This window comes from Haemaphysalis longicornis, unplaced genomic scaffold (genome assembly GCF_048455015.1).
Source record: "Haemaphysalis longicornis isolate Haplotype H1 unplaced genomic scaffold, Haemaphysalis longicornis Haplotype H1 scaffold_1, whole genome shotgun sequence".
Lineage (NCBI taxonomy): Eukaryota > Metazoa > Arthropoda > Arachnida > Ixodida > Ixodidae > Haemaphysalis > Haemaphysalis longicornis.
Window position 1 is genome coordinate 462,223,820 of NW_027526203.1, and position 121,896 is coordinate 462,345,715.

General features: G+C 47.6%; 2 protein-coding genes and 1 non-coding gene across 7 annotated transcripts; 2 read left to right on the top strand and 1 right to left on the bottom strand.

Moving 5' to 3' along the window:
• Positions 1 to 19,306: 19,306 nt before the first annotated feature.
• Positions 19,307 to 103,174, bottom strand: LOC144156158 (trypsin-1-like). Of its 4 annotated transcripts, none has more exons than XM_077688000.1 (7): positions 103,113 to 103,174; positions 56,754 to 56,781; positions 50,675 to 50,763; positions 49,094 to 49,200; positions 36,231 to 36,496; positions 34,566 to 34,702; positions 19,307 to 23,763 (listed from the first exon to the last, which is right to left on the bottom strand). In XM_077688000.1, exons 1-7 carry the CDS (start codon positions 103,155 to 103,157, stop codon positions 23,512 to 23,514), a joined length of 924 nt encoding a protein of 307 aa, XP_077544126.1. In that variant the 5' UTR covers positions 103,158 to 103,174; the 3' UTR covers positions 19,307 to 23,511. The 4 variants fall into 4 exon arrangements, with proteins under 4 accessions (XP_077544126.1, XP_077544127.1, XP_077544125.1 ...); XM_077688001.1 differs by lacking the exon at positions 103,113 to 103,174 and adding an exon at positions 102,925 to 103,091; XM_077687999.1 differs by lacking the exon at positions 103,113 to 103,174 and adding an exon at positions 100,783 to 101,376.
• Positions 90,232 to 90,304, top strand: Trnat-cgu (transfer RNA threonine (anticodon CGU)). Its single transcript has one exon. It is a non-coding gene; the product is annotated as a tRNA-Thr (tRNA).
• A 1,293-nt stretch (positions 103,175 to 104,467) lies between the features above and the next one.
• LOC144156159 (uncharacterized) lies at positions 104,468 to 119,011 on the top strand. 2 transcript variants are annotated; one of them, XM_077688003.1, is made up of 4 exons: positions 104,468 to 104,642; positions 106,754 to 106,820; positions 118,209 to 118,399; positions 118,784 to 119,011. In XM_077688003.1, the coding sequence occupies exons 1-4, from the start codon at positions 104,615 to 104,617 to the stop codon at positions 118,804 to 118,806; spliced, it is 309 nt and encodes a 102-aa protein (XP_077544129.1). In that variant the 5' UTR covers positions 104,468 to 104,614; the 3' UTR covers positions 118,807 to 119,011. The 2 variants fall into 2 exon arrangements, with proteins under 2 accessions (XP_077544129.1, XP_077544130.1); XM_077688004.1 differs by lacking the exon at positions 106,754 to 106,820.
• Positions 119,012 to 121,896: the final 2,885 nt, after the last annotated feature.

A 121,896-nucleotide genomic window follows, 5' to 3' on the forward strand; every position in this document is an offset into this window, starting at 1 on the left:
TTCTGGGGATAGCTGTTAGGGCGTGTGTTTTTGTCGCGTGGGTTATTCGTGTAAAACATTTTTGGAGCAGTGGGAAAGCAGTACTCTAGACCGGCCATGAATTTGAAGGCGTTGAAAAAAATCGCAGTTGTTGGAGCTTGCAAAAGAGTTGCGCTTTGATGTTACGGACGCGCTGAGAAAGCCAGAGCTGATACAGGCTATACTCGCTGTTGGGGCAGACGATGACGAGCTGTCTGAGTGCATTGAGCTGATCAATGACAGGGAGACCGCTAAACGTCAGGCTGCAGAGGCAGAACGCGAGGAGAAAAATGATAATTCAAAAGATATTGTTTCCATTGCTGTTAGTTTGTACCTAATCTTCCTGCAACAAACTACCAGACTGAACACTGAGTGAGTGAGTGAGTGAGTGAGTGAGTGAGGGAGGGAGGGAGGGAGGGAGGGAGGGAGGGAGGGTGTGAGCGAGCGAGCAATCCAGCAAAACGGGCAGACCTAGCGTTGCGAGATAGGCCGGGCTCCCTTCAGATGGGCTCCCTTCGAGCTGAGGAATCAGCAAGGCAGCGGTGTGAAAATCTCAGGCATGGACGACAGACGAAGCAAGAACGCCTGTTTTTTTTTTTTTCTTTCGGGACGGCGAAAGCTGCGTCCACTTAAAAAAGAGGCCGAAGCACCTTTTAGCCGGCGCGGGAAAGGAGCGCGACAGTTTGGTAGGGTATAGAAATGCAGAAGGTACATAGCGGCATGCAACTGCGGAGAGGGCTGTGCTGATCGCCATGAGTAATATCGACAGCTATGTACAATTTGTCCGTAGTCAGGAAGAGTCCGTGGGCAGTCAGTGGTCAAGTGGCAGGGGTTGACTAAACGGCACGGTCCTGGTCGTCGGCGAGGTAGCGTCCGCAATGTGGGGAAACCTCTGGTGGACGAGGCTGGGAGTGCGGCCGCGGACGCATTGCGGGATGTGGGGCGACGGCTACAAGGGATGGCGGAGCGAACCGCAAGGGTAACTCGAAGGACAGCGATGAGGTGAAGCGTGATGCTGAACACTGACGGCCAAGGTGCGGGCTTGGCTGCGCTGTGATGCGAGTTCTGGGAATGCGTCGCTATCTGGGCAACGTGCGCACGCGCCGTGAGAGACGGAGCAGCGGACTCGGAGGGCGCCAACGACAAGCGTCTCTCGAACTACCGGTGTGTCGGGTTCCTGCCGTGCACTTGTGCTGGTTTCATCCGCGGTCGGAGAGCAGAGCGCCTGTGACACCGTATACCGAATACTCTCCTGTAGCAGGGAATCGGTCGAGGTGGGGTGACCAGTTTGTGGCGCGTCTGATTGCATATGGGCAAGAAATTCTTTCGGCGACGTTTGTTGGGAGGTTTGTCCCGCAATCGTTTCTCTGGTGTTTCCGATCGTAGCCCGGGTGTCAGGACTGTCGGGGGCAGTCTGATCAGCTTCGAGTGTAAGTTGCACTTCCGAGGATCTCGAGCTGTTGTTGACTGCTGGAAGCTGTTCCACCGGTGACGGGGGAGCGGGCTCGCGTGTGCGAGGAGGAGAAGGGTTTGAAAGATCCTTCTCACCCGTGCCGTGCGGTGAAGGCGGTGAAGTTTCCCAGTTATTAACGGCAAAGCAGTCGACACCTGGGTGGTTTTGTGCAGCAGACGCAACAACGTGTGGGACTGCGCCACAGTAGCCCCGTTTACATTGACCCGACGAGGGCGCGTTGAGTCGAAATAAACAGGTTTTTTAAATGCAGAGCATTTCAGTAACTCACGATGTCACCCGCGTTGGCGTCCGTAGTCCGCATCCCGCAGTCCGCATCGCTCCCCCTACACTATATAAAAAAATAATGCCTTCCGGCGCCAGGTTTCGATCCCACGACTGTGCGGGCAGAACGCAAGGTACACGGCGCTCTACCGACTGCTCCACAATGCCGACACAGAATGGAAGGTTACGCACGCGCCTTATATCCTTGACTCATTCAACCGTCGGCCACAGGTGCGCCCTCTCCCCCGCGTCCTCCTCGCCTTCTCTCCGCTCGCAACAACCTCTCTCGCCGCGTTCGGTTCGGGCGCACAAGTGGGGACGTGCGCAACACCCTCTCGCCGCGTTGGATTCCCGCGGAAATGCTCTGCATTTGATCGTGCCCCTCGCGAGGGGGATGTTTTTAAGGACTTAGATAACTCCGCCAGAAACATGAGGCTACGAGAATACTTCTACGATCACCCCGCGACGGAAGAAGCCCGCAGAACCCTACCTCGCTATAAGCACTGGACCCCTCCCAAACAGCGTGATAGTTGCCTCGACATGTACATCAAAGCTGTCCACCGCGATGTGCGAAAAGCATACCAAACACAAATTTCTTTCCACCACAACATGACTACCAACGAAAAGAAAGCCCTAGAAGAACTCGCAAGCTGTCCCTACATAATTTTTTGGACTCGACCCCCCCATGTATAAGCGGACGGGGTGGGTCAGAGAGCCGTCGCGGCGAGTCCAGTCAACTCGGAGGCAGGGGGTGGGTTAGCTCTCTCGTCGGGCTGAGTCGGCGGGCCGCGGGGAGCAGAATACCGTATCTGCGCGGTTCTAACGCGCCCCCAATCGTAACGCGCGGGTAACTTCGCGACGAAAACTCGAAAAAAAAAGTCGCCAAACTGGCGCCGCTGAGACCGTTGCTTGCAGCGCCCTCCAGCGGCAGAGAAAAAAGACAGTAAAAAACATCCCCCTCGCGAGGGGCACGATCAAATGCAGAGCATTTCCGCGGGGGGCGCGCCTGCAAGTCGTATGGATTACGTATTGGTTGTTGTTGTAATTGTTGTCTTCCAGCGTAGACATTGTCGATGAAGTCGCTGGTGAAACGTGAAACGTGCCGTGAACCCCCTGCCGCGGCTATGACGCAACGTGGAGCGGCTATGACGCAACGTAGCGCGGCTATGACACAACACAATCCAACACAATCCACTTTAATCCAATCCAAATCCAAACCAATCCAAGCCAAGCCAATCCAATCGAATCCAATCCAATGCCCCTCGCGACAGTGTTATAGCGCCAAAATCGCGCCACCACACGAACGCGTGATGTTGACGTCACGGCCACGCCACAGATGTTAGCGACCGGAGCACGCGCGAACGACATATGTGGTTTAAGCGCGAACCCAACGCGGCGAGAGAGGGTGTTGGGGGGAGCGATGCGGACTACGGACGCCAACGCGGGTGACATCGTGAGTTACTGAAATGCTCTGCATTTAAAAGTGAGAACAGGAACGCGAGGAGAAGAAACAAGAACAGGAACGCGAGGAAAGAAAGCGAGAACAGGAGCGCGAGGAGAAGAAACAGGAACGAGAACGGGAGCGACAGCATGAGCTGGAAATGAAGCGTCTAGACATCGAGGCATCTCGATCTAGGCGTGAGAGTGACAGCAACGCGCCAAGCGTGCAGTCTGTGGCGACTGAGTGACCTACGTTGCGAATGTGTGACCTAATGCGACCCTACAAGGTAGGAGAAGACATCGGTCTTTTAAATGCAGAGCGTTTCAGTAACTCACGATGTCACCCGCGTTGACGTCCGTAGTCCGCACCGTCGTTGTCCCTACTATATAAAAAAAAATACTATCCGGCGCCAGGTTTCGATCCCTCGACCCTGCGGGCGGAACGCAATGTACATGGTGCTCTACCCACTGCGCCACAAAGCCGACACAGAATGGGACGCTACTAACGCGCCTTATATCGTTGACTCATTCAAATTACTGCTGACGAGCGCTCTCTCGTCAGCAGTTGCCACAAGTGCAACAACATGAACGTAACGCAAACTACTTAACGTCGTGCGCCCCCGGAAATGCTCTGCATTTGATCGTGCCCCTCGCGAGGGGGATGTTTCACTGCGTCTTCCTACTGGCCAGTACACTCGTCGCCATCCGTCGGATGTTGTGCGACCCCTTTGCGGCTGATGGCGCGCGATTTGAAACGACATTTTTTTTTGTCAACTTCGAGCGTACGTGTGAGAGGGCCCAGTTTAGCCGAGACTCATGGCCGCAAAAGCTGCTTACGCTTTTGCCAGGTGAGGCATCCGACGTGATGGCCCGCTTGCCAAAGGAGGAGGCGGAGGACTACGAAAAAGTCAAGTCGAGCCTCCTGCGTAAGTACAGGCTGTCAGCAGAGGCATTTCGCCAAAAGTTCCGTGAAGCCGAGAAAGCTAGGGGCGAGTCGTACTCGGAGTTCGCCTACAAGCTGAGGGCTAATATGGAAGAGTGGCTCAAAGAGGCAAAGGCTTTCGGAGAGCACGACAAGGTAGTTGATTGCTTCGGTCTTGAGCAGTTTTACCGCAGACTACCGGAGAACCTGAGACTCTGGGTGCAAGATAGGCCAGGGGTAAATACTGTGGATCAGGCAGCTCAGCTAGCCGACGAGTTCGTCGCACGTCGAGGTGCGCAGGGGCCGAAAGACGGCCACAAGGAGTTCAGGCCGAGGCCTGATAAGTCAGGGCCGAAAGGCAGAGCTCCCCAGGAAGATGGTGGAGCAAGGGAAGTCGTTGTCGTGGATAGAGAAACTGGCCACGATAACGAAAAGAGAGCAGCAGACGCTGAGGAGCAGCGCAGAAAGAAAGCTTTTGAAGAGCGCAGACAGGATGCGTGTTACAACCGTTACAACTGCGGCGAGACGGGACATTTCGCCGCTAGTTGCAAAAAGGGAAAACTCGTCTTTCACGTACTAGATCAGAGTAAGGACAGCAGGCAGTTTCTGGAGCCGTACGTACGTGAGCTTGTCGTCAACGGCAATCCGTGCCGAGTTCTTCGCGACTCCGCGGCGACGGTAGACATGATCCACCCTTCGTACGTTGAACCGGATCAGCTAACAGGGCAGTGTGTTTGGGTGAAGGCAGCCGTAGGAGCACGAAATGACGAAACGTGCGCCTGCCGATTGCTAAGGTCAGCATCGGAGGTCCGTTTGGTGAACTTGTGACGCAGGCAGCAGTATCCCCACAACTTCTTCCGGAGTACAGGTACCTATTCTCGAACAGGTCGGATCAGCTGTTAAGCGACAAGGGGTACAATTTTGAGAAACTGCCGAGGAAAGAACCAGCTGGGCTCGCTGCGAAGAGCTCGAGTAACGATAGTATCGCCACCTCTGTGAGGAATGGCGAGACTCACACAGAAAGCGATGATTTGGCATTTCCGGAGGCTCACGACCGAGGGCAGCGTAAGTACACAGAGATGTTTCGTCGCCATGTTCGAAGTGCGCAAGTTCACGGGAGGCATTCTTTCCTCCATGACGGGAGGCCTTGAAAACGGCTGTCGACCCGAACGCGCGCAGTTCGCGGGCTAACGGCGTTCCGCGGGAAAGCCTAAACCAGGACGTTAACGGAAGGAGGCAACCCGAGTCTGTGTTGAAACGGCGGTTGTTACTCCGGACGCGAGTTCAGAACCTAGCAACGCTGGGGAAGAGCCGATAGTCGAGACACTGAACGATGTTCACGGTGCAGCTAAGCGTAGTGGCGGCGCCGCAACGGAGCGAGTCGCTAGCGTTCCACCTGAAACTCAGATGCTCGATGTCAGGCAACGGCCAGCCGAGCACGTAGCCAATCCGGTGTCGCTTGGGGTTGAGCTTTCTTCTGAGACCGGGCCGCCCGTGCCTAAATTGGCCTTGACAGCCGGAAAGGGGAGCGAAAACACCCTGCGGTGTTCGCTTGCCGACAGTGTCGCAAACAAATGCGGTCAGAGCTCTCATACGCGCCTGCCGAGTGGCAGTGCCGCTCGCCCGCTTTCCGACGGGTCTCAGCGGACCGCGGAGCGGCCGAGAACGAAAGCGCACGCCTTGCTCGAGCGGTGAAAAGTAGGGCAGTTTTCTCCGCGCGCTCAAGACACGTCTCGGAAGAGGGCCGATGTCCTCTCTAAAAGGCACACCTAAAGTGCGGTACAAATTGGGGAAAGCTCAGGGCAATGACGAGAGCTCAAATCGCAGCTCTCTCCGCGAGAAGTGGCCTGTAGACGCCTGACTTTCTTCATTGTTTTTCCTGACGCAGGTTTCGCCCTTTACGATTACGTTTTTTTTGTGTGGGACATTTCCAATCACGCGAAATGTCACCTTTAAAGTTTGTGCACTTGTCTAAAGTACTGCTGGGCTAAAATATAACTAGAGTAGTTAGTTATTCGCGTATTTTATCGCAACTAAAAGCCTGGTAGATCTTCAGAGTGGATTTGTCTTCGCACTTGCCGGCGATGCGGTTGTGTCTTCCTGTGTTGTTCTGTTGCTTGCCTGACCAAGCCAGAGATGTTCTTGGGGAGCCACTACTCGTCCAGTGATCGGCCCTGTGAAGCTCCAGCACGGTGTCATACAGCCCAGGCCTGGAGTCGAGCGTCTGCCGAGCACTTCACTTCGAAAGCATCCCTCCGGACAACGGTTGAAGACCCCTATCCATCGGGATCTCGGACCCCCGGCGGAGAGGCTGTTACGAATCGACCAGCGCCGCCGTACTTTCCCGCATCACTCCTCGGCTGTGCGGCGAAGCCACTGCGTGCGCCTTTCAACCGTCAGGCGCCACCATGTCGGTGACTCAGGATTCACGTCGGGACAAGCTTGGGTCAGACGCTTCGCTCTCGACGCATTTCAAACTTCGACGGTTGCCGGCCCGGCGAGGCACATCGCAACCCGCCCCAAGGACACAGAGGCCCCGCGATCGCAGCGGAGTCCTCCTCTCTCCCCTCTCTCGGACTCAACGTGCAGCGAGGCTACCGACTGCTTACGAACTCTGGAAAGAGCGTTGTGTGTGTCTGTGATTCTCGTGGCGTGCGCAAAATGTAGAGGGAAGGCTGTTTTGACCGTTACGGCTTTTGGGTCCCGCAAGCGCTGTGACCCTTTCCTGTTAGAGCAGCGAATCCATGCTGTCACTCTGCTCGAGTTCTATATTGTTACCTCGCCCATCGGGGCATTGTTCTTTGGCTTCGGCTCACCTCTCGCTATGAAGTAAACAGTTACGTTAGCCTACGGCTTCTGGACTTCACGGCTGCAACAGCGGCTGGTCGCTCGCGTCATACACGCTACCACACGTATGTCGGATGCCACGGAGCTCGGATCGGGTGCCCCCATTCGGTCGCAACAACTGGTGTCAGCGCTGGGATGACACGGTTGCAACAGCGGGAAGGAGACGCTAAAAAGAGCTGGAAAAGCAGCACGAGCAGTAAGAAAACACTGACTGCAGCTACTCAGATACAAAGGCAATATCAGCAGCTTATTCTAAAGAAACCTAGAAGTCAAAACTAGGCAAAACAATAAAGCGGGTGCGGATCAATGGGCACATGGAGCTAACGCGGAGAATTCGAAGCGCAAACTCTTCCTATTTCTTCTTATGAAATAGGTAGTTGCGAGAGGCAAACGTTCTGCCTCAAGCAACTACAACAAAGAGCTCAGTGGCAAGAGCTTACGGCCAAAGATGACCGCCTTCGGTGGAACGAAGTTCCCCTCGCTCACTCGTCCTCCCCGCGGCTTTCCCTTGCTCTTTGGCCCTAATTGGTTGATCAACTCCATTGGTATGCCACGTGCCCACTGCCGTATTTTTGGGGACATTTTCTTCTCCTTTTTTCTACTTGAGCTTGTTCCCATCTATCTCCAGACCTTCCGGCCTCCCCGTCCGGACATCTCTGCGACGCTGCGGGGCCGCTTCATCCACCTTACAGAATTTCTCAGTGATAATTTCATGAAGGTATGCCAATGTTTGCTCTACCTTGAGCATCTGTCCCTGTTCGTTTTCTATAGTAGCACCTTCAGTGGGTCTCATGCGTTTGCCTAATGCCTGCACATGATTCCGAAACTTTTTCGGCGTGTCTCTACCCCTCCCTTGTATTTGCGCCAGCCATCGCTCTCTGTCCCCCTTTATTTTCGCCTGCAATGATTGCTGCACGAGATAAATCCGGCGTAGAATAGATGTGGGCTGAGGTTCACTCGGCAAGCACTCCCAAATAATAAAACGCAAGCTATCTTTATCACTCAAAAGGAGAACGTAGAATCAATGCATACTCGGGGTGATGACATGGAGAGGAAACTTGGCACGGCTCAACGGGCCGTGGAACGAGGAAGGATAGGAGCAACACTTAGGGCCCGGAAACGAGCATCCTGGATCAGGGTACATCATATCCTAGTTCACATAAAGAAAAAGAAATGGACTTGGGCTGGCCGTGTAGTGAGACGAAATGACATCCGGTGGACCACAAGGGTAACAGAGTGGATTCCAAGAGACGGGTCTAGAGTGGAAGGCCAATAACTCTATGGAGGAATGAAATAAGAAAATTCGGGGGCAAAGAATGAACTCGAGCAGCGCAGGACAGGAGCGGTTAGAAGTCAATGGAAGAGGCCTTCGTCCTGCAGTGAACCCAAGTAGACTGGCGATGATGATGGTAAAGCTACCTCTATCATTGAAACGAATGCCTCGAGCCGTCTGGCAGCAGCGGTAAGGCGCTAATACTGGAGCCTGGCAGGTGTCGAGGGAGGGTCCCGGGTGGCAATTACTTCGGCTCGCTTACGTTTGGCCCAGAGCTTCAGGAACCGGAGATCGGGCCTAGGGCGGGACTCCTCCACTCACGTGTGCTTGGAAACCACCGTGAGGACACGGCAGGAAAAACGACACAATGGGCAAACGAAGGAGGCTGAATGCTGGTGACGCCCTTACAGCACCTGTGTGTGTGTTTTTCTCTATTGAAACCTGCTTCTTCAAGACAAGAATTGATTTGACTGCTTCGGCTCTACCTTGTCCGAAACACCTGAAATATGGCTGATTTTCTGTGTAAATATTGACCTCAGGGTCGGCTCCGCAGTGGCTACGATCTGTACGACAGAAAGCCAGAAAACTGCTCCACCTTGTTTGCCGCATCTCTCAAACGTCTGGCAAGGCCTGCTGGACGATTGCGCGTCCCCTAGTGCATTCCGTACTACAGCCAAGGTTCGTGTACCAGGCACAGTTCCATCACATGACGCAAGTGGACTGGGATCAGCTTGAGACGATTAATAGGGCTGCCATGCGCACCATCACTGGCCTCTCCCGCTTAACGTCAATTCCGCAGAAACAAGTAATTTTTTAAATATTTTCTCAAGTGGAGCTGCTCCTTTGTGGCAAGCTTTTGTACCTAACTGACTTGTAGAATTGCACTCGTTTTGTTCATTTTCTGCTAGTTTATGCTGCCTCTGTTTGTTTAGTTTATTTCGTTCTTCTACTCTTCTCCAATGCATAAGTTTTTTATCTTCAAAATGGTTTTTCTTTCAAAAGGTTTTTGGCTTTATAGTACTGTCTGTTTATAGGCTTTAAATGTGCCATAGCTTTGCTGGAACAAGTTAGTTCCCCGCATTGTTTTCCTCATTCTTTATTCTTGGAGATAGAGAAATAAATTTTTAAAGGGTAAAAAGCCTGCAGTGATACTTTATGAAAACTTTTGCTTATGCCGCAGGGCAGTCTCTCGCAAAAAAAAAAAAACTTGGCCCTTTACTAAACATCTGGAAGGCAAACTTCGGTCGGCTTAACAGGTGTTGCGACCGGGCGGGGGCACCCGATCCGATCTCCGTGGCCTCCGACATACAAGGGGTAGCGTGTATGATGCGAGCGGCCAGCCGCTGTTGCAGCCGTGAAGAAGTCCAGAGGAGTAGGATAACGTAACTGTTTACTTCATAGCGAGAGGAGAGCCGAAGCCAAAAAAATTCCCGCGCCTTCCCGCGAGGGGAACACGAGTAAATGCAGAGCATTGGGGCCTCAGTACTGGTTGAAGGCAGTGTTGCTTCCATCGCTGCTTCCGTGATGCTGGAGTAGCAGACACGAGTAAACGTGGGAGCGAGCGTCAACCAAGGAAGGAAGGAGCAACGCAGTGACTGAAGCACGAGCGACCGCTAGCCGTTTTATATTTGCAGCGCGCGCAGTAGAGGAAGAGCGGTACGGGGGGGAGAGCGCGCATGCGCAAGCAGCGCGCGCTCTTCTACGCCCCACCGCGCTGCTATCACGCACCTGTTACGCCGAGACACGGCCGGACTGGAGGAGGCGAGCACGCACTTTCATATGAAAGTGCGCGCCGGCCGTGGCCGAGACCGCGACGGAGCGTTCCGGGGGTGACGAGCGAACGGGCTGACTACGACGCATGCGCGCACCTGCTGCGGACGCGGAGCTGTGGACGCCGTCCGACGCAGAAAGAGGCGAGGCTAAGAAATGCTCTGCATTTAAAAACATACACTGCCCCGACGGGCGAGGTTACAATACAGGACTCGAGCAGAGCGACCGCATGGATTCGCTGCTCAGACAGGAATGATTTTCATCGTTTGGGCTGCTTCTATTTATACCCAAAAGCAACAATGGTCAAACGCGAACAAGTAGCCACACGCCACGAACATCACAGACACACACAACGCTCTTTCCACAGTTTGTGAGTCATTCATAGCCTCGTTGCACGTGGCGTCCGAGAGAGGGGAGAGAGTGTCCTTGAAAGGTACCGGGGCCGCGCTATCGAATGTTGATCGCGCCGATAGCGAAACGTCTGAGCCGGGCATGTCAAGGCGTGACTCACCGAAGCGCTGGCACCTGACGGCGGAGGGTCGCACGTCCGTGAAGAATGCTTGGGCGTGCCGCTGGCATCTGGGGGTGCCGCTGGCAACCGCCGGAGGCGCGTTGCAACGCGAGGTGTCTGACCTTTCATGTCGAGACACGAAAGTATGGTTCACCGACACGCGGGCGGCTGTGGCACACGTGGTGGATTCCCACGTGGTGGCTGATGCGGGAAAATACGGCGGCGTTGGCCGATTCGTAACACGGGCCATTGAACGAAGTATGATAGGAGTAACGCTTAGGGACAGGAAACGAGCTTCCTGGATCGGGGAACAGACTTGAGTAGAAGATATCATAGCTCAAATTAAGAAAATGAAATGGGCTTGGGCCGGCCATGTACTGAGACAAACTGACAATCGGTGTACCACCGGTATAACAGTGTGGGCGCCGAGGGACGGGTCCATAAGAAATGGGAAGGTCCATAGAAATTCGGAGGCAAAGAACGGACCCGAGCAGCGCAGGACGGGTACGGATGGAGGTCAACGGGAGAGGCCTTCGTCCTGCAGTGGATCTAAGTACGCTGTTATTATTGTTGATGATGTTGATTACAAATTTACATAAAGTAGGTAAACCCATTATAAACTGTTCGGCATAGCCGAAGGCACATAGTACCCAACTTAGCGAGAATCGACCCAAGTGGTGGGGGTTAATTGGTAGCCGAAGAGTCGACGGTACGAGAAAAGTCAACCATCCGACCCCTGGACATGGGGGTTCTCGTTTTTAAGCGAAAGCTTTTTTGGTGGGGTCGATGGCGTCCTGTCTAAAAACTATTGCATTTCCCCATAGACCGGATGATCGACTGAAAAGCTCTGATAATATCTTAAAAAAAAAAGGCACGTGCGTGAATCCAGGCTTTCATTGTGTCAAAACAGTTACTTGGAAATCGCCAAAAAGGAACGGCTCTAGATAAGGCGATACACGCATCGATTACGAAGAAAGACTACGATAGTGCACCTTTATCTCATAAACCATGGATATGTATACATTTAGATCGTTTGTGGATGCGTTTACTTAGTGCACGAAAAATCGTCGCGTGGGTTCGTTCTTCGTTTGCGATTTGGGTCTTTGTTGAAGGTTTGGCGATCGATGGGACGAACTTTCAGCTTTCGCGCCTCTCTCAACTTTCTTTAGGAGGGGATGGTAAATTTTTCTAGGGCTTGAAAAACGACCCTTGCTGACATCGCATGTCAATCATCACCAACATCGGAGCTCTTAAACAGCAGAAGCTAGACAGGCCTGAACTTGTGTAGATATTTATAATCGATTCTCACTAACAATTTGGAGGACGCAGAATCAAGCCGTTAATCGTACATTCTAGTTATTTCACGTGTGTCCCACTAGATTCAATAAAATGTTTGGAGTGATTGTGTTTCTATTATTCCGAAGATAATATAACCGGGGGATGGCTTGCGGTGCGCTGTATTTAATTGTGCACTGCTCTTTTCCGTCATTACTTTAATCAACCATGGTGTGCAGGGCGAGAACAAAAGGCACGCGATGGTCGTCTATCAGCGACTTATATGCAACTTAAATCAGCCAACGAATAGATTTCAGTGGTCGCCCAACTACCAGTTTTAAACCGGGATTTTTCAGGCGCTTACAAGGCGTCCTTTATGCCGATTCAATAGTACATCCAAAACGTATTTTACAGCGTTTTATAATGCCTATTATAAACTGGATTTGTATGGACGTTTACAAAACTGATTTAGATAACCTAGAAAAAATCTTTTCTGGGTCGTTTTGCAGCCATATTTTCGTCGGGGTAAACGCAGTACATATGTTTCGTACCGTTAGGTGTAGGGTGACTAGCGAAATGCGGGACACGCTGTATTTGGGAGGGGGGGGGGGGAGGAACTGACATAACACGATTACAAATGAACTACTACAATAGATTGTTTAATGAACTACTACAATAGATTGTTTTTAACTTTTGGTGAAAATTGAAGTTTATATTGCAATATTTTGTCATCCCTGAAACGCGAAAATTTAATAACTGAAGCAAGTTGCCGTCAACGACAAAGGTGGGCTCCGACTGCCGGCTCGATTCTCGGCGGGCCAGTGAGAAACTATACCATGTGGTCCGCGCAGCGTTGGGAGCATTGCCATCAGCTGAGCAGCTACCGCTGTGCTGTGCTCACGTTCGCTGCGCTGTAGTGTTTAGCCGCATCTGCAGCGGGCCCCCGCATATTCTTGTCACTCGAGTTCTCACACGAGTCGTTCGCTTACTGAGCGTCCTCCTAGACTTTCAGGCGTCTCGGCGTGCCCAGTTTTGGCAATGCGCGCTCTTCCAGGCATAACATCGGCATCTCCCCGTTCACCCGCAAAGCGTGGGTTTCTACCGGCTGACTCCCCGGGTGACGTTAGTATTATGCGGGACATTGTTGGAGATTTTTGTATCTCTTGCGGGACGCGGGACAACAGCCTCAAGGCGGGACGGGTGGTCACCCTACTTTTGTGCTAACTGGGGTGACACAATTCGGCGACTTAGGTAGCTGAGGCCGTACCCCGTTTGACTGTACTCTAGTTGCCCATGCGGGCTCATTTGTTTGTCTCAAGGAATGCCTCAACGTAGGTTGAAGCTGGTGAGAATAAACTCATACTATCATATCATACATATTCTCTGTGCGATGTGATAGTATGATAGTGCTTGCTCTCACGGCAAGTGTCTTTATGCGAATGATTAATTTTATAGGCTTCCCACCACCTGGGCAACCCCCGAGAGCATCTGGTATAATTTTTTATATAAATAGTAGCGCAGTGCTCGTAGAGCTCTGCACGTTTTTTTTATTTTTTTTATTTTTTTTAACGAGTCATACGTAACCGGAGATTCAGCGGGTTTGCAGCCTGGTATCAGAAGCTCACCTTGTGCGCTTTACAGGTAAATCGCGCACCAAGTGAGGTGGTCGCCCTGAGCGCTCCCCATTTTTATATTCTGCAGGGAACATCTTCTCCGATCCAAAGCGGCTGACTGCACAATTCGCCAGTCGTCCAGCTTCGTGCGTGGTAGAACTCGAAGCGGGATGAGGCTCGACCTTTGTTCCCCAGTTGTGAAAAAGACGGGGCTGGAGGCACAGCTGTCGCCAGTTCACCTGGTTCCCCTCCAGGGCATCCGTAATAGGAAAGGAGGCGTGGAAGTTCTAAGCAGAGCCCAAAAGAATATCTCTTTCAGCCTTTTCGGTTTTAACCGAATGCGTAGCATCCTCTTTATGCTGTGCGGTGACCAGCGTGTCAATACTTATAATAATCCAGGTACACAATAACATTAGAGAACACGTAAAACTAGTCTTCATTGCGAAGCCCATGCATAGTTGTGCGCATGAATTTATGCCACGATAAAGATTTCTTGAAATGTTAGAATAAGGGAAACGGTGGTCGAAGTTTTATTTTGTCGGTAAAAATGTGTGTAAATTTAAAACTGTGGGAAGCTTGTGGTGGCTGATATTGTCAGTAGAAATTTTTAAGCACTGCTTGTAGTACCTAACGGTCCACAAAAGCTGTTATGGCACGCTCGACATCGGGGAAAATATATCTCAGCTCATTGAATCGTTTGAAGCTATACATCACCCTACAACAGACCTTCGTTGACTCAGGTCTAAACGATTAGAAACAAAGCAATTAGCCTGCAGCACTTTTGTGAGATTCTTACTGGAATACTCTAACATTATCTTGCTCCCGTATACTAAAGTTCACATAAATAAACTAGTGCGAACACAACGAAAAGCAATTAGGCACATTTAATAACCGGTACAGCCCAACTACCTCACCAACGGAACCACTGAGGAACGTCGGAATCCTCACCCTACAGAATCCTGCGAAACTGCCGCGTTTAAAATTCTTGTACCAACTTCTTCATAAAAATCTAAACCTTGATACTTCAAAGTTTCTCAGGACCTTACAAACAAGGCACATGCGGCGTAATCAGACTTTAAATTTCGAAGAATGCGATTATCGCACTGATTACCTTAAATACGCCCTTTTCCCACTAGATATAAGAGAGTTGAAAGGTATGCACTTGTCGATTACTTTTAGCGCATTCAGGGAACTATTCCTAACACTAGTCGAAAAACACCTACATGAAATAAGTTAACCAAAGCAACTCCGAACAGAGTGAACCTAAGATTTAATCAAGTGCGTCTACATGGTTTGCTTCTCTCTTTCTGGCTCACTTCTGACGTTCACTATTACTGAGTAGTTCTTGTGATAAAAATGTTCCGCTAGAAAAACCTTACTCGCATGTTTATACCCGTGCTGTTTTTTGTATGAACAAAAAAACTACGTTTGTATTCTGTACATTTAAAATGTCTGTATCGCCCTGACTGCAAAAATCTCCAATGGGATTGGCGGTGTGTTAAAATTAAATGCCGAGAAGACGCACAGGACCAGACATGCGTATAACAGTGCGGCATGCCTCTCAACTTGTGCGTTCTTTTGTGCTGCCTTATTCTGACGCTTCGCATCCCCCCGAGCAAATTGAAGTGTGGCTATTAAATTGTACCCATCTTGATTTTTAGCGCAGTGTAGCATTGAATGTCACTTGCAGTTGGGTGAAGAAACAAAGGGAAGTGACGCTTTTTACTGAAGGCAGGCGCCACTCTTATATTCGTAGTGTTTGCCGCGTGAAATATGCTTTTAAATGTTCGTCTTTACTGTAAAAAGTTTTTAACCATGAGCACAATTCTTTCTGCACCCTGTGAAAGCCTCAGTCGGAACTGACTGGTTTATGTTAGATGCCCGTGTACCCTCATCTGTGCATCACAATTACGCTTTTCGTGAACGTGCAGAAAAGTAGATTTTGGCCTGCCTCGCTGTTCAAAGAGGAATATCATTTGTTGCACGCAGCCTCTTTTGCCTTTGATAGCCTTTCCAACTTCCTCTCTCAAAGGCTCTCAAAGCATGAAAATAGGAAAAGCTGCAGGTGACGACGGCATAACCGTGGATCTTTTAAAGGAGGGAGGACATATCGTACTGGAAAAGCTTGCTGTACTATTTTCAGAATGCTTGAAGACTCAAAAAGTGCCCTTGGCCTCGAAAAACGCCAACATCATTCTGATTCATAAGAAGGGAGATCCCAAGGACCTCAAGAATTACAGGCCCATCAGCCTACTCTCAGTTGTTTACAAGCTGTTTACCAAAGTTATAGTTGGTCGCTTAGGTGACAGCCTGGATTCCCAACAATCCTGACAGCGGGCTGGGTTTAGGAAAGGGTACTCAACCATGGATCACATCCATGTCATCAATCAAGTGATAGAAAAATCCACAGAGTACATTAAACCCCTTTACATGGCATTTATAGATTATGAGAAAGCGTTTGATTCTGTACTCACTACAGCCGCGCTAGAAGCACCAAAAGAAGAGGGAATAGAGGAAACCTACCTACGACTTCTAAAAGACATACAAGGGATGCACGGGCAGGATAACCCTCCACAAGCAAAACGATAAATTTCCGACCCGAAAGGGAGTGAGACAGGGATATACCATCTCGCCAAAACTATTCACAGCATGTCTGGAGGGGGGTATTTGGAAATCTTGGCTTAGAATGCATAGGAAAAAGGATAAACGGGGAATACTTGAGCCATTTGAGGTTTGCGGACGACATAGTCTTGCTGCGTAAGACTGCAGAACACATGCAAACAATGATTGAAGAAATAAAAGCGAAAAAACGGCCGTGGAGCTAAAAATATGTATGACTAAATCTAAAGTAATGAGAAATAAGCATGTCCTCTTCAGCTTAGGAAACGAAACGGTAGAAGAAGAAAAAATATAACTGCCTCGGAGAGATGGTTAATGCTGACCCCAACGACGAGAGAGAAATCCGGCGCAGAATAGGTATGGATTGGGGAGCACTCAGCAAGCACTCACGAATAATGAAAAGTAAACTACCTCTGTAACTCAAGAAAAATCTACAACCAGTGCATACTGCCGGTGATGACATGCGGAGCTCAAACTTGGCACGTTATTAAACAACTAGAAAGCAAAATTAGGTCGACTCAACGGTCCACAGAACGAATAAAGTTAGGAATAAAACTCAGAGACAGGAAACGAGCTACCTGGATCAGCGAACAAACTAGAATAGAAGATATCATTGTTCAAAGAAAAAAAATGGACTTGGGCTGGCCATGTAGTGAGACGGACCGAAACCGGTGGAGAATTAGGGTAACAGAGGGGGTACCAAGAAATGGGCCTAAAAAAAGGGGAAGGCCACTGATCCGATGGATGGATGAAATAAAGAAATTCGGGTGTAAACTGTGGACTCGAGCAGCGCAGGACAGAAGCGGTTGGAGGTCAATGGGAGAAGCCTTCGTCCTGCTGTGGACCTGATAAGGCTGACGGCGAAGAAGAAGAAGAAGAAGATGATGATGATGATGAGCCTATCCTGAGTCGACTGCTGGTCGATCGTTAGACTTGGACGTCATTCGCATAGATCAGGCACTTTATACCTTTCAAAGTGTCTACAGTACAAGCGAGCGGGAAAAGTGACAGGTTGGACAGTATAGGTGCCTGGACAGCACCTTGCGGTACCCCGAGGCATGTTGAAAATGAGCCTACCGCCTGTCCTGAAACTCTGACTGAGAAGGTGCGGTGTGTTACGAGCGACTCGATAAAGGACACCACAGGCGTCGGACACCCAAGCCAGCGTACTATCAGGGGGATAGCTTGATAGCTGACATTTTCGTACGCTTTCTTCACATCTAGGGCAAGAATGGAACGAATACAAGTGCGTCCTCCTATGAGTACGGAAGTGGAGAATACTTCCAGGTCGTCCTCTGCGCCAATGTTTGGCCGAAAGACGATTTGAGAGGGATTGTACGAACACATGCCCTGATGCCTGCGGATAAGCTCGGCGAACTGAACTACAACATGCGCGTTGGCCGATTATCTGCAAGACCCTCCTGCTACAAGAAACAAACTGTGTTCCGCAAATATCGGAATTAACTGTCCATAAGTCACCAAGCATTCGGGACCGCAGGGGTGGGCGGCCGGACGACCTGGCGAAGCAATTATTTACGTACTTTCCTACTTGCCACAGGCCCAGGTCCTTCTCGCATGGTGTACCGCTTTGCAAAGAGGTGGTAGATGTGCGAATTCACCTATCCCATTCAGACGTGATTCTTGTCTCTTATTACGCTCGACCGAGTAGTGGCCATGCAAGTCGAGTTTCGTTAGGCTGGCTTTCACATCTTCGCCACAACTTCCTAGGAGTCCCGATTCTGGTGGGTGGAGACTTTAATGCTCCGCATGGATCCTGGGGTTACCCGAGGAACAGTTCCAGAGGTCAGCTGGTTGAAGACACACTTAGGGGAGTGAACTTTCGGCTCCTAAATGACGTTCTTAGCCCTACCTGCCGGCAAATACACCCTCGCAGACCGCCTTACTCTTCGGGCCTCACGCGGTGGGTTGGACACGGTGCCCTCTCATGGAACTTGGCGCTCGGCTGCTGGGCGAGTGACAACCATTCCATTTAAATTAGACTTGCTGTAGGACTGCTGCCGCGACTTCGTCGACGTTTCCAGGCCATCGATTGGGATGAGTTCAGATGCCAACTTCCCTCACTAATTACCTGATTTCTATCATACAAAGTGCACTGCACAAATCAACGCACATCTTTTGGTTAGACGAAGCCCGACCTACGCCTGACCTGCACCTGCTCCTGTTATGGGCAGCACGCGCCGTCGCGCGGAACTGACTGCTGCCCGCCAACCGTCGTCTGAGGACGCCAAGATCCACATTATTCATCTGACTGCCCAAGCGCGACGTTACGAACGCCTCCTCCCCAGGGCTCGCTGGATGGACTGGTGGGCTTCACTCGGTCTCCCAACAAAGACAGCCTCGATATGGCGCACGTTTCAGGCAATGGAACGAGGTTGCAAGCCGCAAAATCCCTTGGACAATGCCTACCTTGCATCGGGTCTCTCCTTGCAAGGTTTTGTGGAGGAGGCAATGAAGGCTTTATTCCCCAGCTTTAACGCGCCCGCTCCGAAATACGGTGGTCCTTCATCCCTTCCCCCTGAGGCAGGCCTTCCCCATTACTACGGAGTAGGCAGCTGGCCTCGTTTCCCCCTTCAGCATGGCGGAATTGTTGCCAGCTATCGACACAACAGGAACACATAAGGCACCGATTCCCGATGGCATCCGATAAGAAGTGTTTAAAGAGAAGTCCCTTCAGGTCATGCTGACAACTATAAACAAAGCTTGGTCACTGGATGCATGACCACGTCGCGGAAGCACGCAGAAATCACAGGCGTCACGGTCCCGAAAACAGGAAAACCACCGGGTACGCTGAGCAGTCTACGGCCGATTGCTCTGACATGTACATTATGCAAGTTGACGGAGTGTATACTAGCATCAAGGCTCATATGGTTTCTATCGTGTGTCAGAGTAGAAATAAAGGGTTTGCCATGCTTAGGACGTCAATAAATGGAATGAGAATGTTTCTTACTTCCACAAAATGTTTTGAGCGGTCCATATTAGGGTTAGGAGAGATACTAGCGAAAGATTACGATTCTATTGGTCATGGCTACTGCAGTAATTAACGGCACATCGAATTGATTCAGCTCAGAATTTGTTTTGTTTTTCAAAACTAGTAAATATTACAGCCTCTTTCTGCTCATTGCCCTCCAGACAGCGAGCGCTTTGCTGTATTTCTAGTGTTTCAGCCAACGTTGCAGCCAGTCGTGCATCGCCTGGTGTGCAGCACTTGCTTTGGAAAACTGCAAGTGGACGTCTTCCGAACAGAGCGACAACCAGACAGCCGTTGCTTTTCATTTTCATATATTTGAGAAAAATAACGTGTGTACAACAACGACACTTTCACCCATAACAACAATTCATGCCTTCAACAAGTCTTTAATATGAATAAAAAACTAAGATCTTTATCACACAGCTGTACACAGCAGTTCATATAGGTCGTCTATATCGCTGGAGTTGCCAGAAAACGTTTCATGAAGGTCTGCCACCCGCTACAGGGCAGAGGCTTCTCACCTGCCCCTGTTCAGCGTTAGCTGAATTTATTTCTTGCTCCAGACTTACCTCAAACAGAGCTAAAGTTTTGATGAAAACGGTACGGTTTGGTAATGCCCTCCTGAAGGTATCGAACGCAGGTGTTTTCAGAGCAACCTGTATGTAAATGTCCTTATTATGTCCGCGAGATACCTTGATAAGACGGCACCAGCGTGGCTTAGTGTAATCCAAAGTGGAGTCTGTTGGCCGGTCCCTACAGCCCAAGGTAACGTTATGGAAGCTTCCTATTGCCTCTGTTTCTTCTGCGGCTTCTTAGATTGCTACTTGACAGGTTTGTTAGTCCTGGTAACTGCCGGCTTCCTTGTGATGTCACAGATGTTATATTTTGTTAGTAAAAGGAAGGTGAGTCGTCACCATAGCATGAAGAAAAGAAGAATGCAGAGATTTTATTTGGGAGCTGAGAGTGTTGTGCCCGAATGTCAGGTGCCCATGTAAACATTTTCTGGCGACTCCGAGTAAAAAAAAAAAACAACCAAGGGGCCACCCCGTCACTTGGTATTTAGGCCGCATAGGCGACGTCAGCACCCGGGGACGATTCGCCCCATAACAGAGCTCACCACTGTGGCTGCACGATGCCCGTCAAATACGTCTGTGCTTCGTAAACACGCAGCACGTCGTTAGTGCAGCGCGGACTGCACGTCACATCATACGTCCGTGCATAGGTGACAGGCTCAGCGCATCATAGTGTATCTTTGGTTTTATATCGCGTGTTGGGCGGTGGGTAGGTTTCGCTCATATAAGGTGGCTTTGCCATAGTAATTAAGCCGGCACGGTTTATTCGCCCTCAGTCAACGAAATTTCGTGCGGACATTGTTTCATGTGGTGAAGATTTCGTTTGCGTCGTTGATTCTTTATTTCGCTTTTAAAAAGGCTGTGTAGGGATATCTCAGGAATTTCATCCTGCGTCTCAGACAGATCGGCACTTATCACGCAGTACAACTTGGCGCGGGGAAGTGGAACAAAATACGACAGATACTATCAGCGTGTCGGAAAACGGCATTGTGTACTTGACAGTGGTGCGGAACCTCACTGCAGTGACAGCGCTCGAAATCGCACGAAGTTCCCAGGAATGCTGGATGACTGGTTCACTTGCGCAAAACGTTTACGAATTGCTCGGCTGTTGCCTGCTGGCTTCCACGAGGTGCGCGTTGTGCCAGCACTGTTTACAATGCTTAGGCTCTCAGGCACACTGCTCTACATCCTGCAGCATCTGACCGTCTTCACACGTCACTTCGGGGGCCGACCTTGCCAACATCGCCTTGAAGGCGCGCCACTCCACGAAGGCTGTACAGCCTTCAGCCTGGGTGCGCCACGAGTTGGAAGCTAAATTCGTACGGCCACGCGCAGATATTTTTGCAATGCCTGGCACGTCTCTTTCCTGGGTTTGCGTTAAATGCCAGGGAGAGGGCGCTATGCTGTCTTTAATGCGGGCAACTAATAATGACCGGGATAAATTACGCGAAAAGGGAAGGGCACAACACGGCACACGAACAGTGGTTTTACAAAGCGACAGAGCACGGCTAATTATTGTCAAGTGGACAAACTTTGTCGTTTGATATTTTGTCTAACAGGTGCAGTCATAAAAAAATGAAATGAGAACACGGAAATATGAACCAAAGCGTGCAAAATAAAAAAAAATACTGCTCATTGAGGGCCAATGATTGCGCGCTATTGGTATTTAAGAAAGCCACATTTTTCAACGTTGTTTTTTAACTAAGCCACGGCTCGTTTTGATGTGCAGGGAAAGAAATCGCGCTGTTTGGGCGTTCTGGTTCACATTTCCGTGCCCGCATTTTATTTGTCCATGACTGTTCGTGGGGAACAACGCCGAATTGGGTGCACCGAGAAGACTCGCGTCGTGCATGAAGTCGGTCCAGCGCACACGTGGGAACTATGATTCGGGAGAGCAAAGTCTGCGCGCGTACCTACTGCCCTCATTCGTCACGGGCTGTTGTGAACACACGGTTCCACATGCGGGGCAACACACGGAAGTTCATCCGGGCGGTGTGCTCGCGCACTTATTAGGCGCCGCGTGCCTCGGGGCCCTCATCGTGGAGGGCTATAGGAATCGGCCAGCTGCACTTTGTGCAGCCGCGCATGCGCTCCTGCCGTTTTGGGAACACTGAAGCAGGGCGCACATCAGAAGTAAGTCGGTCAGTGGCACACCGCGGTTCTGCCGCCGCGTGAAAAAAAAATTAAAGAGAAAGAAAAGGTCTGCCGCTTATGTCACAAGGCCATTTAACCCAATTCCACACTGCCGATCCCCGCCTCATTGTCAGCTTTGTTCCTGCAATAATTGAGTTCACTGTGCACTTTAACTTATCAATGTGCGTTTCTCTGGGAAAAGTACACGCGCACGTGGTGGCCGGGAGGAGGTCGATTCGTTAATCGCGCTATTTCTTTGGCGTGCGACTCACAACTATGATTTCGGGGAAGCGCGAGCTAGGCCGCGTGAGGAGGAAAAGTCAACTTTTGGCTTTAGCAATCGAGCTCTCTAATTGGAACTGGGGCTACTGTGAAACCCCTAGGGGGCCACTCATACGGCCGTCGACAAACGAACTTTTTTGTGTGCAACTGGGCTGTCTTCGCTTCGATATTTTTGCTTCCAACTGTTCATTTTTTTTTTTACTGGATGGTACAGCTTCCAAGCGATGCTTAGCCTAGTTCCGTATGGATAAAATTCCCAGAACAACGACGAAACAAAGTCGTTGCTGAATGCTGACAAAAAGGCACGTCTAAGTACGCCGGACGCCTTCCTGTATCGTGGGAGGCCGATTGCTATAGAGATTGGTATTGCGCAACTCGGATGCCGAGTTCATTTGGAGTCATTTCTTGAGCAGAAGCTTATGCATTCGATGCCCGTTCAGGAAACCGCGTGGTGCAGCGCATCGATAGTGCAACTATAATTGACTAGACATTGCATGAACAGCGATGGCAGACTGAGTTCGACACGCCAGTTTCGACACGCGTGATCTTTGGGGGAATTCAGCTATGCACTGTGCAGCTTAGTCAACGCTTTCACGACACCAGCGCGCCTCTGTTCCGTAGCCCACGAACCCTGACGCGTCGTCACAATTCCCGCATTAGTCGCAAGAAATGCTGTCGCTTTCCGGGGACCGCGTTACAACTGTTAAAGGCTACAAACACTGCATTACAACTACGATCGACCGCACGTAATGCTGGGTAGTCCTTTCTGTCTGTCCGTACGCCTCTCACTTCGCACGAACTCAAATATGCCATCGGGAAATCCTACGAGAGCTCATTCACACTGGCCACGCCAACGAGAGACCCTTGGTCTTCGCCAAAGGTCACAAAACACCGCTTTCTGCATTCGTGAAAAATTCTGGGAAAAAGAGTAGTCGTGGACAACTTTGCTAATGCGTGCCACTTAGCGCGTTGGGCGTAATCAAAATACGCAAAGGGGGAGGGGGGGGGGGAGGGGCAAGTTAACGTAGTTTCTAATATACCATGCATTCCGGGAGGAATGGGGGTGCGTATTAGCTCATTTTCTGTTTTTAAAATTGAAGAACTGAACGTTCATGAAATGTGGCGCAGGGCGCTGTACCTGCACAGCCGGGAGTAGTCAGTGTGAATGAGCCTCAAGGACGGGAAGGGGAGGGGGGGGGGGGGGTGCACTTCATATGCCCTGCATCTGTACTTGGGAACTAGAAAGAAAATCGTTTCCTCTACAGCTCAGTGTTTCGCGCACGTCTCACACAGCGAGGAAAATTGCTCATCTGCTGTGTTTAACGGTGTCTGGTGGCCCTTCGCCGTATCCCGTATTATAAAACTGCCGACAAACGGCCTGATGGCGGAAATAGACCGCGAAATTCCGCCCCGCGCGAGATTCGGGCGTGGAAGGTCCTGTTGCTTCGAGGAAAGATTTTGGCCGAATTTCCAAGAACTTATGCGAGGGCGCATGATGGTGGCTTGGGTCTGCTAGATGTGGTTATCGGAGACCACTTCCGGAATGCCGGGCTTGGTCGTAGGGGGGTCGCCCTGGACGATCTTGCCGATTGAGGGCTTGCAGGTGGCGTTGCGGGTCTGCTCGTACAGCCAGGGCACGAAGAGGCCGACACGCGTGTACACGCCGTACACGTCCTTGAGGCCGCACTTCTTGCCGAACGACACGACGCCGCAGATCACCTCGTAGTTTCCGAGCTGCATCATCAGCGGTCCTCCGGAGTCTCCCTGCACATGTAACACGCAGTGCACATGTTTACTGCACAGCAAGGGCTGGACTGCGGGAACCATCCTTACTGCACGACAAGATATCCATCTTGGCTGCTTGCCGACTAGCCTATATTCTTTGCGATAATAGCCGTATTGGCAACGCTTTACGGGATCTGGAGCGATAATAACACACTTTATATATACAAAGAGAGGTTGGATATTCTGCACTTATATGTGCCGAAAGAGCGTGGTAATTTTTTAAGCGCGTGCCGTCGGCGACACGCTTCGAGCTCCCCGCGTCCAGGTTGATCGTGCTTCCGTGGCGTAGTTTCTGCAGTAGCGCTGGGGGTTCGCATACGGACTATACGCGCAATGGCGAAGCGGGGACCCTGTGATGGTGCAACGCGTTGCTGGCATGGAGACCACTTGAGCTGAGGACAAACGGGAGGTTGCAGCACTTATCACCACCGTCTAAGGGAACATGTCTGAGCGCTGCCCACTCTTCAAACTGCGCTTCCTTGAGGTCCCAATCTCTGTTAGCTGCTGTTATCTTAGACGGGAGCCAACGGAAGCGCGCAGTATCACTACTGGCGCGACGGTGATCAATCCGTGCGACGGCCTTTTCGTGACTCTACCCAGGCGACCAAACCACCGTCGCACGGCTGCATTCCCAAGTTCGAGCGCTATCTGCGATGCACATAGTATGGCAGGAATACCTATGGGACGCCGATTCCGCGGGTTGGTAAACATTGCTGTCGACAAGCGACCCCATGGGGATTCCAGGCTACGCGAAATGGAATGATGCACGACCGAGGGAGCACGAAGAGGTTTGATGTAGGTCCGCTAGGTTTACGAAGGAGCTTCAACGTGATCGTGGTGCAGCCCCCTATGCGATTGTGTTGGGGCCTTTGAATTTTTAAAGCGAAACTCTACTAGGCTAGGCGAAAGAAAAATCGGGCGGTCCCGTGTATTCAGAAAAATCCTCCGGCGCAACCCCATGCACGTGCGCGAAAAAAACCGGTTGGGGAGGAGTTAGAAGATAAGAAGAGACGGAGTGGATGGGTTTATAGATGACGCTACACTCTTGCATGTGCCGACGCTGGTAAGTGGGAACAGGGCGTCGGCGGGAGCGGAAAAGTCTCTCTCGCAGCACAGTGCGCACGCAGCGAGCTAGTGCGTGAAGCACAGCTCAAGTGACAACGGCGGGCAGGGGCCGTGCGGGTGCGGGCGGAGCAGCGTCAACGTGGCAATGGCGAACACCGGCCGCAGGTTACAGCTTCGCTGGTTAACCATCTATGCGGCATGCGTGGGCGCATTTTAGGGGCGCAGCCCCTCAGGGGATGGGGCTGTCGTCGTCTCATGTCGTCGTAGTATCATGTGGTCACGGTACTAAAACACCGGGACACTCGTTTTCCAGCGCCTCGCGCTAGAACGTAACGCGCACTAAAAGAACACGCCGGGACACTCGTTTTCCAACGCATCGCGCTAGAGCGTTTCATCTCAGCATTGCTTCCTAGGCTTTAACAGACTGCGGCCCAGCTCACTCATCTTATTCAACGCGTCTGCTCCCGCCACGAAGGACTCAAAGAAGCAGACACATGCAGAATTCATCAGGCCATGGTAATCAGCAGAATAACTTATGGCTGTCAAGACTAAGGAGGCCTACAAAATAGATATAATGATTAATCGCAAAGCTTACAAAACAGCTCTTGGGCAGTCTACATATTAACTCACTGCCTCCTCTATCCTGGCTTGCATAACACAGTGGCAGAACTAAGTGAAGCCCACACCAACAGTCAGCAACAACGACTTCGACTAACTGCTACAGGGCGATATGTGCTGAGCACTTTGGGCTACTCCCTTCCACCAACAATCGACACCGTGCAGCGCATGACAGCGATCCAACGAGCTGCCAAAAGGGTGCTTCCAGTTCCAAAACACATGCACCCGACCTGCAATGCTGGTCGCAGGTGACACCGCGCACGGCTTCTTACAGCGAGATATGCTACAGACCCCGAAGCATGCTACACGGACGCTGCGGACTACCGCTTCCGACATGCACGTGCGGCTGCGGTAGTCAGGGCGAATGACAGCCTACTGGCAACAGCAACATTTCTTACCGGCTCTACCAGTACGGCTGAAGAAGCGGCCATCGCCTTATCGGTGGTGCACGCCCCGACCTCCAACGTTACCGTGCTCACCGACTCACGGACAGCCTGCCGATGGTTTTCAACTAGGAATATCACCGACCTTGCAACGACCATCATCCATCAACGACTAGGACTGCCACAGAACTGCATTGTATGGATCCCAGCCCATCCATCCCTAACTGGGAATGAGGTGACGGCCCCACATCCATCCCTACACTCTAATCCTGGTAACCCATAATGTAACTTCTAAAGGGATGTAACCTATAAAATAAAGGTTACAATGGATCCATTTTGATGTTTTCTTCATCCCAGTCCATTCTAAGGGTTACAAGCGGGAAGTTAAAAGCGGTTTATAGGTTACATTAATGATTTATAGGTTACATAAGCAAAATCTGTCATGTAACCTTTACGTTGTAACCTATAAAACGCCCTGTAACCTATAAGAGATGCTCGTCGCGCCTTCTCTCCAGGCGGCCGTTGATTTCTCTGTTGCATGACGGGATATAGAGAAATGGCGGCGCCCGCAGGTCCGGTGGCCGCGTTTTCGCGCCACTCGAGCCTTTTTACCGCTGTGATACCCCTACGATGAAGCGAGGATGGCTGTTACAAGACTTATTTGTCGGCGTGAGTCGCGGAGGCTGCGGCGAGCCCATTTGTGACTGGCAGCGCTACACGGCCCGTTCTTCTACGACCAGCGTCAAGTTCGCATGTTGGACCAATGCCCCGGCGCCAGTGAAAGCGAACTCGGTGAGTATATTCCCGTAACGGTTTCCGTGTTTTCATTGGATGTAACTTTTCGCTGGGGGCTTTTCAATTTGAAATTGCAGCATTCGAGAGGGATTTTTGTTACCCGACTGGTTGCTTCGCTGGACGTTTTCTGTTGCCCGCGACGGCAATTGAATGAAATCACGGGCTTGCGTTCGTTGCGTCAGATTAGAGCGGACGATCGTGAAAGCCCGTACATTATAACAGATAACGGCGCTCGTGACCTGCTTTCTGCTCTGCGCGCCTTCGTCATGTGTTGAGCGTTTTGTTTACGCTGTTGGCTGCATCGGGCGCACTTTTTTCCCAATAAAGTCTTATATTATCGCGCTATTCTCTGGGTATTATCATTTTGTTTCAGCCATCGGGAAATATTCATTTTTCTCGCTGCATATATTCGGAATGGTGTCTAGTTTATTGGTCTTGTAGTAATACATCCAGATAAACACAAGGTGTGTGCTGCAGAAAAGTAGTCCACTAAATGCTGCCCGAAATTTCTAAACTCACTTCTGCCCAGCACAAGCCTCTTTTTTTGTGAAAGTTTGCCTTACCGCACAATAAAAAGTTTTTATATATAGAACATTCTTCATTTTTGACATTCTTTTCCTTGAGTGGGTAAATTTGGTGTTAGTCATTTTGAGGTAGCGGGGCATTGTCACCATGTTAAGTGGGTTTATTATTCCCATTCGCACAAATCAGTCGTTTATTTATTCGCGTGGTATTGCAGGGCAAATGGTTGTATCGCGTTATACTAGTGTAGTGCAGTAAAGCGATTTACAGAATGGTGGTATGTATGAGCCAGCATGCAGGCTGCTTGATTGTTGTTGTTTTTTGATGATACAGAAATTGTGACGAATTACACAGAGACAAGTGCAGGTGTAAAAATGGGTGCTGCACCCTCATCGGTTCCTGGCTGTTGGAAAAGTGTGGTTGCATCTGGCTGCCTACGCTATGACTTATGAGCACTATTGTTTTTCTTGCAGGCAGTGTTCCTTGAGCTGACAATCAGGACTCCCCTGCGTATGACAAGTTGAAATTAAGTCTGATTTCCGTGGAAACAACGGTATGAAAATGCAATAACTAAAACTCATTCATTCAAATATTCTTTGTAAAGATGGTACACAGGCCTGCGCAGACAAAAGTATGATTCACTTGTAAAAATGCGAGGCCTTTTTTCAAGTGTTATGATGTTATATTTCGTATCTTATTTCGCCTCATGTTTAATGACTCTTTCTATCAGTTCGTTAGTACATGAACTTTATGAATTCACATAACGATTTCCCCAGCATGGAGCTTTGTAGTTTTTCAGTTTTTGCAGAGCCAACAAGAACTCGTTTTCGAAAAGAGCTCTTTAAGAAAGCTCCAGTTGTTAGTGAGGGCTTGTGCTGTGTTCTTTTCTTCGTCTTGTCAAGTTTGAGGTCTTCTTTCATTATGAATGTATACCAACTGCCCAGCTCTAAAGCTTATTAAATTGTAACCCAAGTAACCCTTTGAGTCATTACAGGTACAGACCTCCCGGGAATGCCACTTGAAGATCGGTGCAAGTTCTAGATGTATCCTTCCTATCCCACAACACATTTGAACGAAGAAAAAATGTAAGTTGTCGATTCCTTTTTACGAATAGCCGAGGAAGAAACCACCGGTAGAAGAACACCTTACTGAAGTGAAAAACGTTTCGGCTTCCACGTGGGATCCTCGTTCAAAATGAAACTGCCAGTACAAGGGGGGGGGGGCGGAGGCAGATGTTTAAGTACAGCCAAAAATGTGACGCAGACGGCGTCAGCATCGTGAAAGCACGTTTCCTGGGTTTAGTGCGACGTTCGCTCTGTTGCGTGTAGTAGTGATTCCACATGAAGGCGCGGAAATGTTTTTGCTTTCTCTTTTGCAAACGTATGTCAGTTTATCTCGTAGCCCAAAGTTTCTGCCTGTTCTGGGTGAGCATGCAGAAACATTTCGCGAGATAAACAGAAACACGGCACGATTAAAATTCGGGAAGGTTGGCCGATATGACTATAGTGGCTTCGCGTTGTTGTGAACAATGCGGCCAAATTACTCTGTGTAACGATTACTGAAATGATGTGAAATTATTTGAAAGGCCGTAAATCACTCCTTCTCTGGTGTGGCCTTTCATTTCATTCTCTGGTCTCCGTCTTCATTTTCGTGCAATATAGTTTTCGTACTTCACATGCCTGTGATTTGGTTGAGGGGCTATGGTACACTGGATTTTGTTCTTTTTCTGAAATTTTCTGTAGATGGCTCTTCAAGGTGGGGAAATCCAAGTGACGGCCCCTCACATATATACCTCCATCTGCGGCAGCAGGGAACAAGTCATTCAGATGACCTCGGGGAAATCTTCAGCGTGCCCTGATTTTGTGCCTGCTTGTGTACTACGCAAATTGCGAAGCTTATCTCTGAATGTTTCCAAGCGCCTTTTTTCATGCAGGAAATTATAGATCCCATTTAAAGTTTGTCCAAAAGACAGATTGCAATCTGCCTAGAAACTTGTTAGTGCTGCATAAAAAACGATAACTTGGCGTGGGAATCACAACTCAGGTGGAACTGTAAAGAGAAAAAATAAAGATAAAGAGGTACCTAAGGGGGAAGTGTAAAGATGTATTCGTAAAGACAAGTGAATTCCAGTGTAATATTAGACTGTCAGTGAAACAGAGAATGCAGGGAACATAGCCATAAACGCTGCTTTGTATAAACAGTGAATTTGTAATAAATGTTCTTTCTACTTTCCCACATTCTGTGTTTTTTCTGTGGGGAACCATGACAATAATGCTGTACTGGGAAAGTGCACCTCTGAGAACTATCTTATAAATGTAGCTCAAACTCGAATTCGTCTGGAATTGTTAAATTGCAGTACCAAACAATTTGAAATACTTTGCATACATCTGTGCAAATATTGAGGTAAAGAATCTGTATATTTGGCCATGTTTGTGAAGCTGTTCACGCAACATTTATTAGATAGGTTAAATGAGGATATATGAATAAACAGAGTTTTACCTGGAAGTCTAAAGCAATATAGGAAACACCAGTTTGCCCAGGAATCCGCACTCGTCTAATATTCATTAAGGAACGATAATTACATTAGGGTGGTTCGCAGCTTTGCTTTTTAATAAATAGCCCACAGGTGTTTCATAATAATAAATGTGAATGTTCAAAACTACTGATGCCAAACTTTTTAAAATGTGCTCCTGTTAAATGCGCAAATATGTGTGCATGTACTGCAATTCTCTTTTGATAATCATGGCCTAAGTTGTCAGACAAGAATTTTGGGCTTAAGGCTATGTTATAACTTTGGCGTCCTTTTGAAGTATGCTATCAAGTGCATGTTTCCACTAAAGCTTGGTTTCACTAAAGCCTAATGTTGTTTAACTAAAGCTAAAATTCCCGCAATTTATTAAAAGACCTATCATGCATGTTTGATTCTGGTTTCTTAAACGGCACAAAGCTGATGCGAAGATTAAATTTATTTATGCCTGTTTATAAGACTTAAGCGTTGCCAATACTCACAAAGATTTTTGGGTGACAACCTTGGTAACGATTATCGAACAGGTAATGCAATGCATATATATTAAGACAACATTTTCAAGCTTTTTAGTACCGCAATGTTAGGAATTATAAAAGTAACTTCTCTTTTAGCCGCAGCCGTGTGGCCGGCAGTTTGTTCAAGGGACGGACAAAAGACATCCGACGCAAAAGTTTAGACGGCGCAATGGACAGCATGGTCGCACATATCGTCTTCCAGTAACGCGATATTTGTTTACCACGCGGGAAAGGCGCCTTTGGGGCTTCGCCACAGCGGCGCCGGCGAAAGCGCGACTGGCGCGCAACATGACACCTTCCAGGTGTGTGGCCTTGGACGGCGGTAGATGTAACTTATATAAAGGTATACATGCTGAAAGCGGCAAAGTAACCGATAACTGAGTAACCCTTACGTTTATACGTATATAAGGGTTACGAAGATATAGGTTACATTTGTACCTTATAAATTATAGGTTACAAAAATTCGAAAATGTATACCTCTATTAAGGGTTACCCAGCTTAGAGTGTAGGTGTGGCCGACGCACACATTTGGCGACGACTCCAGACCGAGTCAAAATCCAACCACACCTTCCTCCATTGGATTTCCCCCACCGCATACCCCCCCCAACTGCCAATACTGCCCGGATGTGCCCTGCCAACCCCCCAACTCCCACAACCGTTCCTCACAGAGCAGTGGGAGGGCTTGGTTCGCAGTGGCCACCTCGCGGATCAGGAGTTTCTTGTGACGCGCGACCGGGCCGCCGCAGCACAGCGTGGACTACCGGACTATCATGTCCAGCCACCGCCTACGGTATCACTTATTGCGATAAAAAAAAAAAACGTTTCCCATTCCATTCATCCGTGGGAAAAACGCATACTAAAAGAGCACACCGGGACACTCGTTTTCCAGCGCCTCGCGCTAGAACCGAACGCTGCGTGCTTCAAAGACACGAGGCCTACAGCAAAGCGGTGTACCTCTACTCCCCAACGATTTCCTCTCCGTTGGCAAAAACGCCAACGCGCCAATAATACACTAATACACTGCATGCTTCGCCCCTCCCCAGATTTCGCGTTACTGGCGACAGCCCTGGAGTTTTTTTATTTGCATACACTTCACCAAGATCAAGTTTCAGGCTACTGTGAATCAGGAGAGTCGGGTTCAGCGCCTCAAATTTGCTCTTCAACGGCGTGGCTGCGCTACGCAGCGGAGCTTGCGTGTTGCGTAGCGAAATCACAGGTTTTTTGGGAGCTTGTCGCATACGCTTAGAGCACAATTTCGGTCGTTAGGCCTCGCATGCACACGCGAAGGGCCGAAATTATATAGTGCTGTACGGGAAAGTTAGTTTTACAGGCTATGGCGGCTTTGCTTCATTTCTGATTTGAGGCTAGCGCAAAGCGATGTTGGGCGAAATTTCCACCTTCGTTGAATCCTGGACGCCCTATAAGCTAGCCTAGATTGCACGTGTCACCAAAACAGAAGAGAGTTACCTAGAATACGTGGTCCGTAGGAATTGTGTGAGGTTCAATGGGTGCAGCCATGTGGAATTTAGATACGCAGTAAACTTCTTGCCTCGAGTCGATCTTCTCACTGACATATTATTATACGCAGTGTAGGCTGCTTCATGTCTTCTCATTTCTACTCTGTAGGCCCCTTTGGGATGCCCGGTGAACTTGTTGCACCTAAGTCCCTCGTCACTGAGCCCGCGATTGTAGATGAATTGACCAGTGGTGGCCGCCTCAAGTTCGACCTTGTGAGCAATTTCGGAGTTGAGTGAGGCTTACATCGGAGCTGCAGTCAAACTATGGTCCAAGGCCAGAGCGCTTACTTTTCTCTTGGGCACGGCTACAAGCCTTCTACGATCTCTCGTGTATATGCCGAAGTCAGAACGCACAATTCAAACTAACCTTCTCGCAAAAATTGCAATATTTAATCTGTTACCCAAGACGTGGAATAGTAATTTCTGTTCAACATTTTAATGGCAATGATGACGAAGATATTCAACTGGGTGTGTGTCTTCACGAACAAGAGAAGGTGGACGAATGAAATATTGTCACGTAGCGAGGAACGATACAGGATTCTTTCAAGAAAGAAGGTTTATTGGAGCGAACTTGTGCTCTGGAAAAGACAAGCGTGGGAGAAGCACTCAACAGAGTGACGTGCACAGGTGATCGTGGGCGAATCAAATGCCGCGGCGTTTCCTTCCCACGCATTTACCCGCCGCGGTGGCTCAGTGACTAAGGCGTTGCGCTGCTGGGTCCAAGGACGCGGCGGCTGCTCTTCACATGGATGCTGAACGCGAAAACGCCTTTGTGTCGAGATTTCGGCGCAGTCTAAATATTCCCGGGCGCTCAAAATTTATCCGGAAACCTGCACTACGGCGCGCCTCATAGCACAGGTGTAGATTCGGCGAGTTAAACCCCAGAAATTTGCATTTTCTTCCCGCGCATTTATCTGCTGTGCTACCGTTACTGGTAAAACCAGTTTAGATCGAGAACATTTTCTATTTACCAAGAACAGCCTAGGATAGCGACCGGAAAGCAGCGGCCTTTCCACGTCCAAATAAGATTACCGGTGCAATATACAAAAGAGAAAGGAAACGCGCGCTTCGCTTAAAACACAAGATAATATAGCCGGGCGCGGCCAGGCGCTGGTAAGTCAACAAATCAAAAGACAAGGTTTACGCCAATATGAAATTTTTATTTCATCTATTCTTTTCAAGTTTCTCAATCCCTTTGTTCTTCCCCGGATTAATCTTGTTCCATTCGTGAAGGCAAAACAGCAACAACATCAGCCGCAACAACTGCAACGAGCGGGCGTGTCTTCTAGGCCAAAATCTCGTTGAAGGCGTCCACGAGCGCGTTCATCGCGACCACCGTGAAGCGGACCCAGGCGGTCCGGGTGTGCACATGATCTGCCGCTCTTCCTCCGTCAGGTGGGCGATGTAGTCGGACGAGTGCCACCGTCGAACGCCACCCGTAGAGGCGGTGGAGGGACCAGAAGTGCGGGCGAGCTCCGTCAGCGTCGGCAGGTAGTCCGGGAAGGTGTTCTGCGAAAAGGCAGCCCAAGTTGCAGCAGGACCCTGTCCGAATCGTCCAAGCAGGGTGTGCTCGCCGACAGCGTTGCGCGGCTTCTTGGTGCGCCCTGCAGCCGCGCCTGCTTGGCCCTCTGCCATGGGCTCCGACTGCTGTTCATCCATGGGCTTCCCGCGTTTCCGGCCCGGGTCGTCGACGCCACGGGGCTTGGCCTCGGCATGTCGGAGCGAGCCTTCCGTTGACTCGCCCATGTTCTTTTCTTTGTCCGGTAAAAGCTGAGGCGTCTTGGCACAAATCTTGGACACGTGAAGACTGCCGAGTTCTCCTTTGGAGACAACCAGTTCCTTGCCAAACCACCAGGTCGAGGTTCCCGCACACCAACTGCGGTAACCCCACACGGAGAAGGCAGTAACCCACGCAGTTTGCGCGACAGCAGTAGGGTTTATGCGCAGTGAGGACGACGGAACGCAGGTGGAAGCAATGGCAGCTCGAAGTTGGTTCGTGCGCCTTTTCTTCTTCGTCTCGCTTTCTCTTCTTTTACCCGGCTGAATATCACCGCCATCAGCGTCCTTCTGTTGCTGAACCGAAACCACTATTCTACGTTTCGGGTCAACAGGGGTGCAACACTATGTTACCGGGAAGCATATTCACTTCAAGCTAAACATGTTAAATTCACAAACAACCAACATTTGCTATTACTCGACAGAAAGAGGCACTTTATGCGCGACAGGGGCCACTTACGGCAGCACGGCCAGTCCCTTGTTATGTGTGCTTCTTTCTTGGTCCGTAGTCTGCGTTAAATTTGCTGTTTTTTCGGACACTTGTTTCACGCGCTTTTTTAAAATTGATGCGAGTTTTGAAAATATGCAAACAAATTACACTTTTCCCATTCCGTATACATTCCTTTTCGTGCCTCTGTGCACAGATGCAGATAACTTAAGTTTCCGCTTTTTTACTGCATACATCTCTGCTTGTATGTTTAGAGGACGAAGAAAAAGGTAAACAGGGTGGCAGGTGAGCTGTTACACATGGTGCGCATACGCAATATAGGGAAAATATTCCTGCCCCATACTGAGTGTAATGGGCCGACCCAAGTGAATGAAGAAAAGCCAAATTAAGATTTTGGGAAAGAAGGGAACTGGAAATGAATGGAGCTTATGCACAGAAGGCTCGTTGTTGAGCAGGTACGTGGGCCGCTCTATACGGCCACGACGATGCAGTGGTAGCGCAATAATGGTCGGCCCAGTGCGCGCATACTACTGCTCGCGCACGGTCACCCATGAGTTGCGCAAATCACGGGCAAATACTGTACAGGCAGCGTAGGCGAAGAGTGTGTGCTCTCACCACACAGGCGTCCTGGCCCTCGCGTCCGCCGGCGCAGACCATGCTCTCGTTAACAATGTGCGACAGCGGCCGCTGGCACTCGCTCCGGTTCACCGACGGCATGCACAGTTTCTGCAGCGTGGTGGGCTTGGCGCCCTCTGAAACAGACGCGCCGAAACAGACGTGGGGCCCGGTGAGCAACTATGGCGACGAATGCGCCCACGCCTCACCTGCTGTTATGCCTCGACTGGTACGCAATGGGCGATTTCGGTTCGTCCCTGTCACTTCTTGTGCAGTACGATGATGGGTGTTCTACTAGTCGTTTCTAGTAATTGATTGCTAGCGAACTATTACGCTTAATTTTATTTGATCTCGAATAGACAGCCTTGATTCAGTAACCGCGCGGAATAGCAAGATGACTGGCTTTCTTAGAGCATCTGCCAAATACCGAATGAAGACCACCTCCAAGCGAATGTTTTTATTCGTTTTGTTTAATACTGACCTCCGCTTCTTCAGGGTCTTATTTTGGAACAACTTCTGGCCCCACTCAAGCCACTTACTGTGACCATGTGAGGACAGGAACAATGCCTTGGCGTGACCGAAGGAGTTCTGCTGCGATACCAGCAAACACTTTATAGAATTGTAGTTCTTAATTTGTTCATAATCACTGGGATACAAAGTTGCAGTGAGTTGGATCAATGATTGTACCAATAAAGAAAATTTTGCTGTGTTACTTCTTGAGTGTGGGAACTACGCGAAAAAACCGCTGAATCCACTGTACGGCTCCCTCATCAATTCATGTTCCTCACAACGAAGCATCACGGCACAATTCTTCCTGTCACCAAATGATGATGATGATGATGATAATAATAATAATAATAATAATAATAATAATAATAATAATAATAATAATAATAATATAATACAAAATAATAACAATAATAATACCATTATAACAGAAAAACTAGCAAAACGAGTATAAGTTCAGTATTACAAAATTAAAAACATTTAAAAAATTTTTACGAACTGCGTTCATATGTGCTTTCAGTCATTGGTTAGGGACGTAACTAAGGAGATTATATACTATGATATAAACTTTTTTTTCCCTTTTAAGTGCTTAGTTGCTTTTGTCGTTATTACGAGGCTTCTTTGTTTGTTTCCACCTCTTAATTTTTCTTTGCATCCGTCTGTTTGTCTATGCACAAATATCTAAGGAACGCTGAAGCTTGGAAGATGCCGGCAAGCAACCAGAAAAGAAGACATTGGGAAGCCTCGGCCCTTAGCCAACATTTCGACAAGGGACTTGTATTCGCCCTAACGAAGACGTCCTGTGACGAAACGTTGGCTCCAGGCGGATGCTGCCCCATTGTCGGAAGTCTCTTTTCGCCTCATATGGCGGACTATAATACAGAACCTCCAGAACGCGCCTGCGCTCTTCGAATACCCCGTACCTGCGCCCGGAATCCTGGTAGCCCCGTATCTGCGGAGCTGCATAATACCTGCAGCGCGTTCAGGGCACTACGCCCGAGTGGCTTCTCTCGAGGCGCCCGCTTTCATGTCACACGCCGTCTTATATATCAGCTAAATCTGACGTCGACAGAAAAATCGGCCTTTCGTGGGGCTTTACGACGAAGCGCGCAAGAGCAAGGTTAACGAGTCGAAGTGTGCGTCGAGGCGTGCACGTACCGTACTGGAGGCGCCCCCAGCCCATGACGCAGACAGTGGTGCCTTCGGGCAGGTCCGAGTTCACGGGCGCCAGCACCACCGTGGTGAGGGACTCGAACGGCACTGCGTCGGTGAGCGTGATCACGGCGATGTCGTTCTCGTAGGTGTCGATGATGTATCGCTGGTGCTGCTTGTAGCTGTCCACGTTGCGGATTATGTTGGGCGCGTCGTCGCTCGAGGACAGGTCGTAGTCGCCCACGTTCACCGACAGCATCGATGCCGTCTTACTGGACGCGCGCAGAGGAATGGGTAAGAGGCCAGCTTTGTAGCAACACTTTCTGCTCATTGGTGGTCATGGGGAGCAAGAACCTAATCTGCCCACATACGACGTGTAACTGGCACTGAGTCATGGGCGTCTGCAAAATTAAGCCGAACATGGAGGAAATACAATCCGGCATATTTAATGACTAAATAAACATGTCATACGAGAAGTTTCAGGTTTATATTAGCGCCTGCATGCAAAAAAATCCCGGGCCATCTCCACGAACGTGAAACCTTGGGAGGGGCGAAGCATGCAGTGTATAAGTGTATTCAAAGATTGTGAGTCTCTCTCTTGCCACATTGGGCGCTGGAGAAGCGCCGGTAGGAGGAGCAATCACGCGCTTGCTGAGGCGGTGGCGCCCCCTTGATTTGAACCGGATTTAAGCCATTTGCATGCTCCATCCGCCTCAGTTTGGGGTAAAAGCAGGGGTCAACGCGAGCGCAGTGCAATGTCCGCGCCTCGGCCCTGGGGGCTCGTCCTCGGTGATCCATAGAGACCGGAACTTCAGGCACGAAAAATTGAGGTTTTAGGCACCTATAATAGCCACTAACAAGTGTCAATTACCGTAAAATCCCGAGAGACGCCCCACCCTCGAAAGATAACCCACCCCTGTTTTTGGCACAATTTTCCAATTTTTTCAAAAACACCGAAAGATAACCCACCCCTGAGAATAGCATCATCCCAGCCGGGGATGACGCCCGGGGAAACGAAGTTAGCTACCGTGGGTAGGGTGAGATAACAGGTCACAGGTCACAGGAACCTGAAAAGGTGCGGTACATCCACAGCCCTCGATGGATAAGAAGACTCAGAGCTTCATGAGCGGCTCCTTCTGCTGCCTGCCAACCGCGTCGAACTCCGTGCGTGAGGAGGTGGTCGACCTTTTGTTTGACAGTGAGAGCGACTGTTCTTTCGACGGTTTTGAAGACGAATGAATACAGTGCTAATAACTGCGTGTTCGTTCTTTGGCGCTCGATACATTTCTCAACTTTTTTTTACTGCGCACCGAAAGTTAGCCCACGTCATATTTTCACTCGATTTGCTCTCGATCTTAGGAGGGCTATCTCTCGGGATTTTACGGTAAGCACATATAGGCTCAATCCGTATTTACTGTAGCAGCGTATTTTAGGACGCATTTTTGATTTCCGAGGAAAATGGCGGGCAAATGTTGTGGTTTCGTTTCGTTTCGCTCAGGAAACGTAGAAGGGCTTTCGTCGCTTTCGGGTAGTCGGTGGTAGAGACCGATAACCTAGGAGAGTCTCTACTGTAAGTGGTCGATTGTCCAATTGACTGAGCGCGGTAGAAAGCCGCGAGTACTGGGAATCCGGAACGGTGAGGCTCCTCGAAAATACAACGAAGTGAGGGGGTCGAGCTTTGTCTGTTTTCGCACGTGCCACAGTTTGTAACCTTTTTCTTGTAGCAAAACTGTGGTACGTGATGCAAGTCCTTCATTTTTCGCGAGTTCAAGTCCAGAAAACACATCGTGTGTTCGCTGTGTTCATTTGGTCTTCAGTTTGGGAGCCTTCAATTTTTCCGGTGAGTTAATTCCAATGAGTTTCCGGTGAGTTTCAATTTTCCGGGAACCAATTTTTTCGGTGAGTTAAGGAGGGTGGGTTTGGGTTGTGTCACGTTTATATTCGTCAGCTTGTTAACCGGTTATTGTTTTAAATGCAGAGCATTTCAGTAACTCACGATGTCACCCGCGTTGACGTCCGTAGTCCGCACCGCACCCCTCCCTACTATATAAAAAAATACTATCCGGCGCCCGGTTTCGATCCCTCGACCCTGCGGGCGGAACGCAATGTACATGGTGCTCCACCCACTGCGCCACAAAGCCGACACAAAATGGGACACCACGAACGCGCCTTATATCGTTGACTCATTCAAATTACTGCTGACGAGCGCTCTCTCGTCAGCAGTTGCCACAAGTGCAACAACATTAACGTAACGCAAACTACTTAACGTCGTGCGCCCCCGGAAATGCTCTGCATTTGATCGCGCCCCTCGCGAGGGGGATGTTTCACTGCGTCTTCTCTCGGTCGCGGGACCCGTGGCGCCATCTGGCGGAGGCGCGGCACAACTCGTAGCACTTTTCTGTTTTGCTGTTGCAAAGTTGTTCAGCGTAAATTTGTGTTCTGTGAGATACGTCCATGGTTTCCGACGTTATGTGTGACTGCGCTTTTGCGAAACCTTAGGAATCACCGTGATCTCATGTTTACATGTTGTCTGCCGTAAAAATTGGCCGGTTAAGATAGCAATATCAACAATGGCGTCCAAGCTTCAGAGAAATATCTGAGGCGCATGCAGTGGGTGAACAAACTCCAGGCCATCGCCGATGGTGAATTGGGAGGCGCCTCCGGCACCCTGTGAGCACGCATGGCTCAGGCGAATGCACAGAAGTCCGGCTGTTGTCGATTCCAAGGAACAAACGGTTCCCCTTTCGGCATTAGAACAGTGCGCCGCCTGAGTTGAGAAACCGTGCGGGGGAACGGGTTTCTGACGTCACATAAAAATATTTGTTATAGGTTGCTAGCTTCCTCAATAAAATTGTGTTAGTAGTCTGCACTGTGCCCGCGTTATGTCTTTGTTTCAATGTGTTGTTTCGTGCAGTAGTAGAATTACCCAGTACCAAATAGCTCAGTTCACGATTTTTTGAACACATACGTCGAAGCGACGAATCGTCATTTCGACAAATTGCCCTATTACGAATTGTCTTTCGACGAATAGTCCTACAGTGTTTTCTTTAAGTTTCAGGATTGTCCGAGGTTCTTCGACCCTCAGATCTCCTTCCCCTGTTTTTGTTTTTTTGTCCTCTCTAATTTTATTGAATTTTGTCTTCCGTCTCACTTATTCACAAGATACGAATGACCCTTTCCTGCGGACCTTTTTACAAAGTGTACTGTCAAAGGCGCTGCCAACGTTTATTGTCTCCTCTGCAAATGAAAGCTGTAGTGGCCCTAAAGGCTACATGAAGGAGGTAGTAGACTCAGGTTTCTAGCAGTGCGATTTTCATTGGAGTATCTAGCAGCTGTGTCAAGAAAGGTACTTACTAAAGACTTGAAGGATATGTTGTTCCCTGTGCCACTTTACCGATCATTGTATAGAAGTGTTCCTGGCCAGGACGTGTTATCTTGTGTTAAAGAGATGGCAGTCCCAATATCCGTGAAAAACTTTTTCTTTGAGCTGTATTATCTGTATACACACCGGTACACTGCCCGTTAGCACATGGATGCAGCAGAAAGGCTTGTTTCTCGCTGGTCGTATACAACTTGCACTTTGTGCAACAAACCGGAAACTGTTGAGCACGTTTTCGCGGAGTTTCTTTTCTAATAAGTTTCTTTTAATCGAAAGATTTTGTGTTTTACAGTGCACCAAGCCCTTATCCGGCAGCAAACGATGACGTATTCACGGAGAAATTAATCAAGTTAGGTTAAAATTTTGATTCTCCCGCCAAATGGTGTGTTTTCGTGACGTTTGCCATGAGGTCACAAGGCGGATTTTGAAACGAAATCCCAGTGCGTCATTAGGCTCTGCAGCATTGCTTAACGTCAGTTCTCCCATATGGCGCTGCCGTACTTATTTGCGTGCCGTTGTCCACCGTTGCTTTGTTTTTGACCGTATTTGCACCTGGCTTGTTTTTGCTATGGTAGAAAGTAATAGTTTCGTGAAACATGGGGTATGCTCGACAAACATGGTCACGTAAGACAACGTCGCTTACGCCAGTCGGCTAGGATCGTGTAAGACAACTCTAAAGCGGTGTACTGCTGTGCAGCTAAAACAAGCATAGTGCTCCCAGTACAAATAGCAGTGCGCATCGGTACTCCTGTTTACGTGTATTTTCTTAACTTTCATTGTTTACCGCACCTTTCTTACTGCTTTAAAATGAATATGTACTACATTTAAGCGTAAATAGCTCCTTCGGCAAGCTTATAAGCCCTGCCTAATTTGCGTTTGCTTTTGCCGGCCTCAGCCATTCCCACAGCTGGGCATATGACATCATAGGTTCTGTTGCGGGAAATGGGCTAGTGGGTCGCATGGTCATTCCATTTTTTCCTACTTATAGCTCGTTTGAGCGAAGTGTGCGTTAAACGTGGTGTCAGTATGATTCTAGCGAGACAATCTTTCGAATGAACCAAACTTGTGTTTTGTCTGCATGGCCCCTTTAAAGATAGACCTGCCCGTTTCAACAAAAGGCATACGATTTCTTTACGTACCCAGCGACAACAATGTGCCATATGACCCCATCATGGCTCTAGGCTTGCATGCCACTTGGAGGTCGAGGATGGCGGCGCACCACTCTGACCCTCACGCCCTCACTCGGAGCAAACCTTCGCACAAAGTATTAGTTTGCTCGTTGAAGTGCACAAGTTGCAGACCCCCGATCTGGCATGGCTGCCTGTACTGGAAGAGCTCTGTACGTTTGATGTTTATTTTCAGTGGCTCCCTCAGCCGAAGTTTGGCTGACGATTTTTAATCTATACGTGACGTGCATTGTGCGCAAACAAGGCAATAAAGGAAAGATAGACGCCGGTTTCATAACCCGAGGGACCCAGGTTTGATTCCAACCACGCGAAGTGTTTTTCCCCTTTTCAAGTGGCTGCACATGTTGTTCCCCGCCGCTGCTCACCGCTCACCACGTACCCCTCAGGCCTTTGGGGTGGCCTGTTGGTTAGGTTGCCGGTTTCACGGCGTAAAGGAACCGGGTTCGATTCCCTTAACCTCCCTAACCGCGTTTTTTTCTTGAGGCTTCGAAGTTTTTTTGGTGCGACGGACGGACAAAGCTTGGCCCAAACTGCTCTGCTGTTAAAAAAAAAAGATAATATGCTACTAGCTTCAACCTTACCGTTCAGTCAAACCACGCACCTACACTCTAAGGCAATCGATTCCGTGGGTCAGTTCTACCACAGTGCACTTCAGTGGCCAATTTATGCCTCAAAAGAGCAAATTGGGCGGATAACACTCGACTCAAAACTGCGGCAATTCGCAGTGCAGAACGTCCTGCTTGCATTGCGTGACGCAGAGCTGACTTTTCCGTCAAATCGTGCGCTCCACACAGTCAGTCACTCGTCGAAATGTTCCTGCTCGCTGCATTGCTCAATCGAGTGCGTTGCGGCGAAGCTGAGCCACGGGATTGTCTTAGAGTGGCAGGAGCGCCGACTTCGCTCTCTCCGACGGGCCCTTAACATCCCTCTCTCGCGGAGCACAATATATATAGATGGCGCTACGAATTGCGCAGCGATAAGGTCCTTACGCAGCGATGCCCATGCTCCTGAGCTGCTCAGTTTGCGGGGAGCGACGGCGAGGCGCATTCCGGCTGAATTTGTCGTCTGCTTCGGAGGCGGTTCGTTTGGCGCAGCTATGGTGGCTAGCGCAGCTTCGCGTCCCTTGCGGGCCTGGTTAAAGGGACACTGAAGTGATATGTAAACATTGCGGGATTACTAGCGCAAATTGTAGTCCGGAGTCCCCAGGCCATGTTTCGACCACTCTAGGCGCGTTTACGCGATTTTATTTAGTAGAAAAACTAATTCAAAAACGCTGTCCTCCTCTCTTTACGCTCGCCCATTTTCTGTGGCGTTTTCGTGTGACGTCAGGAGGGGATGAGCTGGCAATTGGCTGCGCCACGGCTGCGCTACTGCACGGCTCCCCGGCCGACAGAGTCAGTCGGCCCAGCGTTTCGTCCGCCGGCCGCCGGCGGGTCGTCGCAATCAAGGAGGTTAAAAAAAAATTGCTTGGTCGCAATTCGTTCGCTTAGTTGAAACGAAGCCAGGACACGTTTGTGAATGGAAGAATGTGCCTTTCTTTACTTGGTTTGTTTGTACACTGTATCTAGCTCCAAGTCAAGGTCGCTTCACACAAGCGCTGCACATGCGACGCTTCGCTGACTGGTACGCCAGTAGGAAAATATAAGGCCTCTTGAAGGCGGGAGAAGAGTCAGCGAAGTCAATATAGGTACTAAGCAAATAAAATCAACTGATATTTTTACCGTACAGCGTAAAACTAGGGCGCGGGAAGCACTTTTTTGCGCTGGGCGAACAAGCACAGCGGTCAGCAGCACGACTACGCATCTGCGAACGCTTTTCCGTCTACGAAATGCAATTGCTAGACGTGAGCTACTGTGGAAACTCGGGCAACGCTTACTGCACGATCGCAGTACAACAAATAGTCACCTAAGCGGCTTGAAATGCCAAAACTAAATAAAAGTGTAAACCGGTTGTACAATATATACCCTATATTAGCAGGGCATTCGCGTCCCGCTCCGTGGCCTAGCGGTCTGGGGCGCTCGGAATTCGCCGCAAATGTTTTGCGAGTCATGAGTTCGAATCCCCGCGGGTACGTGCTTTTTTTTTTTGTAAGTTAACTTTTTTGTTTTCCGCCTTATTGAGTTCACCTTTTTTGGGGCCGCAACGTTCATGGCTACACGAACTAGTTCACAAAACGCGCGCAGGCTGGCACTGGCGCGCTAGCGAGTTCTCGTTGGCGTGCTGTTGCCATAAGCACCGACTGCTTGCAGGCAGTGGGCACAGGCCAGAATGAACAGACCCTTGGCCTGGTGCGAACACGCTTTTTACGATACAGGCATGAGGGAGGCAAGCTCCAAATATGGGGGAAAAAAGCGCATGACATTTGGGCGTCTGCGGGTACGCGGAGGGCGTTCATGCACTGCGTAGGTCTCGGCTAGTGAATGCTACGACTACAAGCCGTCCTGGGAGGCTTATCTTGTGCATTTTACAGCCGACAACATGGCAGAAGCGCGGTACGATGATTACTGAGATATTGAGAATGCCCATCCAACAGAGCCATTGGTTATGTTTTACAGAACCGAAACCGAAACTTGTGTGATTGCTAACCTTGGGCATCGTCCAATCACGGCGCCCCTCCTCTCAACGTCACAGCCTTAGTTGGTGCGGCCGCCGCAAACCGCGCATGGTAGTTTTTCTTCTTTCGCGCTTTGTAAAATAATTACCGATTTGTCAACCGGATAAACGATGAAAAGTGTGCTAATTTGAGCCAGTCTACGCAGTGCAAGCAAAAACGGGAGCTTGACAAATTCACTTCAGTGTCCCTTTAAATGGTTTGACAGCACCTTCTGGGTAACAGGTACCCGACGTAATTAAGTTGTCGTACAGCGAAGAAACGTTAAGGATTTGTTTGCAGAACGGGAATACGAAATGTAGAGACCACATTCACACATCTGGCCGCTAGAGAAACGCTTCCTTTTCCGCACTTCAGTCCACGAATGGCACTACGGTCCGGAAATTGGCGAATGGGAATTCTGTTGTGTGCTACATGTCTTACAGGAGCCAGCTAGTTCTAACAAATAGCGATTCTAAAAGTGTCCTCCACCTTCTCGCCACTTGTAAACTAAACTTGCTGGCTCAAAATCGGAATGAATGCTAAACAGTGAGCTCACATGCCGAATTTTTTCAGTATCTCTGCTCATATTACACGGGGGTGTAGCCCCGAGCTTTTTTTTTTCACTTTTGGAACTGCATACGACAGCACGCAATGCATTATGCGTACTGCTAGTACTGCATACCACGCTACTGTATAGCTTGGTATAGCGCACGGCGCTCCAGAGAACTACATCCACACAGTCGAAAGCAGCTTGCTCCTTGGTGCAGAGCGCACATAAAACGCGGGGTGTTGCTTGAAAAATGGGGCTAGGTACTTTTGAAGGCAACACTGAGTTTCAACTCAACTTAACGATGTGAATTGCATGAACAGCTGCTTCTTTCATCCATTCAGGCTAGTTGTGAGTAGCGCCAAAACAACCACGACGGGGCCACGCGGGGTACGCTTTGAGAAATGCTTCCGTATCACAACTTCACTTAGTAACAATATGTTCCACGCTGTTTCAAAACATCACTTGCCTTCTCCGCCTACCTCTCTAATTTCTGAGTACTTGCGACCCCTCAACTGGTTGTGCAGCTGTTAATTACGAGACGTAGATACGACATGAAGGGGGCAGACTTCCGTCGATGCCGCCATTAATAAGAAAAGGTAATAAGGCCGATATTAAGCACATGTTACAAATTTAATTTAATTTAATTCGATTTACTTTAAATTAACTGCAATTTTAGAAAACACGCAAGCACTTCTTATGACGCAATATAGGTCATTATCCGGCTCTTTATTCTAGAACAACTTTATTTTCACAAACCAGGTCATCAGAACACGTTGCTCAGCAATGCATCGGGTGGTATGCGCTGGCGGCATCGACAAGATTACACGACCGCAGAGTGACAGTGAACATCAGGCCGTAAGTTACGACGCGGGTTGAAGCAAAGATAGCGTTCGAAATTCTTTGCTCGCGTAATGACGCTGACAGCGCATTTCCATATTCATGGCAAGGCGGCAGCCGTAAATTTCTTGTGTGGAACTGTGTGCATTATTGCCGCACGCCTATGTTGACTGCGGACGCAAACGTTGCGTGTGTGACGAAGAAGCATAAATCGCTGAGCTCGCGGCAGGGCAGCGGGCGACCAAGAAAGAGCGATTTTTGCGCTGTACTGCTTTACCGTACGCCGAATCAGGCTAGAGTGTATGTTGCAGTGTGCGATATTACTCTGGCTCATTTCTTGTGTGGTTCTTCCGAAATCGTCGCCGTACGATTTCATCTAAGGTATACTGGGTTATGTCGATATTCTTCAGTCCGCTTTGATTATTCCAGACTAAACGTTCCCTGTTAGAGAATAAGCATTCGTCACATACGTGGCGGTGTGCGATTACCACGCCCCTTATTGCGGCCGCGCACCGTGATTTCGATTCCGCGCGCGTCTCGTGATTGTTAGAAGACAGATGTCGCGGTGAAGGGAGACATGCCGCTGCGAAGAGCGAGCAAGGAGAAAGCAACGTACAAAGGCACAACGACGAGAGGGGCGCGAAAGAGGAAGAGAGCAAAGTGAAAGCTGGGCGGCCGGCGGCGCGGGGACATTATCGTCCTTCGCAAATGATTTTTTCTGGGCCACAGTCGGGTCTCCTCTTTATCTTACTCCGTGGTGACCACTATCAAAACTCTCCCTGGGTCTGCTTTGCCGCATTGCCCCTGAAAGACCAATTGCTGCGTGAAAGGAGGGAAATCTGGCAAATGACGAAGCTCGACATACTATTAAAGTTTAAAAAGTGACCCGCGCTGTAGCATCGCGCAATGCAAAATGTCATTCTTGCATTGCACGCTGCCACAGCGCAGACCAGATTTTTCACGTCAAAGCTTATGCTGGGCCTCGCCATTAGCCTGCCATGCCTCTTTGATCGCAGGGATCGGCCTTTTCGGGGTATTGCGATGACGGAGACCAGCGAGCATATTTTAACAGCGAAGCTATTGTTCCTGACCGTAGTGTGTGCGGCGTCATCAAACTACTGAGTCATATAGTTACTCTCGCCGTTTACAACGCTTGTGAGCACGCCCTTTACGAGGAGCGCCAGGCGTCGTCCAGGCTTGTGCGTGGCGCTTGCAAAAGAGTACCAAGAAAACAGTTCACGTGCGTCCGCGCCTTTAGGGGGCAGCACAAGACAGCTCGCGCTACAAACGCCCAGGTCGCGAAGCAGGTTGCCGCCAGTTGTAGTGCGTACGTGCTGACGCGTTCCACTTTGGGATGAAAGCCTGCACACAAAACGATCCGGGCCCGCCAGTCATGCATGAGGAAGACGACGATACCGATGGATATGACGATGACTACTACTACCACAGTGAAAAGCGACGACGAAGCATGTAAATAAAAAATTTCAAACCTAATGAAATGCGTGGTGGTGTGCCCTTCAGTGCTTACATAGAAAGAAATACTCCAGCTTCGTAATAATTCAAGCCTTGCGCGACTTAGTGCAGGCTTCGCCATTTTTTTCAAGTGCATACATTCCGACCAAGGGGCAGACAACTGTCTCCCCCAGACGAGGCCAGCCTCCATGACGCCCAATGCGGGCGCACGTGTTTCCAACTATATTTGCTAGGGCGCTGGTGACATGGCTGCCATGACTGACACGGCCTACAACGCAAATTACGTTGGATAATTAAAAACCTTCCACAAGCAAGCTGAATTCTTGGCATTACTTCGAAAGTGCACACTTTTGAGATGGAAGCAGAAAGAGAGCAAATACGGCGAAAAACGTAAACACACGGTGAGCAAAACTGCGAGTATTTCCGGGGATTCGGGGAAATACTTGTCTGGCACCTTGCCCGCAGTAGTGGTTTAGGCATTCGGCAGAGGTTACGGTCTTGCTTGCTGCTCGCTGTAAGAACTTCGCAGTGTAATTTTGAATATGCAGCTCCAACCGTACGCTATGAAGCCTTGCTGAATTCAAGTAAACGCGCTTTTTGAATGTAACACACGCACGCACGCACAGACACACACACGCTTGCAATGCGTGCTGGGGCCCGGCCCAACGTGTTATACCTGACGGGGATACGACGGCGACGGCCGCCAACTTGACGTTATTTCCATCAGGTATCGACAGTCGCACGCCGGACCGGTTAACACGTGCGGCCGCACTGGCTCCCTGCCGCTTTCCTATAACGCAGCGGATGTCCCACCCTGCTATTAAAATTCAATTTTCATGCCTACCGCGTTTTTGTTCTTTTTTGTCGAGTCGCTTGCGTTCCGTCTTCAGTGGGCGAAGGAGTGCCGCCGGTTCGTCCGGGTGAAACTATTCGAGCGGCTTCTCTGCGATAAGGGGCCCAACGTGATCCGCTTTCTTGAGTGGTGCGAAAAAGCAGAGCACCGTGAGAAGCAGCGTTCTCCTCTGGCTACTTCGACCTTTCTCAGGATGGCATGGCTTTTCTGCGAATTGCTGAACTGGTTGCGAGCACTCAGGCCGTTTGAGGGAGCACAAGTGGAAACGGACCAGTGACCTTTTCGTTTTTCATAGCACCCCTATTCGAGACTGATTCGCAGTCCAAAGCCGTGTCCTTTGCTATCTGCCTGCGCAACTCTAATGAACAAAGGCTCTTCTAAGGAATTTTTCATAAATACGAGCTGTTAATGTATGCGCAGATAGCCGGCTGTAGTGAACAGTTTTCGTAACCTAAGCGTCCATAACGGAAGGTACATTTGGGAAACCTATTTTGCGAAAGAGGTCCCTTGAAACGTTGAGAGCCAAACAATATAATCAAAATTTTACTACCGTTGCGATGAATTGATCCGTGTTTTTTTTTTCTCACTCTTCCCGCCTACCGCGACATTGAGGACACTATCCTTGAGCTTCACTTGGAGCAGTCGATTGCACATTACAGTTTCAGACTGAGCAGATGCCACCTATATGGCCGGATTTGTGACGTCGTTTCTCGCTGAAAAGGATGATAAGACACACCTCCACTATTCAGTGGCTCGTGACAGCGGGTTCAGGAAAGGAGGAGTTGGGAGCGACCGTTATAGGCCAGACATTTAATTCCTATAAACGAGGGGACCTGAGGGCGACCTCATTTTCTGCTTGAATGCGCGTTGAAGGTCAGACGCTCCAGCCGGTCGAGTTTTGGTGATAGAGCCAGATGTACAGGTATTCATCACCACCAGCCGCTGTGTACAAACTGGGCCTCCTCCAAATACTTTTCAAGGCCAGCCGAATCCTTTTCTTGTCCCGATTCGCGGATCTCGTGGCTCCCTTTCTTCCTGTTCCCGGTCCTCGGTATACGTGTGTCGTCCACATGTTGTCCGTCCTTCTCATCGCAAGCAGCGTCCAAATTCACTATTTTCTCTTAATCTGAGCTAGGATGTCATCCCCCCCCCCCTTCCAGTTTGCTCTTTATCGTTTTATACATTTTGGGCGAATCGAAACACGCTGTCAAGGGGCGCCATGATGCACTAAGTTTTTGTGACCGCATTGACAGATACATTAAGCCTAAATAATGCTATTATTCGAGGTAAAATACCTCGAGGTGCATGAAAACTACTTCGCGAGTCCTGGCCATTATTAATGCTTTGCATCACAGCCACTTTAAGGCCCACGAACCATGAATTTCGCTAATACATCCACACCGTGATTAAAGTAATTACACCAGTTCATATTAGTGTGTTAGAAACAATTATATTGTATTTTATTCTCTGTATCTCCTAAAGCTTTCGGAGCCAATGACTTCCGCATCTGTGCACCCCAGGTCAGTGCATCGGCAGCGGAAACAGGCTTGAAAAGAATACAATCGCGAAACGACAAGGACGGCGCTCGAAGACAACACAAGAGCTGTTTAGTCTACTCGCTCTGTCTTCGTCGTTCTACGTTGTTCTCTTCCAGAATGAAACACCCACAATCCCGAGCTTCAGCGTTGGAAACAATTTGCTTCTGGCAATATCTTATCCAAATGGTGGCATGCTGGTCCAGCGTTAGCTAAACGGCCCAGCTTGGCGCTCGCCTGTGTGAAAAATCGGGGAATGTGTTACACGGAGTTGCCTTTAGTGCCAAATACCATGTGAAGATTTTTGCTTGTGAAACAATTATACAGCATTTAAGGATGCAAGCGACACCGAGTGCGTAAAAGGCACGGGCAGCACCATCCTTCCTGTGCCTCCCCGGTAATCGTGAGCACTGTAGCCCGGCCTTCCGACATAACGCAGTTCCAAGTTGTATATATACGTACTTTTTGAGGCAGTGGGCGGCAGTGACCAGGTGCCTCTCCGTAAGCATGGAAGCTCCACAGTACGGGAAGGGGGCCGACAGTCCGGTCACGTTTTTCTGAAGGCTGGCCTGGGAGGATGCAGGAAAAGTAAGAAGAGGCAGCGGTTTTTGTGTGACGTCGGCATGTGAGGAAACATGTGACGCCCGCCGCGAGAAATGGTAACTCCAAAGCGCGAACACATGATATCCTGCAAAATTTCTAAAGGAGAAGGGAGCCACGCTGAGGAATACGGTTACTTTCATGATTGCACGAAAATAAGCAGACATGTTCGATTAAACCGCAGAATTCCACGAACTGGAATTGCCCAGGCAGGCGACATCTTGCGGTGAGACAACGTGGTGAGGCATTTGCGTCCCTTATAGGCCTAACTGTTATTAATGCGAAAACATTAGACATTACCGCGCAACACTGATGAAGTGCTTAGGTGCACTTGGAGATTTTTTATGAAGTTTACTGCGGCTATAAGAAGGCCTGGCGGTGTAAATAATCCGCAGCATTTACATAGAAGACATCTCGGCGGATCGGCAGCTTTTTCTCGCGGGATCGAGCTCTGTGTAGTCGGCTGCCCGCGTTATATGCAGATGACGAGCAGGCGTTTTTAAGACACTCAAAACCTGGTTGCCAATTCAAAGAGCAGCGCACTGGCGTGAGTTCCCATTTCCTTTTAGCAGCTGTTTGTGTGCAGACGTGTAGGTATACAAAGACACATCCAGTCGCTAACACAAACGCGAGAGTCTTCGGGTGTAATGACTGCATGACAAACCGTACGCCCGTGACGATGATGGTTGGTGCAGGTTGAACAGTCCCTGGGTGTATAAACTAATTGGGTGCCCACACTGACTGCAGCTCATAACAGCGCACGCACTTCAGAACATAATCATTCTAGGCACTTCATCTGGAACTTGTTTGCGGATTGTTTTCGATGCGAATTGAGCATAGAAAACTTTTGACGTTCGCCTGAAGACATTTCGCGAGTTTTGTTACGCTGTCTAAAATGGTGGGCTAAATTAAATTTTACAAGGGCTTATTCCTTGAATAAGAAGCGAGGAGACCCTGCACTTCTGAATGCTGTTTCCTACGGCCATAAGCCATAACATATGCTTGGTCGTGGCCTTGGCAGGAACCGTGAGCAGTAGCACTCAGCGTTGCAGAACAGGTGTTATTGAAAGCGATCATTCACTAGTTCTGGGTAGTGCATGCTTGGGTGATGCACGCTTCATAACAGCGTACTAGCGTTTTATACCTTGCTTTGGTATGCGTAGGATGCGAGTTCCCTTGGTGGTTTCTATTGTTGTTCTTTTTCGTTATGCCCATCATAACCTCGCGCTGACTCCTAGAGGAGTGCCTGTAGTGGCACCTTGCCTCTCTTCCATGCCTTAACTATTTGTCTTCCCTAATTCAGTAAGTAAAAATCCCATATTGCCGGTGTCAGCCGCTGCCTAACAAAACTTTACGTTCCTCTTATCCTTTTAAACCACTACGGATTCCCCGAGGGAAGAGTGAGAAGCTCTCGGAGCTGCCGCCGAGGCGGAGCAGGCGTACCATGAAGGGGACAGGCTCGCCGGCATCTCTGCCTCCGACGACTCTTCTCGTCCGGTGTGTCTCCGTGGCCGCGCTCGGGCACTCAATCCCTGAAAATAAAGAAGCAGAAGCAACGACCGAGTTCCTCGTTGAGAAACTGGCTATTTGACTGTTACCGCGAGAGGACCTTTCGCTCCACTTCCGGCTGCCGAATTTTTTCTTCTAAACTTACCCTTACCCCTTACTTTCGCCTATTTTTTTATTTTCCCGCTAGTGTTTCTCAACACGCCCAGCATCGTGCACTCGAAGCAAGAGGCGGAAAGTCTCTCGTGTAGGCGTTTATAGCTCTGCCGGCATCACAATATGGACCCAATTCAGGAGACAAACAAAATAGTAAGGTACCAGCTGGTATGAATGCATGGTTCAAGCAACTACACAATAGAGTGGACAACAACACCTCGTGCACAAATGAAAGGCGCCCTGACGCTGACTACACACCTTGTCCAAAGCTTCTGCTGCGGCGGAAGGGTCTCTTACACTTCACGTAGCTCAGATCCAAGCCCTTATTTAAATCAAAACGTGTGTTGCTCAATGTTCCTCTACCCTGCTACTACAACTGAAATTATCGATGTGGTAAATAGTATAAAAAATACTTCTTCCTGTGTCTTTGACGGAATTAAGGCCGCACCAATCAAAGCTGTGTTAGACCTGATTGGTGACGTCTTGTGTCACCTAGCAAATTTAATTCTGCCAGCTGGAATCTTCTCCGATCAAATGAAAACAGCAAAAGTCATCTTCTAATATAAAGCTGATGCATTAGATGACATTAAAGGGACCCAGAAAAGCCTTCTGTAAAAGTTACAAAAGGCCTGTATTGTCACGTAGCACCAATATAGCGATGCAATGCCGTTGGAATTATTGATCTACATTCAGTATTAGCTGCGCCAGAAGCAATTAAATGCACCTCTCCCCACTTGCCGATCGACTCCTCCTCCCTCTCTGCCTCCTTCAAAGCAGCTAGCTACATTCCTGCGCCTAGGCTCGCGTCAATCACTGCGGACCCGCCTTTGCCGCCTTTGCCTCGGGATCGCGCAGGAAGGAGGAAGAGCAGCCGGAAGCCAATGGCAGTGACGCCGCCGGCGGCCGACCTTGCCGGCGATTGGGCGAATCAGGGGGCGCCTTCGCCGTTGCGTCAGCAGCGATCGCCGTTGCGTCACCCGCGGTCGTCGTTGCGTCAGCCGCGGTCGGCTCGCTGCGGCGTCGCGCTCATCGGCTGAGAAAGGCGATCTTCAAAAATTGTTTACAAATTATCTGTACAACGTATGGGGCTCACACTTGGCTCAAAATTCCCCCGTTATGTGTTCTACCACCTGAATGCATTTGATTGCCACCTTCACAAAGCTTTTCGGGGTCCCTTTAATAATTACCGGCCGATTTCAGTGCTACCCTTTTTCTCCGAGGTCATCGAGAAAGTTTTAAATTCCAGACTATCCATTTACCTTGAAAAACTGAAATTAATTTCAGGAAATCAGAATGAATTTCAGAAGGGAGAATCTACTGAATTTGCTTTAATGAACATCAGGTTTCAGCCTTACTCATAACATAGAAAATTGACTTTATTCTGTAAGAATTTCTTCCGACTTTAATAAGGCTTTTGAATCCGTTAAGCACGAAATTAAGCACGAAGCTGTCATATTACGGTACAAAAGGAACTTCACTTCAGGTTTTCAGCAGCTACCTATTAGGTCGTGACCAGTTCGTCTCAGTTCACGTTGTGGGATCTGACAGGCAAAAATATTATATGTGTACCACAGGGTATCTTTTTATTGGCACCAATTCTGTTTATTTTGTACATTGCATGATTGATTCAATTGTACTAACCCAAAATATCGTTCTTTACTCTCACGACACAAGTGTTTTTCTTTTTTCGACCACTGATTTGGCATCAGTTATCGGTACTGCCAACCCTTGGCTACAGCAGCTTTCCCTCTGGCTCAATTCAAATGAACTGAGGCTTAATGTTAAGAAGACAAACTACATCGTTTTCACGTCTAAGAATAGGCCTACTATAATTCCTTGCCCTCTCCATTTTCTATCCCTTCCACCGAAAGAGCTCAGGTACAGAAATTTTAAGGCGTTTCTTTCACGAACATCTTTGGAATCACCGTGTAGATATTGTTAAACATAAGACCACATATTGGAGGGTGAAATGAACTGCGTCTTCTGTTACCAATACCTGTAAAACCGCCAACTGTATTTATTTTTCCCTTGGTTATTCTCGATTGCAATATTGTATTTTGGTTTGAGGCGTCACTTTATAAGTCCAACCTAATTTTTCTCGTTTCGATTCAGAAAAGAGGTATTCGATCGTTTTAATAATAACTTATCTATGACTGTTGATACCTTGCGTTATTTTTTCAAAAAAACATAATTATGAGTGTCCGATATATGTACGAAGTTAAGTTATCCGAGATTATATACCTAACCTATGTGAGCCACCGCGAATTCTTTTTCTTAAAGTACACACACACACTCATCCAAACTACAACTTTCGGTGTACTGTATTCAAGAAAGAGAAGATCAGGGTAAATTATGATACCGAATCACTTAAACTATCATCCCGACACAAAAGGCCTTATTGATTGTTGTAGGTCTTTATATTCACTTAAAAAGCAAATTAAGCTTTACTTTATGAATTTTTCATGACTTTCGTTGACCTGATGTGCTACCGTCATGCTCTCTTTGCATATGTTTACTTACTGTTTATTTGATTTGTAAAACTGCATGCCACCTTTTATTGCCTGTAACATTGTACTAGTGTAATTCTGTTATTTTTTCCTGTCAACTGTTAGCTATTGTGTATTTTTGTGTCGCTATCTGAATAGCTCTTTTTTTCTTTGTGAAATGTTTTCATGCTTAAGACGCTGTCTGTGCTGCCAGTGTTACCGGGTGCCAGAGGTCAAGTTAGACGACCTTTACGTCGCCTTTAGCCTCGGCACCTTGGTAGTATTGTGCACCTTACTTCCAAAATGAAGTCAATTCATATTCAAATTCAATTAATGCGGAGATTTACTCGCAATTTCAGAGAATTAGGGTGGGATTCTAATAATTGTGTGCGTGCGTGCGTGCGTGCGTGCGTGCGTGGGTGCGCGCGTTTGCATGTCTGTGTACGTGCGTGCAGCGCTTCGTATGCGCTAACCATAGCTGTTAAGAGTTATTCCAGCGCACTTGCGATAGAAAACCAGACGTTTTATACCAAAATTTCTAGACAACGAATGCTTCGCACTGAAAAAAAAACCTCTCAAACGCCGCCCCGCGATCCCGTGGCTGACATTTGGGTCACGTGGACTACGCTAACCACGTTCAGTAGTTTCTCACCCCCCCCCCCCCCCCGATTGACTGTTCAGGGTGAAAAAAAAAACAAAAAAAAAAACGAGGGGGCTGTCACGCACCTCTGCACGAGCCACCCCGTACCCGTCCTGGTCTCCCAGTCACACAACCTACGGTAACGCCGCCAACAGCACAGCGTTGTGGAGTTTCGCTCACCCAGCTCCGGTCAGGTCCACTCTGTTTTTATGCTTGCAGAGCACAAGCGACGCTGAGTCGGGGCTCATGCCAATAAACTCGTTACATATCATGCAACCGCTCTTCATTTTAAATTAGACAAACGGTCCCCCAAAGCCAGAAGGGTGCGCGATGGACCCTGAGCAACGCCCGGGCGGATCTTTTGTTATTCATTTCCATTTTCCAGATTGTAAAGTTTTAAAAGCTTAACATTTTCCAAAGCATGGGTGGTCTGTTATGCGGTGCCCTTGCAGCTTTACATATTTGAAGTCTCGGGTTTATTGGGTCCCACAAACTCGCAAAGTTTCATTGCAATAAAACAGTAGGGATGTAACAAGTTTTTACGCCCAATACCTATAAATGTAAAATACTTAGCGCCTATAGGAAGAATGAATATGTCAGGGAACTTAGCTCAGAATTGTCATCTACACATTTATTAAAATAAAAGCAACGAGAGATTTTTGAACTGCCGACGTTGCACCCAGTTAACTATGGGAGCATGAATGTAGCTACGGCTCATGTGCGTGTGTGTCTTCAAGCGTGCTGAACTTCGGCTTGCCAAATTCAAATTTGGGCTTAAAGCTTCCATGCCACCTACACGAAATCAGGCGCGATGCACCTGGGACGCAGCAAAGATGCGGCAATGCACAGTCAATTGTATATTTCACCGTCGTCGTTTTCGGTACGTGCCTGCATTATTTCTCGCGGTCATACCCCGATCGCCCTAAACAAAGGAGGAAGCAATGTGATCATTTTCCTTCTTTATCGCTTAGTGCATTAATAAGCTCATGTTAGTCAGCGTTCCTGAATTCTTCTCCCTCCTTCAAACTTCGCGCAGTTTTTGTTTTTTCTTAAATATGACGGTATACTAATTATGCCCATTTCAAACTCTTGCGAGCAATTCAAATACGAATTCAAGTATCTTTTGCGACGTTTAGCCAGTGTGTAGCCTTACTTTTTTTGCTCATCCTCTACTCGTTGCTCTCGCCAATTTCATACCTCCTTTTTACAGAAGACCTCTTTACGCTCCCAATGTGGCCAGCGAGCGTCCGGGACGAGAACTTTAAGCCTTACAAAGTCGTCTTCAAAAATTAAATTTACATCACCTTAAGTGGAAGAATATCGGAACTAAGAGTATTAAGCCTGGCACTCGATGACAAGAAGCACTGAGCATGCATTAGGGAACACTTAAAAGCTCAAAACGTCTAAAAGAAAAAATCCCCTTTTAAGCGAAATGGGCTAGAGGGTGGAACATGTAATCCGAAGGACAGCCAACAGGCGAACCGGCATGAGTAAAAGATTTGACCTTAAGAGACCTGGGAAGAGGCATAGGCAGACGAAGAGCAAATGGAGGCACGCGCACAGTGCGAATATTTACCGGGAACGAATGGATTAGTCTGAAATAAGGCAAATGATGTTGTAGTAGTCGGTAGAGGTATTCCCCTTGCGGTTATTCATCCGGCTGATATCATACATGCATGAGTCATTCATTATCCCTCAATTATGACGTGTATTCGGCTTTTTTACGCATTTTGAAAAAAAAAAGGAAACACCATAAGCATCTGTTCTCCGCAGGAGTTTTATGTTTGCAGAGAGCCTCTTGCATGATTTGCGGTCATTTTTACTAAACGTAATTCCCCTCCCAGCTGATAATCTAAACACCGACCACATATTAAACTGTGTAACTCCCATTTCATTTTTTTTCATTTCTTTTTGTGCTGTAGTATTGCTAAATAAAGCATAAACAGCATTTAGTTGAGCTCCCCTTGAAATCTCACTGTGTGTGATCTTGCGCGTCTCCCCCAAAAAGTAAACAGGCGAAAGACGTACATCAACGTCGGGATTCAAACCCGTGCCTGCTGGCTGCGAAACGAGAGTCACGCCACGTGACGCGACTCCTTTAAAGCGTATACCGCCATCAGAAAGAGGAGGGAGCGGAGTTCGGGTGCCACATAAGATGGGGGGGGGGGGGGGGGGGGGGCACACGATGTGGTGCCGGAAACCCTTCTGCTCACCTATCGCTTCCATCTGTTAACAATCACGGTTCCTCGCCGCACTCACGAACTCCATGACTTTCGCGCAGAAATGTCAGCAGGGTGTTTTGTTCCGTTATTTCCTTACTCTAACCTCCCCCCAACGAGATGCCATGGGTTCGGTTGGCTCTTCCAATAAATAATAACTTAAGAGCCAAATTTCTTTCCGTTCTGCTCGAATTTTTCTCATTTATTCTCCGACGCGAAGTCTCGAAGTCATGTTAGGCATGCACATTCGTAAAGAGAGGCACAAGGATTCGATGATTTACGTGGAAAATTTAAATATCTGTTTAGCACGGCTAGGAAGATCTTATATACACTTAAACTTATGGTTCAATAAATATTTCTGTCTGTGTTTGATGTTAAATTGTAGCTGGGATTTTTTTTCGGATATATATCGAAAGGTGTTGCATGTGTGGATTCTTTCTAAAACAATTGGCTATGCACGGCTAGAGTTTGAGTTACTGCAGTCAGGCAAGAAATGCTGAATGAAATGCACTTACGTCCGTCAGCGTTGTATTCCTGCCAGAACTGCAAAACAAAGCAGAAAAAAGGAAAAATAAAATGTTAAGTATTTTCGAACTATGGCGCTCTATTTTGTGGTGCCACACTTGCGTGACTGAAGGAATAGATTGACTGTTTCTGCAAAAAAGAAAGAAAGAAAGAGAAGAGAATTCATATGTCACAAGACGACACCTGGAATTTTCGGCAGTTCTTTACTGAAGTCCGCTGCCCCACAAGCATGAACGTGCGCCTCTCTGAATGGCTGTCTTCATTTTCATCGTATTGTGCGGTGTCAAAAAAGCAAAAGAAGAAAAATGACGCATTGCCTCTACCATTTTATTGTAACCACTCCGGTGATTAAGTGGATAAGCGCCTTCCAATTATGGGGTTTTACGCGCCGAAGCTACACCTGTGATATCAGGCGCGCCGTAGTGATTGGCTACGAATTAATTTAGACCACCTGGGAATCTTTAACGAGCGTCCAAATCTCGACACAGGGCCGTTTAAGCTTTTCGCATCCTTCTAAAAAACAGCTAGCGCGGCCGGGATTGAAACCAGCGTTATTAGACTCAGCAGCACGACGATTTAGCCACTGAGCCACCACGGAGGGTGACTCAGCGTTTCCCTGCTGGTCTGAAGCCAGTCGGTTGTGGTTCAAACCCATTTTTTGCTTTGACTGCATTTTGTCGGAGGTGACAACACAACGCTACTGTACAGTTTTAAACGGACATAAAAGAGAGTGCAAAACATTGCCTCAGAATATTGTTTGGTTAAGATCTATGCCCTGTAGGCCGCCATGCTCTGGAGTTTTAAATGCGTAAGCACCTCTGTGAGGATTCAGCGAGAAGATTCAACTGACCTTGTGTAACGCTGCATGTGTCACGGATTCGTCGTGTGCACAAGAAAATTTAGCATCCCTTCTTAAAGAAAGTTCAGAGAAGCGCGAAAGATTTCTCACATCAAAACTGCGTCAAACGTGCGCCAAAACCTTCGCTGAAAGTGCCTCCAATCGATCGCCGAACCTTCAAACACCCAAATCGCAAACGAAGAACTACCCCTTGCGACTATTTTTCGCGCACTAAGTAAACGCGTCTACGAACGATCGAAACGGGTACCGATACGCGGTTTATGAGATACATTTTAGGTATACTATTCTACTCCTTCTTCGTGATCGATGCGTGTATTGTCTTATCTAGAACCGTTCCTTTTTCGCTATTTTCAGGTGACCGTTTTGGTACATGGAAGCCCGGTTGCAAGCACGCGTCGTGTGTCCGGAGATCTTATCAGAGCTCTTCGGTCGACCAACCGGTCTATTGGGAAATGCATTATTATTATTTTTTTGACAGGACGCCATCGGTCCCACTAAGAAAGCTTTTGCTTTGAATAAAAGGCCCAAGGACTTTTATGTTTTCGTACAAGAACACTTACATTGCCACTAAAAAACGTCTTCGCGGCAATGCATTTTTGTATGCTAGTGAAGCCGACTTCGAAGAGGCTAGGTGTATATAGTACCCAGGATCTAATGGTGGTACTTAAAATAAACGGACACGGGGCCCTTTTGCCTTGATGTCGGACTGCTTATACTGCACCGGAAAACGTTCTCTCCGCAACTCGCTTCTTTGTGGTAGTGAATTTAAAAGGACTCGGTGTACAGCAGAGCTGCGTAGGCCCTACGCAGCTCTGCAAGGCTTGCGAATTATCCGACAATTCCCACTTAAGGGCTTCGGAAACTCTCCTGCTTGCCATTTTTTTAGCGGCAAGACCGCAATAAAAATGCTCAGTCCTTTTCCTGTACTCCTCGCCGATGATAACGTCGATGGACCGACGGAGTCGCAAGCCCACTGGGGGAAAGCCTATTAATTCCGAGCGTTTTAGCGCGTATACACTGTTCGTAAACAACCGAAAAATCGGTTCCGACAACGAAATAGGATAAAATTAGAAATTCCCAATAGTGAGAAATCATCGACCCACTCTTACAACCGGCGTAACGCCACTGCAGCGACTAGTTTAGGACGTGCAATGCCTCTTTCAAGCTTTGCAAAATACGCCCAGGCTGTAGAATTCCGATCAATAGTGAAATGATGGATTACACGAATTGGTAGCTGCAAAGAAGAATGGACAAGTAGTCTCCGGTGTCCTATTGAAATAACCCGCAAGCCGGCTTCCACGCAATGCACACGAACCCTTGCTGTGTAAAAAAGGAGAAACTAGTTTCCCGATTTGACTGATAAAGTGTGGTAAACATTGAGAAACTAAGTAATGCAGGCACGACGCCTTGCATTGCGTGATGTCACAGCACGGAGCAAACGTTTGAGGCGAACCGTAGGTCCGACCAGTTAATTCGTCAAATTTCTTTTTCCGTAGACGCCGCGACAAACGCTATGACGAGGAAGACTTTCACACTTTTTTAGAGTACACACAACACTATCGGCGCATGCCAGAAGGTTAAATTAACCTAAAACACGCATGGAAATCGCCTAATATGCACTTGTGAGCGTTTAACCTCACTTCTTTTTTAATGCGTAAGCATTCTTCGCCAGGTACCCCATAGCACCAACCATGTAACGCACTGCATCTGTATAAAAATGAATAATTGGTGAAGTTTACAAAGTTAATCGTTGTTATAGTGTAAATGGGGAGAGTTGGTCTAATGGAAGTTTTTAGGAGGAGGAGGAGGAGTAAACTTTATTTAGGCGAGCCTTGGGTGCTGATGTCTGGGCACCCAACTCATTAAACAAAAAAATAACGATGAAAAACTAAAAATAATAAGAATGAACGATTGAAATAAAAAATGTCTATCTTATACGCCAAAAATAAAAAGGCCCTCCTCCTTCCCATTCCAAAAAAAAAAAAACGCGAACCGAAACACAAAAAAGAAGTCGCAAGAAGTGCTATGTAGCGCCCTGTATCTCCACAAGAATGTATCATTAGCGAAGGTAACACATTTAGACGTTGTAATAGTGCAAATGTATATTATTCGTCGTAGGAAAAAAAACTTAAAAATGAAGAGAAGCGGGGTAGGAATGTTTTCGCATAACTAGACAATTATCAAAGTTTCTGTACATTTTTTTTCTTTTCACGTCAACGAAACGGGACATATGCCTGTACTCTCAGCCGGTACGGTTTTTAATCTATGAAAACATTAATAACAGAAACGCGGTCATATTGCCACAGACCAAATAGGTCCTGAGTGCGAAGTCTGAAATTTTTGCCGCCAGTATGACGCTGCTCCGAATTTTGCTTAGGTTACCATAATGGCTACGTCGGCACACAAACGCTAATAAAAAGCAACGAGAGATACTGATGCCACTTCACAAATTTAATGCTCTCGCCGTACGCCGCTACTACGTGACTTCTGACCAGCCCATATATCCTGATGTTCTCGTGCAATTTCATACATTCGGACTCGTCACCCGCGCAATGAGCCTACACGTTTTCACCCTATATTCGTGAACACCCACGCCCGAGAGGTAAGCTGGCGTACCTTGTTGTAACCGATATAAGGGCTATCTAGCCTTGCTACCGCCACAGCTATTAAAAATTTGTATTTTTTTATTGAAAGTACTCTTAGGGGCCCCGGAGAGGGGTATTACGTCAGGGGAGTACAATGTAAAAACAAAAACAAAATAAAAGTAAGAAACATACTGTAACACACTGTAAAAGTGGTACAAAAGATTCTCAGCGAGTGCAAATACGCTGGGAAAGCACATCAACGAAAGTAACGTTATATAAACGAAAACAATGCAACATTGAAGAGAAAAAGAATCTAGTATGTATCCACCGTATTCACTGTATTCTGAAGTATGTATTCACTGCAGTGCCGGCGGATACGGTATGCAGCGTCATCGAGTAAAAAAGCACTTTTAAAGATGATAGTCTTTCTTAGGCTACTTAAACCCAGAAATTTTGGTCTGTCTGTATGTCTGTCTGTCTGTCTGTCTGTCTATCTGTCTGCGACTCGATTCAGCCTCCCGGCCAAAGTAAAATAGATATTGCGCAATAGTCTTATATACTCACGGCCAAAGGTAAACGTCTAAGCCCGGTTTATATGTTCATACTTGCCAACTTTGTTGAACAAGAACAAGACATTACGCAAATATAAGACAGGAAATTAGTACACAAGGGATATTTACTGTGTTCCTTTATTAAAAAATTCATGGATGCTTGATTTTTCGATAGCAAATGATATTTTACATCTGCAGAAAACGGCCACCTGCTGTTGCCCGCGCCACTTCAAGGCGGCATATGAAAAATCACGCTATAACAGCAACGAAAGATGATGATGATGATGTCCTCAAAGATTTTGGCACGCACCCACAAGGGGGAATTGGCCAGGGCTAAATCGGTTGTTCCACTAGCTAGGTTCCACGTTCTGCTTGGAACGCACGTGGAGCACGGCCACGCGGTTCTATAAACCTTGAAGTCGGCCGCATCGATTCACGCGCGTCACCGCCGTACTGCAGCGCTGGCATCGAGGAACCCGGCCTGTAGCAGTGGAACACGGTAAATTAAAATCGCCTTGAGCAAACCCTTGGTGTGTTTACCTTGGGATGAGCGTGACGGTACAGGAACAGCATGAGAGGTGAGCGGGAAAGCAAAAGGGGGCATTTCCTTGGCAAATGTCTACACAGACTATCGTCTTTTTTGACGGCATTTGCAACAAAAGGAGCAGATACGTGGCCAATTTTTTAAATACGACTTTCGCCGCGGGTGGGGGTCAAAACAGGTCCTACAAAAATCCCTTGCAGCTGCAACGCGCCAAGTACCGTGGTTCTTCATAACAGAGTCCCATTTAGTAGCCTGAACAAATCTGTTGACGTCCACAAGACAGGAAGTAGGCCAATCTCTGCGGGGAATTCTAACGGGTCCGGACTGCCCCATATATGCGACTCACGCTACCCCGCGGCGTACACATATAGCCCCGTCGACTACACGAAAAAAAAAAAAAAAAAAGAAACGATTGTGCCCGATAAAGCTGCAGACCAGACCACCGCCTTCGTTCGTGAACGGAACACGACGGACGTACAAGAAGAACAGCTAATTAGCCTTCACCCGATAACGGTTCGAAGCGACGCTTAAAAGCATGGTGCATCGAGACTGTGCTCGGAATCGCAATCGCGGGGACACTCAATGGGCTTCTTTCTCTACACGCCGCGCGGACGCCCAGTTATGCGCGCCAGTTGGCATCAAGCCACAGCGGCCGCCGCGTGGTATATACGGCGCAAGGGTGGGCGCAGGCGTGACGTTAGAATCAGATTGAGGCAGCCGGAATCGCTCGCAGCGAGAATAGGATACATTTGGGGCAAAAGATTGTTTCACTCGAGGAGCTTGGGCTGCGAGCGCACGGCTAGCGTTCTCTCGGTCTATTTTTGCGTGCGAATAGATGTCAGCCATTCGTGCTTGTGAGACAAGCATTGCGGTAGTAGAGAGCGCATCTCGGATCCGGCAAGCTGCCCCTTTCGTCAGTATTCACAAAATGCGGAAAAGTTCCTCACTCGCTCACCCGCTGGGGAGACACGAATTGGGGAACAGTGGTATTACTTCCTACTCGTCTTTCAAGCCAGTCAAAGTGACTCCCATATACCTCGAGGGGAAGGAAATAGACAAGGACCGATTGCGATGGTGACCGAGGGGAACAAAGACGGACACCGATTGTCTTCACATGCAGTCACACTACCGCTGTGTTTCTAACAGCTTCGCACTCTGAAAAGAGCGAAGACATCGTTATCACGCGTGTGCGTGCGTGTCTGTGAATGCGTACATTTGTGTTATAGTCAATAACGAGTTTTAGCTGACCGTTTTTCCCGCTCCGCTTCGCTCCGTAGCAGGTGGGAGCGCCATTGGCATGCGTGGCGCGGTTAGCCGCGAACGGCATTGGCTTCGGTTGCGATAGCGGGCCGCCGGTACCGGAGCGGACTGTCGAAAACGGTCAGCTAAAACTCTCTAATGTCCCTTTAAAGCGACCCTGCAACACTTTCGATAAATGCTTTCACTCTTTCCTACGCGTCTGGAAGCACTGCGAAAGCTACAGTTATCGCCAGCACGGGGCGGCACTGCGTGATTTGCTCGTCGCACCAGATACGCCTTCCGTTTCGGCTTTGTTTTTGTGGATTTATTTTTAAAGTTGCTATAGAAAAGCGCTCATTGCTGCAACAGAAGGACAACCGGCCAACAGCAGCTACATGGCCTAAGTGACGTAATTCGGGCCCTCGAAGAACGTCAAGACCGAAAAAGAGAGAACAATTTTTTGAGCGAGTTTCCAAGTTATCTGATGAACATAGAGCAGTACGTTTTGGCTAAGGTACTTTGCGACCCCCTAATCTAAGTACTGGGCGTGTTGGATGACTACGTTCTGCAAGTATTTATGATTTCAAAAAAAGTTGAAAAAGGTGTTGCGGCGTTCCCTCTGCAGCACTTTCGATCAAACGCTTTCACTCTTTCTTTCGCGTATGGAAGCACTGCGAAACCTACAGTTATCGCCAGCACGCAGCGGCAATGCATGATTTGCTCGTCGCAGCAGATACGCCTTCCGTTTCTGCTTTGCTTTTGTGGCTTTCTTTTTAAAGTGGCTATCGAGTGCGATTATTGCTGCAACTGTAAGAAAGCCGGCCAATAGCCGCTACACCGCTGTAATGACGTAATTTCAGCGGTAGAAGAACTCCAAGACCGAGAAAGAGAAAAATATTTTGAGCAAGTTTCTAAGTTATCTGATGGGCATAAAGGAGAAATTTTTGGCTGAGGTACTTCGCGACCTGCTAATCTAAGTACTGGGTGTGTGTTTGACTACGCTCTGCAAGGATTTATGATTTCAAAAAAGTTTTAGAAAGTGTGGCAGGGTCCATATAAAGGCAACTAAGAAGAAGCTATCTATTTGGAGAGACAGATCGTATGCCCTCAGAGACGAACAGCCTTCCCACAGCAACATTACCCACAGCATGGACGAGGTAATAGAAGCAGCGAAGCGGTTCTACACCAGACCTTACGCCAGTGACGTTAGACTAGTGGAAGCTACTGAGCCTAAAAGATTAGCTCGCGATGTCCCACTAGTAACTAAAGAGGAAGTTGCAAAGGCTCTCAAAGGCATGAAGAAGAAAAAGCTGGAGGTGACGACGGCATAACGGAGGAAACAGTGCACTACAAAAGTTTGCTGACCTATTTTCCAAATTCACAAAGGCTTTGAAGGTGCTCATAGCCTGCAAAAACGCAACATAATTCTGATTCACAAAAAGGAGATACCAAAGATCATAAGAATTGCAGACTCATCAGCCTACTCTCAGTTGTATTCAAGCTGTCTACCAAGGTAATAGTTAACCGCATAAGCGACAGCCTAGAGTTCCAACAATTCCGGGAACAGGCTGTGTATAGAAAAGGATACTCTACAACATATCCCACCCATGTCATCAATCAAGTAATAGAAAAAAAACCTGGAGTATTATAATACCTCTTAAAACACAATCGAACTGGTAATTACCAATTTAGAAAACGGAGTCCCATTCATGGCAAGCAGTGCGCAAAAGGTAGCGTTTCTCTAGCGGCCAGATGTCTGTGCGTGGTCTCGCAAAAGCGTTGATTCCGTATGCATCGCAGCAGTGCTAGAAACATTGAAAGACCACGAAATAGAGGATCCATGCACAAGACTCCTAGACGACATATATAAGAGATGAACGGGCAGGATGATTCTTTACAGGAAAACGAAACGTTCCCGATCAGAAAAAGAGTACGACAGGGTGATGCCATCTCGCCAAAACTGTTCACAGCGTATCTGGAGGGGGTATTTGGGAAGCTTGACGGGTCAACGCAGGATTACGGATAAACAGAGAATAATTGGGCCATATGAGGTTTGCAGACTAATTGTCTTGCTCAGTGGGTCGGCAAAGCACCTGCAAAAAATGCTTGAGGAACTAAAATAAGAAAGCTTGGCCGTGAGGCTATGAATAAATATGAATAAATCTAAAGTACTGATAAATAAGCATACTGAAAGCGCTTTCTCCAGCTTAGGTAACGCAATGCTAGACCGAGTACAAGAGTATGACTACATTGGAGAAGTTGTCAGTGCTGATCCAAACCACGAGCAAGAAATTGGGCGCAGAATAGGTATGGGCTGGGGTGCACTGGGCAAGCACTCACAAATAATGAAAAATAAGCTACCTCTGTCACTCGAAAAAAATAGTATACAACCGATGAGAGCTACCGTTGATGACGTATGGAGCGGAAACGTGGCGCCTTACTGAACAAATTTAAAGAAAACTTAGGTCTGCTCAACGAGACATGGAACGGAGGACGATAGGTGTAATGCTCAGGAAGAGGAAACGAGCTTCCTGGATCAGGCAGCAAACTCGGGCAGAAGATATGAGTCCAAATTAAGAAAAAGAAATGGTCTTTGGCAGGCCATGTAGTGAGAAGAAGGGACAACCGGTGGACCACAAGGACAACCTAGTGGCTACCGAAAGACGGGTCCAGAAGAAGGGAAAGGCCATTTAGTAGATGGAGGGACGGAATAGGAAAATTCGGAGGACTCGGGAAGCGCAGGACAGGAGCGGTTGTAGGTCAACCTTCGTCCTGCAGTGGACCTGAGTATGGTGGTGGTGGTGGTGATGATGATGATGGTGGTAGTATTACTCCCAGCAATACATCGCAAAATATGACGCACTCTGTGGAGATCCTAAATCTAAACGCCTTAACAAGCGCCATGAGTGCAGCTAATGTTGATTGCAATGGGGATTCGCATCTGGGGTAGGCTTCCCAGCTCCACCTTCAAAATGATGGTGGTGGTGGTGACGTCTAAAGTTTCCCTTCCATCCTTTCAGCCCCCTTAACCGCGTCTGTTCCTCTCGCTTCTACCTCTCATTTTGTGCTTAATCGTCCGGCTTCAAGTCCCCTTGAGCCATGAGTGCCTTGCCTTGTGCCATTGAGTGCCGGCGCATAAGGTACACTCATGATGTTGCGATGGCACCGCATGTGCAGATATGGACTATTGAGGGTTCTGGTGTGCAACAGGCATTTCGAAGCTTACAAGCAACATTAACCGGTAGGGCATGGAGAATCGCAGTTAAGCGCAAGGTAGGCGTAAACAATGTCACGTTCTTCCGGCGCGGTATATATGCAGTGCTTTTCTGAAATTCGGTGCCCTTTTACGAAATACAGAATGGAAGTAAGAATGAAGAAATAAACGAAATTTATTGGCGCTATCATTGCTATGGAAACAGACGTTCTCGTTCCATATGATTCATAACATGGACACTTCTTCCGGGGTAACCCAACCACAGATACAAACTACATTAATACGGTATGCGGCCGTGAGCGTGTTTCGGGCAGCCGGGCGCTGCCCCCCAGGCAACATTTCAACGTCCGATTTATTCTTCTTTCTAGCTTTTAGCGCTTATCAGTTTGAAGAAAAAAAATCATCGCAACTAAATTTGTGTACGTTCCGGCTCAACGAACTTTGAGGGTGCCTTTGAAACCCGTGCCAAATATTAAAGAAATGGCGAATGGACATTTCCCCATGCAATCGCGCCCCTTATTGCCTACAACCGGGCCATCGCCACTGTCTCCCGCGCCAGCAAATCTGCGAGACGTCACAGTTCGCCGCTGATCCGCAGCCCTCATCTAAACACAGTGAACGCAGCCAGTAATATTATCAATGACCTGGCTCCCATGTGGCCAAATGCCTTAGTGAGATCGTCACCTGCGGCGGCGGCTAGAAATAATGATCCCCGATGCACACAAAGAGGGTGATAGAGAGAAAATACTGTGGCACCGCTGTGCTTCACACCATTTCCCTCCATTCACAGTCGCTATCTGCGACCAATATTTAGTTAAAAAGACGTGTTGTGCTTTATTCTGCACGTCAAAGCTTCTATATACGAGTACACGTGCACAGGTGGGAGCTTCAGTATACTGCGACCCACCCACCGTGGTGGATCAGTGGCCAAGGCGTTGTGCTGCTGAGCACGAGGACGCGGGTTCGATTCCCGGTCGCGGCGGCCGCTTTTCTGATGGAGGCGAAAAGCAAGAATGCTCGTGTGTGAGAGATTTCGAGCACGTTAAAGATCCGCAGGTGGTCCAAATTAATCCGGAGCCCTCCACTACGGCGCACCTCATCGCCTGCGTTGCGTCGGCGCGTTAACCCCTACAATCAATCACTACTGCGACCCAACGACGCATGTAGCTTCCGGATGGAAAGCGTGTGGAGGGGTAGGACATAACGAAAACGATTTTTCGCCTTGATCACGTTTCTATCAAACGACACTGGCATGTCTCTTCTGTGCAAGCGCCAGTGTGCAGCTCTCGTTATCGACGATGGCCCGAAGTAGCCGGACGCAATCAGATAATGGACCTAAACAAGTGTGGAAGCATGTTCACAGAGCGCCAAAAATTCGCGGGTGGAGTCTTTATAGGGGTAGGAACGAGGTGGGAAGGGATAGAAAGCCTATGGCCCGTATAACTATATGAAGGCGCAAAATTCGGCGCCGTATTTCCATATTTGCGTGCTTTAAATTTCCCAGCATATATACGGCGCATATCTGGAGGGTTTCTACGGGCATATAGCTCTGCGGGCACAGCGCCCATGCGCGAAACGAACACTTGGTGACACTGCCTCCAACCGCTGTCACGTCAGCAGTTGCCATATGCAATAGCTCACATGCGCTAGCTGCTCCCTCGCTCGCTTATAAACTCGCTTGCTCGTTTTGTGCAACAGGAGATCGGGGTTCTGGCATTCGTGCTCGAACTCCTCTCCTCACTCACCCACGCATCATCCCACTCGCTTTTTTTTTGTTCCTGCTTGCTCGCTTCAAATGGGGCATGCGCGGCAGCCACGAAAGATAATGCGTTTTGACACGTTTGAAGCGGTGTCAGAAGATGCAGGCTACTTGGTTTAGTCTTTGGGATATATATGGGGAGGTCCGGTTCGGGTGCTATGCCCCACGTTCCCCTTAGGGGGGACTCACCTGTTAACATTCCTATGGTACTTGCTACGTCATGACCCACGGGCTTAAAAACCACCGTGTACCTATACGAAAAGCTTTGCTGATCCTTTAAGATGCTAGCATCCAAACGGCCTAGTCTGATTATTTCGAAAATATGTCACTCTTGTACTGAAATAAAGAAATAAAACTCACGCTTGCATGACAGCTAGCGTGATCTAGTGAAAACTAAATGTACTGAAACGCATTTCTTTTATTTCAGTAAAGAAATTATATATTTCTAAACGAAGCAATTAAACTAGGCCGTTAGGAACATTTTCATGTATCTGTAAAACTTTTTTGCATCGGTACAGGATGCTTTTTAAAAAAATGCCAGTGGGTCATGAATTTTTAAGTTTCATAGGAATGTGATCAGGTGAATCCCCTCCTAACTTACACCTTAGTGCTGGAATATGCCCTGTAGGGATTTATGACCGTTTAAGTGAATTTTGTCTGTCGCAAAAAAAAAAAAATATGCAGAAAAGTCTCGAGGTGTGCCATACAGTGAAATAGCGGCAAGCCATCGTAAAGATCAAGTTGCCTGCCTCACGGAAGATCTCCAAACTGGCGAGTGAGCATAACGCGCAGTAGTTTTGGGAGCGGCGAGCGCGACCTCAAAGCCCGCGCGAAAGCTCCGACTTGGCCTATGCTAAGCCTCATAGATATCTATAATCATTTTCCAAGGCGCCCCCCCCCCCCCCCCCCCCATAGGTCCGCTTCGTCATAAAACACTCGGAATTCCAATCAATGCGACAATACGTAGCAAATGCTACGAGCAATTCAGTGCCCGATATGACTAATCAATTTCGAATGCGCAATTACATAGCAGAATGGAACTAGGACGTTTTGCCAGATCTTTCGTTCAATTTTATCCTTTGGTTGCAAGGATTAGTACTTTAGATGCTTTGACTCCCTTAGAGTGTGTATCCGCAAAAAAAAAAAAAAAAAGTCCCAGTATTCATGTAAAACCGTTGCGTCAACGCCTATGTCTGGAACGCCTATGTCTGCAATAAATAAATGTCTGCAATGCTTCCATCAACGTACATGTTAAGGCTTTTTGTCAGCGTTTTACAACCTGATAAATTTAGCGGAAAGTTAAGACGCACCCACAAGCGTCGATAGCCGCGCGGAGTTGCGTATGGTAATTAGCCTTTAAAAGCGGGGTGAGTAGCTCGACAGCGGTGTCGCTTCCTGGAACTCGATCCGCGGCGCCTTTTATCACCACCCGCGACGACGACACGGCACGTGTGGCACACCCCCGCCTAACAAGACACCTGCTGCATTACAACGCGAGACCAGCGCGACCCTGACGTTCGATGAAGATCAGTATTTAGTTCCAGTCACGTTTGACGGTTATCACGACTGATCCCCCGAGCGCTGGCGCTAAGCCGCACTGCAAGTCCTGAATTTCTCTCAGTGATGTTTACGTTTCGGTTCAAATCGTAGGCCGCCGGCCAATGCACTTCTCGGCCAAGCGGCGTACTGTAAAGGAGCGCGCGTGTGTCAGCTGAGCCGTCGGCTTACTTTGCCTCCCCTCTAATCTTGTCATCTCGATATAATTTTTAATGCTTAAGCATTCCATGGCTGCTGACTTGGGAAAATCATGCGTCCGTCTGTAACTTAAGGCGTGGTGGTTGTTTGCTTGATTATTGTTTATTGACAAAACAACGTTCAATAGCGGTCTGTCTTGGTGCCAAGACGGCCTTGTCTTGGTGTGGGGCCTTTATATATCGATACAAGACTGCTCATAAAGCCCCTGAAAAAAAAGTATTCTGACCAATATATTTGCGTGTAGTAGTGAAGGCGACTTGCGTGTAGTAGTGGAGTGAAGCGCAGCCAAGCCCACTACATAAGAACTTGATATTTGTAAAGATGGCTTTGGCGCATTGCTTTTGTGTATTGCAGCAAAGTTTTACTACACTTAATCAGTTACGTGAGATAGCTTAGGAGGACTCTGAGTCAATGCTACGGATGCGTCCAGAGTGTCTACGAATATCGGTGAATCCCTCATAGTGATTTCCTTAGGACTTCTTTTTTTTTTTTGGAATCAAAGGCGAATTTATGTTACATCATTCTGTGATAACTCTATTCCAAAAGCTTATGCTACGCTATAAGGGCCTAAATAGTGAAAATGTAATCCGTGAGGCGTCTCCAAACTGGCCTGAAAGTTTTATTTCTTAGCACTTGTGAGCTCTGTACATGTTGAAAGTGACTTTTCCGTGCATCCCTTTTTGGGTTCCGAGCTTTGGACTCACTGAACAAAAGTGGTGAGTGACAGTGCCTTAATACCAGCCATTGAAAGGGTATTTGGCAAAAACTCGTGTATGGCATTGCTTATTTACCCCGATACGCTTGCTTGTTTCTGCTTTTCATTTTTTGCACGAGACAGAACCCGCGAACAGCCACCATGAACTCGGCAACACCCGCTGACAACCACCACAATGCTCCTCAGCGGCCTCCTCTTGTAAATATTGAGCGCCTAGTATTTTGTTTGAAAAGCTTTTAGTAATTCAGTTACAACCGTCAACCTATATGCCTCGCGAGTTGACTTGCGTACAACATGCGTACAGCCGTATGGAAGCTGCGGCTTCTGTTGCGAGTCCGCCGGGGTGGCTCAGTGGCTAAGGCGTTGTGCTTCTGGGCCCAAGCACGCGAGTTCGATTCCCGGCCGCGGCCAACGCTTTTCTGATGGAGGCGAAGAGCGAAAACAGCCACCCGTGTGTCCGAGATTTCGACGCACGTTAAAGATCCGCTGCAGGTGGTCAAAATTAATCCGGAGCCCATCACTACGGCGCACCTCATCGCCTGTGTAAACCACACAATCAATAAATGAATGTTGCGAGTCTAGAGGGAAGTCTAAAATGCACCCGTCCTTATTGCGTGTGAGAGATGTGGCGTAACACGTAGTGCAGCTGTCTTTCCGGCAGAACAAGCTTTTCCTACCAACATAAGGACAGCTGGTGCGGCCAACTGCTGTTGCTGTGACAACAGCGGCCCTAGCCACGCCAACCCTGTGCCCCTGACGTTTTCGTGGCACATTCCTGCTGGGTCCGATGGTTTCGTTGTGCCCATAAAGATACCGTCCTTGTCACCACTGTATACATAACTGCGCGTAGCCAGTTGCTATTTAAATTCACTTCGGAGCTTCCCTCAGTATTACGCACAGTGACGTCCACGCATGTCAAATGCACCTGCTGAATGGCTTTAGCACGCTGAGACGGAAATTTCCCAGGTTTAAAGCCCCCCACCGCGTTTTTTGCGATCGTTCTGCCCTTGTTCCTATTTTCTAGTTTCATTTCCTTTTGGTTCGAAGTACTGCGCCCTAAATATATACAGAAAATTTTCAAAATTGGGGTATGACCTATTACAAAAACAGCTGAACTACACGAGTTCGGCAGGCGAGAATGGCTACGGATTAGTTTCAACTTCACTCCTGAAATACCCTACGCACGGGTGTTTTTGCTACGCAGGTAGATGACGTGAACGGGAACCATGGATAGTGCAGCCGCCTTGATTTTTGGGATGTATCTTCGGATTCGCTTGCCCCATTCGCACACAAAGTTGACTGTAGGCACTGGGGCCACTGACTGAGCTCTGCTGACTTCTTGTTTAAAATGCAGATTTGGCTCTTACTTTTTCGGAAGGGTAGAACAGGAAGAGGGAGGGAGGGGGGAGGAGATTGTCAGATAAATTATGCATGTGTGTTATATCCGATCTAGTTCGCATGGCCCAGCGTTCATTTGCGCCGCATGCTGTGTTATATTTTCACCGGAGCACCGTTCATACATACCATCTGCACTTCCGCTAATCGGAGGGGAGCCGTAGAGGCGTTGTTAGGTACACACCACGTCGCAGGTTAGATTACCGGATGATATAGGATAAACGTAGGCTGTGCTCGAGAAACCCCCGGTGGCCTCAACTTGTGGCGCGTGTCAAGTTCACTGGCCTTCCATTTCGCCCGTAGCGTTTCGTTTTCTTCTCAATTTTTTTTCTCCATGGCAGCCGAAATCAAACGTGCGGTTTTTGCAGGCGATGCGAGAATTCGAAAAACATATCGCTCGAGCTTAGCGTTCGCGAAGACCAGAGTTGATTTTCGTTTGCTGCGACCTTCTTTATGCTGTGCGTGCAGGCGCCTCTGGAATGCGTACAGGGCAACGCGACGCGACAACGAGTTTTAGTTGGACGTTCTCAATGGGCCCCACACTGGAAACGAGCTTCACTAAATGTGAACTTGAACCCTCTGCTGCAGCGTAATGGCGCTGGCATCCATCCACCCGTACTACTCCCCTTTCTAAAATTTCTCCTCCTCTTCCTATGCTAAATTTTTGCGTTCCACCGAAATTTCTCTGCTTGACGATGCGTGTGCGAATATTTGCAGAGTCATAGTACCTGAGAGAAGAAAAAAGCCGCAATAGGGAAAGGATATAACTGAAAAATAAAGAAAGACACGTTTGGCAGTTGTAACTAATGTTTTCGCAATAAATGTGTCGTAAGGAGTGTTTGGATGTCCTCCTGACATCTCTGTGTACGCCGCACCACGTAGGCCTTGACCTGAGGGCAGTTTATGGCCCTTGGTCGGACCCACGCCATGCCGTACGGCCTACCAAAGCTCTGTTGGTGTTGTGTTCTTGCGGAGCACCGGCTTGGACGAAGTGTTGTGACTAACTTCATTGCCAAACTCTGTGGATGTGTTTAAGAATATTCGTGCGCATTATCTCACTTTTTAGGTGCGGAGTACTTTAGGACCACACAATGTCCGTCCGCGTCCGTGCGCATAGCATTTACAATCGCAAAAAATTGCCACAGGCACCAGCAGGATTCGAAGATGTGTCTGGTAGACCAGACAGAGTTAGTGTCAGTTGTCTTACCCATTCAGCTATGACTGTGAATTAGTACCCGAGAGTCAAACGGCTTGCTCCCTCGCCTGTAACGGTGCGGAGTACCTTAGGACCTCCCAATGTCCGTCCACATCCATCCGTGCGCACACCACCATCAAGCGAAAATCAAGCGAAATTAGATTTGAGCCGTGAGTTGCAGTTTCATTTAGGGAATAATCAAGCTGCAACTCACGGCTCAAATCGAATGACGGTCAGGGCGCAAATCGGATGTCACTCGGCGCGCAACTTGGATGTCATTTCGAGTCCGCGTACTCCGCACCCTCACCGTCATCCACGGAGTGGAGATGCTGCCATTTTTAATACATAGACCTTCATGTTTAAATTTTTTCTCATGGCGTAGCAAGCTAAGCGAAATGGCTCGGCTAACCTCGCCTCTACCATTTAACTCTCTCTCTCTCTCTCTCTCTCTCTCTCTCTCTCTCTCTTCTCTCTCTCTCTCTCTCTCTCTCTCTCTCTCTCTCTCTCTCTCTCTCTCTCTCTCTCTCTCTCTCTCTCTCTCTCTCTCTCTCTCTGTCTCGTACCTGTTTTATTTTGAGCTATTTAAAGGCTAATGTCGACTTTGTAGATTTTCAAGTGCAGTTTACGTGGGATAAATTGCGCCTGCAGTTCCTTTAAAGCCTCCCCGCAGACTTGCCAGTGGATCCCCGGGCGATGTCGCGAAAATGGCGAGGCAGGTGCTGAAGGGGAAAACGCCTTTGAACGCACTTCTCTTGTGAGGGATTGCAAGCCAATTGGCCTAGAAAACTGGCCTCATTACCTTCTTAACCTAAACTTTAACCCGCAACGACGATTAGACAGTGTTTACAACGCCCTTCAGTGTCCCTTTCAGGCAAGCGAATTCGTTTAAGCCAACATAAAAACGGGTAGTTGTTATTGTTCTGGCTTGACTACTCACCAACCAATTGCATAACCATTTTCACTCACTCCCCGGTGACAGCGGAGGAATCGGCAGTGGCCCTCGCCCTCACACAAACCCCCACCTCCATGAAAATTCTCACCGATTCCCAACAAGCACTTCGCAACTTTTCCAAAGGCACCATATCTAAAGTAGCACTGCAAATCTTGCCGAAGAAGCCCCCCACCCAACCCGTGTCGCTGCTGTGGACCCCGGCCTACACTGGCATAGGCGGTAATGAGGCGGCCCACCATCAAGCTCGAGCACTGACCACCCGAGCAGGCTTCTCTTTTCCGCCTAACAACTGTGTCCCGAGGGCTTCTCGGTATGCACTTCTAACATATCGAGAAGTCGCCCAGCACTACCGACTCCTCCGCAGGCACTATCACCCACCGCACCCGTCGCTAAAGCACGCTGCCGCCAACATGTGGCGCATCCTACAAACTCACTGCTTCCCCCACAGAACCACTGTCACACACACGCACCCACACAAGTTTCCAACACCACACTGCCCTCATTGCCACCAACGTTATACCCACTTTCATTCGTTGTGTGAGTGTCCACACGACCCATTTCCCTCCTACCCCACGCCCCACCACTGGGAACAGGCCTTGGGGAGCTCGGACCTGGCGGTTCAGGAAACTCTAACCGCACGGGCCCTTGCGGTCGCCGAAGCCGTATGGGCTTCGGCCATCCCTCCCCCATAAATCCCATTTGTACAATAAAGTGGCTCTCTCTCTCTCTCTCTCTCTCTCTCTCTCTCTCTCTCTCTCTCTCTCTCTCTCTCTCTCTCTCTCTCTCTCTCTCTCTGTTTAGCTAAAGAAAGGCAGAAAAGAAAGCTGCGCAAACCGAATACGGGTACACATTTTCAGCAGGAAGGAAAAAGGAAGGCGCATATGTTTTAATTTTATGCTACGGTAGGGTACCTTTCTGGTGAGCGGCGAATCTGATATTATTCTTTGTAGTTGTTGGACGGGCGAATAGCGCGACAATCGCCCTTTCCATTGAGAGAAACCGACAATTTTATTTTTACGGGGTGGATTTATGATTTACAATGAATATAGATGATGGTATACCTTACCTGCGGTATACTACGGAGCATAAATCTCTCATGAGCCTGAACGTAACAGGTAATGTGTGTATATATGTAGGAGGTTACGGCATAAACAATAAAAAATTACACTCACTTCTGCTTCAGACGTGAACACCTGTGAGATTGTTTTATACTAAATCGCACGATGAAAGCACACAAACAACAGCTAGCACCACCAAGAATTGCTGCCCTTTTTTTGCCTCACCAGCCTAGTATTTGCACTTTGTTAGCCATTTTTTAATAGTTAATTTTGTCATAATAGTTTGGATGCGTGATTGCTGCCTTATTTTCGTTAATTAGGTTTAGTTCCGACTTGGCGGTTTCTAACTCATGTCAAACGTATTAGCCCCGGAGTTGTTGCTGATGCAGTTTTGGTGACCGTGTGTTAAAACAATATGAACTGTGCTTAGTTCTATTCTGTGTGCGCTGTCTTTAGCAATGTTGTGAATATGACCAAATTGGAGTGGAACGTGCATGTTTCTTCACAGAACGAAGTAGAACCATAACCGATGAAACTGTCAGTGGTAGTCTCGATAAACGAACCATTTTCGACGCTCCTTTGCCCCAGTTGGCTTTGCGTGATTAAAATCCAACTACCATCATCATCAGTCTTAATAAGCAAGAATTGACGGGAAACTAGTAGACAAATGCTATTTTTTCTACTTTACCTTTGACCTGTCTAAATTTCATACAGAAGCTTTTTGTTTCCAAAACCAGGCAAACACAACCCGAAGTTGTCCACCTTTTCCCTGACGAAAACAGTGAGATCTGGCCATTGTGCAACCGGATACTATTGGTGCTAAAAACGTAGCTTTATAGCGTAACAGAGACGAAGACAAAGATTGGAGACACGATCACGTCCCGCGCGCAGGGCAGTTGCTTTTCCCCCTCCCCTATCACCTCATCCTGAAGTCTAGGATGTAAAAAATCCGTGTTGCTTTTGATATCAGCCGTGGTTAGAAACAACACATGGGTTTTTAATATCCTCGGCTTCAGACTGTTACTTCTTAATATAATTCAAGTGTTGCCTCTAATATCATGCAACACTTTCTAGCCTAATTATTTTTAGAGACAGTAGTTTCATCATGCGCCCCCCTTTCTCTTTGTACTTCAGCCACAGTTTTGCCACCCCCCACCCACTGTGAAAATTTGAAAATTTTTACAAGACTCCCCAAGTCGTCCAAGTCTGCACCTTGCTAAAAACTCGCTATGGGGAAGCTTGGCTAAAAAGTGCCCCCATACCACTATACAGAGCTCCCCTACCACTATCTCGTTGGTGGGAACCAGGAATATAGTGAAACATAATAACTAAAAAAATAGGTATTTAAAAATCAGCCATCGGATTTTTTATTATATGTGGCTTAGGGCAGATGTTGAGCGTATACGCGATTTGGTCAATCTTTTTGTCTTACTTGTAAACTTTTAGAAGCCTTGTAGTCCTTAACAGGTTGCAGGGCATAATGTCCCAGGAGTGTCACAGGATGCGTTCTATCTCTATTTGCAGCGACAGCGCAAATCGCTTTTTTGATTACGGTAATATGTTACAAAATGGTCCAGGATTATAAGAGTTTCTCATGAACCTAGTTGGTGTTGCAACTAGGCTTCGCTCCCACAAGAAAGCCATGTCTTAAAATGTTTCCCCAAACCGCAGCTTCAGCATGGTATTACGTCCCTTACGACGGTAATCATCCTCACGAAAAATCACTTTGCAGTGCTGGCCCTGGCCGCGGTTCATCTGCAAAGCCATTCATATTTGCCGCGAGAGTATAACCATAACAACCAGACGGCAAATATTCTTTCCTCCGTCGGAGATTTCTTCCTTCGTTCCTTCTGTTCGAATGCGTATGAAAAATGTGTGCTACTTGCGGACGACAAGCCCGCTTCCGCGCTGCGGCTCAGCTTTTGGCCAGCGTTGCATAAAGAAGGAAAGCGACCGAATCGCCGAATGGCGTTCTTACGTTTCTTCACGGGCATTGAGCGTAGTTTGATGCGGGCCCAAAGCTCACCTGCTGTCCTAAAATACGCGCTTGGGCCAAACCCCCTTTAACCCATGTGAAAAAAAAATAATAATAATAAATCCGTGGTCCTGCTCCACCACAGTTCACCGAACGACCAATCGCTGCGTTCACGGGAACAAACTTGACGACTAAGGACGCGGGTTCGATTCCCGGCCGCGGCGGCCGCTTTTCTGATGGAGGCGAAAAGAAAAAACGCTCGTGTGTTCGAGATATCGGCCCCAGGTGGTTAAAATTAATCCGGAGCCCTCCACTACGGCGCGCCTCGTCACCTGTGTAGCGTCGGCGCGTTGAACCCTACAATCAAACAAAACGTGACGACTAACGAGGCTCGACAGACGATTCGACATGCGATGTTACCTGGCTTATGGCGTACATCAGCGCAGGTTTATCTCTTCGAACTAAACCGGGCATTTTGGGTGGAGCAGGGCTCTTTTTGTATACAATAAAGGTGCTGAAAATTGCGCCGGAACGGCCGATGTCGGGCGCAATTTCTCCCGTTCGATCGCCTCTCAGGGTCGTGTGCTCTTCAGCTGTAAGGATTTCCGCCTGGTCATAAAGATAATACTTGCACTTTTATGACGAAGGCCTGCTCGCGGGTGGAGGTAGAGCGCCCGCAGCTGTTTGAGTGCGTTCACCCCTGCAGTTGCTCGCAATTCGCCGGGGGTCCTCGTCGAGCCTGGTGTTGCCGGAAACTACCTCGTTCACTTTTTTGGAGGTTTCGCGTAACATGGCGCAAAAAGAGCGTACGTTTTGTGCTACGTAGCCGACCAGGTGAGAAATTCTTCGCCATTTGTCATTTGAAAAGAAAAATAAAATTAAATACGTCACCTTTCCCATTGCATCAATCTGGGCGCAGAAAGCGTGGTCAACGCGCTTCAATTCTCGCCTCCGGTCCCGTTGGGAGTCGTAGCGCAGTTGTCGGCGATTTTTACTTTTCCTCGTCATTAGGCGCTACTATCAAGGTGGACGTGAAAGCGTTAACACCCTGTGAAATACCATTGCGGCGTCGAAATGCATGTTCTAAAGTCACAAAGGCTCTATGCATGTTTTAAACTCACAAGGGAAGTGGGAAAATGATTTCCGAGCAATAAAATTGACACGCGCTTTTTTACAAAAATACTTTTACAGAAAAATGAATTAAAAAAAAAGAAAAAGCAATCACTATGTGAAGGTAGATAACCAGCGGGGAGTTATTTGTGGGTCATTCGTTGACCCACAAACTCTCGCTCAAACCGCACCAGCGCGCGTCCAGCGGAATTGTACCCACCCCGAGGTGTTGCGCTTCCCGCCCCACGGTATTCGGGGTCCCGACGTTCATTCCGCTTACGACCGCCGTCCGCAGCCCTATCGTCGTTGGTGAGCCGCACGCCAGCAATGCCTTCATAGAAGAGCAAATAAGGATGTTTTTCCTCACTCTCTCCTTCCGCTACGTTCGCGCCCATTGCCGCCTATCTTCTTCACATTTTAACACGAAAGCATTGCTGGAAAGACATTCTTTAGGGCAATATACGCCATCTGATATCAAAATATGAGGCGTAGGAAACGAACAGGGGCGAAGGGAAAGGGTGTGCAGAAGTGAAGAGGAGGGGAGTAACTTTTATTCTTTTACTCTTGAAAAAAAAAAAAAAAACACACACACGGTAGTTTGTCTATGACAGCTCCGCAGAAAACAAGTGTTTGCGCTTTGCTTCAGATGAAAGTAAGCGGAAGTAGTCCTCACTTGAACCCGAAGTTGAGATTTATCAAAGAAAACGCTTACGCCAAGGCGTGCCTTGACTCTTAACTCTAAATTGCGTTACCCCATGGCAAGTGGCACACATGCGGATGGCCTTTCTACCGTGTAGGTGGCTAAAATCGGACGCATCATTTCATATGTGAAAGCGTCTATACGTATACGTTCAGCGTCACTTAGCTGGATGAGTTGAATGGTCGATTGGGATAACCATCCACTGAGCTCTCCTACAGTGCATTTTGTAAGATACGTCTTTCCCAACCGAACTGCGCGGGCTCACTGCGTTTGAAAAACGCTAAAGTTAATTCTTTTAGCCTTTGTTTCAACTTAACTGATAGCAACGTCATACAGAGACGGTCTTTGTGACGACCCCAGGTTTCATATGATATAGGGAACACACGACGAAGTATACATTCGATAACTTTGAGTACGTTGTCCTTCTGCTGCTTTTAAAGCGAAAGCTTTAAATGGTCCACTGGTATTTTTTTTAAAAAGCCCGCGTTTCCCGGCATCTGTAGCAGCAAAACGTCTCCGATAGGTGCGCATCGGCTGCGACGGGTTCCACAGCGCGTGCCTCAGAAATAAAAAAGAAATTGCAGAAACTCCCTCCCAGGTTGGAATTGTTTAGCAACAAGGAATGACTAAACAGCTTATTGCAGGAGTGTGGATGAGACATAGGCTCCAATGCCTCGGCCTAATGTCACTGTAGCTGTGAATCACAAATTTACAGCCGACGGAAAGTCTTGGATTATACTCTTACGTGAGTAAAACGAACGGAACTTGAAAGGTTGGTTCACAGAGAACTGGTTAGTTCCGCTACTGCAAAAGCACATTTGTGCCCCGAAAAGGGACTAACTGTGCGCACAAATTATAAACAGTAAATTTTTTTAACCTTGTAGAACAGTGTTTGTGTATTTCTGCTACAGGTTTGAGGGAAAAAAAAGAAAAAAAAGTAGAGAGAAAAGTAGTGGCATTGTGTGTTCGCGCTAAGTTTTATATCATGTCCACCGCCTGTCTGCGTATGAGTGTTTTTCTAAGCTCGCCACAATGCGCAACGCGGCTTAAAGAATTATCTGCAGGGCCACTTCACTTCGCAGCGTGTTCTGTCGCATGGCGTTTTCTAGGGCCCTTTTGTGCTGAGGGTGAAGACGCGTTTCGGGCAAGCAGCAGGTCTTTGTACTTTTAATGTTGCGCGTCACTCACACGCCGTACAAAGGCCGACACTTCTGCATCTTTTTCGTTATATTTTAAAGTAGGTGTAAATATGAGTGCATGCATGCATGTTTTCGTGTGTGTATGTGTGCGGCAGCAATTTGTACAGATTACCTTTTTTTAATTCCCCGTTCGCAGGGTTCATCACAAACAGTTTTCACTTCCGCTTCTCACTGCCGCTGCATACGCCCCGTGAGCAAGGTTCACCATAGTCGCCAGAGCTTACTATGCATCATATAGACGGCATTAGTATTCGGGCATGGCAAGGAATGTTAGCTCATTCTTAGAAAATTCTATGAGCCGATTGAACGAATGAATCAGTGACAACGCACGCACGCGCACACGCACGCACCCATGCACACACACGCACACACACACCCGTGCACACACACACACGCATACACACACGCATACACACACATACACATGCACACACACATACACGCACTCACACGCACACACACACACACGAACCAGTGCACACGCACACACGCACACGCACACACACATACACATGCTCGCGCACACACACGCACACTCGCACACACACGCACACACACACTCACACGCACGCACACACACACACGCATACGCGCACCCATGCACACTCGCACGCACGCACGCACGCACACACGCACACACGCACACACGCACACACACACACTCACACACTCACTCTCACACACACACACACACACACACGCACGCACGCACGCACGCACACACACACACACACACACACACACCGCTCTTTTTTTTTTGCGCGCGTGTACCTGCATGCATGCGCGGGCAAAGAAACATATAGCATTTCTAAATTGCGCTCCGCAGAAAGGACACGCTTAGAGACTATTCGGGTGGAAGATAATCTGTGATTAGCCGTCTTTGAGGTCATACAAGTGTGGTTATTAAACTCGAGATCTGCACAACAGTGAAGGGAATTCAGAATAACACTTTCTGCGCACTTCTCTCAAAGTCCTCGTGGTAAGTACGCTTGTAAACGGCTCGAGATAGTGTTCCGGCAACCCTTTGCACGGCGGGTACAACTTCCTCTTGGTGTGTTTACTTAATCCTTCCGTAGCAAAATATCTTACCCACTCTCCTCCTGCTATTTTCTGCCTCTCCTTTCTTTATTCCTCATCTTCTTACGCGCCGCGCTTTGGCCTGCAGTCCAGCTTCTCCCGTACGAGGGAGCGCTCGTTAAGCGGCGCAAAATGCGCTACACAGCGTCCGGCGTGACTCGTGCCGTCGTGACCCTCGTAGATTGGACTAATACGCTGTTGCTGCCTCTCAATCGGCGGCGGCGGCGGCTGACTTAACCTATGCTCGCGATTCGCAGAGCGGAACCCCGCGCTTTCACCGCCATCGACTGTATGCTGTGCGCGCTGTGAAACAAGGTACGGGAAGCGGCGGAGAAAAGTTTAAAAAAAAGAACGAAAGGCTTGACACCATCTCGACATGGCAACAGCTGCTCTCTCGGTGAAATGGCGGAATGGCATTTCAGACTATATGTCAGCAACAGCGCGCTTTAAATGACGCAATGACGCACGCAGTACTGTTTGATAAGAACGTTTAATGGTACAGCGTCTTCACTCACCTCCCTCCAATCAAATTCCACGATCTGTGGACAAATAAAAATGCACGCATTTTCCGGCCATAGAGCAGGCCAAGTTTCACTACGTGTCAAAGGTGCCGTGCTGTCACCTGACTACCATCGGAACTCAATGGTGCCAACCAAATGTGCCACAAAAGGTTCACCAACGAGTTTGAATTTCACGTAACGCGTACTCTATTTTATGTGAGCAGAAAAAAAAAAAAAAGACGCAAAAATATCGTTAATTCTAGGTCCTCAGAAACGACATTTTTTTTGTCCTTATTCTTTTATCTTTTTACCTTCCCTTTCTACCTCCTTGCCCCTTTCGCAAGTCAAGGGTTGCTGCTAATCGTGTTTGCACTGTCCCAGGATTTCCCCTTCCTGTTTTCTTGCTTCCGTCGAGCAAGGCGATGCTGCGAAATGCACGAGATACGGAACATTTTCGGGTGGATAGACCACCGCATTGAACAAGCATACTATTCCGTGAAATTTGTTCCGCTACAAAAGCTTCCTTGCCCGCATTTAGCAATACCATTTCATATCCCCGCGATTTGTGGAACCGAAGAAAAGCAAATGAAACTGCAAACCAGCGGCGCTCGGCTAACAAAAAGGCGAGGAACTGAAACCGGCTCACAGACGGCACTGGACATGAGTGGAGGCAAAGCGCATAAATAAGCTACGTGGAGCTACAAACGAAGCGATCTATTGCCTCGTACGAGGCCGGACCCCTTGTCCCTGCATGCTGCTACGGGGAGTGAGGAAAAAAGATGTACCAGCCGACGGAACTGTCCTGCACCAAAGCGTCATTCTATAATTTTCCACGACAAATTACAGTGATGTTTGTATCAACAATGTTTTCATGTTTTTCTAAGGAATGGCATTTCGTGTGGTATGTGTTTGACACCTCGTAAAGTTGAATTTCCACGTGATTGAATTATAATGGTGAAATATTGTTCAGTGTGTTGTAACATTGCTTCTGTATAATTTTTTTTTTGAACAAACTAAGCTGTGCAATGTATTGTTTATGACCGAAGCTGTCGCAGCTGCACCGGTGCTCTGGCCCCGTCAAGCTGTCTCTACAGCTTCTTGCCAGAGTGACCGTCAACACTGTCGACGCTGTACCAATCTTGAAATAAACTTTGATTCGATTTGAGTTGATTTGATTTGATTTGAAGACGTTCACACACGCCAACTGCTTCAACGAAAACGAAAGCTTGGGCACGAGTATAGCAGACCTCACACGTATAAAGCGAAAATCTGCAGCCTGCACTTACTGTTTTGCGTTGTTCTCCATTTTTGTGGATAGATAATGTTGGCATACCCATATCCGAATTCAGGTTATGCGGATTCACTGAGAACGTAAAGTTGAGTTGAACGGCTGCAACTTTTGTTCCAATGCAAATATGCTAAGACCAGTCGCACAATAATCGGCAGCTATGACCAATCTCCGCCCATGCTAGGTTTCACGATGCTGCCGACACCAGAAGCGTGTGATAACTCAGTTTGAAAACGGCGTTTACTTCTCGTTCCAGGAATGGTAGCAGAGAAAATCCGCAACTCTCGTTTCTAATAAAACTGTTGTAAAACAAGTTGCGCCAAGCTGAGATGCTAAATGTGCTCCATATGAATAAAAAAATCCCTACCCAGTCGTATGCACCTGCAAAACATCCTTTTGACGATTGACACCGATCCTTGTTCCCCGCTCGACAGATGCAGGCGTTCGCCTCTGGACATGGCCCCGCAGAGCAACAGTGCAGGTGAAGCGTGCGGGAATAAACTATAGTTCATACCTAAAGCCGCGTGCGGCACTGTGGAGGCTACATTGTTATCAACATTCCGCCCACTGAGCACGTCTCACTCACCGTGAAGGGGGCCTTGAAAGGACATTTCCTTCTCCCCACTGGGCAGGTGGAACCTCAAGGCCCCGGAACCTTTTGTCGTTTTCCTTCACGGTGAGTTAGGCGCCCTCAGTGGGCGAACTGTTAACAACAATATGTAGCCCCCACAGTGCTGCATGAAGCTTCTAGAATTCAGACCCGCTGTGCTTCAAACGATGGAAAAAAATATACAGTGTGCTTGTCATACCACTTACCATTCAGACTTCATCATTATTATCATGATTAACCTATCCAAGTCCTCTGCAGGACGAAGGTCTCTCCCATTAACCTCCAACAGTTCAAAAATGTTGGGGTGCACTGCGCCGAAGCTGCATGGGGGCTACGCCGTAGTGGGGGGATCTGGATTGATTTTGATAACCTGGGGGGTGTATGTCGACACAAGGGCGTTCTCAAAGCGCAGCTTTCTTGGTCTCGCCGATGGTGGTGTCTTTACCTAAAACGCACTGCAGGAAAGCCAAATTTACACAATGGGGGCAGATGATGATGATGATGATGACACGAGAAAAAACGCTCATTTCCCGTAATCCGAATCGAACGTGGGCCCCTCGCGCTATGAAGCCGACGTCTGTCCGATTGCGCCATTCCGTCACGGTCGAAGCAGTTTGGATTTTAAACGAATTTGAATGCTTTAAACGAGTTTGAACGCGTTCAGCTATCCCGTGAGGGATTCGTTTGCTGTCGTCTGAGTTTGGACTTTGAATCCCAGGCAATTTACACTTTGATCGTTGACGCTTTGACTTCGATTGCAGCGGCTTTGATTTTGGCACTTCACCATTTGATTTTCGCACGCAAGAAAACTTCGCCTTTCAACCATCGACGTCGTTTAGACGAAGGGGGTTTGATTTTAGTTTTTCGCCTCCATCAGAAAAACGGCCACAGCAGCTGGGACCGAACCAATGTCCTTGCGCTCAGCAGCACAACGCCATAGCCACTGAGCCACCACCGCGGGTCTCTCCAACACTTACTTCCTGTTCTGCGCTGTTTGAGTCTATTCTATGCCAACCGAATTTTCTTATCTCGTCCCTCTATCGAGTTCAAAATCATCCCCTGTTTTTCTACCGTCTCTTGGTAGCTACTGAGCCGCGGTGGCTCAGTGGCTATGGTATTTTGCTGTAATAACTCTGGCAGATGAAGGCGAAAAGCGAAGACGCCCGTGTGTCGGATTTCGACGCACGTTAAAGGTGCCCAAGTGGTCAAAATTAATCCGGAGCCCTCCACTACGGCGCGCTTCATATCCCAGGAGTTATGAGGCGCGCTAAACCCCCAAAATCATTTTGTTGCTACTCCGTTACCGTAGTGGTCCACCGGCGGTCATCTCGTCACATTACATGTTCGCCAATGATTTCAGACTTAAAACAAACTAAATAGACGATCTCTCATGGCGGAGACTCTTCAAGCGATTCAGCCAATACTATATGTTTCACATCTCTCGAGCGACCATCAGAATTTTCTTAATTTTGAATTTCGTCTATTTTTTTTAATTACCACGCACATAGACAAGGCGGCGACCAAGGAAGTTACGCTCCATTCTTGGTTACTCAACCTCCGTTCTTGGGTTTTTTTTTTTCCTACTCACTTATGCATCCAACCGTTCTTATTCGAAATGGTTCAAAAAATAACGGAAAGTAAGCGGCAGGTTGCCTCGCTTTCTTCGTTCCGCCCAATGTCTGGTTTGGCTTTATAATTTTATGAGGCTACATTAGACCTCAAGCAAGGTGGAATGTTGTTCCAAACTCCAACTGCCACGAATCGAAGCACGCATCTTTCCAGCAGTCCGCTGTTCGCTATATGCGCAAAGATAAGCGCAAACTTAGGCCAGAAATGACGTGCAGAGAGCAAACGAAGGCTGCGCAGCAGCGCCGGGAAAGCAGATTCGCCCCCAGCAGCACCAATTAGCTGAGCCACCCCTCCGCGTTGCGGCCGCATGGAGATGCGCGTTGTTCTTGGCAGCGGCGGTCGTTTTCGGTGATAGGACGGGGAAAGAGCATCTCGTAATCGAGTGCATGGCCTTGATTTTACACGCATTGTCGGTCTTCGCCGTAACCAGCCCGTGTGCGAGCCTGTTCTGTCGGATAGCCTTGTTTTCCCTGCCTGCCCGCCGGTTGGCCATCCTCACTTCTTTCTTTTTACTGTGCGGTACGTGCGCGCGTCGATTTGTACCACAACTGGCTTCCTGGGCTGTGCAACAGGCCTGTGCTTCCGGCCGCCCATTTTTCACCGCCGTGGGGCCATACCGGCGAGCGCATTGGTTCCGTGCGTGGCATCCCCTATGCCGAGCCTGCGTGCCGTCCATGAATCGAATTACTGACTGCGCTCCTTGTTAAGACGGATCTGCCGTGTTTTCATACTGCTAGGCGCATCCTCTGCGCAGGCTGCCAGATTACCCGCCTATTTCTCCCCAACATCTCCATTTGCTGCATCGTGCCAGCAAACTGAGTAAGCTGCAGCTTCAGAGTCGCACGTTCCGGCGAAATTCGTGGCCCCATCGCATCGCTGAGCGCAACGCTTCACTTTTACGGGCCGCAGATTTGAGCAGCCACGCTGTCTTGACACAAGCAACACAGCCTCTCTTCGTAGCGCATGCAGTGAGCTCGCGTACGGGGTGTAAGGCTGTGGTTTTCCTTGGTAGCGGGACCGTTTAAAACATGTTAAAACTGCCCGACTTGGGATTTGACGGGAAAGAACAGACGACAGACAAGGTCTGTTTGCCACCTTGTTCTAATTTTTCTAGTTCTAACCGCCTAACTTTTAAACCGAACAATTTCAAGTTTGGGGGTTAATTAATTTTGGCCTGCTGATGACTATGTAGATTTATTCGGAGTACATGCAATATCTTCGTTTTTATGTCAACCACCAGACGCAGACGTGACCTCGTATACAAAGAGCCGAGATTCATCTCAACTTCCGAGTTTCGAGGACTCTTTGGTGCTACAGTGTTTTTAAAGCATAATACGTATGTCTGCACCGCGTCTATAAAAACTGCGCTTCACCACATAATGAGCTTGAAAAGCAGGTTCCACGCTGAAAGTGGTGGCCAAAATACGAAAGACGATCGCGCATTTCTTCGCTAAATAAGGGCATAGTGATGCGGGAACATTTCTTTATGCTATCCATATTGCTCACAATCATCGATTGTTCGGTTGCTGATTGTTCAATAATCTTGAATTCGGTTGATTTGCATATTTCTTCCATCATCGTGATTCAAGCTAGCCGAAGTTAAACCCGGAACCCTCTCCTTAAAAAAAATAACTGTTCGTGCGAAACTGGTTCCAACTATAATGCATTTTGAACAGTTCTGTTTCAAGCTAGCCGAAGTTAAACCCGGAACTCTCTCCTTAAAAATAACTGTTCTTGCGATACTGGCTCCAGATATAATGCGAGGTGCTAGCCGTCCCCGCGTACATGACTCAGCCCAATATATTCGTCTGGTGCGGTAGTTCTGAAATGTTAAATGCGGGTTTTCGCGTACATTTACACTGCAACCCATGCCAATTTTTCCACTTCACTGTCATTACCAAGATACGGCCACTACTGCCGTAGCTCAAATTCAGTGTCTGAAAGTGCCGTCCGACAGGGCTATAAGCATTCCACTAAAATGACGTCTAGCCGTGTTTCGCAAGAAAACGCCACGTTTGGAACTGCTTCGCTCTCCTTAACCTAACGCAACATAACTTGGCGGATAGAGACCAATAATTTAAACAGGGAAAACTAAAATAAGCCATCAAAATTATAATTGAAGCTAAGATTATAAAAAATGGCTGAGGTTATACACATCTAAACTTAGTCATCGCGAGCGAAAGCAAGACTCTGCGCACACTGCAGTGTTTCGTGTAAGTCTGTCTTTGTTTGAGATTTCGTAACCTGCCGCCGAGCTATATCTACTGCATGATGCGATTCATCCTTTCGTTTGCGCTGAATAGCGTCCGCAGACAGTCCAGCCGGAGTGCCATCGATGACGAGACTGAGGGGCCAAGCGCCTGTGAAGCAGCCGTTAAACCCTCGGCTAGTCACGTGGTTCGATTGCGCTGAAGCGCACGCACAGACGGCGAAGCCGGCGCCGAGTGATCAAGCGCAGGCGAAGCCGCCGTTTCACCCCCGCCTGTCCTGTACCGCAGCGGCTAGGCTCAGAGAGAGCGAAGCCATGAGAAAGAAACGCGAAGCTTTCTCTATAAATGATATTGAAAGATGTATAGTAGAGGTTTCGCTCTAAAACAAAGCAAAAACTGGCGAGGTTCGGACTCGAAGCTAGTACGGAAGCTAAACATCCCTATGATTTTTTTATTTATTTCTAAACACGTTCTCATCCGTGCCATTCGGATGCCGTCGGGCGGCATGCCTTCAGCGGGCCCTAACGGACGGCGCTCTAGACACCGCGGATCCGAAAACATGACCTCGCGGACACCATACTGCCCAGCAGTGACCAATAAAAGTTCCTTCCACGATGCCACCACTCTGTTTAGAAAATTCGTTAACGTGTAATTCGCTGCCTTTCAGAAAAACCTACCGGTGTTTTAAGTGTTTCTTGAACATTCAATTGTTTGTGTTCAGTGATCGCTCGCGTGAATGTTAGTTTATATTTTAGACAGAAGTGCGCGTTCCCTTTCCATGAAAGTAGGTAAAGGCTGTATTTTCTGTCAACGTCGCCGTCGTCGTCGTCGTCGTCATCGTAGTCATCATCATCATCATCATCATCATCATCAACAACAACAACAACAACAACAACAACAACACCTTTTGCATATATTTCTGCTTCTATCTGAGCTAAAGTTGAAAGGAAAAACAAAATAGAAAACAGATTCTTAATTACCACAGATTTATCATCACCATTTATTTTACATTTAAGCTGCTCGCATAGAAGCAGAAGCAGGTACAAACATTTATAAATTTAAGCCACATCACAAGACATGGACTGTGAAGTGAAATACTATACATCTCAAATTACAGGGGGAAAATGGAATTGGGAAGGACACGCGGTGAGTAAAACTGGTGAGTAGAAGCGACTGGTGGACTGCGTCAGTAGAGGAATGGAGATCAGTGTATCGTATGATGAAATAACGCGAGAACTAGGGAACTAAGTGGGGACATGAAAGAATAACATTTCTGCGCAAATAATAGTCAAATGGAGGTTTTACGCCCCGAAGTTATCACATTGGCTAAGAGGCACGCCTTACTGCAGGGCTGGGGATTTATTTTGGCCGCCTAAATCTCGCACAAAGGCGTTTGCCTTTTTCGACTCCGCAAAAAAAAAAAAAAAAAAAAAAAAAGGCCGCGTATCTGCTCCTTTCGTTGCAAATGTCGACGAAAGACGATAGTCTTTGTCGACTTTTGGCAAGTAAATGCCTCCCTCCGCTTTCACGCTCACCTCTTATGTTGTTCCTCTTGCCTCGCGCTCCTCCCAAGTTAAACATGCTAAAGGTATGCTCAAGTCAATTTAAATATACCGCGTTGCACTGCTCCAGGCCGGGTGCCGTACGGCGGAATCGAGGCACCCTACTCACGCGTTTATAGAACCCCGTTGCCCTATTCCACTGGCGTTCCAATTCGAAACGTGGAACCTATCTAGTGGAACCTTTCTCTTACTGTTGCTGCCTGCTTTCTTAAATTCCCCCAGAAGCTACAGTGGTGCGGAAGAAAGCAGGCGACAGCGTGATTTTTTTTTTCTGCAGTGGATGTAGTATTTCATTTCGCAAAAATCAAGCATTTATGAATTTGTTTATAGAAGAACACTGTAAATATCCCTTGTGTATTAACTTTCTGTCTTATATTTGCGTAATATCTTGTTCTTGTTCAACAATGTTGACAAGTATGAACATATAAACCGGACTTAGGCGTTTAGATTTGGCTGTGAGTATATAAGACTATTGCTCAGACTTCGCTTCACTTTGGCCGGGTGGCTGAATCGAGTCACAGACAGACAGACAGACATACAGACAGACATACAGACAGACAAACAGACAGACAGACAGACAGACAAAAAATTCTGGGTTTAAGTAGCCCAAGAAAGACTATCGTCTTTAAAATCCCGTCACCGGCAATAGAACCCGCGACCTCGGGCTCTGCAGCACAATGCCTGAGACCCTAAACCACTGCATCCGGTAGGTGAAGCGGACGCGGGAAATGAGGCAATTGGCGACCATTGGGGGAAACCTTCCTCCCATTCTTAATGAATGAGTGAGTGAATGAATGAATGAATGAATGAATGAATGAATGAATGAATGAATGAATGAATGACCAATGGTTTTTGGTATACCAGTTTCTCGCTTCCGCTGTTCACCTTCCTGTGTGCTTCTTGGTACATAGTCTGTGAGGGCTGACAGTAAACGAAAGGGAAGATAAAAGCTTTGCCTGCGTGCAACATAAGGGTACAGGGTCACTGAAGCGTACCGGATATAAGTATCTCCTACGCCTACGTAATTGTTACCCTATTTACACAACATAAAAATGCGCTTGCCAACACTTCTTATTTCCGCTGTCTCGTCGGTCAGGCGAGGTTGGAAAGAGCAATCGTGGACACCCGAATCGGACGATGAACCCGACGCCTTGACGGCGGATTCCGACGACGGTGCTGACTAAGCTCAGCGGATGCCGCCAGCGCAAGTCGACTAGCCGCGGTGAAGCCACGACAGTCACCTGTACCATTCCTTTTATTGGTTTCTTTTACCGCTCAGTTCCCCTGAATATCATTCCACAGGAGCCACAACAGGGATGCCCAAGAATCTCATTTAAACACCTCCGAAATGCTCTTCAACCTTCTCATGTCTTTTTTTCCTTTTGTCGCCGATAACAGAAAAATTACTCGCACACACTTGTACACGTACACACCCACACTTAGGCGGAAAGTTTTCATTTTCCCGGGCGAAGGGGGCTCCCCCTCCCTCCCTCCCTCCCCCCCCCCCCCTCTCTCTCTCTCTCTCTCTCTCTCTCTCTCTCTCTCTCTCTCTCTCTCTCTCTCTCTCTCTCTCTCTCTCTCTCTCTCTCTATCTCTATCTCTCTCTCTCTCTCTGGTGAAGGGGGCCCTCTTTTTATGCCTCGGGCCGTGACTTGAGTCACTGCCCGGGGGTTAAAAAGAAGGTCCCCTTCACCCCGAGTAGTCGGAGTGGCGCTGGCTACCACCCCCAAGCAGAGGAAATAATTACCTTGAGATAAATACCCAAGAAGGGGGAGGGGAGAAAAGCCCCGCCGGTAGCGTAGTGGTCATCGCACCAGACACGTATTCTGGAGGTCGTGGGTTCGGATCCCAACCGGCGGGCATTTTTTCTCCACTTTCGTTCTTTCAAAAAATTATATCTCTTTCAAGAATAAAAAGTGACCAACCACATTTTCCCCTTTGCTTTGCTTGACTTTCTTGACTGCCTATCCTTATTTCTGATTTCTGTCTTCCTTCAACGAGCCCTTTATTTCCCATTCTGATAAAGCGTCTATTTTTTTGTATAACTATAAGGAGTTATTATAATATTGTATCAAGCTTTTCTCAGTGTCATGTGCTTGAATAATTTCTTTACTCGTCTATTTAAAATAAAAAATGTGCGAACTGCCATGTTGTCAACCTATGGGGGTAGGGGCCCTTGTCAAGCTGTTTTCACGGCTTTTTGTTCCGCCTCCTCTTTCTAAGGAAACATAGATGATGATGGTATGTGTATACACATAGATTCATATCACGTCATTCACCCCACTGCAGTTGCAGACCATGATGATGGTATGATAATAATACTAATGATGATGATAATAAAATGTACCCATCATCATCATCATGTATGTCTATATGTGATATGTCGAGAGAGAGAGAGAGAGAGAGAGAGAGAGAGAGAGAGAGAGAGAGAGAGAGAGAGAGAGAGAGAGACTTTTATTGAGTCGAGATTTCGGCGCACTTTAACGATCCCCACATGGTCACTATTAATCTGGTGTCCTTCCCTACGGCTCGCCTCAAGTCCGGTTGTAGAATTCGACGCGCCGATTCTGATTTTCAGTGAATGCGGCTTGGTCTCGTTTGCAGTACTGAGTGAATTATATATATTTAGCACCTCTGCATGCAAGTGACGATGTCTTCATCCCTGAGAAATGTAAATTACTAGTAGAGCTTCTTTTTCCAGGAGTCGTCAGGACTGCCTACAGGAAAGAGCAGCAATACTGACACACACAACACTCGCGAGCATTTGACAAGCCGCTGATAAAAAACCCTGCCGAAGGGCTCACCCAAGGCGACAGCCATTTTTTTTCAGGCTCAAACACGCAAGCAAAACAATTTAAAGCGAGATCAACATGCAGCAACATATTCATCCCCTGTGTATAGGCTGGCTGTAACACTGGAAAAGTATGGGGTTAGTAGGGTCTGTCCTTAAGTTGGAAAAAATATAATTTATTCCTGTGTGTATATTTAAATTTATTTTGTGTGTACATGGCCTCCACAGTGAAAAGTTACAAAAATGAAATAAAATGTGAATGCGCAACCGCCGCTGGTGTTTTTAGGGCGCTTGTCCTCCTATGTTATGGATTTTAAGGAATAAATGGAAAGTACGAAAGTAAGCCGCGCACGCCTGTGCCAACAATGCGAACCCACAATGCGAACAATGCGATCCGAACCCATGACCTCGTGAAGGTCGTGTGTGTGCGTGCGTGCGCGTTCGTGCGTGCGTGCGTGCGTGCGTGCGTGCGTGCGTGTGTGTGCGTGCGTGCGTGCGTGCGTGTGTTTGTGTGTGTGTGTGTGTGTGTGTGTGTGTGTGTGTGCGTGTGTGCGTGCGTGCGTGCGTGCGTGCGTGCGTGCGTGCGTGCGTGCGTGCGTGCGTGCGTGCGTGCGTGCGCTCCTGTTTTGGTCGGGCAATAGGGCCTCGCATAAAGGGCACTTCACGCCTCTAATATTATTTTCTTTACAAGCATGCTACTTGGCTAAAATCGCCGATTTCTTTTCAGTCGCCGCCACTTTTATTAACCTAGAAAGGGGGCGCTCAATGCCGCTGCCCGCGTCTTTTGCGTCTAGGCGGTTCCACTGTTTAGTATTTCCAAATGTGTACACCACTGTTTTCTTGCGGAACCATTGGCTTATTTTGATCTCAAATGTAACTCAGAGACTGCAACTGCAGTACTTCTTATTAAGCTCAACAGCGCTAAATGCCCCAGCTTGAAAAATCGTGCCTGTCGTGTGTGAAGCCAGTCAATCACGTTCACAAAGCGAACGAATGCCGCGCGACCAGGAGCATTGCTGGGTAGAGTTGTTCTGTCGGGATGTGGAGCCTTTTAATAAAGACACACAGAGAGAGGTGTTGCTAGTCAATGCTGGTAACCACATTACCAGAATGTCTCTTTAGCAAAATGATGGTGACTTTGCTACATATACACAAATAGAAACGATGCGATCTCTGATTAAGTGCTCGTGGTGTGCTTTCTCTTCTATCTATACTTAGGAATATAGGTAGGAATTTGGAGGGGGGGGGGGGGGGAGAAACCCGAATAATAGATTAATTATTGTGGTGAAAATTATTATACGGCGCAAAATTTAGTTCGAAGTTGCAAACCTGAGAGTGAACAAGTGAGGCATAAGTAACGTTTAAGAATTTTCGGACAGTCATTCCCCTTAGTCGAACAATACGAACGCGAACGTCCAAGAGGGGCATCTGTGATTACACAATTTTTCATCACCTACTTTTCATCTGTTTATCTGCCAGCAACGCGCCGTGGCAGCCATCATCAGCCTTTTCTTCAACGCTTCCCGGCTCATAGCTCGAGAGCAGAATTTAAGAATCTCCCGTGCGTCTGCTTTGCCGCAGAGCACCCCTTTGACCAGCTTTGGCGAACAATGGTACCATTACTGTGAATTATAGTATCGTGCATATAATTGGTGGCGTGGACCGTAAAAGTGACTTTAAGGGTCGACCATTATACGAAATGTTGGCGTGACATTTCGCATTGCGCAATGCTGCAGCGGAACACATTTTGAATGATGTCGTTTACCGGGCTACGGGGCTGAACGGATTTTTTTCCCGCTAAACACGATGGCTGGCAATTTAGGAGTGTTGTGGTGAAGCAGACGCTCAGTACACGACAGACGGAACCAACGAGTCAGGAGGAGGGACTCGCGTTTGGAACGAGACTGAAGGAAACTAAGTGAGCTAAAGTCAGTGCGTCCTGTGTAGGCTATATCACCTGCATGCTCAGTTTGCAGCGAAGTAGCAGAAACGCGGAATCCATTTTTACATAATTTTTAAAACTTACTTTTTTAAATACTTTTTTAAATTTTTAAATATTCGTTCGTCTGCGTCCCCGCAGCGCGTCTGTAGTACCAATCATTCGTGTCATAGGATCCATGGCGAGGCCCAGCAAACCATTTGACCCGAAAAATGTGGCCAACGCTGGGACATTTCGCGAGGGAAGTACGACATTTCGCAGGTCACATTTTTCGAGGTCAATCGCAAGTATGGCCTTGTTACTCCTCACATCGGCTCTCACGAGCGCAGCGATTGGTGATTCAGATGCACTGCGCGGAAGCGAACGCACGAGTGTATACTTACAACGGGCTATCAAGTTTTGCCTAGCGTAATGTCTCAGAGTGCCCCATTAAAAGGCTGGTTAAGAAAACCTCCGTTGCCGTGAAACCCGCTGTATTACTGCGACTAACTAATCACTGAACTCTCATAGTTTCTTCGTTGTTTTTACAACTAAAATAAATGGAGAGGGGGGAGCTCACCCGTCCGTGGCTACCAAAGGTGTTTTAATTAATTCAATAATTAATTTGTTCGTTCGTTTCCTCGTTTGTTTGTTTGTTTGTTTGTTTGTTTGTTTGTTTGTTTGTTTGTTTGTTTGTTTGTTTGTTTGTTTGTTTGTTTGTTTGTTTGTTTGTTTGTTTGTTTGTTTGTTTGTTTGTTTGTTTGTTTGTTTGTTTGTTTGTTTGTTTGTTTGTTTGTTTGTTTGTTTGTTTGTTTGTTTGTTTGTTTGTTTGTTTGTTTGTTTGTTTGTTTGTTTGTTTGTTTGTTTGTTTGTTTGTTTGTTTGTTTGTTTGTTTGTTTGTTAGAGTATATCCTGGTTCTAACAAAATAACAAAATCGCTTCATTCGAGTGCTCGCTATATTCGAAGTTTCGGGTGGTCCCAACTGTAGTGCAGGGAGAGCAAACCATCCCGCTTATAACTGAGCACCGCATATAACGAAGTGTATATAACGGTAACTTACCTGTCCCGAGGACTTATTTATAAGGAGGGTTTACTGCACATTTATTTCGTATCAAGTGGGCCAGAGGCCATGCTATGCAAAGGGTAAAAAGGGAAAGGACATGAATGACACGTCGGTGCTTCATGAAATATGCGGAGGGGTGTTCTTGGAGGAAACTTTCCCGAGCATTGAATGCGAGAATGAAGCAACCTAACACTCACTATGATGACACAGTGCATAACGTTCTAACCGAAATAGGGGAGTTTTTCGCGGCGCTCAACTTGCTTCAGTAGATCTTAAACATGTTTCGACGAGGGTTAAGAGAATAAGTAATGAATAGCCGGCTCATTAAAAGTTATTACTTCGTCAGTACTAAATCTAAATTGTCGTGGGCGCCCCAAAAATAGTCGATGCACTACAATTGAGGGAATCATTGACGACATTTTTCAGCAAATTTCAAATTTTCAAGCAGAGATTTGATGTGAGATTTGAGTTTGAACACAAAAGTAGGCCCTTTAACAGCTTTCTCGGTGTTTGTCGCGGGGTCAGAAGGTTTTGCTTCACGTAAACAATTACAAATACAGAACACACCGCTCTCTTTCATTTTCCTGGCACTTTTTCGCGACGTCAGCAATACTGAGACGTGAGCGGCATAGTATAGTGGCCATTGTAAAGATACAAATCGAATAAGTAGTATTTTGCGGCACCTCAGCTCTTGGACGCACCGTAGGAGAACAATACAAATTAATTTAGACCATCTCTGGACTCTAACGGGCTTTAAATTCAAAATCAGCCATGTGTACCAAGCTTGGAGGAAGTCGTAGAACCCTACGTGGTCTAAACTATTCAACGACCCTCTAATACGGGGAACATTGCCGCGCAGCTTTGGAGCGTTGGATTCGACATTTATTTTTTTGACGTTTGCAGGACATGGCGGAAAGATGACGTCCGGGAGAACAAACCAGACAGAATTTTGCACTCGGGTCGTAAACGTAAAGACAGGGAATTGCTTCAAAGCGGAATTATCGATGACAAATGGCTTATTTTTCCCACGGTCATAAATAAACAAATAAAATTTCGATGAAGCGGGCACAACAAATTCAAAAAGAAACTCTGTTTGACGTTTCGAAGCTACACGTACCGGGGCTATAGCGGGCAGTACCACTTGAGCCCCTTTGACACGCACCCGGCGCCGCGTACACGGGCGTCCATCTTGACCTCCGGTGAAACGAACTGGCGGACGCTTTTTTTTTTTATAATTAGCGACCAAGCGCTGCCGGCTGCCTAGTAGAACAGGTGTTTTAAATTGAGTCTGCGAGGGATGGTTAGTTCTTCAAAAAAAGATAATGTGGACATAGTTGTATGATCTCAGAATTTATGGTGGCTCCTAATGCATTTCCAGTGTCTAAATAACCTTGGATTTCTTTTCAAACGTGTAGGAATTCTGGCGCCGAAAAAGTGGCTCCGCCACATAGTTATTCACAATTGTATAAAGAAACCGTGGTGACAACGTGTCCTGCCGCCCCAAGGATACACTATTTCCGAGGACGCCGCTTTGAATTTTCTTGAAATTTACGGACCAGTTGAGTAAAATAATAGGTTTCTAAATATTGAGTATGTAATTAATTTCTGACAAAGCACCCGTATTTTGTATACTACTTCCGATGAAAATTCATCATTACCGTAGTCAATAATTGCAAATAAACCTTGATATTTGGTGTTCCAACTGTAATGATGGACCTAGAACAAGGTAGGCTGTCGAGCCCAATTCGCACACACTGTCGACGCTTCGAAATTGGCTCTACTGGTCTGTCCAATTAAGTTGTTACTTTGTCCATTCACCGAGTTGGAATGAACCATTATTAGTGTACCAGCTGGCCTGATAATTGTCCACTGCAATGTGGAGGTCATTCTGCAGGCGAACCGAGAATCGACATCGCTGTCGTCCAACCCTCCCCTTCTTCGGTGCCCCCCCCCCCCCCCCCCTTTCTATTGCAGCCGGACAGTGTAGTTTAGTGCGACGTTTATTCATTGATCAGGTTCACAGCCATGGCGAGGCTCTGACGCATATAGCTAGCTTGCCGATCCCTGTCGCCTCTGCGGTTTAGGTTCCGAAACGTCTCGCTCGTGAGCTCTTGGCACGGGCGCGGCAGGCTCATGGCAGTAGCCAAGCTAGCCTGATGGCGCTGCCTCTGCAATATAAAATTGAACTTTCCGATATCCTACCGTCAAACGTTTACTTCCACACTCAGTATGGAACGTTCTAACTCAGTGCTGCGGCTATGAGTCATCTCAGCATAGAGCAATGTCTGTTTCGGCCTCTCGCCATTTGACAGCACTTTATTTTTTATTTAGTTTCCTTTGCCTAAGCTCGTTCATGCGGATTTCAGAGATGAGTTGTTTTTAGGTGTTTTTCTTGTTTTTATATTTTCTTTTCAGAAGCAAGGATTCCTGCTCATCTAACCTGAAGAAATGTATCCACATAGCCTGTCTATACAGGATGACTAAAGCATAGTTTTATTTCCTTTCTTGTTGACCTGTGTGTTACGTTCCAGAAATCAGACTCTGGTTGTTGTCTCAGTTTTCAGAGCACCCCCCCCCCCCCCCGCGCGCGCATTGCGTTACAGTTTACGTCGTTGATATACACAAAACAAGTGCGGGGTCCACCAATCATATTACCTCTGCACCATGTGCCGCTTACTATATCGACGAAGTGCCGGACGACTTGTTCTCGGACCCTCTTCGAAAGGATGCTGTGGTGTGCGCGATTAAGGCGCCAATTGCAACTTAGCCAACTGCTGGTACATTCAACAAACTTGTCTTTGAGCGGTTGGGCCAAGTTATGCTTAGAGCCCATTGAGGAACTCTCGGAAGATGTTTTGCAATTTTGTGATTGATTGGTTGGTTGGTTGATTGATTGGTTGGTTGGTTGGTTGATTGACTGATTGATTGATTGATTGATTGATTGATTGATTGATTGATTGATTGATTGATTGATTGATTGATTGATTGATTGATTGATTGATTGATTGATTGATTGATTGATTGATTGTAGGGTTTAAAGCGCCGACACAATGCAGGTGATGAGGCGCGCCGTAGTGGAGGGCTCCGGATTAATTTTGACCACCTGGGGATCTTTAACGTGCGCCGAAATCTCGTACACACGGGTGTTTTTCCTTTTCGCCTCCATCAGAAAAGCGGCCGCCGCAGCCGGGAATCGAGCCCGCGTCCTCGTGCTCAGCAGCACAATGCCTGAGCCACTGAGCCACCGTGGCGGGTGTTTTGTTTCGATCAGTATATGTGCAAATTGTTTACCGGGGCCATGCATAACACTTTCGTTTTCAGTCTCACTGAAAGTTTGTCATTCTTACTGGCGTATGCCAGTAAGAATGGCTATCTCTTATGAGGAGTGTGTCGCCTTTGTCAAAAGTGTCACTCTTCATCACGGTTGTCCCTTACGTCTACGAAATCCCTCGAGGATCTTGTACGTCGCGGCTACGTTTTGTGGCGATCATGAAAGTAACTAAGCTGCACTGTATCCCTTGATCCTTGGAGCAGTTTTGTTTAGAACATGTAGTTGCATCTGGCAACCGCTGAACTGAATCAGCGAACACCGACCGCATGCATTTAACAAGAACCGAAGGTAACAGCTGCATTCTGCCCCCTACGGAAATGTGCACGAAGCGAGGATTGTCACCGCACTTATTTGTCGCGGAATGATTGGGCATTTTGCTTCGCCAAATCTCAGCAATTAAAAAAAAAACTGCGATCCTATCTCTGCACTTTATATTATTTTTATCAAGAGGTAGATGTACTCGGAGCACAGCCTCTTGTGCCATAAAAGCAAGTTTGCCGCGCAGGTTTTTAACTGCGCATGCGGGGAAAACAGCATTCCACGAGAGGCCTCGCAGTACTTTTCTCGACGAAATTTTCCAGAAGCGCCCGTCATTTCTAACCGTTGCACTGAATGCCAACCTGATGCTGTGCTCAGGAACGCAGTAATACTCATTTCGCCGTCATGTTCTTTCTTTGTTTTTTTCGGGCAATGACAGGAGCGCGACGTCGCATGTGCGCTGACCCCGACGCGCGCAGTTTCGCCCGTCATCGTGATGGCTGGTATGTGCGCGCGGCCGTAAATTCATCCCGCGATGTGATTCCGCTCGGACTCGGGGCAGCTGTTGTGACGTGACTGCTGCATCGATGCGGACGAGCAGGCCCGCTAGAGCCGTGGGGCTTACTGCGCTGAACCCGATGCCTCATCCCATAGCTCGCACTGCAGTGCACCGCACACCTGTTTCGTGGTCCGTCCATCCGTGGTTAGCCTTCCATCGAAACGGGAGGTTAATTGGGCGGCCAATGACACAGCCTCCCACCACTTGAAGCGGAGGGCCTTGTTCAGAGTGTGTGCAGTGTGGTATACGTAACACGCGATAGCCACACGGGACCTCTGCTGCCGAGCCATAGCTGCGCAAGACTCTGATTGTGAGAGATTTATAGGTGAATGCATGCTCCGCCTGGACTGTTCTGACCCAACGCAGAGGTCCTATCCATCAACTCGTTTTACTAGTCACAGTAAGCGGCCTAAAGAGGCCGCAGGGGACTTTCCTGAGAAATGTTTGCTGCACGATGGAAAGCTACGTCAGTCGGGTGCACATGTGAACTACGTAGCTAGTGTACGCAGGCCGATATAGGCTGCACTGAAAGGCCGGCAGATAACTGTCACAACACCTCTCCATCAGATGAACGGCTGCCCGCGGGTTTTCAGTGACCGTGTGGCGATGATGCGTGGTTACATCTACCCCTCGCCGCCGCAAGAGCGTGTTGTTGCACGCGCTATACGGACCGGCGGTGGCTCAGAGGCCATGACGTTGCCCTGCTGAGTACGAGGTCGCGCGTTCGATTCCTAGCCGCGGCGGCTGTTTCTTGCTGGGGGCGAAAAACAAAAACACCTGGGTGCACCAGGTTACAGTCCTCCTGAAAGAACTCCAGGGGGCCTAAATCGATCCGTAGCCTTCGCGCTTCATAGCCCGGGTGTATAGTTTCGGTACGTAAAGCCTTAGATTTTGTCGTACGTGTTACCAGCATAATGACTCTAACCGGGCCATATGGCAAATGTTTTCGGAAAAAGATGCTGGAAAATAGTCCGTCGGACTTTGTACGCATAACATATGTTGTCGCGCATAGTGCCTTCTCGCTCTGACAACATGCGCGTCACTGTCACAGCTGTTTCAGGGCACCACGAACCTTCACAGTTGCTATATGACGTGTCACTGGAGCGGTCTAGTCTGCTTCTGGGTGGCCCCAGTTCTTATGACGTGTCGAGAAGATTGGTGGGCCGGCAAAAGACTCAGCACTTGCACCCACTTCGCGTATGAACCCGCCAAAAAGGGCGCATAACTTTTGAACTCAAAGAAGGATTTCTTTGCCATGCGTGTTCTTCAAGCTCTCTTCTGTGTGGAAGAGAGGTTCAAGCACCACCCGCAGGCTTCTTACACTATGACAAATATTGCTTGGATTGAGACTTTGCTGGTTTCCTAATGCGTTGAACTCCTTTAAACAACTACAACAATAAGTGAACAGTTCAGAAGGTTGCCTGCATTTGCTTGCTATATAATTAATTACCACGCAGGTCCTCTGCTTCCCACAGAGACAAATTTTCAATGTTAATAAGTCTATTTCTAGCTTGGACGTTTACACATAGCAAAATCATAGCCAAAACATAGTATGTTTTAATGTCACAATCTGTTAAATATAGATGAGCTATATGCATCAATTGTGATTTCTGCTAAGCTCAGTTCATGTTGGTGAACGGCGACGTTTGTGCGGGAACTAAAGGAAACGTAAGATCGTTCATCTGCGTTGGCAGCTGTGATTAACTGGAAGCGAAGACGATAACTGACCAAAACATGCCTGCCCTTTTCTCTACTGGTGGAACTTTTACCGCGCCGCCGTCAAGAAGCTTGCGGAGACTAGAGACGTCTACTTGTCGCGATAGTAGTCAATCAGGCAGCGCCATGAATTTGATGTGAGGGCGCTTGTACGTACAGGAGCCCCAAAAAGTAAACGGGACACGGCTTCGTGAATTTAGAATATTTTTATTTTATGCCACTGCCAGCATAAATAGAATATGTGCGGCCCGATTTCATTTTAGAATGACTTTCTTGAAAAGTCACTTAGAGGTTGCTGGCTAGGCACCTGGCGGAGAAATGCCCTCAAAATTTCCCACCCGTTTACTTATGGGGGCACCTGTACATATCGGTGGTGGCGAAAGTGACGACGGTTGTGAGAAGGCAGTTTCGGCACCGGGAAAGGACGAGAGCGCATTCCGCGAGGCTCTACTTACTTTCTTTCTGTTTCTCTCCGTGTCGGAAGCCGGCAGCACTCTCCATACAGCGGGCCGTTACCCGGCGGCACGCGTCACTTTCGATCGCGACAACCGGCAAGTGGGCTTTTCCGTTCGCAAGACCGCACGTGGTTCTCGCGAGCATCGCCAAGACGGCGATCGCCTCGAGGTGGTCGGCGGGCGAGAAAGCGTGACGCAACGCGCGCTCATCCCACGGCCGAGGGAGGGAGGCTCGGGAGTACTCACCTTGTCGACCTCGTCCTTGGGCAGATAGAGGGCTGCGGCCGCGGAGGACGCGCACAGGATCAGGACCAGGAGCCCCGAGGCGCCCGCGCGGGCGGCGGCAGGTCGTGGCATGGGATCGCGTCGTCGGCAGACCGTCTGCGGCCGAGTCGCTGCACGACTCGCGGCCAGACATAGGCAGGAAGGGGAACAGATGCGCTTCCAAATGACGACAGCGCGCCAATCGGGGAGGAGGGGCTCGTTAAGCCTCTCCGCAGATGCGCTGCTCTTCTGCCGTCGGCGCGCCAGTCTCTGCACGGCCAGGTTATCTGGTGCACCGGGACCCAGGCGTGCCCGGCGCGCTGCGAGCTCGCCACGGACCACGCGGCGGCGGACCGCTCCGCACTCCTCACGGCCACTCGACGCCGACGCGAACGCGAGCGAGACGGAACCACCGCCTCGGAATCGACTCGTAATGTGCGGCTTCTCCAAGGGAAACAGCAATTTCCCAGCGGGCCTAATCTGTTGGGACCCGCGCACGCACGGCCCGCTTTCCCTTTCTTTTCAGGGGAACTACTAGGAAGCAGCTCATCGGACGGCCGGCACTGTTCGTTTTCCTTTCTTTTTATTGCTTTGGTTTCACGCAAATACGAAATTTTTGATGCTTCTCTCAGCTTGTGTAAGCGGCGGGGGAGAGGAGTGTCGGACATGAGGCAATTTGTTTTTTTTTTTTTTCTTTTTTTTTTTTCTATTGTGAGCTGTTGCGGAGCGCCAGCGGCGAGAGAGCCAGGCGGGGGATTCCGTGTCGCTTTTGGCATGTCTTCACAAAGGTCGCGCCACCCCGATCCAATCAGCACGGCGACGCCCGAGACACTTTCTCGGCCTCTCCGAACGAGGTCAGAGCTCTCATCGTTGCCGACTCCGACTGTCGCACCCTCTGCGCTCACTGCGCCAGATGGAAGAGGGCGTACACGGAATGCAGTGAAACGTCGTTGCTTTAAGCGGCGCTTTCTGTCGGCAGCGCTGACCCATTTGTACAGACGGGAAGCTGCGAAAGCGTTGTCACGTCACATGCGGTCTCCCGTTTCGCGCCTTCACGAAAGCGACGGCCGACCGCTGGGTGCACGACAAGTTGCCCGCCTGCATACGCTCCGCTGCAACACAGTGTGCGTTCGCTGCCCGCCACTGTTATTATTTTCTGGTGCGTAAAAAAAATCAACGTTCCTTTTTGAAGAAAAGAGGCTATAACGCGAAGCTTTCTCCAATGCAACCTGAGTCGAAGTCCGAAATCGAAACTGCTTCCACAGTGTCGAAATGGCCCAATCGGAGAGATGTTGACGCATCAGAGACCCAGGGTCGAGTCTGACCACGGGAAGCGTTTTTTAATGCTTCGCGTTTCATCATCATCATCATCATCATCATCATCATCATCATCATCACGTGCCCTTTGCGGAAACGTACTGCGTAGAGTTGGCTTTCCTGCAGTTCGTTTAAGTGTTTCGATCTATGGCGCAGGTGAGGCGAAGGTTATATAACGAAGAAACCCTCTCCCCTCCCCTAAGAAAACAAAATAATAATAGCGAAATATTGAAAGCTTCAGAAATTAACACGGCCGATGAAGAGCGCACAATCTCATAAAACATTCTTGTAAATCGGTTCTGAAGTATTGCGAATATAGGAGCAAATTATTCAGGTTATTACAGCAAGTTGAAGCCGCACTAAAACGTACAGACTTCTCACGAGCTTACTAAATGGCCGCGTCATTTACTTTAAGCTTGCCAGTCGAAGGTAGCCGTAGTCAAAGTCGTTCCTCCACTCACCGTTCGGACGAACCGCCCTCCACATAGCGAGCGGCCTGCACCGCAAGGAAGCGAAACCGCGGGCAGCGGAAAAGGCTGGCTCTCGCGACGCTATAGTTATTACGCTGAGCAGGGGCCGTTACCTTCAAGTCGCCGATGGAAGGTAATGCGCAGATCACGGCACCCTCGAGACTACTGTACTGAGAAGGAACTTTTCTTGGGAAGGATGCCAGCAGCTTCAATGAATTTCTACCCAAAGAACGGGGAGCAGGGAACAGGTTGAGCGCTACATAGCGCAATTCGGTACACGTGTTACTCCTCGCTGTGTGGTATAAAACGGAAGAAGCGTGGTTGTTGTTTAACCTACCCAAAGCCGCTCTGTTGACTGCATGAGATAAGGGTTTTTCTTGCGTACTCCAATGTCATGGAAAGCTCTATGCTTGAAACCAAGCTAGTACTTATGTTACGTTGACAGGGTTGCACACAACCTTTTTTACGTCGCTTTTTTTATCTCATTCATGGCGAAAAAAATAATTACTGTGAAGCTTTTTTTACCACCCAGTTTTTAGTTGCATGGATGTCTTCTGCATCCGTAGCCATAACCTCCTGGCTAGAAGTTGATTTCGAGTGCACCTTCGCCTCAACGCTTGGTAGGTTTTTGTTCTTTTAATTTTAGGAAGGACAAAAGAAAAAAAAGACGAGAGAGAGAGGGAAAGACACTGTATTCGTAGCCATTCTGCGGCATTGTTTGAGCATGTCATCATAACTTCACTTTCATACGAGCTCGCGCATGTGCACAACAATGTAGCTGCTCACAGCAACGTTTGCTTGCCTACCCCATGCCTTTTTTGCCAACAGGTACTGGCAGCAGCACTGCAAGGGGCTCGCCGGAGATTTTCAGCTAGCGGGGAGAAAATAGGAAAATAATTACGTTAAATTTGTTGTCTTGCTTGTCATGCATTTTATAATGGCTGTGAATGAATTAAATGGAATGAATGTTTCACGCAAGTGCACATTTCGAAACTGCTCTAGTTCTTGCTTGTAATCACTTTAATAAAATATGTGGGTCAGCATTGCTGCAAGACATCTGAATGGCCGAGCGCATTGTTTTTGAGGGCAAATATGACGAATAAGTAGTTAGACATACGCTTGTACTGGAAAATGTTATCTAGACTGTGACATCCCGTAATGCAAAATGCTGTGCTCGTGTTGCGTAATCTCGCCGCGCAGACCACATTTTTCGAGTCACATGCTGGATCTCCTCGTGGTTATGCAGCACCAGCCATTGGTGACCGGCTTTACGGCGACGCGCGGGACACTACGATGGCTACGACTCCAGGCGACCACGGTGTTGCATCCAGGCCGCTGACGCAGTAAATGGTGGCATAATTATCCTTTCCCACTTCCCCCTTCCCTACCAATCCCCCTACCAGGCCTACGATTATCCGTAGCAGCGCACAAGCGCAACAAAATGGAATAAACGTGCTTTGGATCAATCAGTCTACTTCATCGCAGCGATTGGTCATTCCGCTGCATTGTGGTGAAGCAGCTCCACGGGCATATTAAGAGTGTACAACGGATTACCCTGTTTTTAATACCTCATCAAACCTGAACAAACTTTTGCGATTAAAGAACCGTTAAGTACCGGGTCGAATATTTCCATTCCTTTTGGTTTTAGCAGCTGACGCAAAATACCAGAGTTCAGATTTCCCGGTTTCTGTTCCTGGTTCGGAAAGCGAGAATCACATTTCCACTTGCGTTATTTGTGTTCAAACACAAGTTTATACAGAGACGACAGACTCCGGGAGGAAAGCTTTCGCTTGGAAAGTAGCAATATCAGCGCGGAAATCTCGATCGAGGCGATGGCTTCCTTAAAGGACAGGCCAGTAACACGAAGCAGCGAGGAAGGAACGCGGAGGCAACAACGCTGCTTTTCGTTGGTCATTCCTCGTGTGCTTCTCGTTACGGCTTGTTTTTCTTCGGCTGCTTGTCGTCATCCTTGCGTTACTGCCCTGTCGCCCAAGAAACGCGCGTTATGAGCTGTAGGAGTAGCCCATATGTGCCACTGGATGCCACCAATTCCAGGTAGGAATTCTCAAATCTAACATTTCATCACCATGCGAGCTGTGGGTTTCACCTCAAAATAAGGTTGTGTTTGTAGGTTGACGAAAGACGTATTTATTTGGGGTGCAGTGCTTGTCAGATATGTAAGTGCGTTGGAGTTGGCCTGAGGCCCCTGCTGAGGCTAACTCCAAGCACGAAATAATTTAGTACATACGCCGCAAAGTTCCAATGACATGCGTGCTCTGTTGTCTATGATTCCACGCTCAATTTCCCCAATGACTGAATAATTAAGATCTGTGTAAATGCGTTAGCAGTTTTTCAAGCGACGTCTTTGAATTATCTTCCAGGGCTACGTCATTTGTTACACTTGTAATGCTGATTCCGCTGCAAGAGACGGAAGGACGTGCGTTTAACTTCCTGCTTCGGCAGTTACCCCTAGGTGTTTGCGCATGCGCAATTAAAGACTCACCTGGTCCACATGTGGACCCTGCTTCCCGTCCTGCTTCTGTCATAGATTCTTAGGTAAGGCGTTTTCCTGGGCCGGTTGCACTGTTGACGTCTTAACTGCACCGTTCCCGAATGCTGTGTATCATCCTCACATAACAAGACCAGACTTTGCTGTAGCCTTTGAGCTGCTAACCAAAGATAAATGATGTCACTGAACCAAATACAGTGTCCGATCAGGGGCTTTTGCTTCCGTCATAAAAGCACAGACTAAACTTTTTACACCCTTTTAGCAAAAAGAGTGTAGCATAAGTGGAAAAAGAGTTTTCGGATGCCTTTACACCCTCTTTTCTTGAATCTCAACACCCTTTTCCTAGCTCTACACCCTTTCTGTGTGAAAAAAAGGGTGTTGATCAACTTCAAGACCATTGGTTTTTCTTAGGGTGTTGAAAGGGCGTGGAATACGTGTTCAGCTGTTCATTGAATAAGGCCGTGCTTGGATGCGTAATAGCACTGTAAAGAAGAAGACATCCCCTCATATACACCACCTCTATTCGCAAAAAATTTTTAAACGCAAAAAAAATAATTGCTTGTACGCAATGATCGCTCGTTTACATATGCGGTGCACGTCATGCCCCAAGTTTAGCTTTGGCACGTGAAACACCAATTAGAACCTTTAAAATTAAAAAAAGACTGTGTGGCGAACAGGGTGTTTACCGACTGCAACACGCTTGGCTTTCTGTAGGTTGTTGAAACGGTGTGAAATAGGTGTTCAGTTGCAAAAAAAGCGGAGCTGGGGGTCGACCTAGTTTCTTCCGGTGTGCTAAGTTTTGTTATGTTTGCTAAGCTTTGCAATGTTCTTGCTAAGCTAGGATGACCGCTGAGGGGTGAGGCCAAGTTTAACCGGACTTGACAAGGCTGTTCCCGTGTCCCCCCCCCCCCCAACTACCAGGGGATCCAAGGGGGAAAAAAGCTCCCCAGCTATGCTGTTTCTCCAGCCTTGCACCACTATGGCAAGCTGCGCCAATTTTTTGCCTTTTAGAATCCAAAAAAGACTAGTACATTTGAAATGGTACAGTAAGAGGTGCGCATACGCATACGCCCCTTGTGCTCACACTCTAACAAGCTCGAAAGCCGACTTCACTGTTATATTACCCTATCTGCGGTGGTGCACCCTTTACAGGTGCCGCAGTTCGTTTCTTTGTATTTTTTCCCTAACGCCACCGAAACTAGCTCAACCTCAAGGAGCTTGAGATACAAAACACCCCCGCTTGCAGAAAATGTTCACTCCACCCGTGTAAACAGGCACAAAATGCGTGCAAAGTTGGAGGTCTCTTCACCTTTTTTCTTAGTTGGCGGTCTTTCTTTACACCCTTTTTCGTTACGCCCTTTTTCTTAGTCTCGAACACCCTATGTTTTCAACACCCTTTCATTATTTCAACACCCTTTTTCCCTTCCGGGAAAAAGGGTGTTGAAATAATGAACACCCTTATTGAAGGGTGTTGAGGTGGCGGGAAAGATTTGTTTTGTATTTAATAAAATTCTATAAGCTATGGAACATAAAAACTACCTCGTGAATAAAAAGTTTTTGGAAATCCGCGTGTTGATTTGTATATTCTCATAGTAAAATGAATACTTCTAAAATTAGCGCTAACATATGTGTTTTTTTTTTGTTTTTTTGCGACAAGCCCACCGACCCGATCGGGGGCTTTCCTTTGCTGCATATAAAAGCAAGAACAGCACATGCATTACTAAGTAAGTATGCACTCTCTGAACCGCTTGCATACCGTTCGTTTTCTTGCTCAATTATTTTGTGTTCAAACTGTAACTTGTGCGTATTGACTGTTTGTGTTGAATGCTGCGCGCTCCGCCGATTCGCATTGCCACTCCGCATGCCATCACCTTAAAAAAAGAGTGTGAGGATGCTTAACACTCTTTTTCGGGGTGTTGAGCCTCCTCAACACCCTTTTTTAAGGGTTCTGAGCTCAACACCATTTTTTCATCCCTACACCCTTTTTTTGCCAAAACACCTTTTAAGGGTGTTAGCCATGGGACAAGATTTTTAAACCCTTTCCGGCCAAAAAGGGTGTAAAAAAGTTTAGTGTGCAAAACTTGGTCGGAAATGCAGTGCGGATGACGAAACTTTTCACTTCCTTCTCTGAATTCCTTGATTCGCCATGTCGGTGTTCGTTGAACCGGGTGGTTTTTCGCTGGTGTAATGACTGCGACGAAGTAGTATTATGACCGCCTTCCTTCGTTAGGAAAGGTTTATGCGCGGAGGTGCGCAGGCGGGTACCGCTGTATACAGTGCACTATGTACCAACACATGCTGTGCTACAGTATACTATACTATACAATACCATGATTAAATTTCGGCTGCTACATGCTGTTATTACACTACACTCTAAAAAAGAGCTTCTGTGGGTAGACTTCGTCAAAATGCGCCTGAATGACGAATTGCTGCATCCAGGGCAGCACTTAACGAAACAGCGCGACACACGGGACAAAGGGGAAAAAAGACGACACAAGCGCTGACTAACTGTTTATTTGAAAACAAAGAACGGTATATATAGGCGAAATGTTATCGGAGAGTAGCTTGGCGCATGATCAGTGAACGAATTACGTTATTTGCAAACAGAGGGAATGTGACCTTCAATGGAAGACGCTATCTTGACAAGTATGATATTTTTTTTCCAGGAGGACTACTGAAGGGGTGCTTACACACGAGGTTCCTCTCTTGTGTATCGCAAACGCTTCACAGATTTCGCGCGTGCGCTGGCCCTTGTATCTTCGTACTGTATTTCTCGAACTGTGGTGTGCATCAGCAAGCCTTGACGTGTTGAGCAAGCATGCTGCCCGTGCCGGTCTTCAGTGTGTTGGCATGCTCCCTTAACCTGTCGTTGATGCAACGCCCGGTTTGTCCGACGTACGATTTGCCACAGGGCACCAAGGGGATTTCGTACAACACTGCTTCCTGGCATTCGACGTAGGGCTTCGTCCTTTTTTCCCGTGCGTCGCGTCGTTTCGTCAAATGCTGTACCAACTTGCCCAACTACAAACCCTGCTGCAAAGAAGCATGTTTGACGAAAACGAAACCCGGCATACGATCTGACGTCAAGATGGGGTCTGCGCTGTAACATCGTGCAGTGCGAAAGGGCATGCTTGCACGGCGTTGTATTGGCGACATCTCTGGAGTCCCACTGTACACTCTAAGGTAGGGATCGGCGATCTTTTGAGGCGGAGCGCCGTGTTGCATGAACCCGACACGGCAGGGCCCGGACGGCTAATCGGAAGACGGCAAAGGGGGAAAAAATTGGCCAATTGACAGTAAGTACAAAACTAGAAATTAAATTATGTTAATATTCATCAAGCATGTCACAAGGGTATTCAAGCATAGGTTACCAGCAAAAAGAAAAAAAAAAGAACAGATGAAGGAAGCTCACACTAACGCGTAAAACTTGAAAGTAGCGAAGCTGCACGCAACCTTCACGACCATCACGACGGTTTAATTCCACGATTGCAGCCGATTTGCTTCTTCTTCGCTGCCGAAACGGCGTTTACTCCATCATTGTTGCTATAGTGTGAGCTTCCTTAATTTTTGTGGAAGTGACAATCATTGGACATCACCTTGGAGAGGCGTACGCTGTGACGTCTCTTTATAGTTCCGAGCAAGTGTGGTCACGATTACGGCGAACGCTGGAGTTCTTTTTTTTTTGGGGGGGGGGGGGATGGGGGTGGAGGGTGGCACTCGTGGCCAGTCTCCCTAAGTGGGTATGCTTGGCTTGACAAACCGGTGGCGGGGACGCTGGGCGGTCGTCGCGAGGCCCGCGCTCACGTGCGCACGCTCGGCATTCCCTTGGTATTTTTAACTGCGGACAGGAGAAATTGCGATTAGCTAAACAGCTTTGCTTAAAAAACGGAACAGGTTACAGGCTTACCAAAACAAAAGGCAGGTTACCAGCAACATAGGTTACAAGCTACAAGCGGTCAAGCTTTGAAGTTTGATGCCTTTTTTGGACCTGTGCAAAGAACGAAAGTAAAGATGCTATCTGGCTAAGTGTGAATAATAATAATCAATCAATCAATCAATCAATCAATCAACCTTTATTTTTTGGTGCCCAGGAACAACCCTAGGGTCTTGGTACTGGTACACCATATACAAGCATTCATAAAAACAAACTAAAATCAAGACAACACAACACAGAAAACCGTATATATGAAAGAAACAATAAGATAAAAATAGTTACAGAGATCCCAGAAAGCAAAACAGCAAAACAGCAAAAAAAAAAAAAAGGAAGCCTAGTGTTAGAAGCCATGACACCCGGCCAGCAAAACGTTGAAGGCACGTGAAAAATTGAAAATACACAAGCAAATACTCAATGCACATGACGGAGATAGATTATACACATAAAACAAAGGTTTTGTAACAAAATGTCAGGAAGTTTCAAAATGGAAAAACGAAGTTCAGCGTTACAAGCACTAATAATAATAATAATAATAATCAATCAATCAATCAATCAATCAATCAGTCATTTATTTGCGTGCCCAGGAACAGCCGGGGGGGCCTTTGTGCTGGCGCACGGAAACAGAAACACACGAAACATAATGTACACATCTCTCAAATACAAAATAAAATACGACAAAAAAAAAAACGAAAGCATAGCTTATGTTGAAGTTACGGAATGAAAGTCATTCAAGTGCATGAACTCAAGGATAAAAGACAAATGCAGAATAAGAAAAGTTGGCAGTTACGCCAATACAAACTCACAGACATGTTTGCGAAACAGAGTAGGACAATCATTAAATATATCAAGGTAATCCGAGTACCGATTGTACGTGCATTGCAGTCGGCACACAGGGCACAAGACACGCAGACAATTGGAGTTGCAAAAGGTATCATGTTTCCTGGTCCACTTTTGCGGCACATAAAGACGGACATGTTGTAGCAGCTCACCACAAGACACTATGCCGTGCATAATTTTAAAGAGGAAGAGAATATCAGCCTTGTTCCGCCTGGAAGTTAAGCATGATAGCGTCAATGAAGAGGGCGATCCAGGGTTATAATTACTACTATCGCCAAAGCGATGGTTGAAGATAGATATGAACTTATTTTGGACTCTTTCTACAAGCTTACGGTTTGTTTTACTCGTGCTGTTCCAGACAACAGATGCATATTCAAGCTGAGGACGACATATAGTTGTGTAGAGCTTGAGAAGAGAAATCGGCTCCTTGAACTCCTTGGACACGCGACAGACAACGCCAAGCGATCGAAGAGCTCTACGAGTGATTACCTGAATATGTGGAGAGAAGCTCAGTTTACTGTCGAAAGTGACGCCTAGGTCATTAACCTCTACCACACGTGGGAGTAATTCACCGTTGATGTTATAGGGAAACAAGATGTTGTCAGTCTTTCTTGTGTATGTCATTACCTTAGTTTTAGATGTATTAATGAGGAGTTTGTTGCATGAGCACCAATGCGAGAAGGACGAGATTGCTCTCTGGAGAGCGGAACAGCTGGCAGAGTTGGAAACAGATTTAAATATTTTTACATCATCGGCATATAAAAGAAAATTACAATCATTAAATATTGTCGCGACATCATTTATAAAGATTGAGAAGAGAAGTGGCCCGAGAACTGAGCCCTGAGGGACACCACTGGTGACCTCATAGGAAAGAGAAGACTGTCCATTTACATGCACGAAACATGACCTATCACATAGATAATTGCATATAAGAGACATCAGGGATGGTTGTATATCAAGCTCAGATAGTTTTTTGGCTAAGAGCTCGTGGCAGACGACATCAAAAGCCTTGCTTAAATCAAAGTAGACTACATCAAGTTGACCTCTCCCTTGCACAGCTTCCGAAGCATGCAGCATGAAGTTGACGAGATTAGTGGTGGTCGATCTCCCAGCGAAAAAGCCGTGTTGCTGAGGTAATAATATAGTTTTTACGCTGAAAGAGAGTACTGTATGTAGTACAGTCTCAAAGAGTTTTGAAGCAGCGCAGAGAATAGAAATCGGGCGGTAGTTTGTGGGGTCTAACTTTGACCCTGACTTAAATATAGGAACAACCCGCGCAGTCTTCCAACGAGTAGGGAACTTGCCGGTATTGAGTGACGTTCGAAATAATCGCGCCAAGACCGGAACAAGAAGATCCCCAAACGCCTTCAGTACCGCCGAAGGAATGCCATCAGGGCCGCACGAAAATGAGGGCTTAACTCGCTTTAGAGCTCTTGATACAAGACTTTCCGAAATAAAACAGTCTGAGCTTTTATCATACCCCGGAAACACTTGAGGGGGGCAGGCTGCACTTTTCTTGCCGAATACTGAACTGAATTGTTGAGCAAAAGCATTAGGAACGTCAGGAATGCTGTCACCCCTCTTGTCAATGAGGTTAATATCTCCAGGGTTGTTTTTGGAAGTTTGTGCACGGACATGACCCCAGAAAGCTTTAGCATTGCGCGGCGCATCGGCTTCAACCGCGGCTATATAACTGGACCTATCGCGCTTAAGCAGATTTTTACAATGCAACCTGAGTTGACGAAACTCGCTCTGCCACCTCTCTTGGCCAGTTTTTTTTGCTTGTTTGTGAGCTCGATTCTTTCTCCCAAGGGCCTTTCTTAGTTCAGATGAAAACCAGTACGGATAATTGCTACTTTTTTTAGTTTTTTGGGGTACAAATCTGCTTAAGCCATCGTGAAGTACTTCGGTGAAAAAATCAGTCATTTCGTCTACGTCATTGAGAGTGTCCAATGGTGACCAATCCGTCTCAGCAAGGAAGTGAAACAAGCCAATATAGTCCCCACGAGCGAAGTTGTAACCACGGACGCCTGGTGGGTTGACGGGAGGACTGTGGTGGGCAAGGGATACGTTAGAAATTGAAATGAGTAATGGGGGGTGAAACCTGTCTGGTTTTACGAGGTCAATATAACTACGCGACACCTCAACGTGTTCCATGTTAGTAAAAGACAAGTCCAAAACGTTTCCACACCGATTCCTAATGAAGTTGCATTGCTGTAACGAAGTGAAAGAAATAAAATCTAGCAAGATTTCACACTTCTGTGATATCGGATGGGACGCCCGATCAACCAACTGAGTTTCCCATGTAATGCCGGGTGCGTTAAAGTCACCAGTTATTAGAAAATCGTGATCACTGTGAGAGGTTACAACAATCTCTATTGAATTTAGGGCATGTTTGAAGTCAGTGGCACTTGTCTCGGGTGGTATGTAGTAAGTACATAGTAAGAGGCGTTTGCCCCGAGAGCAAAGCACCTCTAACCAGATAGACTCAGTTTTCAATTCAAGGTCCAGGCGCCGTTTACATTTAATCGAATCGTGTAGGGCAACCAAAACGCCACCTCCCCGTTGTTTGCCGCACGAAGGGTCGCGGTCATGCCGAAAGACTTGGTAGTTTGGGGGAAAGAAGGAATTAGAGCTAATTTCCGGGCACAGCCAGGTTTCTGTAAGAATTATTACTGGAAAGCAAGAAGAAACTACATTAGAAAAAAATTCGGCAGATTTAGTACGTAGCCCACGGACATTTTGGTAGAAAAAATCAAAACCGCAGTTACTCGCCATCGAAACGGTGTTCCTCGACATAGATCATTTGTTCACACAACTCACCGCGGAAGGGTTTAAACAGGCAGTGCCGCAGCCAAAGCGCAGGGTCTCTCAATTTCTCGAAACACACGTCGTCCACGGCGACGTAGAAGGAAGCGTACGAGTCATGCCTCGTTTTCAGTCGCTTGCACATGATCGGCACAGCACCCACAGAGCACAAGTGCTTCGCTACTTGCGCCGATGTTGTAGAAGGACGCAGCTTGGTGAGAAACATAGCTTTAGGGGGCCTGGGACGACCGACCGCTGCAAGTACAGTCCCGTCAGAAACGCCAACTGTCAGCGGACGCGGGTTGTGCCTTGCACGGCGTTGCTGCTGCTGCGTCGGTGGCGATACGTTCTGGAGAGGCGGAGAAGCCGAATTCACCGGCGTCGGGCTTGGAGGGGCAGAGGCCGGCAGCACGGGATTCTGCGAAGAGCCGGGCGTCCGCGGGGTAGGGGGTTTTGTTTCCGCGACCGTCCTGGTTGGCAGCGGCGGGAAATCAGCCAGCCGGGGCTGGCCGGCTGGCCAGCCCCGGCTGGCCGATAATAATAATAATAATAATAATAATAATAATAATAATAATAATAATAATAATAATAATAATAATAATAATAATAATAATAATAATAATAATAATAATAATAATAATAATAATAATAATAATAATAATCAGCCTACGTAGGTCCACTGCAGGACGAAGGCTTCTCCCATGACCTCCAACCGCTCCTGTCCTGCGCTGCTTGAGTCCGCAGTTTACCCCCGAATTTCTTTACTTCATTCCTCCATCGGGTTAATGGCCTTCCCCTTCTTTCATACCCATCTCTCGGTATCCACTCTCTTACCCTAATTGACTCACTACATGACAAGTGTTAAGGCAGGGAAAATTCCAACTGGAAGCGATATTTGTTCCTGTATAACTTGATTTGATTTGATTTATTTGTTCTGTTGTTAATATAGACAAATCTGATACAGAAAATTTTGAGGTCGAAACTGCCATGTCGGCCTCGTGTGTTCGAGGTTTCGGCGCACGTTAAAGATCCCCAGGGGGTCAAAATTGATCCGGAGCTCTCCACTGCGGCGCGCCTGATCGCCTGTGTAGCGTCGGCGTGTTGAACCCCATAATCAGATCAATCGGTCCTCTCGTCGTGCCTGGGGCGCGGGTCGCAGGTTACCGACCATTGCTCTAAGGCAATCCCGTGGCTCAGCTTAGCCGCAATGCACTTAGGGGACCGATCTGTGCCACTAGCAGAGCGAATGAGGCGAATTGCAGCAATGCGCATAGCATTCGACTCAAAAATGCCATCTGCGCTGTGGCACTGCGCAATGCAGAAGCGGGGTGCGGAAGCGCAGACCCAGCTTTTCAGTCAAATCATCTGCTCCACACCACCATTCGTCAAAATGCTTTTGTTGGCTGCATGGATTGGTGAGTGCGGTACCGTGAAGCCGAACCACAGGATCGTCATATAGTGTATGCTTTGTCCTTCCATTGGCCTACTCCACCGCTTTGCTCGCAGCGATTGGTAGTTCAGGGGCGTTGGGCTGCTTTGGAGTTAACTATAGGCTCAAGGGTGTATTTTAGATTAGGCAATTGCGAAAGAAGAAGCAAAGCGTTCCTGTGGGTAATCCAGAAATAAAGGAAACAGGATACGAAAGTTTGCTTTGAAAAATGAAATCAACAAAAGTATCCAGATATATTCAAGGCATTTGTAAAAACAAATACGGACAACCAATAGGCCTGTCTACCAAACTTAACTGTGATGGGTTGTTTACAGCCTCGATCTCAAATTCACGGGCCGGGGGGGAAGTGGGGGGGCTGCTCCCTCCCACTCACCCCCTCCTGCGGACGCCCACGACGGTATTACTGTACGATGTTATGCTACGCTGCGATATTGTACACTATCCTATCATCATTATCATCATTATTATTATCATCATCATCATCATAATAATAATAATCGCCATAATCGCAATCATCTACAACAACAATAATAACAACAGCCTCTACCAAAGATTTCCATACATTTCAATAGTGTGTTTGCCAAGTCCATTCTTTACCCCTGAATTTTGTTAGTTGATCCCTCCATGGAGTCCTTGGTTTTCGACAATTTCGTTAAATGTGCCTTAGTAGCCATTCCCTTAAACGGATGGTCCTTCACCCGCATTATATGGTTTGTCCAACTCCTCTACGCTCGCTCAATTTCGGCTGGAGCTTGTTCAGTTTTGTTTGCTCAGAACGATAAGAAGTTGGGCGAGTTCGTTTTGAGCCTTGACAGATCATAGAAAAAGCGCGGAAAAGACGACGACATGGAATGGGACGTAGGACGACACGGCGCGCCATCCTCATTTTTTTTCTTTCTGTTTTACTATTCGGTGTCGTTGTGTTTCCAGCGCTTCTTCTGTGACTAATCCACACTGCTGCTACTCATACCTCTCTAATTGTTGCGTCCCTAGCATCCTTTTTACGCGGCCCGTTGACCCGATCTGAGTTGCTGCGCATACGTCATTAGCGAAATACGCATTGTTTGTATAAGATTTTTTTAGTGACACGGGTAGCTTACTACCAAAAAAAATTCAGGAAACGTACACAATACAGACCATTCCTTAATTGTTCTGGAACTAATTTCTTTCTCATGATTTGGATCATCACTAACAATTTGCCCAAGATAGTCACGATCATCCACGTGTTATTTATTTATTTACAAGATACCTACATCGCCACGAGGGCATTTTTGTAGGGGGGACATGCAACATGTACAGAACAGAGTATACAAATACATTTATACATCCATACACTTTTTCAAAAGCACTTCTTCGTAGTGATTAAAAAAAACGAACACCACACTGATCATAAGCGGGAGAAAAAAAGATCGCTATTTTGAAGACTAACCAATCCCTCTGACAACATATTCCAGTCACTTATTGTTCTAGGGAAAAAAGAATTTGCAAGAATATTTGTACTGTGGGAATACTGTCGCACTTTTTTTGGATTATCATGACGAAGTGATATGTAGTTTGGCTCGAGGAGATACCGTTTTTTGTCGATACCTGTACGATTGTAATAAATGCAGTGGAAAAATTTTAACCTTAACTTTTTACGTCTGAACTGCAGTGGTTCCCAGTTCAGGGTAGCTTTAATCGCCGAGATGCTAGCAAAAGGGTCGTACTTGTTGGTAACAAAACGCGCTGCCTGGTTTTGCAGCTTTTCTAATCTTTCTATAAGGTACTCTTGGTGTGGGTCCCACACTACACACGCATAAGCAAGTATAGATCGGACATGCATAAAATACAGTGTTTCTTTCACTTCTGTGGATGCATCCTTAAAGTTTCTACGGATAAAATATAACATTCTACTGGCCTTTGTAATTATGTACTCTACATGTTTAATCCACTTGAGTGACTGAGTTAAGTATACACCTAAGTATTTGTACTCTGTAACGCTAGTGATTATTGTATCTTTTATTTTATAACTTTCTTGGGTTATAGCTGATTTTCGTGTAAACCGGAGGTGATTACATTTCTCGATACTTAGGTTCATGCCCCATCCGTCACACCACCGAGCTACTGTTTCTTGGTCTTTTTGTAGCGCGTATGTGTCGCTTAATGAATTTATCTGCCTATAAATAACACAGTCGTCAGCAAATAATTTAATTTCGGACTTAATGTTTTCTGTTATATCATTTACATCAATTAAGAACAATAATGGTCCTAGTACGCTACCTTGTGGTACGCCAGAACTCACCGCAATAGAGCTAGATTTGTGACTATTTAAAACCACACATTGCTCGCGGCCGTGCAGGTAGTTACGTATCCAAGAATGAATTTTATAGTTAATATTCAGGGATGCAAGTTTATTGTCCAGAAGATTATGAGGAACGGTATCAAAAGCCTTCCTGAAATCTAGAAAGATTGCATCTACTGGCGTATTATTATCGAGGGCCTGTGATATGTAATGATGAAATTCTACTAATTGAGTATTGCATGAAAATCCACTGCGAAAGCCATGCTGAGAAGGTGTAAGGTAGTTGATGGAGTTGAGATATTGAAATATTGCACTATATATAATATGTTCTAAAATTTTACAGCAAATTGAAGTCAAAGAAATCGGTCTATAATTTTTCACATTTTTTCTATCCCCGGACTTAAAAAAAGGCGTTACATTTGCAAATTTGCAGTCTTTAGGAACAATGCCTGACTCAAGTGACATTTTGTATATAATAGCTAAATACCTTGCAATAACGTCATGGCACTCCTTCATTACAAATGGCGATAGCCCATCTGGACCACATGCCTTAGAAGTGTCCAGTTCCCGTAAGAGGCGATCTATACCATTAACATCTATAATGATATCATCCATAGAGTGGGTTACATCACTAACGCATGACGGTAAAGGAGCAGTTGACGTTTTCTGCGAAAAAACAGACTGGAAAAATGCATTGAATGCTTCCGCCATTTCAGCATTACCTTGCACAGTGATTCCATCCACTGATAATGACTGTATAGAAATGTCATATTTCCTGGTTTTCTTTACGTATTTCCAAAACTGTTTTGGGTTTTGCTTAAGGTCATTGTTGAACCGGCCAAAAAAATTGTCTTTTCGCATTTTTTATTGCAATCTTAACCTTATTGTTAGAGTCTTTCAAAGCCTGTTCATTAAATTCGGTACTATTACTGCAGAATCGCCTATAGGCTCGCCGGGCTTTCCTTATTATTCTAGTATTTCATTAGCTATATTAAAAATCTGTTTCTCTGCGTGTTTTTTAACATTCCTTTTGATTTCCTCATCTCTATTTTTATCCCGCAGCTAAGGTTTACGAGTCGAGTTCTTGAAGCATATTCAGTAAGTCCCAGTGGGACTGATTCAATGAGATAATGTTCATTTATTCATTTGTTCATTTATTCAGCATTGTGATCTTGTACAAAAGTTGAAATAATCCGCAAATCTCAAATGGCCCAAGTATTTTCTATTGATCCGTAATCCTGATGTTTCTCCAAAAGTTTCCTTGATTGATTATGAGGTTCAACGCGCCGACGCTACACAGGCGATGAGGCGCGCAGTAGTGGGGCTCCGGATTAACTTTGAACCCCTGTGGATCTTTAACGTTGCCGAAATTTCGAACACATGGGCGTTTTCGCTTCCCAAAAGTTTTCAAAAAACCTCTTTCTTTACAGGCTGAAAGTAATTTACTTGAGATTGTGTTTCTTTGCATGACACCCGTTCTGATATAGGAAACTTTTCATTCTCTTTAGGGGAGTCAGGTCCGTGCATATCGTTCGTGCATGTCCTCGAACAGCGCTCTCAAGTCTCTTCTATTCCATCCTTTCTCAATGCATCTACGATCACAGCGTTGGCCACTGAGCTAAAACCTTTTCCGCAACTTATAATTAAATACCCCATGAAGAGGTTAATTATATTCTGCAGATCTTTCAAGTACCTTGTTGAGCTTTAATTTGTTGCGTGAATGTGGTCTATTGTTGAGGGAGAGAGAACAAAATTTAGACAGCTATTGTCCCGGCCGTTGTGCCGCATCTTCTTTTCTCTAGGGGACTTCCAGTCTGTGGCTCTCCGGGGGGCAGTCACGGGCCCGAGGGCTGCAAGCCGGCAGGAGTTCCTGCGTCGGCCTGGTGTCAACGCCATGACATGACCCAGGTTCAGCCAGTCCTCCCACGGAGTGATACGGGAGCTGAGGTGGAGAGAGGTGGACAGCACCCCCACAACGGGACCGTAGTCAAGGGTGAGTGGGACAATTAGGTGCGTGGCAAGTGGGATGCGAGAAGATCCTAGTTATTAGGAAACTCTTCCTTAAATTACCTAGTTCCGTCGACTGGGAAAGTCAAGCGGGACACTTGTTGGGGCTAAGTGTTATGTTTCTAAATAAGGTAATCTATGGAAATAAATAGTGGGCTGATGGGCCTGTAATTTGTAAGCTCTTTGATTTCGCCGTATTTGTAAATTAGAAATAGGTACATATTTTTCGAAGCATTCGGTACCTTCAAGGTCCTAAGGCACTTCGAGCGTAATTCCGTGAGCTATTATACCACAATGACTCTACACGGTTAAATATATCGGCCGCACATCCGTCGTCTCCTGCAGCCTTGTCTTGTTTTGTCTCTTCCAGGCCATTTTCCAGGTCGTCCTTGATTATACGTGGAACTTACCCAACGGAGACAGTTCGTTCAAAACTGCTTTCTGAATCGAGGCGGCATGCGCACAAATTTCTTGAAACTTTTTTCACTACTTTTATTAGTATATCGCCCATGTCATTTGGTATATTGCATTTTTCGGTTCACACGATGGCTTCAAACCTTTTCCAGGTTCAAGCGATGGATAGACCGATCCCGTGAGAAGTGCGAACAAGTTGTCAGCTTGTTTTCGGTCTGTAAATATTTTTATGCTTGTTAATTCACTATTTGTAATTTGCAAGCGCTATATTTGATCAATAAACTTTCCATTTGTTGCACTTATCCTGAAGTCTCATTTTATGCACGAACCACTCAAAGGACCGACAGTCGTTCTGATATGGTGAATGCATATTCCTCGTGACAGCAGGGGCTTAAGGTGGACTGCATGCTTATATTAGGCGCAAGTACAGCAGACTCCCATCGATAAAAAAACAGCACTGGGCGACATCAGTATAGTAAAAAACCAGGAGACAAACATTGAGATATTGCGCGGGTCGCGTTACGTGGCCATCGTCAAATAAAAAAAAAAAGCCGGTAGACTGTTGTCCGAATGCATATTCGCTAATAATATCTTTTTTTTCTTTTCTAGATAAAAATAAAATATGCGCTACGAGTTCGTTTAAAAAAAAGTACCTAAGCTACGAACCCAAACTATGAAAATGTACAGAAATTATAAGTACTGTCTATTAATGCGCAAGCATTTCTACTACGCTTCTCAAGTTTTTTTTTTACTACAAAATGATCACTACCGATTCAAGTGTTTTGTGACCTCACGAACATAGCACGGACCGCATAACCTTGAACCGTGATATCGCTGCGATCACGCCGAGCTCCCTCTGTGTCCCTCTTCTCCCCCATTCATGCCTGATGCATAAAGCTGCTCTCTCTCTCTCTCTCTCTCTCTCTCTCTCTCTCTCTCTCTCTCTCTCTCTCTCTCTCTCTCTCTCTCTTCGAAAAATAAGTTTTTTCGATTTTTATTCGTGTATAGGTTTTTTGTTGTTTTTTCGGGACTTGTTTTTTTTTTTTCATTTTTGTCTTCATCGTGTGAAGGCGGTTTGTTTATGCATTTCTGATTTGATTAGTTCATATTTATCATTTTTTAGTTTATTGTTTATTTTAATTGCCTTCGACCGATTATCCCCATGCACACTATATATTAGAACTATTAAAGTTATAAACTTTGCAAAATTATGCATTTTTGTGCAGGCGCAGGGCGTCGCATGGTTGGTGCTGTGAAATGCTCAGCTAGGAATGTTAATGCCACACACTACAGCGCATTTTTCTCGGCTGTACTTCCACGGCACGTGGCAGCTGACGCGGTGAGATGGCGCAGGCGGATGCAGCTGCTCCTCGCGGAGGCGTGCGTGTATGGGGGGAAACAAAACAAGTGTCATTTGGCCGAGCAAGCGCGTACGGCAGAAGTGTGTAATGACCAGGTGCGGCAGAGGCCATGTTGATTCCGCGCTCGGCTCCAGAGAAGACCTCCGCGGCGACTCAGCTGCCCGGATACCGAGTTTCCCCGGTCTTGCCGGATTTCCACTATGTCCACTTTGTAGCGTCCCACACGGTGATCGGCCGAAAGCACCGATCACGTTTCTTTTTCTTTTTTTTTCCTGCCTCACAAGCACGATGGAGTCCGTCACGCGGGAGGAGTCTAGCGCTGTACGTTTATGCTAGGGACAAATCCTGCATTCGTAAGCGACTGAGATGATGTTTTCGGCTCTTCCTCGGCTCCTGCAACCATTCATTTACTGAGGAAGGCCTTGAGTTGTGCTGGACGCCGCTACGTTGCTTGGGAAGTTCCGGTGCGATGACGCAACCAAATTTCCCACGCATGCAACAGGAAGGGTGGAGAGCCTGATAGGGGACAGTTGGCCTAAAACCGACTGTGCCACAACAATAAGGAAAATAGCATATTTACACCCGTACTAACGGTGGTTAATTTCCGTAAGTCTCAATGCCAAGCGGGAATGGGGAGTTCCGATTTTATAATACCAGCAGATTGTAAAATACACTCTGGTTGTTTTCACCACAACCCACAATAATGGCCTACTATTGCGATCCAAGGGTGAAGTAGGGCAACGTGGGGTCCCACCATACATTTAAACAACTAAAATAACGCTGGACTACCGGCTAAGCGCCTACATTTTTGCCTCAAATGTTCCTGGGGGTTTCTTTCGCGCTAAATAATGGGGAAATGTCTGACCTACGCCAGCAATTTTAGTTTGTGACGAATTTTTTCAACTTTTAGACATAAGACTGAACAGACAGGCAGGCAGGCGAGCAGTAGGGGGACAGGGGGGCAGGCGGGCCCAAATTTTCTCGTTTAACTAGCCCAAGAAAGAATATCGTCTTGAAAATCGAGCTCTGTTCGAGAAGACGCAACAAAAATGACAAAAAGAAAAGCTTGTATCGAAGCGTTTTATACCTCGTCCGGGTATTATTCTTCCGGAGCTCCAACGCAGGCCACTCATTGGTTGTAGAGGGAGGGGAAGGGGGCGCTTATTGGACAGTAACCGCGTTCGGCGAATCTCAGAATCAAAAAGATTTGGATTTTGGTGTAAACCGAGTTCAAGCGGAGCGGTGTGTGTTTGTGCTCGGCGCATCGTTGCGGAATCTTAAAGTGGATCTCTCTGTCGAAGCGGAATTCTTGCAGGGGTTCCGTTCTGTTTTGGCCACGAGTTCTGCGCTGTATCTTGGGGGCCCGCAGTCTGTAGAGTGTGCTTGCTTGCACAGTTGCTCATTTTCATTGCAGTTGCGCATAAGTGAGATTTAAACCACTAAACCAGTGCGTTACAACAGTGAACCGCTCTTCTACCTGCCGTAGCAGCAGCGCAGCGGAAGGCATTAACCTCGGACGGGAGGTTAGTACTGGCAGGTGGCAGTCATTTGTTCCTGTTTGGGTTTCGAAATACTTCCGTGATTCACTTTTTATCTCTCAGCAAAAGCAGTAGGTATGCATTTAGGTCACTTGTGAGTTCGTTGACCCCCCCGATCCACTGCGAGGTTTGCGCGGCTTAGCATATTATACCACGAACCTAATTTCTAC

Bases quoted from the DNA above. Each gene is read 5' to 3' on its own strand.
- LOC144156159 (XM_077688003.1), top strand. From the start codon at position 104,615: ATGTGCCACTGGATGCCACCAATTCCAG. The intron at 104,643-106,753 runs GTAGGAATTCTC...TTTTGCGACAAG, and splicing joins CTGGATGCCACCAATTCCAG to CCCACCGACCCGATCGGGGG. The intron at 118,400-118,783 runs GTGAGTGGGACA...TGTCTCTTCCAG, and splicing joins CAACGGGACCGTAGTCAAGG to GCCATTTTCCAGGTCGTCCT.
- LOC144156158 (XM_077687998.1), bottom strand. From the start codon at position 100,954: ATGTCTGGCCGCGAGTCGTGCAGCGACTCGGCCGCAGACGGTCTGCCG. The intron at 49,201-50,674 runs GTACGCCTGCTC...GCATCCTCCCAG, and splicing joins GCGAGCCTGTCCCCTTCATG to GCCAGCCTTCAGAAAAACGT. The intron at 36,497-49,093 runs GTACGTATATAT...GCGCGCGTCCAG, and splicing joins GCCGCCCACTGCCTCAAAAA to TAAGACGGCATCGATGCTGT.